At 34.2% G+C, this 144179-nt stretch overlaps 2 protein-coding genes and 1 long non-coding RNA gene across 6 annotated transcripts; 2 read left to right on the top strand and 1 right to left on the bottom strand.

Annotated features, from left to right (window-relative positions):
- Nucleotides 1-26786: 26786 nt before the first annotated feature.
- On the top strand, nt 26787-123084 carry LOC116420684. Of its 3 annotated transcripts, none has more exons than XR_004231080.1 (3): nt 26787-26855; nt 122487-122697; nt 122903-123084. It is a non-coding gene; the product is annotated as an uncharacterized LOC116420684 (long non-coding RNA). The 3 variants fall into 3 exon arrangements; XR_004231079.1 differs by lacking the exon at nt 26787-26855 and adding an exon at nt 102149-102473; XR_004231078.1 differs by lacking the exon at nt 26787-26855 and adding an exon at nt 110634-110960.
- Nucleotides 31039-32681, top strand: LOC100930155 (septin-10-like). Of its 2 annotated transcripts, XM_031947138.1 has the most exons (2): nt 31039-32267; nt 32398-32451. In XM_031947138.1, the coding sequence occupies exons 1-2, from the start codon at nt 31239-31241 to the stop codon at nt 32449-32451; spliced, it is 1083 nt and encodes a 360-aa protein (XP_031802998.1). In that variant the 5' UTR covers nt 31039-31238. The 2 variants fall into 2 exon arrangements, with proteins under 2 accessions (XP_031802998.1, XP_031802997.1); XM_031947137.1 differs by having other exon boundaries at nt 31039-32681.
- COLEC10 (collectin subfamily member 10) lies at nt 67432-123059 on the bottom strand. The gene is made up of 6 exons (XM_031947139.1): nt 122891-123059; nt 85017-85088; nt 82523-82594; nt 77381-77434; nt 74927-75022; nt 67432-70522 (listed from the first exon to the last, which is right to left on the bottom strand). The coding sequence occupies exons 1-6, from the start codon at nt 123036-123038 to the stop codon at nt 70134-70136; spliced, it is 831 nt and encodes a 276-aa protein (XP_031802999.1). The 5' UTR covers nt 123039-123059; the 3' UTR covers nt 67432-70133.
- Nucleotides 123085-144179: the final 21095 nt, after the last annotated feature.

Here is a 144179-nt window from a genome sequence, read left to right as displayed (position 1 = left end):
GTAAAAACATAACTTTTACATTAAAAAGATTTTTAATATAGATAATTTTAAGACATTTAAGATTCATTTTTGTTAATTTTATTACACAATATATGTTTCAACAATACAATAAATCATTTAAAAATGCAAAAGATGCCCATTTTAAATTCTGCATACCTAGTAAATTTTTTTCAATAAATATATTTCATGTTCATTAAAAATTGCTAATTATATTGCTAGACAGTACCAATAACAATTCTGTCTAATCAAGGCAGGGCATTGTTTTGTTTTGGTTTTGGTTTTTTCCATTCCTCTTCACCATTCCTCTTTAGTGGGTGTGGTTCAATTTAATTTGGGGCAACTTCACTATACAGAATAAATTATTCTGAGATAAATGTAGCATTACTGTACAACTATGCTGTGGTATTTTTTCCTTAAATTCTGCCTCCCTCCACTACTTTTCCTTCAATTGAGCAAATATTAAGAAAAAAAAAAAAAAGGATACCCTCCAATACATAGTTCCATATTAAGTAATAACAAATCCCCGTATGTCATGTCTGAAAATATATATCTCTTTCAGCATTTTAAATTTATTGCTCTCTAAGAGAAGAGGTATGACATATTTTATCTTTATTCTCTGGGATTTATAGGCCATCATTATGTTGATCAGGGTTCTAAATCTTTCAAGTTGTTTTTCCTCTATCATTGTATACATTAACATCTTAGTTCTGTCCATTTTTTTTTCTGTATCATTTCATAAAATAATCATTTCTGAATTTTCTCTGAAATTGTCCATTTAATAATTTCTTGTTATATGTTAATATTCCACCACATTGATATACCACAATTTGTTTAGGATTTCCCAGTTGCAGGATACTCCCTTAGCTATTATAAAAAATTGCTATAAATATTTTGGACTATGTTGATGCTTCCCCCTCAATAATTTCTTTAGAATATAAACTGAGTAATCACACGATTAAATCAAAGGATATCCAGAGTTTCATAATTTTTTGGACATTGTTCCAAATTGCTTCCCAGAATACCTTCACCAATTCACAACTTTACCCCCAGTCTGCTAAGGTACCTATTTTCTTCTTTTGTAATCTTTGAAAATTTGATAGATATGAGGCAGAATCTCTCAGTTGCTTTAGAGTATTGTTATATGATTCTTAATGACTTGATTTTCTTCCTTTGAAAATTGTTTATTTTTATACCTTGGCCATTTACATATTGGAGAATGACTCAAATTTAAAAGATTCCATTTATTTTAAGGAAAAATTTGAAACTTTGTTTTACAAATAACAAAAAGTACATATATTACAGACAAATGGGAAACTCAATTAAAGGCAACAACTCAGAAAAAGTCATAAATTTTTGCTTTTTTTAAAACTTAAAAGCTAAACCTTTTTAACTTTATCCTTTGCATAGAAACAAAAATAAAATAAAAACCAAGTACTTTGACTTTTTCTCCATTGTTGATTATTGTCATACTGTTCACATCAAAGAGAAATCCTGTCTCTTCTTCGACTTGCCTCATGTTTCCAACAAACTAAAAAGGCCCTTTTCATTGGCCTTTTCATTAATTGCAAGGTACAGCTTCAGTGTTTTTGACATCATTACTAGTGGACTCTAGCTTTCTAGTATTCATCTCTTATTTCCTGGTATTTCTCTTACATTCTATTAATTTCTTTTTAAAATCTAAGAGGTGGGCAGCTAAGTGGTGCAGTGGATAGAGCACCAGCCCTAAAGTCAGGAGGACCTGAGTTCAAATCTGACCTCAGACACTTAACACTTAGTTGTATGACTTGGGCAAGTCACTTAACCCCAATCGCCTCAGCAAAAATAAATAAATAAAAATAAAATATAATCTAAGAGATTGCTATATTTATACATATATCTATATACATATATATGCCTACGGTATATGTAGCCACATATGCTGAGACACACATGCACACATATATACATGCATTTACCCATATGTAAATATCCATCTAAAACAATATTAATATGGCTAACATTTATATATAGATTTATCTCTTGACTGAATTCTTCTTTTTTTCCTCCTCAATTCTTCTTTGGCTGTTCTCTCTTTTTTTTTAATGGGAAGTATTGTTCTTATAAACTGTCCATTTAGTGGACATTTGTAAGCATTTGTAATCCTGGGTATGGGGAAATGATGCATTTAGCTTCCCTTCAACTCTTCCCTCTGATCTGAAACCTCAAATTCAAAGCTCTATGTTCCTGAAGGTGCTCACAGCCAGCAGTGTCCCTGCCCCATTGCCTCTGCACTCACCAGGTGTGCTGGTTCCTTCTCATCCAGCAGCTCCCACTCTCCCAGCAACACAGCTGGGCCTGATGTTCCTAATGAGCAAAAGTTCCCTCAGTCATCCCAGATTTAAACCTCCACCCCCTCCCATTCATCACACTGTCTGAGAGGTGAAAGTTCCTGTGGGCCTGGCTGAGACTCCAGCTGAACCCACTTAGCCCCAAAGTTCCCATATTGCTATTTCTTTAGAGCTAACCTGGAGGTGTTTGCATTTTAGATTGGCTAAACTCATCCTGGGGTCTTTCTCTGATCTCAGGTCATTCTAGGAGGACTCCAAGTCTTACTCCCCCCCAGCCCCCCCACACACATTGGTCTATTTTGCCCTGAGGTGCAAATTGTTCTGTTTGTGATAATCTGGAGAACTTCACATTTTCTGACCTACTCTGTCATCTTCCCAGAATTCTCCCCCTTCTATCCCTTTCTTTAGGCTGTTCACCTTTTTATATATTAACTATTTAATTTTAGAAACAAAGTTTTGTGAGTCAGAATCACAATTGGGAAGGGAATGGAACATGGCTGGTCTGGGATTGATCCCAAAATGGAAGACCAGAGGGAATTCATCAAATGGATAAAGGGACAGATATGGAAGAGTGAAGTTCCATTGTGAGAATGTAGTTGAGTCATAGTCATAAAGTCTAGACTCTAGTCTGAAAAGAACAATAAAAACACAATGGAATTGTCTGATAGTCTAAACCAGAGGTCTCAAACTACTGCCTGTGGGCCAGATGCAGCAGCTGAGGACATTTATCCCCCTTACCCAGGGGGTGAAGTTTCTTTATTTAAAGGTCCACAAAACAAAGTTTTTGTTTTTACTATAGTCTGGTCCTCCAACAGTCTGAGGGACAGTGAACTGGCCCCCTATTTAAAAAGTTTGAGGATCCCTCTAGACTCTAGAAGATAAAAAGCACAATTGAAAGGGGAATTATAGCCATATCACACTATTTCCACATCAAAAAGTCAATATGTATCCTGCTTCTAACATACGCTGTCTGTGTGACACTGGGCAAATGACTTAATTTCTCAGCACTCCAGATAACTCTCTAAAACTACAGATTGTAGAGACTTAATTTCTCAATTCATAGTACTGAGAAATTGTACACAGTAATAGCAATATTGTTTGACCAAGAATTGTGAATGACTTAGTAATAGTCTCAGCAATATGGTGATTTAAGACAATCACAAAGGAAACATGATAAGAAAAATGCTGTCTGCCTCCAGAGAAGGAAATGATATTGTTTAAATACAGACTGAAGCATATTTTTTTTTATTTTTTCCCCTTCCCCCCCCTCTCTTTCTCTCTCTCTCTCTTGCTTCCTCCCTTCTTTTTCTTTCTTCTTCCTCACTTTTTTCCTTCTTTCTTAAATTTTCTTTTACAAAATTACTGATATGGAAATGTTTTACAGGTTTGCATGTTTAATGTACATCAGATTGCTTATCTGGGAGGGAGATGAAAGGGAAGAAGGGAGGGATACAATTTAAAACAACAACAACAAAATTCCCCAAATGTTTAAAATTGTCTTTACATGTAATTGGAGGACAATAAAATATTATTTTAAAAAAGAAAGTTATTGCAGTAGTCCAGGCAATTATATTGAAAAATTACATGATTTTCCAATGAGAGAATGACATCAAACTTGAGGAGGAATAAGTGTCTTGGAGAAGACAGGAAGCTATGGAATCAAAGATACCTACAAAGAAGCTGATCATTCATACAAAAGGTGATATCATCATCAGACAGTGGAGTGAAGGAGAGGATATCGTGGAGAATTTTGTCAAAGCAATTTATGTAAGTTGTTGGGGAGAACTATCAAGAGATGCCCTCAATTGAGACAGTGACATATGTGGCTGCAACAGAAAAGAAAAGAATTGGACTAGATGCTGTGGTAAGTGGAATAAACAATTAGAGAGGAACAGTAGGGTTACTCTGCTAGCATGAATTTATACTAGCCCCAATCAGCAATGCATTGTGATTTCTCCAATTTGCAGTTAGCAGAGTGTGAGTAGGAGGGAAAGAAGTAAATGATGGGAGTAATTCAGAGCTCAGGTTTGACAATTCACGATCTGTGATAGGACAAGGGAACAAAGAAAAAAAAATAGATTGATTGTTTTTTCATACTAGAAAAACAAAGCATAGGAGAAAGGAATATTGATCAGACTATATACTAAGTATCCTGTTAAATTATCCTATTATTATATATATCTTAGATTCTGTAGACTTGCAACTATTTGGATCCAAAATTAGATAGAAATGGAAATTAAATATAAATTTCTAATCTTTTATATGCTCTCTTTGGCTGAAAAAGACTTTCTTTCCAACCTGGGAATAGGACTTGTTTTATGACAAAATAATACATTCCAATATTGTATGTTACAGACTTAGTTTCAGAAGGGAATCTAGATTTGGAATCATAAATTTAGGGCTGTAAAGAACCTGAGCAGCCATTTAGTCCAAGCCTTTCATTTTAGAAATGAGGAAACTGAAGCTCAGATATGGTGCAAAGTCATACAAATGGAAAGTGGCAGAACCAGGATTAAAATCCAGTTTTGCAGATTAAAATACCTTTATTCCAGATTGCTTTGTTTCAATTAGATAAGATTTATGGCAGTCTCATCATCCTCAATTTCTTATCCCATAGTAGATTTTTAAGTTTCACAGGCACAAGGATTGTTTGGTCTAAAATTCATATTATTCTCACAGTGATTCCTACATTAACATAATGTTGGGTACAAAAGTAGACATTAATGCTTTTGAATAAAATAAATAGTATTTTCATAGAAATTATTTTATGATTGCATGTCTCAATATCAAAATTTTAGTTTTTAAATCATTGTGAAATATTCTTATGCAATGGAAATAATACTGAAGATGGAACTAGAGGTCCTAGATTTGAGACCCAGTTCCAATGTTACTTCTCTGTGAGTTTATTGAGAGAAATGATTAATTTTTTTCATACAACATCAATTATTTAATTACATGAAATTGTAGGGTTTTTTTGAAGGATGAGATTGCCCAAGTCCCCAGACACTTCTTTTGATCTGAGTAGGAGAACCCACCCAACTAGAGAACTTTACAAAATATATTCTAAGGTGAAATGTGACTCATTGTGTTCCACTTAGTGAGTTTGGAGTAGAAATAGACCTTCTTTTGTCTAGATTATCCTAGGTGGGATAGTCTAGATAAAATATATCTCTTTTTTCAAGGCTGGTGATCAGAGTTATGTCTCCCAGCCCCTCAGTAGAGTAGGCCTTTGTCTTATTATAATATTCATTATGCTTATTAATTATTAACCATTCAGAGTTGATTGCCACTCTCAGAAACATCCATTGTTCCGAGGGTATATAAAGCATTGAGTAGTTTCCATGAGAGGTCTTTGGCATTTAGAGTGTCATTGACCCTTAATTAATAATCTGTTAGCGTAATTTTAAAAATTATTAATTACCCAGAAACCATGTTTCTAGAACTTTTTACAATGTGTTTTTGTTTCTTCATCTATAGATTGGAAAGAAGCGAGAGGGTTGGAATAGATGACCTTTCAAATGTTTTCCAGATGTAAATCTATGATTCTTTTTCTTTTATATTACTGCCATTTTACTATATAATTGTAGCATGCTCTATTCCCCAACTTTCTCTTTTAAAAAGAAGCATAGTTAACCAAAACAATTTCACACAATGGCCTTGTCCAAAAGCAGTCCTCACTTGTAATATGTAATGTGACACTTCTCCATTTGTATGTATGTATATTTGTTGTTGTTGAATTATTTTTCACTCATTCCCATTCTTTGTGATTCCATTTGTAGTTTTCTTAGCAGAGAGTATGGAATGATTTGTCATTTCCTTCTCTAACTCATTGTACAGAAGAGGAAACTGAGGCAAGCAGGGTTAAGTGACTTTCCCAGAATTGCATAGATATTAAGTATCTGAGACCAAATATGAACATAGAAAGATGTCTTCCTGATTCTATTCACAGCACATACATGTGTATATTTTCTAAACCACAGAAGTAATGAAAATTATACATATACATACATATATATATATATTTGTACACACACATACATAGATGTGCACATACATATGCAAATATATATAGTCCTTACAGAAAGACAGATGTTTAATCCCGTAGATGTGAGAAATTCAATCATTATGAGGGAGAAGACTTGTCAGGAAAGAATACTCTAATGTTGAAGTTCAGATGGAACAATGATATATTTTAAAACAGGCTTAGTAAGCAGTGGCAGATTTGGGAAATATAAAAAGGGATATTTCTAATCAGAACCAGATATGGTAGAGAAAATCTTATGTTCACTAACTGATAACAGGCTTTGGTGAGGCTCAGATAGAAGAAATTTCATTATCAGGACCAGAAACAGTGAGAGAATCTGAATTAGCTATCTAAGGTACCTATAGGACAATGACTCAGAAATTGCTGCAGCTGATCAATTTTATACAACCAGATACTGAAAGCATCATCTGTTTGATATAGAGTTAACATAGGTCAGTACGGTTGAAAAGTAAAAACCGTGTCTGTTTTTGCCTATATGTTTTATAGTCATTAGAACCACTCGACCCAAATGATTCCATATTCAAGTCTTATCATTAAAACCATCACATCAAGCAATATCAAGTTTACAAATACAGTTTTTTCAACATTCTTGTGGAGTCAAGTGAGGTCACTGAATTAATAGGAGTTCTGATTTATTTTACTGTTGGTCTTCTTTACATTATTCTGATTCGTTGTGTAGATTATTTTGTTGCTTGTGTTTATTTTATATTATTTCATACAACTCCCCAAATATCTCTGAAGTCTTCATATTCACTGTTTTTAGGGTATGATTGTGTTCCATTACACTCATGTGTCATATTTTGTTCAACAATCCTATGATTCCTGATTTACCTTATGAATAAATCATTCCTGTGGCAGAATTGAGTTCTCTTTGAGAAGGATGATAAGTCAGAAAATTCCAAGAGGCAGAAACTCTGCTCAGAACTCTCACTGCCTCTCCAAGTACACACTTGTACAAAAATCAGATATTGATTCCCCATAGTTAGATTATTAAAGCATGGGAAGAACTGGGGACCAATTGAGCTGCATCTGACTTTAAGAAAAGGAGACTAGTATCTAGTTGAGATCAGTTCCTTAGTAAATTGCTTGGAGCAGGGATTGGTAAAAAGTTAATTCCTCAATGTAGGAAGAGGAGAAGTCAACTTCGAAATACAACGGTGGGACAAATTCATCCTAAAAGGGGAAGAAGTCAAAGTGAGCAACATGGGAATGTGGGTGATGAGGAAGGGGTGGCTAAAATCATAAATTTCTTTCTTTGGATTACATCCATTAAAATAAATGACAGAAGCTACACTTTCATCTTTGAGTTATTCCTTTAAAAATGCTTCTATCTTTCTTTACGTGATAATATGTCACTTATCCAGAGATTAGATTTCAGAAACATCTGTCAATCAAAGCAGAAAAATGAAAAAAGTTCTCTAAGTAATGAAAACAGCTGTCATGAAACCCTTGCTCTAAATCCTATATTCTATTGATGAGAAAAAGTTCTTATTCCCTCACTCAGAGTTATAGATGCCTATTTGATATATAATTCCAACAAACTTAGGCACAAGAACTCCTTGACCACAGAAGATTAAAAGTAGCAAAACTGTGATAGAGTCAATATGCTGCTAGATAGAGAAAAGTGAAAATCAAAAGCTCAAATGCTATGAAGTTATGATCATCTAGAGTTATTTGTGTTGAGTCAAATCTGATAGCTCAACACACCTCTCTGAAGCACCACTGTATTATAGTATCTTATGACAATCCATGCTCATATTATTTACTTTGGAAAGGAAGCATGACTAGGGGTTTGGCCTGTAAGACAAGAAGACAAAGGTTCAAATCCTACCTCAGATATATACTGGTTGTGCAACCTTGGACAATTCACTTAATCTCTTATTCCTCTAGGCAATTATCTAAGGCTCAATGAGGAAGAAAAGGTGCTGACTTATTTTGGTAGAAGGGATTTCCTCATCCAGTTTCTTCTCAATAAAATCACAGGTTTAGTATCAACCCTTATGCCTATCCCTACTGTTATTATTATTTAGTCATTTCAGTCACATCTAGGAGTTTTCTTGGCAGATACTGGAGTAGTTTGCCATTTCCTTCTCTAGTTCATTTTATAGATGAGAAAACTGAGGGAAACATGAGTGAGGGACTTGAACGGGATCACAGCTTGCATGTATTTAAGGTCAGATTTGAACTCAGGAAAATGGATCTCTAGGTCAAGCATTCTACCACTGAGCCATCTAGCTTGCCCTATCCCTACCATAGACTCCAAAGAACTAAAATTGGTGATCATTCTGAGGATACTAGAGAAACACATAGAAAAGGTGAATTAATGAGGGCCATTCGAGGCCTATTTTGTGCCAAATGTGGATAAGAACTGGAGATATAAATACTAAAGCAAAATTATTTCTGTTCTTAGTTTACTAGGCAAGGAGACAGGACAACATTTATAGAAGAATGCATTCAATAAAAAAGCTTCATATTTTGGGAAGCAATAGATAAGATGAATAGAATGATAGAACACTTAAAGGGCAATGGACACATTCTTTTCAGAAGTAATGGTAATGCTGATTTTATTGCAGGTTACAAAGTAAAAGGGGAAAAAAAGCAGGATGATGGGGATGTATGTGAAGGGGCCAATAGAAAAAAAAAATCTGATGAATTGGAGGCTAAGTGGTCCCAGAGAGTAATAAATTGAGTGAGTTAGCTCAGTGGCTCCCCCTGCATAGTTTTTGGAGATTCAGTCTACAGAAATAAAATAGAGATATAATTGCTTTTTTTTCCCATCTCAAGTTCAATGTGGGGAAAGGAGTTTGTCTATGAACCCCAGGTTAAGAACCCTGGTTTAGAAGATGTCAGTTCATATCCTTTGACCATTTATCAATTCGACAATGGCTGAATAAATTGTGGCATATGAATATTATGGAATATTATTGTTCTGTAAGAAATGACCAACAGGATGATTTCAGAAAGGCCTGGAAAGACTTACAAGAACTGATGCTGAGTGAAACGAGCAGGGTCAAGAGATCATTATATACTTCAACAACAATACTATATGATGACCAATTCTGATGGACCTGGCCATCCTCAGCAATGTGATCAACCAAATCATTTCCAATGGAGCAGTAATGAACTGAACCAGCTACGCCCAGAGAAAGAACTCTGGGACATGACTACAAACCATTACATTGAATTCCCAATCCCTATATTTTTGCCCACCTGCATTTTGGATTTCTTTCACAGGCTAATTGTATAATATTTCAGAATCCAATTCTTTTTGTACAGCAAAATAACAGTTTGGTCATGTATACTTATTGTGTATCTAATTTATATTTTAATATATTTAACATCTACTGGTCATTCTGCCATCTTGGGGAGGGGGTGGGAGAAAGGAGGGGAAAAATTGGAACAAGAGGTTTGGCAATTGTCAATGCTGTAAAGTTACCCATACATATAACCTGTAAATAAAAGGCTATTTAATTAATTAAAAAAAAAAGAAGAAGAAGAAGAAGAAGAAGATAAGTCAGCAGTAGCTAGCAAGGCAGAAAATAGCAGGATGAAGAGGTGGCTTCATGGTCCAAGGCAGTCCCAAACTGAGAGTGTCATACATTATAAACAAGGGATTTTAAAGATATGGGCAATATGCCATCAAAAATGAATATTTGTACAAAGTAGCTGGGCTGGTCATGGAATAAAAACAAAGAATCACAGATGGACAGAGTCAACTGATAACTCTCCCAACATCAGGAGAACCAGAAGAAGGTTACTAGCATGACTAGATACTTTGTCCTGAATTTCTAGGACAAGGGCAAAATCCACACAGGATGGGCAGACACAGATGGAGAACTATATTTTTGGAGGGAATGCCCTCATACATGTGATCCTAGTTCCATTTGAATCATGGAGTTTAAAGAAATATTAAATTATGTTAGTATGCTCTCTTTAAGATAATGAAAATGTTATACAACATATTTTAGAAAAGTTTATTTTAAAAATTTGGCACTCAAGGATAAGTTTTATCTGGATAACTTACTAGTGAAAAAAATGAAACACTTCAGTAAATTTCCATTCTAGCTATCTAACAAAATGCATTTCTATTTTTCTGGCCATTCATTTTAATTATATGTTCGTTATAATAAGTTTATTCTTCATATTATTATATTATATAACATTAATATTATAATGATATAATACATAATTATATATAATATAAAATATATAAATAATTATATTATATAAAGAAAAGTATTCTTTATAATAAGTTCTTTATAATAAATGACTGAAAACTAATGTATGTGTGTTTAATCTATATCTATATGTATGCACACCCTCTCTCTTCCCCCCCTCCATTTCACTCACTCTCTCACACACACACAAACAAAATCATAACAATTCTAGGATGCAGCTATTATTATTATGCCCATTTTATAGTTATATAAACTAAAATTGGGAGAGGTTAAGTCACTTGTTAAGAGAATATTGGCTTTTGGAAATCCCATAATGTATTGTGGACTCATTTTGAGTTTAAAATTCACTAAGATACCTAGACTTTTTTTTCCCCCAAACAAACACCTTCTAACTATATCTTCTACCTCTCCTATTAGAAAAGTTGGAGTTTTTGAATGCAAGTATAAGACTTAGCATTGTCTCTATTACCATTATTATTTTGACAGGGGTCCTCAAACTATGGCCTGCGGGCCATATGCAGCAGCTGAGGACGATTATCCCCCTCACCCAGGGCTATGAAGTTTCTTTATTTAAAGGCCTACAAAACAAAGTTTCTGTTTTTACTATAATTCGGCCCTCCAACACTCTGAGGGACAGTGAACTGGCCCCCTATTTAAAAAGTTTGAGGACCCCTGGCTCTAGGTCCATTCTGTTAGCAATCCCCATCAGCTTTGTATTATCTTCACTTTGCTGACAATTCATAATGACATCCTTTTTCTCACCCTCAAATTACTTCACAACTTTGAATATAGGTATAACAAATATATTTCACTTTGCCAGGTGCATCTGTATTTTCTAATTTCAATCTGCTAACAAAATTGTGCTCATCTTCTCAATTATTCTGTATACCTTTTTTAAAATGGCATTTCATGATTGTTGGTGCCATCTGCCCATGTAAAACACAGAGCTTCATAGCAGGAGAATCTGGCTGAAGATTCAAAAATCAAAACAAATGACATCTGCTACATGTCTCTCATTTAGTTTCATTCTCTCTTCAATCATACCAGATTTTTTTGTGTTTTCATTACAGACAGAAATGTTTATTGCTCATGGCTTTGCATTTCCTGAATTGTCATAGTCTTCTTTCATTTCTTTTTATTATCTTATTAATAATAAGTGACTAAAGCTAGAATAATGACTATGAGTGAGTAGCTCCCTGCTAGTTTTAAGCGTTTGTCCATTTGTTGAGGGCATTCTATATATAAGCTCCAGAAATGATGCCAAAGAACTGGTGCTTAGCACAGTCTCTGGCTCATGGTAGATACTTAAGAAATACTTACTGAGTGAGTAACTCAGAAGAAATCTGTCTTTGTCTCTATCTCTCTCTGTCTTTGTCTTTCTCTCCACAATGACTACTAAGCTAAATGACAATGACAATTATGACAAAATTTCCCAAACCTAATAACAACACATAAAAGCATTGAGATTGCTATTAATTACAATGAAAAATCCTGGTCCTCAAAGCAAATGATGAAACACAAACTTTCATGATTTTAATAGAAAGATGGGAGATTATAAGTGTTGAATGTTTAACATACTGTCAGATATAGGTGTTTCATTGGTTTCTTTTACTGATTTTCCTTCTTTATAACAGAGGTTTTGGTGAGTGAAAAACAGACTCCCATTATGGGAGTTTAAAGGGAAATTATCATGGAACAAAAAAAAAATATAAAAGCATCAGTGAAATATTTTTGTGCAATGTAAATGCTGTATGAGAGTACTTTTTTATATACAATTTTAAAAATACTGTCTGAATTTGTTCTCTTCTTGTGTATAATTCTTGTTTACTCTAAGTAAAATGAAAGTTTAATGAGGGCAGAAATTATGTTTTAAACTCTTTGTTGTGCTGAAAAGTACAGAGCCTCATTTCTAGTATGCATTTACTAAATATTAATTTTTTTTGGTTTTTCTCCCCTCTCCTCCCATGATAGCCTCTGAGATTTCTTCTTTTTTCATATGATTTTAAGAATCATTTATATTGGACCTGTTGACTTTATAGTTTGGTTTTCTCCCACTAAAGACAGAAAATCAGGGAAAACAAGAAAAACACATTAGTTATTTTGGATGTATTAATTAAGTTATCATTCATTGATTGCCAAGATATAATCTATAGCCAACATGGTAGAGAGGGAGAGTGGAGAAAAGATATATTAAATTTAAAAATTTTTCTCTCTGATTTGATTTTCAGTTGTCAGTTGGTTTCTGTTGAAAAAAAAAAATGGGTTGTAGAATAATAAAAATTTGTGCTAACAAATCATCAGAGAATAAAACTCTGTTAAGCAAAATTAGCCTAGAGATAGATGGACAGAGAGAAACTCCAAGCTTCCTTGTGTTGAGTCCTAAATTAGGTGTAGGGTTAAAACTGCAGGGCAGTTGAGTAGGAAGTAGCAATAGTTTTGCCTAGTCTCATTATCTTCTTCAGACCATTCTAATATGGAGGACAATAACCCTGAAACTTCTCTCAATCCCCCAGGTTCTGGGGTCTCCCATGATAAAAGATCTGTATGTCATTATGACCTAACACTGGAACAGTTGTCTACCATACTAAGTCCCTTTCTCTCATTGGTATGTTCTTTTCCAGGCCTATGTTCAGACTTCAGGTCTCAGGCCTGTCCACCTTCATTCTCCTCTTGGCTATGCTTCTGGTTTTCTAGACTTAGAAAAGTCATGTCTCTATGTAGGTACTTTCAGTTTTCCCTTCCATTCCCAATATATTCTCCAGTGTGTGTGTGTGTGTGTGTGTGTGTGTGTGTGTGTGTGTTTTCCCCCATTAAAATGGGAAATCCTTGAAGGCAGGGATTGCCTTTTTTTTTTCCTATTTTTAACCCTGACACTTAACAAAGGGTTTGGCACATATGGCTTAATAAATGCTTGTTGCCTGCTTCTTTCCCTAGAAATGAGGGAGAGAGGAAGGAAGTATTATGGGAATGCAATACTGAGCATAGGATATATCCCAAAATGTCACTATTTGTTAAAAGATTTTCTCACAATGAAGTGAAGGTTTTTTTTTGTTTGTTTTTTTTTTTTTGCAAAATATTCTTTCAATTAATAGAGATACTTATTATAATGGAAAAATGCAATGCAAAAAATGAATCAGTAATATATAATCTATCAACTCTAATGACTTCCTATTGTCACCAAGATAACATATTTGCTCCTCTGTTTAGTTTTTAAAAAAGTTAGAGGCACTCATTATCTCTTCCTCCCACACTTCCCAGTTGAGCAATAATAAATTCTCATAACAAACACATAGTCAAGCAGGATACTCTTAGGTAAAAAAAAAAAATTAGAACAAAACCTGGAAAGTCTTCATGAACAAAGTGAAATATACTATATACAAAGTAATAACAATGTTCTGGGAAGATCAACTGTAAACGACTTTGTTATTCTCACCGGTACAATCATTCACACCTATTCTGAAGGATTTATGATGAAAAATCCTATCCATACCCAGAGAAGGAAATGATCAAGTATGAATATAGGTAGAAGTATTCTCTTTTACTCTATCTCTTTATTTATTTTTAATTTAATTTTTCTGGAGGTTTTTTATTTTCATTAAAGTGGGAGATCAATGTTTTCTTTCACAACTTGATTTATGGAAATGTTTTGCATAATTTCACATGTGATTTCTTAATTAAGGGTGGGGATAAGGGAGAAAACCTAAAACTCAAAAAATCTTAAAAACAAATGTAAAAACAATTGTTTTGAATGTTACTGGGAAAAATATTAAATAAATAAAATTTAAAAACAACAAAACAAAAAGAAAAACATATAAAGTTCAACAACAAACATTTTCACATTAGTCATAGATGAAAATTTATTTCATTCTGTATTTTAAGTCATTTGAATGGTTCTGTAAACAGAGAACTAAGCCTGGGATCACATAAAAACCTGAGATAAAATATTGCACTAGCCATGTGACACAAGCTCAATCTGTCTCAATTTCTTCAATCATAAAATGGGGATTATAAATAGCACCTACCTCAGATTGTTGTGATGAGCATCAAATAAAATAATATATATAAAGTGCTTTGCTGAGCTTAAAGTGCTAAATCAATGATAGTTTTTTTTTTAATCTATCATTTGATTTAGTCCAATTCCAATGGTTTTATGATAAAAAGAGCCCTTTGCAGCAGAAAGAGGACTGTGGGGACTGAATGTGGATCACAAAATAGTATTTTCACACTTTTTGTTATTGTTTGCTTGCATTTTGTTTTCTTTCTCATTTTTTCTTTTTTATTTGATTTTTCTTGTGCAGCATTGTAATGTTCTCTGGTTCGGTTTTCCTTGGGGGTCTCTGGGGCAGCCTTTGTTTCAGTGCAGTAATCACCACAAGAGTAGCCAGTGTTAAAGTCCAAATCCTTTTCTTGTTTCCTTTCCTGGGGTCCAGTTAGCTTTTTTAGAGGTCTTCTGGAGTCTTGGTCTTAGTGGAGAAGCTGAGGAGGAGAGCCTTGCCACCAAGGTGGTGTGAGATGGGATGAATGAATCTGAGTCCAAGGGCTTGTGCTTGATCCTCAAATCCACTTGTCTTCTCTAGCTCTCTTCCCGAGCCTCTCAGTCCCCCAGGGAGCCTGACTGAAGATCGAATGAATCTTTCTCCTTGGTTCTGAGAGCTTAAGCTCCTGCCTCCTGTTCTCTTATCTTCTCTGCCTCTGGGTGAACCTGATTGAGGCTCCTAGATTATATGCTCTACACTGAGTATAAACCAATCATTATATCACTAAGAAACCATTATTTGTTATAAGATTAAACCAATCATAATGAACTTAGAGAACTATTATGCACCATGGTAAATTAGATTATCACTATCTCATTAATTCCACTTAATTAGCACCTTGTAAGAATCCTTGTTTCAAGTTCAGAGTTCTGACCCATAGCACAGCGTGATAATTGTTGACATATGTATAGACGAAATGCACATGTTTAACATATATTGGATTATTTGCCATCTAGGGGAGGGGATGGGGAAAGAGAGGGACAATTTTTGGAATACAAGTTTTTGCAAGGATGAATGCTAAAAAGTATCTCTTCTAAGTTGGGCTTTAAAAGATAAGTAAGGAGACAGAGTCAAGATGGCAGAGAGGACACACATTTTTTTTCTGACATTATCCTACTACCCTCACACTAATTAGCAAATTCAGCCTCTAATTTAGTTCTGGACTGGCAGAATCCACGAATATTGAGAGTATAATAAATTACCAGCAGAAGACAATTTTGAAGATCACCAGAAAAGGTCTGTTTCATTGGGCATGGAGGGAGGCAGGTCAAACACAAGCAGGCTGAGCATAGACACTAAGTGCAGGCAATGCAGAGTCCTGGATAATCTATGGGGAGGAATTTACAGTAGTGTTGGCTACTCTGCCCTTGTTGCAAGCCAGTAGATCAGCAGAGAAGTTATAAAACTCCCAACACAAACACAAAAGGCAAATAGAGAACCTTGAAATGCCAGAATCTCATAGGATCTGGCCATGCACACTAAGCAGCGGGAGTGAGTCAGCACTTACTCAGCATAGCTGCTACTTCTTGTAGAAGAAGCTTGGACAACCTACCTTGCCCTAAAAACAGATCTCAACTTTAAAAAAAATGAATAAAAAAGCAAAGAGAACTCTGACCATAGATAATTTTTATGATGAAAGAGAACAGATTTCAAATCCTGAGGAGACTAAAAGCAGATTGTCTCCAGATGAAGTCCCAGAGGGTGATATAAGGAGGTCTCCATCACATAAAACTGTCCTAGAAGAAACTACAAAAGATCTTAAAAGAGAGCTGAAAGAAAAATGGGGAAAGGAAATGAGAACTTTACAAGAGGGTTTGAAAATGACAACACAGAAATTATCTGAAGAAAATACAATATATATGTTCACCACCCTCCCATCTTTCCCTTAATTGTAATAGGTTTTCTTTGCCTCTTTGCAAATAATGAAATGGAATAATGAAATGGAAATAATGAAATATATTATTAGAATTGTATTTTTGTTATGGATATACATAGAAAGTGCATGTATAATCTGATTTTACTTGTTATAATATAAAAAAAGAAACTAGAAAGGGGATTGTACCAGAAAAAAGGGGAAAGTGGAAGTAAAATGAGGGAAATTATAACTCAGGAAGAGGCAAAGAAAACCTATTACAATTAAGGGAAAGATGGGAGGGTGATGAACATTGTGTGAATCTTACTTTCATCAGATTTGGCTCAAAGAAAGAATATTAGACATCTTTGGTTTCACCAAGAAACTTCTCTCACCTTATAGAAAATTGGGAGGAGAAAGGGAAAAAGGGAAGGGGTAGGTTAAATAGAAGGGAAAACAGAAATAGTAGGGGAAACTTAAAGAAAGAGGGAAGACTGCTTGAGGCAATTAGTGCTCATAAATTAAGTACTGGGAAGGAGGGAAAGGGGAAAAGGAAAGAGAAAAATATAATTTGTGGTTACTGAAATTACAGGAAATACAGAATTAGTAGTTTTAGCTGTAAATGCGAATGAGGTGAACTCTCCTATAAAGCATAAGTGGAGAACAGACTCGATTAATAGCCAGAATCCTATAACATGTTGTTTACAAGAAACATGTTTAAAACAGAGCAATACATACAGACTAAAACTAAAAGGCTAGAGCAGAATCTATTGTTTTAGGTGAGGTTAAAAAAAAAAAAGCAAGGGTTGCCAAATCTCAGATAAAGCAAAAGCAAAAATCCATCTAATTAAAAGAGTTAAGGAAGGAAACTATATCTTGCTAAAGGGTACCATAGATACTGAAGCAATATCAATATTAAACATATATGCACCAACTAGTATAGCATCTAAATTCCTAAAAGAGAAGTTAAGAGAGTTGCAAGAAGAAATAGATAGCAAAATTATTATAATAGTGGGAGATCTCCACTTTGCTCTCTCAGAACCAGATCAATCAAACCACAAAATAAATAAGAAAGAAATTAAAGAGGTAAATAGAATACTAGAAAAGTTAGGTATGATAGATCTTTGGAGAAAATTGAATGGCGACAGAAAGGAGACAGAATGGAGAAAGAATGGAGACACTTTCTTCTTGGCAATTCATGGAACCTATGCCCAAACTGACCATATGTTAAGACATAAAGACCTCAAAATCAAACACAGAAAGGCACAAACAGAAAATGCATTCTTTTCAGATTGCGATGCAATAAAAACTACATTCAATAAAAAGCCAGAGGAAAATAGACCAAAAAGTAATTGGAAATTAAATAATCTCATCCTAGAGAATGAATGGGTGAAACAGCAAAACATAGACATAATAATTTCATCCAGGAGAATGACAATAATGAAACAACATACCAAAATTTGTGGGATGCAGCTAAAGCAGTTATAAGGGGAAATTTTATATCTCTAGAGGCTTACTTGCAAAAAATAAAGAGAAGAGCAATGAATTGGGCTTGCAACAAAAAAAGTTAGAAAAAGAGCCAATTAAAAATTCCCAATCAAATACCAAACTTGAAGTTCTAAAAATAAAAGGAGACATTAATAAAGTTGAAAGTAAAAAAAAAAAATCTATTAAATTAATAAATAAAACTAAGAGTTGGTTTTATGGAAAAAAAAAACAACAAAAAAGATAAACCTTTGGATAATTTGATTAGAAAAGGGAGAGGAAAATCCAATTGTTGGTCTCAAAAATGAAAAGGGAGAAATTTCCACCAATGAAGAGGAAATTAGAGCAATAATTAGGAATTATTTTGCCTAACTTTATGTCAATAAATTCGATAACCTAAGTGAAATGTAGGAATACCTACAAAAATATAGATTGTACAGATTAACAGAAGAGAAAATAAATTACTTAAGTAATACCATTTTTGAAAAAGAAATAGAATAAGCTATTAATCAACTCCCTAAGAAAAATTCCCCAGGATCAGATGGATTTACATGTGAATTCTACCAACCATTTAAAGAACACTCCAATACTATAAAAACTATTTTTAAAAATAGGGAGTGAAGAATTTCTACTTAATTCCTTTTATGTAGTGTTGTTCATATAGTTCCTGATTTTCCCTGGCAGAGAGATTCCTAAATATATTATACTATTGACATTATTTTAAATGGAATTTCTCTTTGTATCTGTTGTTGTTGGATTTTGTTAGTGATGTATAAAAATGATGATGATTTATGTGGATTTCTTTTGTATCCTGCAACTTTGCTAAAGTTGTGGATTATTTCTAAGAGCTTTTTTTGTAGATTCTTTGAGGTTCTCTAAATATATCATTATGTCTTCTGCAAAGAGTGATAATTTGATTTTCTCATTACCTTTTCTAATTCCTTTAATCACTTTTTCATCTCTTATTGCCAAAGCTAGCATTTCTAATACAATATTGAATAGTAATGGTGATAGTGAAACCTTGTTTCACTTCTGATCTTATTGGAAATGGTTCCAGTTTATCCCTATTACATATGATGCTTACTGATGGTTTTAAATAGATGGTACTGACTTTTTTATTTTTTATTTTTATTTAATAGCCTTTTATTTACAGGTTATATGTATGAGTAACTTTACAGCATTGACAATTGCCAAACCTCTTGTTCCAATTTTTCCCCTCTTTTCCCCACCCCCTCCTCCAGATGGCAAGATGACCAGTAGATGTTAAATATTAAAATATAAATTAGATACACAATAAGTATACATGACCAATCGTTATTTTGCTGTACAAAAGGAATCAGACTCTGAAATATTGTATAATTAGCCTGTGAAGGAAAGCAAAAATGCAGGTGGGCAAAAATATGGGGATTGGGAATTCAATGTAATGGTTCTTAGTCACCTCCCAGAGTTCTTTCGCTGGGCATGGCTGGTTCAGTTCATTACTGCTCCATTGGAAATGATTTGGTTGATCACATTGCTGAGGATGGCCAAGTCCATCAGAATTGGTCATCATATAGTATTGTTGTTGAAGTGTATATAAGGATCTCTTGGCCCTGCTTGTTTCACTCAGCATCAGTTCATGTAAATCTCTCCAGGCCTTTCTGAAATCTTCCTGTTGGTCATTTCTTACATAATAATAATATTCCATAATATTCATATACCACAATTTATTCAGCCATTCTCCAACTAATGGGCATCCACTCATTTTCCAGTTTCTAGCCATTACAAAGAGGGCTGCCACAAATATTTGTGCACATACAGGTCCCTTTCCCTTCTTTATGATCTCTTTGGGATATAAGCCCAGTGGTACTGACTATTTTAAGGAAAAGTCCATTTATTCCTATACTCTCTACTGTTCTTAATATCAATTAGTATTGGATTTTATCAAATCTTTTTCTGCATCTATTGAGATGATATATGGTTTTTGTTAATTTGGTTACTGATATAGTCAATTATGCTAAAAGTTTTCCTAATATTGAATTAGCCCTGCATTCCTGGTATAAATCCTACTTGGTTATGGTATATTATATTGGGAATGATTTTCTGAAATCTCTTTGCTAATATTTTATTTAAGATTTTTGCATCAATAGCCATTAGGGAAATTGATCTGTAATTTTCTTTCTCTGTTTTCATTCTACCTAATTTAGGTATCTGTACCATGTCTCTGTCATAAAAGGAATTTGGTAGCAATCTTTCATTCCCTATTTTTTTCAAATAGTTTATATAGTATTGGAGTTAATGTTCTTTAAATGTTTGGTGGAATTTACATGTAAATCCATCTGACCCTGAGGATTTTTTATCAGGGAGTTGATTAATAGCTTGTTCTATTTCCTTTTCTAAAATGGTACTATTTAAGCAATTTACTTCCTTCTCTGTTAATCTGGGCAACCTATAGTTTTGTAGATTTTCATCCATTTCACTTAGGTTATCAAATTTATTGGCATTAAGTTGGGCAAAGTAACTCCTAATTATTGCTCCAATTTCCTCTTCATTGGTGGAAATTTCTCCCTTTTCATTTTTGAGACTAACAATTTGATTTTCCTCTTTCCTTTTTCTAATCAAATTTATCAAAGATTTATTGATTTTGTTGGTTTTTTCATAAAACCAACTTTTAGTTTTATTTATTAATCCAATAGTTATTTTTTACTTTCAATTTTATTAATCTCTCCTTTTATTTTTAAAATTTCAAGTTTAGTATTTGATTGGGAAGTTTTAATTGGGTCCTTTTCTAGCTTTTTTAGTTGTAAGCCCAATTCATTGATCTTATCTTTCTCTATTTTATGCAATAAGCCTCTAGAGATATAAAATTTCCCATTATTACCACTTTGGCTACATCCCACAAATTTTGGTATGCTGTCGCATTATTGTCATTCTACTGGATGAAATTATTGATTGCATCTATAATTTGCTGTTTCACCCATTCATTCTTTAGGATAAGATTATTTAGTTTCCAACTATTTGGTCTATTTTCCCCTGGCTTTTTATTGAATGTAATTTTTATTGCATCATGATCTGAAAAGAATGCATTTATTATTTCTGCCTTTCTGCATTTGATTTTGAGATATTTATGTCCTAATATATGCTTAATTTTTTGCATAGGTTCCATGAATTGCTGAGAAGAAAGTGCACTCCTTTCTGTCTCTATTCAGTTTTCTCCAAAGATCTATCATACCTAACTTTTCTAGTATTCTATTTACCTCTTTAACTTCTTTTTAATTTATTTTGTAGTTTGATTTCTCTAGTTCTGAAAGTGCAAGCTTGAGATCTCCCACTGTTATAGTTCTGCTGTCTATTTCTTCTTGCAGCTCTCTTAACTTCTTCTTTAGATGCTATACCATTTGGTACATATATGTTTTATATGTGATCAAAACAGAACTTTTTTGGTGATCTTCAGAATTATCTTCTGCTGGTAATTTCTTGCACTCCCAATATTTGTGGGTTCTGACAGTCTAGCACTATTTCAGAGGCTGAATTTTGTAGTTAGTTTGAGAGTAGCAGGAGAGTTCAGAAAGAAACATGTGTCCTTTCTGTCATCTCCCTAATTCTTTTTATGATACAGGCATGGTACTGATACCTTAAACCAGGTAGGACAAAAACAGAAAAAGAAAATTATAGAACAATCTCCCTAATGGCTATTGATGCAAAAATCTTAAATAAAATATTAGCAAAGTGATTACAGAAAATCATCCCCAGGATAATATATCATGACCAAGTAGGATTTATACCAGGAATGCAGGATTGGTTCAATATTATGAAAACTATTAGCATAATTGACTTTATCAATAACCAAATTAACAAAAACCATATAATTATCTCAAAAGATTCAGAAAAAGTATTTGACAAAATCCAACACCCATTCCTATTAAAAACACTAAAAAATATAGGAATAAATGGACTTTTCCTTAAAATAGTAGCATCTATTAAAACTATCAGCAAACATCATATGTAATGGGGTTAAACTGGAAACATTCCCAATATGATCAGGGGTAAAACAAGTGTGCCCACTGTCATCATTACTACTGAATATTGTATTAGAAATAGTAGCTTTGGTATTACTGGAAGAAAAACAGATTAAAGGAATTAATGTAGGTAATGAGGAAACCAAATTATCACTCTTTGCAGAAGAGCTGATGATATATTTAGAGAACCTCAAAGAATCTACTAAAAAGCTCTTAGAAATAATCCACAACTTTAGCAAAGTTGCAGGATACAAAAGAAATCCACATAAATCATCAGCATTTTTATATGTTACTAACTCAAAGAAAAATTCCATTTAAAATATCTGTCAATGGTATATCATATTGGGGAATCTGTTTGTCAAGGGAAAGTCAGGAACTATATGAGCAAAACTACAAAACACTTTCCATACAAATAAAGTCAGCTCTAAACAACTGGGAAAATATCAAGTGCTTTTGGATAGGTCAAGCAAATACTCCTAAACTAATCTATTTATTTAGTGCTATACCAATCAAACTCCCAAGAAACTATTTTACTGACCTAGAAAAAATAACAACAAAGTTCATCCGGAAGTACAAAAGGTCAAGTATTTCAAAAGATTTATGGGGGAAAAAAGTAAATGAAGGTGGCCTAACTGTACCAGACCTAAAAGAATAAATTATAAAACAGCAGTTATCAAAACCCTTTGGTACTGGCTAAGAAATAGAGTAGTTGATCAGTGGATTAGGTTAGTTTTACAGGACAAAATAGTCAATAACTATAGTAATTTGACAAACCCAAAGACCCCAATTTTGGGGATAAGAATTCAATATTTGACAAAAACCGCTGGGAAAATTGGAAACTAGTATGGCAGAAATTAGGCATCAACCCACACATAACACTGTATAACAAGATAAGGTGGAAATGAATTCATGATCTAGACATAAAGAATGATATTATAAACAAATTAGAAGAACATAGGATAGTTTACCTCTCAAACCTGTGGAGGAGGAAGGAATTTGTGACCAAAGAAGAACTTGAGATCATTATTGAACACAAAATAGATAATTTTGATTATATTAAGTTAAAAAGTTTTTGTACAAACAAAACTAATGCAGACAAAATTAGAAGGGAAGCAATAAACTGGGAAAACATTTTTTTACATTCAGAGGTTCTGATAAAGGCCTCATTTCTAAAATATATAGAGAATTGACTCATATTTATAAGAATTCAAGCCATTCTCCAATTGATAAATGATCAAAGGATATGAACAATTTTCAGATGAACTGAAACTATTTCTAGTCATATGAAAAGGTGTTCCAAATCACTATTGATCAGAGAAATGCAAATTAAGACTACTCTGAGATATCACTACACACCTGTCAGATTGGCTAAAATGACAGGCAAAGATAATGACGAATGTTGGAGGAGATGTGGGAAAACTGGGACTCTGATACATTGTTGGTGGAATTGTAAATGGATCCAACCATTCTGGAGAGCATTTGGAACTATGCTCAAAAAGGTATCAAACTGTATTTCCCTTTGACCCAGCAGTGTTTTTACTGGGCTTATATCACAAAGAGATGTTAAAAGAGGGAAAGAGACCCACATGTGCAAAAATGCTTGGGGCAGCCCTCTTTGTAGTAGCAAGAAACTGGAAACTGAATGGATGCCCATCGATTGGAGAATGGCTGAATAAATTATGGTATATGAATGTTATGGAATATGTTCTGTAAGAAATGACCAAAAGGATGATTTCAGAAAGGCCTAGAGAGACTTACATGAACTGATGCTAAATGAAATGAGCAGAACCAGGAGATCATTTTACACTGTAACAAGAAGACTATATGATGATCAATTCTGATGGATGTGGACCAATTCTAATGGAAGGATCTCTCTTCAGCATTGAGATGATTCAAACCAATTCCTCTTGTGCAGTGACGGAGAGCCATCTATACCCAGAGAAAGAACCATGGGAACAGAGTATAGAACCCAACATAGCATCCTCACTCTCTCTGTTGTTATTTGTTTGCATTTTGTTTTCTTTCTCAGTTTTTTTTTTCTTCCTTCTTGATCTGACTTTTCTAGTACAACAAGATAATTGTATAAATATGTATACATGCATTGGATTTAACACGTATTTCAATATATTTAACATGTATTAGACTACCTGCTAGCTGGGGGTGGAGGGTGGGGGGAAGGGAAGGAAAATTTGGAACAAAACCTTTTGCAAGGGTCAATGTTGGAAAAAATTACCCATGTATATGCTTAGGGAAAAGATACTGATAGAGTTCAGTTTAGCTCCATGTTCCCTCCCACTGGGATGTTGTCCAGTCTGAAATCCAAGTTATATCAACCCCCTGAGACCCACCCTCTGTAGAATCTCACTTTGCTATGCCCTGTTAGAATTTCAATCATATTCCTGAGATTAAATTTTCCCTATAAAATCTTACTTATGGGCCATTCCATGGTTGCTGCCTGCCTTTGGATCTGTCTTCCATGGCACTCTATGTTGTGGTGTTTTCCTCCTTTTCCTTCCCCTATGCCATGTGATATCTTTCATAACTATACTATGATTCCCAACCCCACTTCTCTTCCTTACAGCTTTTTTAGGTTGCTAAGTCCTTTTCAGTATGTATCCTGCCACCTGAGGGCATGCTTTAACCTCATGGGGGAGAGTGGGGTTCTCCTTTTCTACTGGGTAATTATAACTTCCATTGAAGAACTTGTTTTTCATATGCTTTTCCATTATACTTGATATTTACCATTCTTGGTGTCTATTGTTTCCCTTCATTATTTCTGTAACCTCTTCTCTAAATAAACCTACCTTTTGCCAAAGAAAATGGCCATTGTGAATTTTTCATATGACCAAACCCCAACTTTTGGTGCTTATCATCATCTGGTGTCTATCCCCACATCACGTTGGCTCTCAAACTACATCATTTGGTGCCAAACCCCACATTATAAACCATATTAGTACTCATGTTCCTGAGGCAAAAAATTAAAGATTAGTGGTGTTTTGGGTATAATTCTAAATTCCTTTCCAGAACTGACCATATTAATTCAGATCTCCACCAAAGGTGCAATAGTGTGTCTATCTTTCCTCAGGACTTCCAAAATTTGTCATTTCTCCTTTTTTGTTTATATTTGCTAATCATAATGAGTATGACAAGGAACAAATTGAAACAGGTGTTTCCATTTAAATATATCTGATTATTAATATTATTTTGAATGTTTTTATCTGATTATTGATAGTTTGCCTTTCTACCTTAGAAAACTTCCTGTTCATATTCTTTGACCATTTATCTACTGGGAATAATATTTAGTCTTATAAAGTTGAATCAATTTCCTATATATTTGGTATAAGAGATTTTATTAGAGAAATTTGCAGCAAAGACTTTTTTCCAGTCCCTTCCCTTCTAATTTTAACTAGTTTCATTAAAAAAATTTTTTTAATAGTATGTCATCAAAATCATCCATTTTATATTTTGTGATCCTCTGTACATTGATCACAAACTCTTCCCTTTTCCATAGATCTGAAAGATAATTTCTTTTTTATAATTTTCTTTGGTGTCACTTTCAATGTCTGTCATGTATACATTTGGCACGTATCTTGGGGATACTCATGCCTAATTTCTGCTAGAATGCTTTTGAGTTTTGCAAACTTTTTTGGTCAAATGTTTGTCAGCCCAGTATTAATAAATCCATCTCTGTGCACACTTAAATAAAGCCAATCTCTGTGGTGGGTACTAGCTATATTTATCAGACTATATATCGCCTCTTCCCTGAATCATTTAATTGGGCTTCCTGACTAATATATATATTTTTAAATCCAATACATACTGAAGACAATACACTATCTTATATAATACCTCTCTTTATTGCTCCAGTTGGTAATAGTCTTTTGTCTTTAAATTAAGTTGTATTATTTTGTATACTGGGCAGTTGATGCTGAGTCTGGAATCAGGAAGATTCATCTTCATGACTTCAAATCTAGCGTTAGATACTTACTACCTGTGTGACTCTGGCAAATCAGTTTACCCTGTTTACTCAAGTTTCCTTATCTATAAAATGATCTGGAGAAGGAAATGGCAAGCTATTCTCTAGCATCTTTTCAAGAAAACCCCAAATGGGATCACAAAGAACCAGACACAACTGAAATGTCTGAACAAAACTTTGTATATGGTCTGCTGTGGTCAAAATTGCACACACACACGCACACACACACACACACACACACACACACACCATCATTAGGTGGCCAATTTATGGGTGATATGCTTCTCTGTCATTAATTAATTAGACTGGTCCTTAAGGAACAGTTGGCCTGTTCCTAAGAACATAATTTAAACTATTCCAGCATTGTAAAGCCTGCCAGAGCTTGTTATCTTTTGGTGTAGACTTCAAGAACTTAATGTAACCTCTGTGACATGATGCACTATAGAGGGAAGATGTGCGATCATTTTACAAGTAGAAACTGATAAGAATTCCACATGATGGGGAAACATGGATAGGTACCAATCTGCCTTGTTTGAAGGAGTTCTAAATCAGAGACAACAATTCCATATGAGTATTTGAAAACTTTGTACATACTTTGTATTTACCCATTTATGTATATGTTACTGTATTTGGCCATTAACAGGTAAGCTCTTTGATAAAAGGTTTGTTTGTTTTATCTTTGTATCCTCAATATTTAGCATAATACATTACAAATAATAGGTACTTAAGTAGTCCATGAATTGAATTATTTGCTTTTTTTCATCCAAGCAGCAATCCTATCCATTCTTTGGTAGACTGAAATGCAAATATGAAGTGTTTTTTTTGTTTTTTGTTTTTTTTTTTGAATAAGAAGAGAACAAACCTAGAGACTAACACATTTTTCTCTCTCAGATAAAAGGTACAAGTTAAAAGCCCAGAAGGAGGAAAGAAGCTTTAGAAGCTGTTTAGAAATTACAGGTAAATGGGTAAAAATTCTCCCTGGTTGATATGCTCACTTTTATACTTTGATACTCTTAAAAGTACTTAGAATACATCTTTTACTTATCACCATCCTCAGTTTCATCTAGGTTTTAGTACTTCTGCTGCTAATTCGCCTAATGCCATGTCATTTATATGTATTTATGTCCCATTATCTCCCTTCTAGTTTATCTTTTGTATCTGTCTTTTATGAATTCAGGACAGTTGATAATTTAAGTCAGCTTTTTCCTTCCTTCCGTCTTCCTCTTTCCCTCTTTCCCTCCCTCCCTCCCTCCCTCCCTTCTTTCCTTCCTTCCTTCCTTCCTTCCTCCCTCCCTCCCTCCCTCCTTTCCTTCCTTCTTTCCTCCCTCCCTCCCTCCCTCTCTCCTTTCCTTCCTTCCTTCCTTCCTTCCTTCCTTCCTTCCTTCCTTCCTTCCTTCTTTCTTTCCCGAGAAGTGTAACTTCTAGAGGAAACAGCATTTAGAAGGTCCCTCCCCCCAACCTTAGAGTGCTTCTGTTTTGTTCTAGAGAGACTATCTGCTAATGATTCTAAAGACTTCTGCCTTTAGAATCAGTGATTCTGAGGTCTTCCTGAACTTAGAGTGCTACTGTTCTAACAATGTCTGTCAATGATTGTAAAAGTCTTCTGGCCTAGGAATATAATAATATTTCTTCCCTTAGACTTTAGGGAAGATATATTAGTGACCCTGAGACTTTCTAATCTTAGAGTGCTGTTTTCTGACAATCTGTCAATGATTTTAAAATCTTCTGGTAGTCCTAGGTCAGTTGTTCAGTGATAACCAAATTCCTGAGATCACTCCTCAGTTCTACCTCTAGGCCATAAAATTAGCATATCAATGACATGAAGAAATAGATAAATGTATCTCCTTTCTCTTGGTCCTTTGCTAAATTCTTTTGAAATTTAGCCCACTTCAATTGCTGTTACAATTACAATAGACTTTGCCCCTTGGTTTGGATATGGGTTCAAGCCTGCAAATTCTTTTGAGACACCTCCTGACACAGGTCTGTGATCCCAACCTTTTGGGGTCCCTTCCCAACCTCAACCCTTCCTTTCTTCCTTCCTTCATTCTTTCCTTCCTAAATTTGTCCCTTACTGCTTTCCTTCATTCCCTTTGCCCTCCCTCCTCCCTATTTTTGCCTAAGTTAGAATTGCTTGCACTTGTGTGAGAAATTTACTCTTTAGGTTATCTCATTTTTTTTTTGGTAATTACCTTTCCCTGCAACATGTTTAGTTGTGAAATTCTATACCCTTAAACCATAAAGAAATTCCCATGAGAAAGGGAAATTTGTATTCTTTTTGAAAAGACCAGAAAGGTATAGTTACTTTCTTCTAAAATGTTAGTCTTTTCTCTTTCTTCAATCCAGTTTTCATTTATTATAAACATGGATCTCATTCACACTTAATTAAAGTCCTGCCTCCTTTTCTCTTATTTGTTTACACATGGAAATATATTGTTGAGGTGTGAAAAATGAGAGTTGAGAGATCCCTTGACAGCAATGGCATCCCCCTGGCCAGTTGTGCAAGCTTTGTGAATGAATTCACAGACCCCAAAGAATATTGGCTTGAGGTTTGTGGCAAGAATGAGTTTCTTACTCTAAGAAAACAGCTTTCTTAGCGGACAAACTCCTGTTAGGACTTTTGCAAAAGGTCTGGGCACATCTTTAGATTTATTGGATTCTTTTGGATAGGAGCTGGGAACCTTTCAATAGAGGGTAGTGATTATGCCTCTGGCCAAGATCTCCAATTAAATAGGATGTTACTATCTGGGAGTTTTTCCTATGAACAGGTGGGTGGGGACCCTCCCAGAGGCTGGGAGGGTTTTAGACTCAGGATCCCCCTTCCTCCAAAGATTAGAGGGGGGACACAGTTTACATCAGGGCCTTTCCAACCCTTTCCCCCTAAAGATCAGGGGGACAGTTTACATCATTATCACGTAGGACTGGGTACTTGTGGTTTTATACCTGTACCAGGCCAGGACAAATATACCTTTGTGCTAATACAGTAATAGAATTTGAGAGTTATAAGAGACCTTAGTTGTCATAACCTCTAAAGATCATTCAAGTTTCCCTTCTATGCAGATGAGTCCAGAATCTGTCCTTCTAGTTCCAGTTTCTTTCTAAAGCTATGCTTGCATCATGGATTATTTATGAAATCTTTACAGTTAGATCTATTACAGACAACTTAAACTCATCATACTCAAAACTGGAACTTACCATCTTCCCCTGAACTGACCTTTCTTCACAGCTTCACAGCTTCTTTTTTTCTATTGAGATTATCATGATCCTTTTTTTCAATCACCTAGGTTTGCAACCTCAAATCTGTCCCTTGCTATTCTCTTGCTCCTTCCTTATATTCAACCAAGAACCAAGTCTCATTCATTTTTCCTTTAGAATGTTTTTTTTTTTTTTTCCATCTACTTAACTTCAGTCAATGACCACTGCCCTAATGTAGGCCATGGGTTCTAATGGGAACTAGTACAGTTATTTTTTTCCCTTTTTTTGTTGTAAACTTAGCACATTTAAAAATTCACAGAAAAAGAGAATTTCTTTTAAACTGCTAGTTATGTACAGTATTTAAAAGATACCCACACATATATCATTTGAGAGATAATGTGACTTAGTGGATAGATAGCAAGCAGAAGGCTTGGTTCAAGTTTTCCCATTGACACATACTGGTTGTGTGAATTAGGGAAAGTCATTTAACTTCTCAGTGATCACAAGCATTTTTTATATGGAAAGCTGCAGACAACAGGGAAATTTGCATTGGTAAAGAGAGTTCTGTCATCAGGGAGTTCCCAATAGTAATAAAAATCATAGCCCAAGTTTCTATCATATACATGTATGAGTATGCAATTCAATACATATGAAAATATGCATACCTATTCACATGTATATTGTGTGCTTACATTTCCTGCTATACTTCTTTTGGTTATTTAAAATATACATCTATTCCTTGACTGAATGGGAATCAAAGTATAGTATTTTCACCTTTTTGTTGTTGTTTGCTTATTTATTTCCTTTTTCATGTTTTTTCCCTTTTTCTGATTTCTTTTTTTTTTGCACAGCCTGATGAATATGGAAATATGTTTAGAAGAATTGTACATTTAACTTATATTGGATTGCTTGCTGTTTTGGGGAAGAAGGAGAGGAAAGGGACGGAGAAAAATTTTGAACATAAGGTTTTGCAAAAGTAAATGTTGAAAACTCTTTGCATGCATTTAGAAAATAAAATATTATAGAAAATGGAAAATTATTCCTCCCCACTCTTGGCAGGGGGGTGGTAGATTATAGGTACAAAATGAGACATGCATTCTTAGACATGACTAATGAATTCATTTATTTTGACTGATTATAAGTATTTGTTATAAGGAAAAACTGTTGTTTTGGGGTAAGCAGTGAGTGGGTGGTGGTGGGTTATTTATATCTGCATGTATATGCACAAATACATTATGTATAACATTATAAAGAAAAAGCATTAAAATATTTAACTTTAATGTTCTTTGGATATAGCATATATTGTCAGTGATGTTTTTGCATATAAATAGATATAGATATAGGGGAGGAATATGAGTATATGTATACATACACACAAATATGTGTGCACAAAAATTGAACTTTTAAAATATGCATTAGTCTCCCTGCTTCCTGTTTCTTTCTTTCCTCTCCAATTCATTCTTCATCTAATCACATAAAGTAAATGATACAAAACACAAATCTAACCTTGCCAGTTTCATGAAAAAGCTGCAATTACAATTGCAAAAGCAAGAGTTGTATTAAATCCCTAAAATTATTTTTTAAATTATTATTATCATCCTCCCCACCACCCCACCCTCATCCCATAGTCCCTAGGGAGTCACTGAAAATTTTACTATGAGCAGTGTCTCTTCACATAGTGCATGCCTGTATAGGCTGAGGATGATTAGAAAGAGATTGTCCAGATTGGATTTTGAGCCAAGTCATCTTATCTTTCTGAGGATATCTATTGACTTGTGAAAGTGCAATAATCTTTCACTGTTATGGTGAGGTCAAAGTGCACAGAATGGCAAAACTCCTTTTAAGAGGTTTTAAGCTGGTAGAAACCCACTTTTCTTTTCAGATGTAATTCTATTAACCCGATCTGGGTTCCACCCTCTGCACCCTTCGAGTTCTGGATTACTTTGGTCCACCCGTTTCCTCGTGCTCTAGATTGCCTCAAGCTGCCGTTTAAATTCCAACCGTGGGAAGCCCGAAGCGGTACCTGTGGCGACTTACTTTCTCCCTTAGGCTTTCCCCCCACCTTCGGAGGCTAGAGGGCGGCTTCGGCTTTTCCCGGATCCCGTCGGGATCCCGCCCAGCCCGCCACTCACTACATCCCTGGGGACCATGGCTTCCTCAGATGTGGCGCGGCATATGGTCTATCAGTCTCTTGTGGGAATCAAAGCAACTTGTGTCTCCTCCCAACCATGCAAGGAAGAAAAAATATCAGACGATAGCCCTCGTTGTTTAACTATGACTGGCTATGTGGGTTTTGAAAGTTTGCCTGATCAGTTGGTCAGCAAGACCCTTCAGCAAGGGTTCTGTTTTAACATTCTCTGTGTGGGGGAAACTGGAATCGGAAAGTCAACCCTGATAGACACATTGTTTAACACTAATTTTGATAACTCTGTATCCTCACACTTTCACCCAAATGTAAGACTTAAAGCCCAGACATATGAACTACAGGAAAGCAATGTCCGATTGAAACTGACCATCGTAAATACAGTGGGATTTGGAGACCAGATAAATAAAGAAGATAGCTATCGACCAATAGTGGATTACATAGATGCTCAATTTGAGGCTTATCTCCAAGAAGAATTGAAGATTAAACGTTCACTCTTTAACTACCGAGATTCTCGAATTCATGTCTGCCTTTATTTTATTTCACCTACAGGCCATTCCCTTAAGCGCCTTGACTTGTTAACCCTGAAGAAACTGGACAGGAGGGTAAATATCATCCCTGTGATTGCCAAAGCAGACACAATTACTAAATGTGAATTGCAGAGGTTTAAACTTAGACTCATGAGTGAATTGGTCACCAATGGAATCCAAATATACCAATTCCCAACAGATGATGAAACTGTTGCTCATCTTAATGCTTCAATGAATGGACACTTGCCATTTGCTGTGGTGGGTAGTACAGAGGAGATCAAACTGGGAAATAAGATGGTGAAAGCTCGTCAGTACCCATGGGGCATTGTGCAAGTGGAAAATGAAAATCACTGTGACTTTGTAAAGCTCCGCGAAATGCTCATTTGCACAAATATGGAAGACCTGAGAGAACAAACCCATGTTCTACACTATGAAAATTATAGACGTTGCAAACTGGAGGAAACAGGTTTTAAAGATGTAAACCTAGAGAAAAAACCTGTAAGTGTGCAGGAGGCATATGAAATCAAAAGGTACGAATCCTTTGGCGAACTTCAAAGAAAAGAAGAAGAGATGAAACAGTTGTTTGTAAAGCGAGTGAAAGAGAAAGAAGCTATTTTGAAAGAAGCTGAACGAGAGCTTCAGGCAAAATTTGAACACCTTAAAAGACTTAATCAAGAAGAAAGAATGAAACTTGAAGAAAAGAGAAGAGCTTTAGAAGAGGAAATAAATGCTCTTGGTAAAAGGAAAGCTGCATGTGAACTAAAAGCCAGCTTTTAAATAAATGCATTTGGTACCGATTTTAAAAAATTAGCTCTTAAGACCTCCAACTCTATGTAATGCAGAAATCCCAGATTTATGTAGGACATTTGGTTACACAAGGAAAAAATATTAAATGTTTAGAAGTATATTTTTGATTTTCTTTGCTGACTTTTTTTTTTGCTGTTTTTCCCCCTAAAGGCACATATGGTGGATGACCACAGCAATTAGCAATATGCGTGGCAATAATGATATTAGTCTTCAATTAATATTTCTCATATATTGTTATTTTAATATACATTCATATTGTCTTTCAGAATTGCCAAAGTATTGGCACTTCAAAAGTGCATTGTACCAAAGGCAAAAAACTTCAATACTATTTAAACATTCTATTCACAATATAAATTATGTTCATATATGTACAATAATTATCCCTCTCACCTCCAATTTAATCATTTGGATTATTTTTTTAATAGCTTTTTATTTACAAGTTATATGCATGGGTAATTTTACAGCATTGACAATTGCCAAACCTTTTGTTCCAATTTTTCCCCTCTTTCCCCCCATCCCTTCCACTAGATGGCAGAATGACCAGTAGATGTTAAATATATTAAAGCATAAATTAGATACACAATAAGTATACATGACCAAACCGTTATTTTGCTGTACAAAAAGAATCGGACCCTGAAATATTGTACAATTAGACTGTGAAGGAAATCCATTTGGATTATTTAAACATACTAAATGGCATTTAATTCTCAAATAACTTCTAAAATAGGAGAATAACAGACTATTTTGCCACTTAATTCTTTTATGGATGATTTTCATAAGTGTGTTATCTAGTTTGGTACTAGAAGTATAAGCTTTTGTAACAGACTCTCCTTCCTTCAGAGTGCCACATTGATAAATATTTCAGTGGTTGCTTTTTTGCTGTTACTTTTTTTTTTTAAATGAATACACAAAGATCAAACTACTCACACACATCATGTATCTTTATGATATGAAATTTGGTTGTATCCCATTGATTTTGACTATTGATTTGTACCACCTAGTTATTTTATTCTTTTAAATCCTGCCTTTTTTTTTCTGGGAGAGAAAAGGGGCAAAAAAAAAAAAAAGCTGAATGATTTTTTATTTCTATCTCAATACATAGAAAGAAAAAGTTAGTTCTTAGGAAGTAATTTTAGGCTACTTACTAATTAAAGATATTAAACAAATTTCAGCTAATTCTGTACTGCCCAGTATACTGTGTGGTTAGATTTAGAATGCCTTGGTATTGTTCTAAAAATAACTAAATTATTTCTAACTCTTTGGTAGCAATAACAGTTTTTCATTAATTCATTTTTTTGGCATTTGGATATGTTTTGACAAATAATTGGACTTGACAAATTTCTGTACATATAAGAACAAAAACAAAATAATGTCACCATATTACCTCCCCTGCTTCTGCAGTCAGGAAATCAATTTACACTGTCAGCTGAGGAAATCAAATTCTCATCTCTTCTTTATATATCCAAGTCTTTTCATGGTTTTAACAATGACAAATAATGGCACAGTAATGAAGAACATGAGCAACATAGTAACTAGAGCAAAGAATCATGTTGGTAACATAGAAATCTTAAAGCCATTAGGAAACTTTCAATAGGAACCAGTAATGGGATCTTAAAAGAGTAGTTCAGACATTCTGAACAAGGTGTTAGGTAACCAGGTGAAGCACATTCATCATTCATTTTGCTCCCCTCTACCCTTCAACACTTCAGTACACTTTTTTCAATGGACAGAGAAACTGTTAAAGCAGGTTCTCATCTCTGCAATTGCCCAACACAAGGTTCTTTCAACCAATCTGCACAAAAAACAACTGTTATAATGTGAAACTATAGAGAGTCAACAAAGGAACAAAGAAAGAAGGAAAAATTGTTTTGAATAATCAAATAAATGTTTTTTTAATGAACCATACACATATAAGAAAACAGAAGGAAGTTTATGGGGAGATACAAAGAAGCAGGACAGCTTTGAAACTGTGTCAAATTTATATCTTAAAAAAAAATCAAACCCAAGCTGGACATAAAAGAAATTCATGATTTCATGTGTAATGTTCTTTATTTTTCTCTTTGTATATGGAAATTTTATTTGTACTTTTTTTCAAGTTCAGAATAACATTTTTTAAAGGAATCATGCAAAACCTAACTTGTCAATATGTACTCTGTTTAAAACTGTATTAAAAAGAATCCTAAGTAGAAAGCCTTATTTTAATGGGTAATGCATTTATTAAGTATTTGTGCCACTGACAAAGCACTCTGTTAAACACTGAGGCTACACATAGAAAAACACATGATAATCTAACTGGAAAAAATGACAAAAAATTCAAGAAAAAGTTAATTGAAACAATAATTTTGGAGAGTAAAAGGATAAAAGTAAATCCACATATATCATCAATATTCATGTATATCACTAACAAAACTGCAAGAAGAAATAGTATGAAATCTCCCCAGTTAAAATAACTCAAGAGAATATAAAATGCCTTACTAAAACATACCCATAAATTATATATGAATAAAATTATGTATACAAACAAAATCAGATTTAAATACTGGAGAAATATTAATTATTCATGGGTATACTTAGCCAATATAATAAAAATTGTAGTTTTACCTAAACTTACTTATATATTCAATGCTATCCCAATTAAATTACCAAAAAAATACTGTTAGAAAAAAACAATTCATATGGAAGAACAAAATATCAAGAATATCAAAGGAACTAATGAAAAAATATAAAGAAAGATTTTAACCTATATTGTAAGGCAGTGATTATTGGCTTTTAGCCAATATCAGGATTCAGCAGTATTGCTACCTGATATTGGCTAAAAAATTGAAAGGCAGATCAGTGGAATGGAGTAGACATACAACTTTTAACAGCAAATGAATATAATACCTTTGTATTTGACAAATATAAATACTTTAATTTAGGGGGTAAGAATTCATTATTTGTCATAAATTATTGGGAAAATAAACAGTCTGGCAGAAATTGGGCATAGACCAATATCTTATACCATTTACCAAGATGATATCAAAACAGAAAATCCTCCAGAGATAGACACTATCAGAAAGTTTGAAGAACATGGCATATATTTCCTATCAATTTTATGTATAGGCAATTTATGAACAAACAAGACAGAGAGTAGTGGGAGGTATAAAATGAATAACATTGATTATATGGAAATAAAAAGTTCTACAAGTAAATAAAATGTAGCCAAGATAAAAAGGAAAGAAGAAAATTTTGGGGGCATTTTTTAATAGCATCCAGTTAAATGTCTCATATCTCAGTTATATAAAAAACTTTGTCAAATCTATAGGAATACTATTCATTCCCCAAGTGATAAACATCAAAGGATATGAATAGGCACTTTCCTGATGAAGAAATCAAAATAACTTATAGTCCCAGGGAAAAAAATTCACTAAATCATTATTGATTAGAGAAATGCAAATTAAAATGCCTTTTGATATCATTTTATCTCTTTGCTAAAATGATTAAAGGGAAAAGAGAAATATGGAAGGAATGTGAAAAAATTGGTACACTAATTCACTGTTGGTGGAATTGAGAACTGATCCTATCATTTTGGAGAACAATATGGAATTATTCTCAATGAATTATTAAACTGCCTATTCCATTTGATTCAGCAATACTGCTACTACGCCAAAGATTATTATGGAAAAAGAAAAGAAGTCTATATGTTTGAAAATGTTTATAGTAGTTCTCTTTGTGGTGGCAAAAAGCTGGAAATTATGGAGATGCCCACCAATTGAGGAATGGCTGAACAAGTTGTGATATATAATCTTGAAAGAATACTACTGAGCTATAAGAACCAATAGATTTTACAATCTTAGGAAAACATGGATAGACTTGCACAAAATAATGAAGAGCAAAATAAGAATGCTGTATATAGCAATAGAAATACTGTTTTAAGAATATCTTCAAAAGGATAATTTATTTTGATTATTATAAACACCCAAATTAACTGCAAAAGACCAATGAAGAAAGACACTGCATTCAGAAAAAGAACTGATAAATAGAAATAATATACATAATGATTTTATATAGAGATATACATATTTGTCTCTTGTAATAGCTATTTCTAGGGACAGGGTTACAGGAGGGAAGAAAAAAAAATGTGTGTGTGTGGGGAGTTACATGATAACTTTATTGTAAATTTAAAAAGAATCATGTTTACATAATAGATTTGTAGTTTTATGTGCATTCATCTCCTTTTCCCCTTACCCTGTATGGAAATGCTTGTTTTGTTTCTTAAATTCAAAATAAAATAGAGTGGGATTTGGAGACTGATAAATAAAAAAGATAGCTATCAATAGTGGATTACATAGATGCTCAATTTGAGGCCTATCTCCAAGAAGAAATAAAGATAAAATATTGCTGTGTATTTCCCTCATCCTATTTCTCCCCCTAATTACCCTATTCTTTCTTCCTTTTTTAAACTCTATCCTTTCTCAAAAGTGTTTTGCTTTTAACTATTCCCTCGTATCAGCTCCCTTAACTTCTCTCATCCCTTTCTACTCCTACTTTCCTTTAAGGTGAGATAGATTTCTATACCGAAGTATAGATGCTATACCATCTTTAAGATTCAAGTGCTTTCATCTTTCCCTCCACTGTAAAATCCCTTTCATGCCTTTTTTATGTAAAATAATTTACCCTATCCTATCCCTTCCTTACTACTTCTTCTAGTACATTCCTCTTTCTCACCTCTTAATTTTATTTCTTTTGGATTATCATCCCATCATAGTCAATTCACACTTGTGCCCTCTGTCTATGTACATTCCTTTTAATTTCCCTTTTCAAAAAAAAAATTAAATAAAATACAAAACAGAAAAAGGAAAAAAAATTCCCATATGCATAGCAGAACATGAGGTGATACAAAATATAAAATGCTAAATTTCTATTTCAAAAAAGCCTATATAATAAATAATACCTATTGTGTTCAGAGCAGTTCATCTTTTCATTTGCTTCTTTGTAGAAGCTTTTTGTTCTCTGCTGTGAATTTTTAAACTTTATTTCTTCTTCTACCTCCTACCTCCTACTTTACTCAACTAGGCTATAATTAAGTGTAGTTATATTTATGTACTTGGACACACATATACACATGAACATACATATATTTGGATTTCTATGATCATATACTCATACAAATATTAACATTCATATACAATGATATAAGGGTGTACTAGTTTATCATCTGTTTCTCTGAAGGCAGATAACATGATCTTTCATAGTCTAAGTCTTTTCATCTTTTTAAAATTACCATCTTATCATTTTTTATGCCACAGCAGTACTTATACTATCTAGTTATTTTAAAATAATCTAAAACAATATTGATTAACATGGCTAACACAGCAGTTTCCCTATTTTTCTCTTTTGATTAAATATAACTTTTTCTGAGGTCAATATTATTACCCCTGCTTTTTTCTAATAAATTCTACTCTGATCATTATTATTATGTTTGGATATATCTCTTATTTCCTATCCCTGCTAACTCCTCTGCTTTACCTCTACCTGATAAGTTGTCTTCCTATTACTTAGCTTCACCCTACCTCCAAGGATCCCTTCCTCATCCTCTCTCCCCATCTTTCCCCTCCTTTTATTCCATTTCTATTATCTGCACTACATCCCACTTTTTCTTTATAAATTTAGAAGACTTTAATGACCTTCTAGATATACGTATTGTTACCTCTTTAACCCATTCTCAGTGTGAGTAGGATTGTAAAACTTTCAGCCCTCCTCCCCCATCAAATTCCTTTGTGTCAGTTCTTTGTTCTTGAAGCTCATTCATATAACATAATTCCTCTTTTTAACTTTTCCTACATGGTTTTGCTCTTTGAAATCATATCATACTCAGCTCTTGCCTAATCTTTATTTTGAACTATCCAATTATTAATGGCAATTTTAGATATGTGGTTTATACAAGCACAGTTTGTCTTTTTTGAGTCCCTTGAAATTAGCCTTTGATGTTTACTTTATATTTCTCTTGGATCTTATATCATATTTTTGTAACAAAAGTCTGTAAAGTCTGGCATTTCATTGAATATACTTTTTTCATCCCATTCAGGATTATGCTTAAGTTTGGTTGGTATTATATTTACAGCAGGAATTCTAGTTCTTTTGCTCTTTGATATACACTATTCCAAGACCTACTATCTTTTAATGTAGTCACTCTTATGTTTTGTGTAATTCTAATTTGTTTTTACCACTGTACATTTACCCTGAGATCCTATTTTGTCTTGTTTGTGGGAGAAATCCGGAACCCTTGCAATTTTCAGACCCAATCTTTTATCTTTCCAGAAATTTTTAAAAGAATTACAACTATCATCTTCCTATGTAGGAATGTAAAAACTTTAACTTTATTGAGTCTTTAATCGTTTCTTTTTCTTGTTTGACTTTTTATGTTTCTCTTGAATCTTATATGTGAGAAGCCCTTTTTATTGTTCTCAGAATTTCTCCCATGCTTCAGTTTATAATGATCCTTAGTCTTTCCCTTATCACTTTCCCCCTGACTCCAACCCCTAATGGTACTCCAAAGAACTTGTTTTATGACTTTCATTTTCTCTTCATCTTCATTTTATTCTTTGCCCTAATTCACCCATCCTTTTTTCTTTTCTTAAAATAAAATGTCTATAAAATAAATACTTTGGTTGCATGAGATTATTTCTAAGACTACTGGAGCCACCAGGTGGCACAGTAGATAGAGTGCCAGGCCTGGAATCAGGAAGACCTTAGTTTAATTCCATCCTCAGACATTATTAAATGTCCCTAGACAAATCATTTAACCTCTGCCTCAATTTCCTCACTGGTAAAATGCGGATAACAATAATAACTAATTCATAGGGTTTTTTGTTTTTGTTTTGAGGATCAAATAAAATACTTATATATTTGTGTGTGTGTGTATGTGGAATATAGCAGAACTTAATAAATGTTTGTACCCTTCCCTTCCTCCTCTTATTCCAAGTCTTAGTGTTTATATATCCATACCTTAGGATCATAGCCTTTTATTCCTGGAAGGGACCTTAGAGGCCATTATAAATTTAATCCCACGATTCTATAGTTAAAAAAAAAAGGAAGCCCAGAGAATTAAGAGATTAGATCTTGATCATAGTAAGAGAGATTTGGGATTTGAAAAATATGTCTGACTCCATATGCAGTGTCTTTCCCACCACTCCATAAGTCTTTCCTTAGGAAACACATACAAACATTTCCCTAGGAAATACACATACACACAGTATATGATATCATTGGACAGCATAGAGATAGAAAATGTTGTTAAAACAAGTGTCATCTCACACCTCTTAGATTGGCTAAGATGACAGGAAAAGATAGTGAAAATTGGTGGAGGGGATGGGACACTAATGTACTATGGTGGAGGTGTGACATGATCCAATCATTCTGGAGAGCAATTTGGAACTATGCCCAAAAAGTGATAAAACCTGTACATACCCTTTGACCTATCAGTGCCACTCCTGGGTCTGTATTTTAAGGAAGTGATAAAGGAGGAAAAGGGACCCACAGGTACAGGTTTTTTGTGATACCAAAGAATTAGAAATGAGTAGATGCCCTAAAGGACTGATTAAATTGTAGTATATGAAGGTAATGGGATATTATTGTTCTATTAAAATGATGAACAAGTTGATTTTTAAAGAAAGAAAGATTTACATGCACTGATACTGAGCTAAACAAGCAGAACCAGGAATACATTGTACACAGTAACAGCAAGAATTTGCGATGATCAATTATGAAAGATTTAGTTCATCTCAGTGGTTCAGTGATCCAAGGTAATCCCAATAGACTTTGCATTGAAAATGCTATCTACATTCAGAAAAAGGACTATGGAGATTGAAAGTAAATCAACACATGCTATGTTCATTTTTTTTCTTTGCTTTTTTTTCTCCCATGGTTTTCTTCTTTTGTTCTGAGTTTTCTCTCTCAACATGATTAATAAAGCAATGTTTATTAAAAAAATTAAAAGAAAATAACCAGAGAGGAGAGAGTAACTAGGAGAGACTGGTCAATAATACTGAATACAACAAATGGGTGAAGACTGAGAAAAGATGATCAGATTTAATAAATGGAAGGCCATTGATAATTTTAGAGAAAACAGTTTTCATTTGTGAGATGAGGTCAGATTACAAAGGGCTGAAAATTGAGAGGAAAAAATCCAGCAACAGTGAAGGTGTGTATCATTTTATCTAGGAGTTTGGCTATAAAAGAAAGGAAAAATATAAGAAATTTCAAATTTTAATTTTTAACCCATTCCTTATTTCTTTGCACTTAAAAATTTGATATCAAAATATCATAGGATCAAAGATCTAGAATTGGATGGTACCTCTGAGGACAATTAATTCAACCACATTTATTTAAAAGTAAAGAACCTAAAACCAGTAGAGGTTACATGATTAGATTGACCCCAAATCCCACGAACAGAAAAAAGCAGAGATGGGCTTCAAACACAGAAGTGTTTGTGAGTCCATGTCCAGTATCTCACATCATGTCTAGTCTCAAAATGCCTTGTGTTAATGACTAATGATAATAATAATAATAATAAATTAGACATATATCACAATAATTTATAGTCTTTTTGTATAGCTTATCTTAATAGATCCTGTTACTCAAAAAAAAATTTGAACAACTTGTCAACTAACTAGGACCGAAGATAGGATTTGTATAGCAGAAAGATTTACTTTTGCTTCTTCTGTGCCATATATTCTATTAATATAATTCTTTTGTACTATATCACTAAAGTTTAGTCTGTTTATGATTCAGAGAGAGAGAAAAAAAGAGAAACCTGAGAACACTTGCAAGATGTGATTTACTGTGAAGTGAACATGGCCAGAACAATTTATATAATGATTATAATAATGCAAATGAAACAACTTTTGTACCTAATCAATAAAATGCTAATAAGGATTCTGGGGGAAAAAAACTGATGATAAATCATCTCATGGCAGAAAGATGAAGAACTAGAGGTGGAGAACGAGAAATACATTTGGAGACAAGACCAATGAATGAATGTCTTTTGCTTGACTATACTTACTTAGTTATAAAGAAGAAATTTCTATTTAAGGAGCAAAGAATTATGAGGAGGGAACAGAGGGAAGAGTGATAGTGATTAAAAAACAAAAACAAAAGTTGCAAATGAAGCAATCAAAAATATGCAAAAGAGAATGGAAAGAAATTCAAAAGGGTACATATAAAAGCAAAATATTTTTTCTGTCAACTTAAATTTTATATATACTTTAAAAAACAAACAAAAAAGATAAAACAACAGTGCGCCAAGTAAATTTTCAGGGATTAGTGATGGTATCAGCCTAAGGATCTAATTTAATTAACATGTTAAAATCTCCTGTTCCATGAAGGATCAAATATAAAGTCCCCTATTTGGTATTTAAAACTCTTCAGAACTTAAACTCTTCCTATCTTATTAGATTCCTTCCACTTCCCTTCCCTTCACATGGTATATCGTTACTGACTTGTTTGCACATAGTATTTTCATCCCCTTCCTTTGCACTGACTGACTCTCCTAACTTAACATGTTACCTTTTCACTTCTGCATCTTAGTTTCCCTATCATTCACTCAGCTCAAATTTCTGCCTCTAGACTCCTTGAAGGAAGGGACTATTTTTCCCCCCTCTCCACCTTCATCACTTTGATAATCATAATGCCTGGCATATAATAAAATCTTAATAACTGCTTATTAGCTTTTCCTTTTTGTATAATGATTTATAAGGAAATTACATTTGCATTTGTAACATTTCTTATATTCAGATATAATGTGTGGGGGTTCTGAGGGTGGGGAAGAAACTATTAAGACTCTAAAGGGTATAGTACTTGTTATTTATCTCACATCTGAAAACTCTTTGGTATAAATAACAGATAGATGGCATAGTGGATAAAACATTGGACTGAGAATTGGGAAGATAAGAGTTCAAATTCAGCCTTAGACACTTACCAGTTGTATGATCCTATGCAAGTCACTTAACCCGTGTCTACCTTGGTTTCCTTATCTACAAAATGGAGCTTATAATCACACTCACCATCTAGGCAGTTATATGCATAAAATGAGATAATATTTGTAAAGCACTTTGTAAAGCTTAAAGTGCTAAATAAATTATGCCATATATTATATATAGTGTTATATATGTATCTATATATAATATAAAATGCTATAATTATTAATAATAACCAAAAGAGAATTTATCAACCACTAATACATTATCATGAACATTTTCTTCAAAATTAGAAAACATTAGATACTATGGAAGTAGTGGAAGATATGTAAGTACATTTATGTATGTGTATGTATATACATGTATATATATGTAATGTATATATACATAATATATATATATATATATATGTATAATGTATTATCTATGAGGTTCCCTCCAGTTATCTTCATTTTTAAAAATAAAAGTTTTCTGGGAAATTTTATACTCAATTTAAATATGATCTTGGAAACAAACTGTAAGTCTGTCGTCTAAAGAGCAGTCTAAATGAGTTCATAACTGCTCATCACCAAGTCGATTGCAGAGTATTAACATTTTTGACCAGAGTCATTCTTTACATCAATGTCATAATTAGTAAGGGAGCATTTTTTTCCATTTGGTAGGGTCACAGCATTGACCTTATTGACTTTTGAAGTACTAAGGATTAGAGGATAGCAAAGTTGATGAGTAAACACAGTGACCATTATGATAAAATAATTTTTGTAACAGTTTCTTTTAGTATTTATGTTTTTATTACAAATATTAAACAAATTTCACTTATCATTACTGAAATTTCTTTAATTCTTTTTGGGGGGATTTTAGTCTTTAATAATAGCATGTTTTAAGTAAAAACAAAAAACAAATCTTTTTGCTCTCAGCTGAATAGTTTTAGCTTTTTAAATGTGCAAAGTCAGCTATCATAAAATAATAACTCACATTTATGTACTGCTTTAAAATCACAAAATACTTTATATGCATTATCTCATTTGATAATAAAAACAATAAGCTAACATATTTAGAGAATTGATGTTTTATAAAGCAGTGGATAGAGTCCTGGGCAGCTAGCTAATACAGGGTACAGAGTGACAGGCTTCAAGTCGGGAAGAGCTGAGTTCAGATTTGGCTTTAGACAAGACATTGATTAGCTGTGTGATCCTGGGCAAGTCATTTAACCTTACTTACATAATTTCCCTCAACTGCAAAATAAACTGGAGAAGCAAATGGCAAAGCACTCTAGTATCTTTGCTAAGGAAACTCCAAATGGAGTCATGAAGAGTTGGAAATGACTGAGCAACAACAGATAGAATGCTGGTCTTGCAGTGAGAAAGACATGAAATCAAATCCAGCTTCAGATATTTATTAGCTGCATGAACTGAGGGGAGTCATTTATTCTTTGTATCATTTTCTCATCTGTAAAATGAGAAAGTAATAATCTCTACCTCCTATGTTTTTATGTGAGGATAAAAGGAGAAGTATTTGTAAAATATTTTGCAAACCTCAAAGTATCATAATAACGCTGTTTCACCATCATTGAGCATTAGTAGCATAATTTCATTTGTGGCTTGCAATAGCCTGGTGAGAGAGATGGCATATTTATTATTATCATTACCAATTTACAGATGAGAAACTGAGGCCAGCTGAAATTAAATTATTTTTCCAAGATCAATACTCAGCTGTGAATTATAGTACACTCTTTCCTAGTCTTGGGCTTTTAATACTACATCACACCATGTTGTGTTTCATCACAAAGCAACTTTAGTAAATATTAGTTATAATAATTATTATTACCTACAAATAATGCCAGGAAGAATGATGTAGTGATTAAAGATTCAGCTTCAGAACCAGGATAATATGCATTCAAGGCCCAATCTTGCAACATATTGGCTGTGGGACCCCCTATGCAAGTCATTTAATCACTCAGTACTCCAGTTAACTCTATAACACTCTAAATTAAAAAGAAGGTACCTAATTGGCAGCGATACCTTCCTCAACAGAGTCCATTCCCCTAGTAAAATCACAAGTACAATCCTTATCCCAGAAATAATACACAAAATTTATTTTAAACATAAGCAATTTCACGCCACTTTGCTAGTTTGGACAAAAAAAAAAAGGAAAGAAGAATTAACCATTTATTAAATGTCTGCCACGTGCTAGACATTATGCTAAGAGCTTTATGTATCTCATTTTGATCCTTAGAACAATCTGGAGAGATAGGTGATATTATTATTTTCATTTTACATTTGAGGAAACTGAGATAGAGATTAAATTACTTATTCAGAGTCACATAACTAATAACTGTCTGAGACTAGATTTTCCTTGACTTCAGATCCAGCATTCTATCCACTGCGCTACCTAGTAAGAAGGGTCTTGTAACTTTTCTAAGTATTTCATGGAAGCCACATTATGGGGACATATGAGTCATTTAGACATCCCTGAAGTTTCTTTTCTGAACCATCATTATATTTTTTAAAAATTAAATTTATTTTTTAAACATAATAATAGCTTTATAATTTTCAAAATACAAGCAAAGATAGTTTTTGACATTCACCCTTGCAAAATCTTGTTCTCTTTCCCTCCCTTCTTCCCCCTCCCTCAGACAGCAAGTGATCCAATATAGGTTAAACGTGTAATTCTTCTAAACATATTTCCACATTTATCATGCTACACAAGAAAAATCACATCAAAAGGGGAAAAAAGAGGAAAAAAAAAACAAGCAAGTAAGCAACAACAACAAAAAATGCGAAAATACTGCATTGTTACCTTTTGCACGTGCACAATGTTTGGGTATATTTAGATAGAGCTGCTCAGGTTGGAATATGGCATGTTGAGCAGGGCATGTCAGTTCCCATGATCTCCGTCCGAACACTGAGTGGTAAACAAAGATGACAGATTTCTGAAAACAAATTGATCAAAGCTTTGTGTAATCCTATATAATGTCAATAGTGGATAAGATGGTATTAGAATTAAGTAGCCAATTTCACATTCACATTATCAAGTACCTATTATTTGTAAAATCGTAGAACATCAGAATTCAAATCCAGTCTTGTACAATTCTTACCTGAACAAAAATCTCTAAAATAACCCCAATGAATGGTCATTTAGCTTCTATTAAAGATTTCCATAGCTCTAATTGTTGGCAAATATTTCCTTCCTTTGAATTGAAGATTTCTTCTCTGTAATTTACTTCTACCAGTTGTTTTTAATTTTACTCTCCAAGGTCACTGCATTTTTAAGCTTATTCTTCCTCCTTATGGCATTTCTTCAGATATTTGAAGTCAACCATCATGCCCTCTCTGAGTCTTCCTTTTTCAGCCTACACATACATAGTTCTTTCAAATGATCATCATATAGCAATGACTTGATTATCTAGACCATCGCAGTTGCCCTTGTCTGGATGTGCTTCAGCTTGTCTATGTGCTTTCTAAAATATTGAAGCAAGAACTAAACTCAGATGTAGCCTGTGGCAGTTTAGTTAATTCTGAGCATGTCTCACTATGGCCTGAGACAGTATTAGTGAATTTTGGCAGCAGCCAGAGTGTTATATGTCCCTTTCAACCATACTGAGCTTGAAGTCAAGCAAAATCCAAAGGTTTTTTTCCTCAGAAACTCTTGTTAAGCCATGCCAATAACACCTCGTATTTGGAAAGTTAATTTTTGGAACCCTTGAGTAGAGCTTTGCATTTATCCATATTAAAATTTATCTTATTCAGTTCAGCTCTTTGTTCTTTTTGGTAGCTGACTTTCATACAAAATGCCAACTATTCCTTCCAAGTCCCTTACCTTTGGAAAATATGTACTACTTTGATTACTCCTGTGAAATCAAGAAGACATGCTTCAAATCTTTCTTTAGACACTTACTGGTTGTATGATTCTAGATGTGTCACTTAACTCCTTTTAGCCTTAGTTTCCTCATTTGTAAAATGGTGAAAATAAAAGCACCTACTTCATAGGGTTGTTATCAAGATCAAATAAGAGATATGTGGAAAGCAGTTTGCAAGCCTTAAAGCATTATGTAAATGCTAGCTGTTATTATTATTAATTATAATTTTTCATCCTTGCCATTGATTAACATGTTAAGCAGCACAGGGCTAAAGGGCAGATTTTGAAAGCATTATATTAGATATTTCCCTCTAAGTTGAAAATGACCTACTACTAGTTTTTTTTTTTTTTGAGTATGTTATTTAATCAGTTCCAAATCCACCTGAACTCTGGATTAGATTCTTCACTATACAACCCACTAGGTATATCTCTCCATGTCTTGGAATCACCTATCTCCCTGATGTCATGGTCTTTTTTGAGAATAAAGAACAAACAACAAACAACAATTTCTCCATCTCTTAGCACAGCATTAAAAACCTTGTTTAATATTTTGCCAAAAACCATGGATGACATATATTTAGAACTTCCTTTATTTCTTACTCCAGTTACTTGATGAAAAAAAAAAAAAAAAAAAAAAAGGAAATAAGCCAGTTTGGCTTGATCTGCTCCTGGGGAGTCCATGCTGGTTTCTATTAATTATCCATTTTCTCACAAATCATCCTTTCAACAGGATCTTCTAGAATTTTTCCAAGTTCATTGCCATGGCTTGCAGAGTACACCCTCCTCTTCTTGAAAACTGGGACATTTATCCTTTTTCATTACTATGGTATCTTTTTCACATTCCAAGAACTTTAAAATATCACCACCAATAATCAAGTCACTCAGCAGCCATATTTGCCAAGTCTTTTAGAAACTTAGGATACATTTTCTTTTTATTTATCTATTTATTTATTTTCATAATTATAACTTTTTATTGATAGAGCCCATGCATGCCTGGGTAATTTTTTATAACATTATCCCTTGCACTCACTTCTGTTCCATCAGTTTCCTCCCTTCACCCCCTCCCCCAGATGGCAAGAAGTCCTATACATGTTAAATATGTCACAGTATATCCTAAATACAATATATGTGTGCAGAACTGAACAGTTCTTGTTGCACAGGGAAAATTGGTTTCAGAAGGTAAAAATAACCTGGGAAGAAAAACAAAAATGCAAACAGTACATTCATTTCCCAGTGTTCTTTCTTTGGGTATAGCTGCTTCTGTCCATCATTGATCAATTGAAACTGAGTTAGATCTCTTTGTCGAAGAAATCCACTTCCATCAGAATACATCTTCATACAGTATCGTTGTTGAAGTATATAATGATCTCTTGGTTCTGCTCATTTCACTTAGCATCAGTTCATGTAAGTCTAGGATACATTTTTTTTTTAGCTCTATTTAGTTGTATTCATTAAGAGTAGCTTTCTAAACATTTTCTTTCTTATCTTTGGTTCCAACTCTCTTTTAAATATTTTTATTCTATCCTTTCAATTCCAAAGATTATTCAATGTATCCATATATTACTTAAATAAAAATTATATTCAATTGATTTGTAATTTAATAAGAAATGCTATTGAAGTATTATCTATCTATGGAACACAGACACTTGGACTTGGACGAAGTGATTTCTAAGATTTTTTCTTCTGTTGACCATAAGCCTTATACATAAAACATATTAAAGTGTTAATAGTATGAAACTTCACTAAAACTTTTAGAAGATTCTTTATATACATGCCCTTGCATTCAAATGCATATTCTCATTCCTTATCTCCAGATATTTTTGCTAATCAAGTGTTTCATCATTCATGTTAAATCCTTTTTGGCCCCATTTAATGTTTTCTCGTCAAAGATACTAGAGTGGTGTGCTATTTCCTTTTCCAGTGGATTCAGTGTATCTATTTTGTCAAGCAATCAGAGGTTAATTGAATTGCTCAGTCACATAGCTAGGAATGTCTGAGGCTAAATTTGAAATCAGCTCTTCCTGACTCCAGATCCATATGCTCCATTCCTTGAGCCACTAAGTACCTCCTTCCTCAAATGCACAAAGGAAAAAAAAAACCACATTCAGACACATTAGGACAAATGTATGTGGCAGTTAGGTGGTACAGTAAATAGAATAGCTGGCTTGGAGGCCAGAAGACATATTTTCTTGATTTCAAATCTGGGCTCAGATACTTCCTAGTTGTGTGACTCCACTGGGTAAGACATATAATCACATTTCCCTCAGTTTCCTCATCTGGAAAATGAATTGGAGAGAGGGGCAAAATACACCAGCATCTCTGTCAAGAAATCCCCCAAAGGGGTAACAAAAGGTGAAGGATGATTAAAAATGACCCAACAGCAAGAAAACAATATGTCTAAATACCTCCTTTTTGGGGGTCAACTATGGTTCAGGTTTCTTGAATCATTTGAAGAAGAAAAAAGACAAATCAATTATGACCTTCTCTAGTATGGATCTTCAGAATATATTTCAAGAACTTGTTTTCTAAAAAATCCTCTGTGATTTAGTGAGCTGAGTCATTTAGCTCATTTCTGAAATTTAAATTACAAATGCAGAGAAAAACAGATTGTCATTCTAGAGGAATGAATATATTTTTTATATAAAATCTTAATTTTTGTATAATCAAAAATTTAAGAAAACTTTTTGTAAGATTCATGTGTTACAAAAAGTCTGCCAGATTTTGTACCTGTAGGGAAAATTCTTATGTATTTGAAGTCATTTGCACTGTTGGGGGACACATTCTCAATAATATTTATTTGCTACCCGTCACAGCAACTGACTTAGCATGTGTTATAAAATAGCCTCCTGAGAGAGCATTGGTCAAAGAACTAACAGAGGTGTGAACTTAAAAAATTATTATCAAGAGGTGACAAAACCATTCTCTAATAGCCTCTGAGACAAGTCACATATTTCTAAAGGGATCCTAACTTTTTTCCCCTCAGATATTCCTGCCATCCCCACCCCTTGCCCAACTTGGCTATGATTAGTATGTAAGATTTAAGTCACAGGCTAAGCTTTTATTTTTTATTTTTTAATGAAAATAAAATCTATTTGTTTTTCACAGCAAAGGTTGAGATTGCAGGTAATCCTTTTTTTTTTTTTAAATTAATAATAGCCTTTTATTTTCAATATATATACAAAGATAATTTTCAACATTCACCCTTGCAAAAACTTGTATTTCAAAATTTTCTCCCTCTCTCCCAACCCTCTTCTCTAGACAGCAAGTAATCCAATATAGGTTAAACATGGGCAATTCTTTTAAAGATATTTCCACATTTATCATGCTGCAAAAGAAAAATCAGATCAAAAAAGGAAAAACAATGAGAAAGAAGAAAAACAAGCAAAGAACAACAAAAATGGTGAAAATGTTATGTTGTGATCCACATTCAATGTAGGCTAATCTTTTAAATGAGATTTAAGCCATACATCACAATTCTGGAAAACAAATTGGAAATGTGCTAAGGAAGCAATTAAAATATTCATATATTTTGAGCCTTCCATCTCAGTGTTAGGAATTTTCCCCAAGGAAATCAAAGACAAAAAGATGGACCAAGATATTCATAGTAGCACTTTTTTGTAGCAAATAGTGGGAAACAGAGTATATACCTATTTATTGAGGGATAGAAATAAACTGTGATACATTAATGTGCTGGGATATTTCCATTCTAAAGGAAATGATGAATATGAAGAAAATCAAGTGATACAAAGTAAAATAAACATAATGAGACAAACAATATATGTGACAACTATACACATATTAATGTAATATTGACAAATTAAAACTGAATGCAGTGAAATTATAATGATCAGACACTTGTGCTTATATTTATATGAAAAATCACAGAAGAGCCCAGCTTTCCTGACAAGCACCTCAGCAACTATTTGAAAGGGTAGCAGGTGGAACAATTATAAAAGTACCAAAGAGAACTACCAATTCATATGTTTAGTCTAGACCTGTAGAAGAAAACAAATATAAGTACTTTGACGAGGGTTATTCCAAGATACATGGAAAGTAGTGTGAGCTCTTCTAAAGGGGAATCTTGGCTTTGGTTTTGGACTGTCAGTCCTCATAGATTTCTGACCAAGGAGAAAATGAGTCTCAGAGGTTCCTAGAGCTTCTGTAGGAAACAAAAACAGGAGACATGACTAGTACAACATCCAGGTCACCTGTAGTAGTGGAAGGAACTCTATAGGAGGCCAGAAACCAGAAATATGGTTGAGATTCATCAGGAACACAACAGGGGACAGGCAGAGTCAATTCTTCTTTGTATGAAGAGAAGGAGGCAGAGACAGGGTCAAGTCCAGCACATATGAAGGGTCTCTAAAAGACAAAAGCAAGAGATGGGAAGCAAAGATTATGACAGATAGGACAGCTATCCCATATAGACCTACTGTAGAAATGCTATTTAAATTATAGATGAAAAAGACCTGACAAGTCCTATCTACTCTAACAAATAGCAGGGGAAACCTGGTTCTGGCCCATATTCTAAATCCAGAGACAGAGCTAGAGATACAGAAGAAGACTCTATAATGAAGAAATCCATTCCATCCTTAAATGAAGCTCAAGAAGCAATAGAAGAAAGAATTTCCACAAGTAAAATTTGAGACTTAGAGAAAAGAATGGCTTGCCTACCAGAACTCCAAGAGTGGCTAAGTGAAACAAAATAAGAAATTTAAAAAAATGAAATTAGGATTATTGAAAAAAATGGACAAAATAGTTTTTTTTTAATAGCCTTTTATTTACAGGTTATATGCATGGGTAACTTTACAGCATTAACAATTGCCAAACCTCTTGTTCCAACTTTTCACCTCTTACCCCCCCACCCCCTCCCCTAGATGGCAGGATGACCAGTAGATGTTAAATACATTAAAATATAAATTAGATACACAATAAGTATACATGACCAAAACGTTATTTTTGCTGTACAAAAAGAATCAGACTTTGAAATATTGTACAATTAGCTTGTGAAGGAAATCAAAAGTGCAGGTGGGCATAAATATAGGAATTGGGAATTCGATGTAATGGTTTTTAGTCATCTCCCAGAGTTCTTTCTCTGGGCGTAGCTGGTTCAGTTCATTACTGCTCCATTGGAAATGATTTGGTTGGTCTCGTTGCTGAGGATGGCCAGGTCCATTAGAACTGGTCATCATATAATATTGTTGTTGAAGTATATAATGATCTCCTGGTCCTGCTCATTTCACTCAGCATCAGTTCGTGTAAGTCTCTCCAGGCCTTTCTGAAATCATCCTGTTGGTCATTTCTTACAGAACAGTAATATTCCATAATATTCATATACCACAATTTATTCAGCCATTCTCCAACTGAGGGACATCCATTCAGTTTCCAGTTTCTAGCCACTACAAAAAGGGCTGCCACAAACATTCATGCACACACAGGTCCCTTTCCCTTCTTTATAATCTCTTTGGGATATAAGCCCAGTAGTAACACTGCTGGATCAAAGGGTATGCACAGTTTGATAACTTTTTGAGCATAGTTCCAAACTGCTCTCCAAAATGGTTGGATTCGTTCACAACTCCACCAACAATGCATCAATTGGACAAAATAGTTTAAAACGATATAGAAAACATTCAAAACAGTGGGAAAATATTTTGAAGAAATACTTGAAACATAAAGGTTCATATATCATTAAGATGTTACATTTTAGATAATATAACAGAAAATTTTGTCAATAGTAAGTAATAATATTAGATAAAAGAGACAAACAAGACAACTACATTATGCTGAAAAGCACCAAAATCAGTGAAATACTACCAATATTTTATGTAGTTGCAATGAATTACATAGGAAGAAAAAGCTGATAAAATTACTTAAAAAATAGTAAAACGATTTTAATTCAAACCTAAATGTTTCCTTTTAGACCTAGACAAATCTAAAAGGGAAAAAAAAAGTTAAGATTTTGAACAAAGTTTTAGAAACTATAAATTATAGATCTCTGAAGGTTATTGAATAAAACTGAAGAGAAATATGCATGTTTCTTAGCTTTGTAGGACATGCTTACAAAAATTGAACTTGCATATTAAATAGCACTTCTATTTATTTATACAACTGAATAAAAATAATGAAAAGGCATTAGAGACCTTAAAATTCTCTCCAGTGTAAAGAGTTTTATAGTAGTTCCTCCTTCCAGCAACTCATTTGTGTACCTGTGAGAAAATATTTAGGAAATTTACTATATGGTTACCATACATTAGCATGAGATCCTTAACTTAGGGAACCACAATCTTAAACAGGACCCCCACATCTCTCCCACCTCCTACCTCAGAACTGATGAACTTAGAGACAAGGTCTTAATGGAGCAAAACAAGAGCAGTTTTTCTTAGTTTTACGAAATTTCTGGGAAAGCACAGTGGAACCTTAGCTTAAAAACTAGTCCAATGTAGCTCTTTTCAACAATGAGATGATTAAGGCCATTTCCAATAAACTTGTGATAGAGAGAGCCATCTGCATCCAGAAAGAAGACTGTGGGGACTGAATATGGATCATTGAATAGTATTTAACTTTTTTGTTGTTGTTTGCTTGCTTTTTTTCTCATTTTTTTTCTTTTTGATTTGATTTTTCTTGTATAGCATGATAAATATGAAAATATATATAGAAGAATTACACGTCTAATATATATTCAATTATTTGCTTCTAGGGGAGGGGACTAAGGGGAAGAGTAGGAGAAAAATTTGGAATGTAAGATTTTGCAAGGGTGAAAGTTGAAAACTATCTTTACATGTATTTTGAAAACAAAAAAGCTATTATTAAAAAAAATTGTCCAAGACGAGGTGGTAGAAATTATAGCTGCACATCAAAGAGTTAGTCAAGAGAATGTAGCATATCATCTCTTCCAGTGGAGATATGTGCTCTCTCTGAAAACAATCCTATAAACCAATAGGGGTCCACTCCCAACTTAGCAGTGAATTTACCCATCCTATCTTTAATGAACTCTGTAATGAACTTCATGAGGATTCTTAAGGGAGAAAAGCAAAATATGAGATTCCAGATTTGTGTTTTGTCTTGACTATATATGCTCCTTAAATGTATGTCTCACTATAATTGTTCTTTAAATTTGCAGTTAAGTGGTGCAGTTGATAGTACTCTGGTATGTGCTGGAAGAGCTAAATTAAAATCTGGCTTCAGATGTTTACTAGCTATGTGACCTTGGACAAGTCACTTAACCCTGTTTGCTTTAGTCTCTTCTATTGTAAAACAGGGATATTAATGGTACTTATATTAAAGGGTTGTTGTGAAGATCAAATGAAATAATATTTGTAAAGCACTTAGTACAGTGCTTGACACAAAGTAGGCGCTTAATAAATACATATTCCCTTCCCTTTTTCTTCCCCAGCCACCTACAGATTATGAGTGTATTTGTGGGAAAGTATGGTCTAGTGTTTAAGGAGGTGTTTTATAACTACTCTGTTTGCTAGCAATTTGAATAATTACTGTGCTAAGAGCTAGTTTACTGGCTGACCGTTAATAGTAAACCTAGTGGTATATCATGTGAAATAATGAATATCTCACATATATAACCCCTCAGCTCCAAGGTAGCAGTTATTATCCAGGGACTCAATCTGCTCATACCAGTATAACTTTGAGAGAGAAGTTCTGAGGGCACACTAAAATATAGGTTATAGGTGTTATCTATACCAGGATTATTTTTCCTGCATTTAGCATCATCAGTGACATGAATGATCAACCAATCAGAATTTTTTAAGAATTTATTAAGAACTAACCACCTGTCAAGCACATAGATGCTAGAGATACCAAAACAAAGTCAAATCCCTGCCTTCAAGTAGATTACCTCTACTGGGGAAACAACATGTGCCCATATAAGTATAATCTCTCTCTCTCTCTCTCATACATAATGCACTAAATTATATTAAATATAAATAAAATCTGTAACATAATGTATGCAAAAATATAAATATAAACAATAAGTATATTACATTATATACAATAATATAAATAAAAATAAAGTTTGCATACAGAAATATATGCAAAATAAATGCACAGTAATTTGTGTGTAGAAGCACTTGTAGTCAAGAGAGATGAGGGAAAATTCATGTAAGAGAAGGCATTTTAAATGAAGGAAGTATTGATTCTAAGAGGTGGAGGTAATAAAGGAAGACATGCTAGACATATAAGGGACAACCTATGTAAAGGTATTAATTGGCATGTCATATGTAAGGTGCAGCAAGATATTTAGTTTGGAAGATCTGTGATTTATTCTACTGTATTACTATATGAGAAGACTGGAAAAATATATTGAAGACAAATTATTAAGGGCTTTAGATGCTAACCATGTTTATACAATGATTGACATAATTCTTTAACGTCTATAAAATATTTTTCATATATTGTTTTGTTTGATCTTTCACAACAATCTTATGAAATAAGTGACATGGATATTATTTTTCCCATTTTATAGACTAGAAAACTGAAGCTCAGAGAGGTTAATTGATTTGACTGAGATCAGAGTTAGAAAATGTCAGAGGAGATATTTAAACCCAGATGTTTCTGACTCCAAGTTCAGTTATCTTAGCAAGAGTGAGAAAGAGCAGATGCTCAGTAGTATGTAACACTGATAAATGAGGAATAGGAATAGGAAAATATGAGGAATAGTAATATTAAAAGAACCACCGTACATCTCTAGCTCACTGGATAGAACTTCTATGGAAGATTCATGGGAGATGAGAAAGGAATTTCATAAGATGAGAAAGTGTGAATGGGTAGCAATCTGTTCCAGTAGAGGGACTTATTATGAATATATCAAAATCTATGGATACATCAAGACATAATCATTTGTAAATAAGTTATCTGCTTAATATATAGCAATGGGTACATACATAAGTATACTAAAAAAGTACACGAGTCAAAGTATTGTCCTCTCTAGAATTTGTTGGTCATGATGAAGTTTTAACACTTACCATGTTCATCAACTCCACTAAAGCAGATGCTTCTACTCTGCCTCAATCCTCATCATGTAGGAAACGTGATTCTGGTTTTTCAGAGTCTGTGGCTGGAAAGCATAGCTGTATTAAGATTTACCTGTCTAGAAAGACTTTGAGCCCATGCCCATGGACAGATTATATGTTTTTTGTTAGAGACCCTTCTTCAATAAATTAGGAGAGTCTTGTTACCAGATTGGTTGCAGGGTAAAAACCTATGCTTGGTTTTGTTTTTGGCTATAGCAACTCCCAAAGTTATTGAAGGATGACAATTACCATAACAGATACTTGAAGTATTGAAGTATACACATTTCACAATGCCTATACTATTATATCTAGAATGACTGAATTATGTTATTTAAAAAACCAAAATCAGACATTACTTCAAAAGTAAGGCCAATATTTTTTATTCATCTTAGTGAAGGCATATTTGCTTGTTTTGGCATGGGAACAAACTAGATTCTGAAGCATCTTTTATTTGTCAATCAGCTATTATTGCACCTACTATAGGCCAAGAACTATGTTAATAACTGGGACTATAAAGAAAGGCAAGACAGTCTCTGGTCTCGAGGAGCTTATGGTCTAATGGAAAGAAGTTTATACAACTATGTAAAAGCAAGATATAGGCAAGAGGTAATCAGTAGAAAGAAGGCATTAAAGTTAAGGGGAATTGAATTTACCCTGAACAAAATGGATTGCCAACTGAAAATATCTCAGAACTATTACTTGGAAATATTTATCGTCTTTTACTGATCAAAAATTTTTTTAAAAAAAAATCTAAAGCTATTGCCACTCAAGAACTATTTAAGTTTGTTCATTTTTTTTTTGGTACAGAGTTATGATTTTATTAGTGTTGTGATCCCCTTGTGTGGGAACTTCTTTTGAAGGGTTTTCCAATTCAATTCACTTCCAATTCATCTGCAACTTTAATTTAGAGTTAGAGAAGTTCACTGAGATTAAATGCCTCACTTCCAGACAGCTGGTTAATGTGTGACTGAATCAGTGCTTAAACCTAGATCTTCCTGATACTAAGGGCAGGTCCCAATCTACCACTTCACTTTACCTTTGAGAAAGCCATGTCAGTAAGTTAAAACTGTCCAGAAATAATTTGATAGGGTTTTGTCCTGTTGAATCTAATATTTCCACAGCAGAGGGAGCTGAATCCCAAGCAGAAAAGTAGGCCTCCCTCAGTCTTGATAACACATTCATTTACATTTTTCCCTGAGAGTACAAAAGGTGCCCTTAGAAAGGAGACTATATTCTTTATTTTCTCTTTCACTTTGCACTCCTTGAATCTCAAAAGCTGGGAGCCAATAGTCCAAATTGGATAATCTGTCCTCTCTACACCAGGGCACCATTTTTGCTCATCAATAGCTCCTCACCCTTTTCAGTGTGTGTCCCTATACTGTGTTCAAGGAAAGCAATGTCATACCAGAAATAATGTGATACAATAGCAAGACTACTAACTCTGAAGATAAAGGATCTAGATTTAAAGTCTATGTATATCATTTACTATTCATGAGATGAATTTCATTGCACATTGTCTTCTACTTTCCAGACTCTTTCTCCTTTTCCTACTGATGTTTAAACATCTTTCTAAGACCAATCCCTATAATACTTCCACCATCTGCTTAACAACTAAAGAATATCACCTAACTGTGATAATTTGGCCTACTTCAAATTTAAATTCTGTGATCTCAACTGTGTACTCACTGTAGCAAGGAGATCTTTTCATTTCTTCCTAATTGCTATCCTATTCACTGTGGTGACTTTTGCAAAGCTCCTCTTTTCTCCTTATGCCTCTAACACCATCAATTTCCCCATACTCTCTTATCTGAAGACCTCACTTCAGAGGTCATGAAAAAATTGAGGTATTTCTTGGAAAACTCACATCCATCTGCTATACAAAAAGGTAATTTATAAAAAAATTTTAAAAATCCATCATATCCCATTATTTCTTTCTGTACCCTAGTCTCTGATAAATAGGTTGCTCATGTCAACTTTTTGTAAATGTACATTCTCTTTGATTTTCTCCGGTAGACTGTTCTTATGATAGCCCTATCTATTGTGATAATTTTCCCTCTTCCCTGTGCACTTGTTCTTTTCCTGCTATCCAACAACATATCTAAGTCTCCATAATTCTTAAAAAAGTCATTAGATATACATTGTTGGTGGAATTGTGCTCAAAAAGTTATCAAACTGTGCATACCCTTTGATCCAGCAGTGTTACTATGGGGCTTATATCCCAAAGAGATCATAAAGAAGGGAAAGGGACCTGTATGTGCACAAATGTTTGTGGTAACCCTCTTTGTAGTGGCCAGAAACTGGAAACTGAGTGGATGCCCATCAATTGGAGAATGGCTGAATAAATTATGGTATATGAATATTATGGAATATTATTGTTCTGTAAGAAATGACCAACAGGATGATTTCAGAAAGGCCTGGAGAGACTTACTCGAACTGATGCTGAGTGAAATGAGCAGGGCCAAGAGATCATTATATACTTCAACAACAATACTATATGATGACCAATTCTGATGGACCTGGCCATCCTCAGCAATGAGATGAACCCAATCAGTTCCAATGGAGCAGTAATGAACTGAATCAGCTACGCCCAGTGAAAGAATTCTGGGAGATTATTAAAAACCATTACATTAAATTCCCAATCCCTATATTTTTGCCCACCTGCATTTTTGATTTCATTCACAAGCTAATTGTACAATATTTCAGAGTCTGATTCTTTTTGTACAGCAAAATAACGGTTTGGTCATGTATACTTATTGTGTATCTAATTTATATTTTAATATATTTAACATCTACTGGTCATCCAACCATCTGGGGGAGACAGTGGGGGGATAGAGGGGAAAAATTGGAACAAGAGTTTTGGCAATTGTCAATGCTGTAAAGTTACCCATACATATAACTTGTAAATAAAAGGCTATTTAAAAAAAGTCATTAGATGCTACCATCACTAATAGTTATCAGATTATATCTCTCCTCTCCTCAATTAAATCCCTTAAAAAAAAGGCTTTTCCTTTATAATGTCTGGACTAGCTCTCTGGAGGGTTTCAGCATCAGTCAGAGTCAAGATCAGTCAAAGTCCTTGGTCTTTAGGAGGAGAAGTGAAGGAGGCAGGCAAGCTGCTATACAGCTTGCCAAAGATGAATCCTGGACTCGAGTCTTGATCCTGAAGTCCTCTCTCCTTAGCTTGCTACAGCAGAGAGGCTCTGACCCTCTCCTTCAGCCCTCCAATCCTTGCCTCTGATTACCTCATCACAACACATTCAGCAAGCACCAATCATGAGGAGAGCCATCACATCACCATATGTTTATAGAACATTTTATTATTACACGTTGAGTAAGTAATTAGCCTTAAGTGCTCTACTATCTTAGATTCAAATACACCTTTTCAGTGTTCCATCCTCCATATCCTTGGTACCTCCATTTCTTCTCTTACCATCTTCCAAGATGAAATCTGATTTCTGATTTCATCAATATGTTGAAACTATTTTTTCCAAAGAGTCTCATAATTCTTTAATTTCCAAATCTAATCACTTGGTTCATCCTCTTTGCAACATTTTAGGCTATTAATCTTATTCTTCTCTTGGATACTCATTTCTTTCTAGATTTCATGATTCTACTCTCTCTTGCTTCTTTTCCTGTTTGTCTGGCCGTTTCCAGTCTCCTTTTCTGGATCTTCATCCATGCTACAACAACTAATTGTTAGGGTCCTTCAAGGATCTGTTATGATTTTCTCCTTTTTTCCTATACCATATCACTTGGTGATTTTTCTCATGGATTCAGTTATGATCTCTATACTGATGACTCCCAGACTTTTGTATTTTGCCTGTGTTTCTTCCCTGAGCTCAACTGCTATTTAGATATTTCAAATTGGATATCCTGTAAATAACTAAAATTCAATAGGACCAAAAGAAAGCATATTTTCTTTTTCTTTTATCCTATCCTTTATATGAACTTCTTTTTTTGTTATCAAAGTGGCAGCTAGCTAGTGCAGCAGACAGAGCACAGAACCTGGACTCAGAAGATCTGAGTTTAAATCCAGTCTTAGACATTTAGTAGTTTTGGAATTTGGGCTAAGCCAGTTAATGTCTATTTACTTCCAATTCGTCATCTGTAAAATGGGGACACACTGGAAAAAGAAATAACAAACCACTACAGTGTCTTTGCCAAGAAAACCTCATGTACAAAATCCACTCCTCACTCTCACTCATCTAATATAATAGATCCATTTCCAAATCTTGTTTTTTCAACTTCCATAATATCTTTATATGTCACATTTGGAGTACCTTTTCATGTGACTACAAATAGTTTCAATTTCTTCATCTGAAAATTATTTATATTCTTTGACCATTTATTAATTGGAGAATGGCTTGATTTCTTATAAATTTGAGTCAGTTTTCTATATATTTTAGAAATGAGGCCTTTATCAGATTCTTTGGGTAGAAAAATGTTTTCCCAGTTTATTGCTTCCCTTCTAATCTTGTCTGAAATAGTTTTATTTGTATAAAAACTTTTTAACTTAAGTATGATTAAAAATATCTATTTTGTGATCAATAATGATCTCTAGTTCTTATTTGGTCATGAATTCCTTGTTCTTCCATAGATCTGAGAGTCCTTTTTCCTTTTTCTACTAAAGATTTATCTATTTTGTTGGTTTTTTAATAAAACCAAATCTTAATTTTATTTATTAATTCAAAAGTTTTTTTTTTTTTGTTTCAATTTTATTGATCTCTCCTTTTATTTTTAGAATTTCAAGTTTGGTATTTGTTTGGGTTTTTTTAAATTTTTTTTTCTTTTTCTAGCTTTTTTAGTTTCAAGCCTAATTCATTGATCTTCTCTTTCTCTATTTTATGCAAGTAAGCATCTAGAGATATAAAATTTCCCTTTATTACTGCTTTGGCTGCATCCCACAAATTTTGGTATGTTGTCTCATTATTGTCATTCTTTTTGATGAAATTATTAATTTTGTCTATGATTTGCTGTTTCACCCATTCATGCTCTAGGATGAGATTATTTAGTTTCCAATTTCTTTTTGGTCTATGTTTTCCTGGCCTTTCATTTTGATGTCTATTTCTTCTTATAACATTCTTAACTTCTCTCAAGAATTTAGATGCACTTGGTGCATATATGTTTAATATTGATATTGCTTCATTATCTATGGTACTCTTTAGCAAGATATAGTTTCCTTCCTTATCTCTTTTAATTAGATCAATTTTTGCTTTTGCTTGACCTGAGATCAGGCTTCCCCTACTTTTTTTTTTTTTTTTTTTTTACTTCACCTAAAGCATAATGGATTCTGCTCCAGCTTTTTACCTTTACTCTGTACGTATCACTCTGCTTAAAATATGTTTCTTGTAAACAGCATATTGTAGGATTCTGGCTTTTAATCCAGTCTGCTATCTGCTTACATTTTAGGGGACAGTTCACCCCATTCACATTTACAGTTAAAACTACTAATTCTATATTTCTTGCCATCTCATTAACCCCAAATTATACTCTTGTTTTTCTTTCCCCCCTTTCCCTCCTCCTCAGTATTTTACTTGTGAATACTACTTGCCTCAAGCAGTCCTCCCCCTTGAAAGACCCCCCTTCTAATACCTTTCCCCTACTATTTCTGTTTTCCATTCTGTTTATCTTACCTCTTCCCTTTTTGCCTCCTCCCCCAATTTTCCATAAGGTGAGAGAAATTTCTCAATGAAACCAAATATATCTAATATTTTTTCTTTGAGCCAAATCTGATGAGAGTAAGATTCACGCAATGTTCATTATCTCTCTTCTTTCCCTCAATTGTAATAGGTTTTCTTTGCCTCTTCCTGAGATGTAATTTCCCTCATTTTACCTCCATGTTCCCTTTTTTTCTGTTACAATCCCCTTTCTACCTCTAGTTTCTTTTTTATATTGTAACAGTAAAAATCAGATTATACTTGTATTATCTATGGATATCCCATACAGAAATAGTTCTCAAGAGTTTTTTTGTTTGTTTGTTTGTTTTTACCTTTTTATGCTTCTCTTGAGTTCCATATTTGGAGGTCAATTTTTTTTTCTTTAGCTCTGGTCTTTTCATCAAAAATAACTGGATTTCACCTGCTTCATTGAATTCCATCTTCTTCCCTGAAAGTAAATGCTCAGTTAGCATGGTAATTTATTTTTTGCTGCATTCCAAATTCCTTTGCCTTTTTGAATATCAGATTCCAGACCCTGCAATCTTTTAAAATGGAAGCTGCTAGGTCCTGAGTAATCCTTATTGTGACTCCTCAGTATTTGAATTGTTTCTTTCTGGCTATTTGTAATATATATATACATTAGTCCAATAGTTCTGAAATTTAGCCATAATATTGCTTGGGGTTTTAATTTTGGGGTTTCTTTCAGGAGGTGTTTGGTGAATTCTTTCAATGGTCATTTTACCTTCTGATTCTATGACATCCGGGCAGTTCTCTTTGATGATTTCCTGAAAAATAATGTGTAGGCTTTTTTTCATCATGGATTTCAGGTAGTCCAATAACCCTTAGATTTTTCTCTCCTACATCTATTTTTCAGGTTAGTTGTTTTCCCAGTTAGGTATTTTACTTTTTTTTTCATTTTTTTGGTTTTGTATGACTGATCTTGTTGCCTCACTGAGTCATTCATTTCTATTTGTTCAGTTCTGAATTTTAGTGAATTATTTTCTTCATTTACTTGTTTTTACTTCTTTTTGTATTTGTCCAATTGAATTTTTAAATGAGTTGTTTTGTTCCATGGAATTTTTTCCATTTCATAAATTCTGTTTTTTAAGGAGTTATTTTCCTTTTCTGTTTCACAAATTCTGTTTTTTGGGGGTGTTGTTTTCTTTTTCCTTTTTATCAAATCTATCTTTTAATGAGTTATGTGCCTTTTTCCAAACCTTCTTGCAAAGTTTTCATTTCCTTTCCATATTTTTCTTCCAGCTCTCTTTTAACATACTTTATAATTTCTTTTAGGAGAACCTTGTTTGATGGGGACCAAGTTATATCAACTTTTGGGGCTTCATCTGGAGACAATCTGTCTATAATCTCCTCAGGGTTTGATATCTGTTTTTTTTTCTTTCACCATAAAAGCTGTCTATGGTCAGAGTTCTCTACTTTTTTACTCATTTAAAAAAAAAAAAAGTTAAGGTCTGCTTTTAGGGCAAAGGAGGTTTTTCAAGCTTCCTCAACAAGCAGAGACTTCCTCTATAAACAGCTCAGGCTATGCTGGGTCAGTGCTGACTTACTACTGGTGCTGGGTGGGTATAACCAGGTCCTATGATATTCTGGCATTTGGGGTTCACTATTTATCTTTTGTGTTTGTGTTGGATGTTTTCTAACTTCTCTGCTGATCTACTGGCTTACAGTTAGGGCAGAGTAGCCAACATTGCTGCTGTAGATTCCTCCTGGTAGATTCTCTGCCACATGGAGTCTGCACTGCCTGATGGAATCTGCATTGCTTCAGCACTCTGTGGTGTCTGCACTGGTGTTTGTGCTCAGTTGCTTGTGTTTGGCTGTCTCTCTTCCATTTCCAATTTTCTGGCGATGTTCGAAATTATCTTCTGTTGGTAATTTGTTTCACTTTCAATATTTGTGGATTCTGTTGGTTCAGAGATAATTCAGAAGCTGGATTTGCTAATTAGTCTGAGGGTTGTAAGAAAAGGTTAGAAAGAAACATGTATTGTCTCTGCCATCTTTGCTCGCCCCTGGAAGTTACCCTCATTATTCTCATTTGAACAACTGCACAGTCTCAAATCCATTCTCCAATCCATTCACCAATGGCAGCCAAAGTAATTTTTGCTAAAGTTTACATGACTATGTAATCTCCCCTACTTATACACAATAGTCTCCAGGAACCTTGTTTACCTTTTAGATCAAATATGCAGTTCTTTCTTTGGCACTTTTAAAACCTTTAAAAAATGTTTTAGTTTATTTTTTGTATGTATGTGAGGCAATTGGGGCTAAGTGACTTGATCAGTGTCACACCACTAGGATCTGAAATATCTGAAGCCAGATTTGAATTCAGGTTCTCCTGACTTCAGGGTCAGTGCTCCATCCACTGTATCATCTAGCTGCCTAGACATTTTAAGATCTTTACCACCTTCCCTCTTCCTACCATTCCATTCTTCTTCTACTTAAATTACTACCCCATTCAAGTGGTATGGGCCAGATATACTTGCTGATTCCTGTTCTGCATAAGTGAAACTCCATTTTTTCATCTCTGTATCTTTGCAATAGCTGCACATTTCTGGAACACTCTTCATCATCACCTTTAGCTTCTTAGAATCCCTGATTTATTTCAGCTCAAATTTTACTTTTTTTTTTAAAGGAACTTTTCCCAACTTGCCCACCCACTGTTTCCCAACTGCTCCTACTTTCTCCTCTGGGATTACCTTTTATCTATTTTGTATTTTCCTAGATATACTAATATAAGTACATGCTATCTTCCTCATTAGAATGTAAATTCCTTTACATGTACTGAAGCTCAGGAAAGAGACATAGGCTGTACAAGTAGATCTAGGAATCATTTATATGGTGATGACAATTGAAAGATCACTGTAGGAGAGGTCACCAAGAAGACAGGCAACATTTTCCCATTTTCTTTGTACCTTTGCAATTAGCATAGTATCTGGGACACAATAAATGATGAAAAATGATTGATGATTGATCACTTGACTGATTGATCTTGGACAAATTACTTTATTCCTCCTTTGAGCATTTTTCAAATCCTGAGTCACTCTTCATAAAGTTCTACCATCATTTCCCCAACTTGGTGACTCTAGCAAAATGAAAAAAAAAAATGACCAAAACATGGATTTATCATGTACCAAGGATTTTTGTATTTAATTAATCTTTCTGACCATGAGGCTCATGCCTCTTCACTTCTCATTTAATTGGATTTGGACTTTTCTGATGATTAAGCTCCAAGAAACTCATTATTGGGGATAACTTCATTCTGTAAAATCTTAGTCTTGGTACTGAACCTCATCAGTACCTACTATTTCTTTGATTAGAGAATAGGTCTACAAACTCCAAATCTCTCTTTAAAGAGAGGTATTGGTTAGGAAATCTGCTCATTTCTAGTCTGTTATTCCTTGAGATTTTTTTGACTGACTTCTTTTCCTGTTGTTTGCATTGTTGAGATTGTTGTATATTTTTTTCTTGGTTTTACAGGCTTCACTTTGCATCATGTCTTACAGGTTTCTTTTGTTTCTTCAAATTTAACATATTTGTTATTTCTTACAGGGATAGAACAGTCTATTGCATTTGTTGGAATACACAGGAAACTCTGAAATACATAGAAGCCACCTGACAGTAGCTGCTTGGAGATCCAATCCAGAATGGATCTCCTCTTTTGACAGGATGATACAAGGAGATTGAGAGGCAGTTGCTGTTCTCTGTCTTCTCTGACTGAGAGGCCATTGCATTGTCTGACCTTTCTCCTCTTCCCTTTACCTCCAATTTATCTCATTCCCAGTCCACAATACCTGTATCAGAAAAAGGCTGCCCTGCAGCTCCTTCAGAAGTTATGATCCACAGCTGTGGAGGCTCTCAGAGAACTGACCTGCCCCTTAACAGCATTGATATCCCATAATTTGTTTAGCCATCATCCAAATGATGCATAGTCCAAAAGAGCTGCTGTAAATATTTTCATATATGTGGGATCTTTCTTCTTGACCTTGACTTCCTTGGTGTATATGTCTAAAAGTAGTACATATGGGTTGAAAGCTTGGACATTTTAGTAACTTTTTTGCATTCTAAATTATTTTCCAGAATGGTGGAACCAGTTCACAGATATCACCAACAACATATTAGTTTGCTTATGGCCATGATATGCCATCATGTGTGTCATCTTACCTCTTACTTTGTTCCAGTTCTATCTATGAGAACAGTAATGAAATCAATACCATTATTTCTGGAAAAGGCATGTCGTATTCAGTCATTTGTCCATGAATCCAATCATTTTTCTATTTGCCTTCCCTCTCCAAAGCACCTTGGCTACTACTCCTGTATGTACATTATCTTCCTCTATTAAAATGTAAGGTCTTGAGGGCAAGGACTGTTCTAATTTCTTGTATTTGTATCTTTAATACTGAGCAGAGGAGTTGATACATGCATGATAAGTGCTTAATAATTCTATTCATTTATTTATTCATTGTTCCCATAGCCATTTTGTCAATAACTGGCCATTTTGAGGGGTAATTTTTTGTGAATTTGCTTAGTGTGAGATGAAATCTCAGAAATTTTTTAATTTGAATGTCTCCCTCTTGTTAATATCCAAAAAAACAGTTTACAATTCTACTTTAAAAACTTTTCATAGTCTTTGACTACTTATCTATGGGGGAATGGCTCTTGGTTTTACATAAGAATAGGGACTAGAATGTCATTTCATTGGTACAAGTGATTCCCAGAAAAGGAAAATTCTTTCACCAATGCAATTTGTTACTTTCTTGGCATTTTATTGTCTTAGAGAATTGCCTACAACAAGGTTGAGTAATTTGCCCATATCATTCATCCAGGGTGCTTGAGATTTGTGTCTTGAAATCACATCTTTACTTTGAAATCAGCTCTATACATTTTCCCATGCTGCTTTTTCAATCTGTTTTAATTCTTTCTATATGTTAAATTCCAGAATACTTTTATGAATGAAGAAAGGATAGGATTGACAATAGGCAGAAAAAAAATAGAGGGTAGAATTTATAAAGAGGTAAATTTCAGCTTAGCAGAAGGAAATTCAATGGGCTACTTTAGGAATTAGTGGATTGCTCATTGGAGAATTTTATATGGAGGCTGAATACTTTTTAAATAATATCAAAGGAAAAGATTCCTGATTAGTTAGAGGCCAGATTTGTTAACTTCTGAAGGCATTTCCAACTCTGAGATTTTGTGACTAATTCTATAAATATGAAGAAATTAGAAATGATCAGACTGGAGGGGAGAAGATAAAAGAAACACATGAAAGCTGTCTTCAAATGTTTGAAGGGATAATGTAGAAGAGGAATTAAACTGTAAACTAAAAAAATGTAAAACTGGAAGCATAAAGTAGAAATTGTGCAGAAGAGGCAAATTTTGTTCAATGTAAAGAAAAAGTTTCTTATGTTAGATATTTCCAAAACAATAATGACTTCTTTCTTGGGAGGAGTAAGTTAGCTATCATTGGAAGTATTCAAATGGAAGTTGGATGAACTCTTTTTTAGATAAATTTCAGGTTGGACCAGATGACTTCTAGGTCCCATTCAACTCCAGTTTGGATTGTTTGATGCCCAATATAAAAGAGAATGTCAGTCAGGAAGCCTATTGAACACTAGCATCTAGGGAAGTATGCTTGTAACTATTAGTGGTCCCATTCACTAACTTGGTCTATTTTCTTAATGACCTGATCCTTATCTTCATATCCAGCTTATATGGAATCTGAGATCTGACTTTTCTCCTATTTTTTAGCTACTTCACGGATAACCTGAAATTTGATCTCTTCTTAATTTTAGACACGGCCTCCTCCAGTACTGTCCATTTGCTGCAAAATCCTTCAACTGATCCTTTAGCTTCCCCTGAGCTAATATAGTAAGCTGTTTGTTATCCTTACTTGAGAATTCTATTACACATCTGTGTCTAATGTGTGTGTTTCTGAAAAGTTAAGTACAATTCAGATTTTGGTAAGTCATAATTAAAATGCATCACAGATTTTCATTCTTTAAAGAGATCTGATAGGGAATAATTTTGTGATTTGAAAATATTTTCAGTCAGAAAAAATGTAGATTTTAAAAATGTTGATTCTGTAAAAACCCAAACTTGTAGGGAATGTTAGATAAGTATAATGTTAGATTGATGTTAGATAACTATAATAAATTGTAAAGATCATCCAATCCAGCACCCTGAATTTACAGATGAGGAAACTACATTGCCTCATTGTGTTTTCATATACAGGATTATTTTAAGTGAACCATACCTGTAGAGAGTTAAAACAACTTAAAAATTAATCCAACAATTATATTCAGAGACTGATGAAGAAAAAAGGGGGTTATTTAGAGAAGATTGACTACTCAGGGAATGATTTTAAAAGGGATTGAACAAATTGTACAGATTTTAATAGGGAATGTACAAAAGATAGGATGGAAATATAAGAAAAATTATGTAATCTTAACTATAAACAAAACATGACAAACTACCCACATTTCCGTTTTTCCTCCCCACAAGAGTAGAACATTTTAGTAATACTGACTTATAAGAGTGACTAAACTTGGTGATTTGTTTACATTTTTTAATAATTAAACCTATTCTGATGATCAAAGCATGAAGGTATACTGGAGAGTTTGAAGAATTGTCTTGAAGAATATATAGGCTCTGGTAGATGAACAGTTAGAAGGATATGCCTAGTGATATAATGTGTCTAGGTTGTCTAAAGACTAATTTAACAAAGAATTACCAGGAAGTTGGTTTCTTCCTCACAAATATTTTCTGCCATAGAATAAGAGGAATCATGGTTATTCTTGATCTATATTAGTGCGGAAAGAGTCCACACTGATGAAATCATAAGCCTTTGAAGTACCGAAGAAAAACAAATCAAATCATAGATTGGAAGGGAACTCAGAAGGCATCCAGACAAACCAATACCCATGTTCACCAAAAAACTTCCATGAAGTGGTCAACCAATCTTTGCTTAAAAACCTTCAGTGAAGAAAAAGCTCACTTCAAATGGTATCCCATTTCATCAGTTCAATTATCCAATCATATATTATAACCAGTTGTCATGTTCTCAATTATAACTAAGTGGTTTAAGTTTAATGTAGGGTATTCCCATTTATGCTAGCATTTAATCAGCCAATATAAATGTTCTAGAATTTGGCTTTAATGGGAAATTACAGAACTTCAGGTATAGTTTTATTGGACTTTCTGTGGTTATTTTACATGAAAACTCTTTACTTATTGCTTTTGTAGTTCAAAGCATAATATCCAAGATTCAATAAATTCACATTCAAATTCTCTCCAGAACTATTTCTGTGATGTAGCTCTAATTCACTGAGCTGTGTCTCAGAAGATAAGCATTACTCTATAGATAAGTTTAAAATCAATAAATTATATTTGCTATCAATGTGGAATAGATTAAGCGAATAAAATAGGAAACTTGGCCAATGTTTTCTATTCTTTAACTCAACTTCAGCAAGTCTTATTTTTCCCACTCTAATATAAACCAATTGAGGGAACAGATTATCTTTGATTCTTTATATATAAATATAAATTAATTGTCCTCAACAGGAAAATGAAGGGTAGAATTTAATGGCTCTTGTGGTCTCTTCCAGCTCTGGATCAATGGCCCTATGAATTTCAGAAGGTGATTTTTCCAAAAGTATGGATCTAATCATGTTATCCCTCCCACTATTCATAAAACCCAGTAGCTCCCTATCACTTGGAAGATAAAATATTAAATTCACTTTTTGTAGGATTTCAAAGCTCTTCATAACCTTTTCTTGCCACTGCTTTCTTTCTCCCCACTTTTCTCTCCCCTCACCAGCTTTCCAGTTTTCACTCCCTCAGGTACTTTGTGATTTGACCATGGCATCTCCTGATTATTAGTACTTTCACTGACTTTTCCCCCTTCCCTTCATCACCAAACATGGAATTTTCTTTTTTCCTTTTCTCTGCCTCTTGGATTTCCTGGCTTCTTTCAAGTCCCAGATCAAATCTTACCTCCTAAAGGAAGCCTTTTATGATCACTCTTAATTCTAGTTCCTTTTATTGTTATTTAAAATTTATTATATATTTATCTTTTTTGTACATAATTTGTTCATTGTTCCCTCAGTAGTATACCTCCCCCACCTCCTCAAGAGTTGGGTCAGTTGTTTTTGTTTTTGTTTTTTGTATTCCCAGCACTTAGAACAATTCTTGACACATAATAGGTATTTAATAATTGTATTAATACTTAATAAGTATTCAATAATATAGTGACTGAAATGTCACTATAGGGATCAAGAAATAATTTGTATAAGATATGGATCACAAATAGCTTTGAAGGAAACTATGAATGTTCTGAGATGGAAATGAGGAAAGAATTCATTCCATACCCAGAAGACAGAATGTGCAAAGCTGCTGAGATAAGAAATAGAATGTGATATCAAAAGAGTTTCAAAGACTGCAATGAAGAACATGTGAAAGACACTAATAAAAAACAGAAATAGCAAGATACATTCTAGCCAATTTGTAGGGAGTTTTTAATGGCAGACTGAGAATTTTGTATTTTGTTCTAGAGGGAAAAGTGATTTCAAAAAATGTAAGCGTATGGTCATATTCTCATTTGAGCAATATCAGTTTGGCAGCTGTATGGAGAATGGATTGGAGAGGGAAGAATAAGAGAAGAGAGACCTATTAGAAACCTATTGCAACAGTTTGAGTGAGAATTGATGTGAGTGTGTATGAGTGAATGAATACTGGATATTCACTGGCTATTTACATAAAACTTCTCTAAGTCTCTGGGTAGGATATGGAACAAAGAAATTTCAAAAAGAAATTCTAACCTAAAGTTGTATTCACACAAGAGCCTGAATTCTCCCTAGATGCCCATGTTATCTGGTGAGGACTTTATTTAATAACAAACTTTTTTTAAAAGCAGTAAAGAGGAGAATGTCTATGAAGATCCCAAGCTTAAACTTGACGTTGCTTACAATGGGGGAGGAGGGGAAATCAAAACATATCGAGGAAAAAGATTGTTCAAAAGTTTAGTCATAAACACAACCATAGAGAAATAGCATCAGAAGCTCATTTCTTTTTCACAAATTCACAGACAAAGTACATGCTGAGGTGGCACTCTGTGTCATTCCAGTGGCCAGAACTCAGCATCTCCACACAGTCCTCATGACCATAGGGGTCACTGGGCTCACCCTCTTTCCAATTGCTGTAGTTTTGTAGTGGAGTATTATCTGTGAACACATACTGCCCTTCCCTCTCTAGGTCATTCACTCCAATGAACACTCTGAAGAAGCCGCTGTCTGAGACGTATTTAGCAATAACTTGATTGGCTCTCTCATCCTTGGGCATGGCTAGCATCCCTCCACGGATTCGGCAGTGGGTCAGGGATTCCCTGTAGCTCTTCTCCTCTTGTACAATGTAATAGAATTTTTCATCTGTTTCTTTAATCCCAGCTATAACTTTGGAGAGAAAGAAACACAAATAGGCTTACTCATATTGACAAGGAACAAAAACAAATAATATTAATGATAATAATAAAATATTGATGGTGGAAGTTTTGTTCAACTCAGACTTTGCTTATATGATTAAAAAAAATAAGGACAATTCTACTTTGTTTTCCCTTTCATGGCTTCCTATCCTTTCACTTTCCTACTGAGCTGGAAACCTTTCTATCCAGCCTTTCAGCTGTGAACCCTCTCGCATAGTATTCCAGTCATGAGCCCTCCCACCCAGTATTCCAGCTGTGCACTGTTCTAAATAAAATGAACGAAACAATAGCAGTAGTGAGGTATATAGCTGATTGCCTCGGGTGTCCACTTCTGACCAGATACAAGAATATAAGTCTGGATTTAAGCAACCCATGAGCATGCACTTAGGACTATTCTCTTTCAATCCAGCCAATTTCTAACCTATTTCTGCCAATGCTGCTGCTGCTGCTACTACTATACCGTTCAATAAAACCAGAATAAAAAAGGAATTTAACAGAGCCAATATATATCTGAATTGGAAATATAACAAACTAGCAAAAATAATATCAAATCTTCTATGAATTAAATGCACTTAACTTCCCTTCTTTCCTCACTTTAATTTAAGTTTATGAAGAAGAGGGCTACCAGGGAGCTTTGTGGTCAAATCCCTACCTGTATCAAAAATTGAATTAATACTGTGGTCCAAATCATGCCCAATTGCATAAAATCATAGGATTAAGGAATTCAAAACTGGAATGGTTTATTGTGTATCAACTGAAGTAATATGCATGAATTGCAAAAATTATAGTTTTATATAACTGTTATCCTTATTCTATTGGTGTAATAGCCAGATGGCTCAGGAGGTACACTAATGAGTTTAAAATCAGGAAGACTAATCTTCATGAGTCCAAATCTCACTTACTAGCTGTGTACCCTGAACAAGTAATTTCATCCTGATTGTCTCAGTTTCCTCAACTATAAAATGAGGTGGAGAAGGAAATGGCAAACCACTCCAGTATGTTTGCCAAGACAATCCTGAAATAGAGTCTTGAAGGATCAAACATGACTGAAACTACTCAACAACAACAGCAGTATAAAATACAAAGTTAATTTGTTATCCTGGTTCCCCCTAACCCCCCACCATCATTATTATGATATGACTCTTCTAAATTTGGAATATAATCTTTTGCCATGCATAAATTCCTGCTCTTTTAAAAGTTAGGCATATAAAGTCCCAGTCCACTAGGGAACAATTACTGGGTTGTAGATATAACAGTTCTTCTGTTAGTGCCTAACTTGATGTCAGGAAATACTGTATTCTCAAAACTAATAGAAGTCATTGTTATGTCTTTTAATAAAGTACCTTGGAAGTTGTAGTCAGGGATGAAGGTGGAGTAGCAGAAGGAAGGAGGCAATAATTATCCCCATTTTATAGGAGGTTATAATAAGGCATAAAATATTTAAAAGACTTGTCAGAAGTCAGACAGCTAGTTCATGATAGAGTTGAGCTCAAGGTCCAAATTTCCCAATTCCTGGAACTCTAGCTATATGTTCATTTAAGAAATCTTTTTCAGACTATTCTACAGAAATATGATGTCCTGTGAAACTTTTATTGAGGTATTTCACCAGTGAAATTAGTCTTCAGATGCTTTTGAGGAATTACTGATGCCTAAGTTTCTTAGAAAATATTATTTCTGAATTTACTTCCTTCCTATTTGAGTTAAATTAAAGCCATGTCTTCAATTTGCAGCATTGCATTATTATTGTAAGTACAATTGAGGTCTGTGTCAGAAAGAGGCCAAAGATAAAAATTTTTGACTTTTGATGTATTCTGACCCAGACAAAGAGCATCATAAAAAACAAAGACAAACCTTTGATTATATTTCCGACAGCATCCAACCCTAACCTCACTATTCCAATATTCATTATTATCCAATCATTATCATTATTTTCATACTTTTGAATAGTTCCATTTTTATGATATCATATTATTATTCCATATCTTTATTTCTTAGAATTATTAATTTCTTTCAATACTCAAAATACCTTCTCTTATAGCTACCTTCTCTGATGATCCAATTATCAGTGGTCTCTAAAGCATTTATTTATTTGCATACATGTTATATTATTCAGGCGATTAAATTCCTTAAGACCTTTAATAGGTAGTTTTTAGACCCATATTGCAAAGAGATCATAAACCAGGGGGAAAGGACCTAAATTTACAGAAAATATTTATAGCAGCTTTTTTTGTGGTTGCAAAGTATTGGGAATTGGGGTGAATCTCATTAATTGGGGAATGACTGAACAAGCTGTGACATATGAATGCAATAGAATTCTATTATTTTTTTTAAAATAATAGCCTTTTATTTTCAAAATGCATGCAAAGATATTTTTCCACATTCATCCTTGCAAAACCTTTTGTTCCAAATTTTTCTCCCTTTCTTCCCCCAACCCCCTTTCTTAGACAGCAAGTAATACATATAGAATAAACATGTGCAATTCTTGTAAACATATTTCCACATTTATCAAGCTGCACAAGAAAAACCAGATCAAAAAGGAAAAAAAAAAATGAGAAAGATAGAAAAGCAAATAAACCTTACCAAAAAAAAAAAAGAAAAAGAAAAAGAAAGAAAAAGAAAACATTAAGCTGTGATCCACATTGAATTTCCTTAGTCCTCTCTCTGCATGCATATGGCTCTCTCCATCCCAAGGCAATTGGAATTGGCCTGAATCATCTCATTGTTGAAAAGTGTTGTCCATAAGAGCTATAATTGCTAATGTATAAAGTTCTCTTGATTCTGCTCACTTCACTTAGTATCCAGTTCATGTAAGTCTCTCCAAGCTTTTCTGAAATCATCCTGCTGATTGTTTCTTATTGAATATATTCAATAATGTATATTCTATAACATTCATATGCCATAACTTATTCACCATTTTCCAATTGATGAGCATCCACTCAGACTCCAATTCCTTGTTGCTACAAAAATGACTACTACAAACATTTTTGCACATGCGAGTCCTTTTCCCATTTTTATGATCTCTGGGATATAGACTCAGTAGAGACACTGCTAAATCAAAGAGTATGCACAGTTTGATAGCTCTCTGGACTTATTGGAATACTATTATTTTATAAGAAATGATGTGGTGATTGAATTTTAATCATATTCACTGCTATTTTCCTAATTTTTTTTTTCTGCTCCCATGGTTTTCCCCTTTTGCTTTGTTTTTTCTCTCCCAACATGATTCATAAAGTAATATGTATTAAAAATAAACTAAAAAAAAAAAAAGAAATGACAAGGGAGACAATTTCAGAAAAACCTGGAAGACTTACATGAACTGATGTTGAGTGAAGTGAAAAGAACCACGAACATGTTAAACATGTGCAATTCTTCTAAACATATTTCCACATTTGTCATGCTGCTCAAGAAAAATCAGATCAAAAGGGAAACAATGAGAAAGAAAAAAACAAGCAAATGGCTACAATAAAGAAGGGGAAAATACTATGCTGTGGTGATCAAGTCTTAATATACATACCATTTTCTCAACACCATACAATAGACTATTCTGTTACATCATAAAGGTACAGAGATAGCATTCTAAGATAGCATCTAAGTTCATTTCTTTGGACCAAAACTCTGGCAGGCTTTTTATCAAAATGGAAAGGATAGGACAGTTAGGTGTGAGAGTAGATAGAGCACCAGCCCTGAAGTCAGGAGGACTTGAGTTCAAATCTGGATTCAGACACTTAAAACTTCCTAGCTGTGTGACCTTGGGCAAGTGGGCAAGTCAGCAAGTCACTTAACCCCAATTGCCTCAGCAAAAAAAAAAAAAAAAAAAAAAAAAAAGGTTTAAGGATGGAACCAGAAAGGGATTATCATCATAGAAATAGCCAAGTGAGGATTAGAACCAAAACACCACACTTAGTTCCTGAATTTATTTTAGATATAATTGTTTGTGAAACACAATGGAAAGGTTTTGATGTACATTGAGAGAGAATTCTCACATCACTGGTGAAATAAGTCCTAATATTTCACTGTTGCTGCTTGCCATAGTTATTATCCAAGAAGTCTTAATTGGGATGTATAGAAGAAAGGTTCTATAGTAGATGTAGTCAGGGTTCATTTTTAGGGGCATTAGTTTAGAAGAGGGCCACTTTGCAAAAAAAAAAAATGCTGAAGCAAACAGAATTTAACTATTTAGTACTGTTATAAAAGCAAAACCATGACATTGAAGAATTTTGAAGACCTCAGTATCCATACCTAAGCATTTCCTTAATTACTAAGTCATTGCTTTGAATGTATTCAAAGCATTTTCAACTTTTATGACCTGAATAGCAAATAGGCAATAAAAGTATGGTGTAGTTTGAAAGCATTCAAGAATGCATAAAATACTCACCATTTTTGACAAACTTCATTGATGTCTTAAGTCGTGCAACGCTGATATCCAGCTGACCAACAACTTTACGGTATCTTCCACAATCACAAACAGTACCTGAGTATTTTACAGGGAATCATGAATAAACTGAAAAAATGTACATATATGAGACAAAACTGCTTTATTTGAACATTATCTCATTAAAGCTTCACAACCACCCTCATATTGAGGTTCCATAGGAGTCATTACTCACATTTTATACTTGAAAAACCTGAGGCTTAAGTTAAATGGCTTGCTTCTGGTTAAATAGTTACCAAGTGATTCTACTTTGAATATTCTTTCTATTACTACCTCTCTTAATGGTTTTTGCCTTCCATTATCTCTTGAGGCAGCCCATTTTATTTTTAGCCAACTTTGATTTTTAAAGTTTTTCAGTACATTGAATATAAATCCTCTTTCCTGCTTTTCATTATTTTAGTCAATACTAAAATATTTCAATTGGATTAAAGAAAATAGAGATTGTTACTTGGTTAAGGTCACATAACTAGTAAATGTCTGGCACCAAATATAATAGTTCTTTCTAACTCCAGTCCTATCACTATCTCCTCTATCTTGAGAATGTGTAACTATTTAATTGGAGTTAAGTCAAATACTTAGATTGTGAACTATCTGGGCCATTTATTTTTTCTGTCTTTTTTCTCTCTCATGAAAGTCTGAAACCTTTGTTACTAAGCATGGAGAAAATCTGATCATCTTTCTTTTAAAAAATATTTACTTTGTCTTCATCAGCAGTGTTTAGGTATTTTTATTGAGAAAGCAGTTAAGAAAAGGCAACTGATAAGAGAGAGGGATATTACACTGAGGCATTTTATTATTAGTGCTCTCTCTGCCTTGGGGAGATTGAGGGGAAGAAGGTAGCTAAAACTAAAATTAGATAAAATGATAAATAATTATGTTAAACCTTTCAGAGCAAAAAAAAAAAAAAAAAAGAATACTATACTCATCTAGCAATAACTCAGGTGCTGGGTAATGGGGTCAAATTAGAGTAGTTGAACTTCTGTAAAAGAAGAAATGGGCCGATAGGGTGGAATAAAAATATTTTAGAGCTCTCAAGGATCTCTGAATTCAACTTTTCTTTTGAGATTCTTTTTGCTCTAGTTTCATGATGCTATATTTTTCTGTTCACTCATTTTTTAAAAATTCCCTTATCTTGCCTTCTAGACTAGTGATCCTTAATGATTTGGCTTAATGATCCTGACACTCTTCCATACCCCAAATTTTTCCTACACCTATCTGTCCCATCAAAAAATACCTATTTCCTGTCCAACTCTCTTATAACTCTGCTATCTATTAGGTAACAGGGGGTGGTAATATAGAAATTATGTCTCACAGAAGTGAAATAATTTCTTTTAAGGTCACAGAATGGGTTAGTGGCAAAGCTGTGATTAGTGGTGGCTCGTCCTGGGTATCGCTGATTGCCAGTCTAATGTCTTTTGCATTAACCATCTCAAACTTGAAGGGATTTCAATGAATATATTTGGATATTGGATTTTCAGTTAGATGACTTTTTACAAAATCTGTTTGGGGTGGGAGGAAGAGAGGCTAATGGAACAGAAGCAAAAATAATTGGCTAAAATAATGTCAGTTTCATTTATTAATGCCTCCCCAAGTAGCCCAGATAATTAAATGTTAACCTTTATTTTAGATAACTTTTCTTTATTCTCCCATGAGAAGGAAAAGATTAAGTTACAATGATGCAATCCAGATACCTTTCCTTAAAAATATTGCTAATAAAACTGTCCCTTCCCAGTAGGAAAGCTCTTTGAAAACAGTGGGAAAGTTCCAAAGGGTAAGATAAGTAAAATCTTAATTTAAGTAGATTTCAATTCATACTTGAAAAAGAACTGATTGGATTCAAAGTCGGGATTCAAAACTCACTTCAATCAAGTAAAGGGTGTGTGATCTACGCAACTCATTTAGTAAAGATGAACTGCAATGGTAAAAATCATTTCTTCAGATGGAAGATCTCTATTCCAATGAAATCACAGGTTTAGTCTCTAACCTCTAAAAGTCTGGCAGCTTTTTGAATGAAATTTCTTGAGGAATGTAAGGCATGCTCAACAAAGCATTGCTGGAGTACTTTGGCACTCCAGCTAATATCTTTATCCAGATAACTAAGTCTGCTGACCTGATGTATCTGGGATAGCTTCTCTCACAATTTCCTTGACAGGTGTGTATTGCACTGCCCTATTTCACTAGTGTCTGGAAAATCACCTAATGGTCTAAAAGTTCCCCTTTTTCCCACTGGCTTATTAAAACTTGGTGACCCAGTCTGAGGATAGTGTTACTTTTAGGAGAATGCTCAATTTTCTCTGTCTCTCTCTTTTTTTAATCATTTGTTAGTGAATAATTGGTGTCAACCTGCAGGGATCTGGAAAGATGGTGATAATGAAGAGAAAGTGAAATATAACATACCTGCTTTGCCCTTTCCACCTGAGGCACCAGGCAAGCCTTTCTGCCCTTTGTCACCTACATGATAATGAAACAAAATCCAAAATTGAGCAAAGTAGTTACTAATTATTGTAAGACAGCCAATGAAGAGAAAGAAAGGAAATATTTAAGAAGCTAACTAATTTCTTGGATCTATATTCTTGAATCAATCCTGGACAATGATATACTCATATGTGACTGACTAGTCAAGCAGTTAGCTATTTATTTTGTTTTGCATGTGGAATGATGAGGAATGGACTGTTTGGACACTTTGTAGCTCTACTGCTACATTTCTTTTTCTTTTTTTTTTAAATAACTTTTTATTGCCAGAAACTGCTACATTTCATCAGATTCTAAAAGTCAGGGTGGTAAACTCTACACAATCCATTAAGATTTTTTTTAAAAGAAGCAAATATTCTCTCAGTGAGGTTCAATTAGTGAGTTGTGGTTCAGAATTTCACCTGTATTATGGCATCAGTAAATTCATTAGATCCCAAATTTTGCTTGGTATTGCCTCACCTTTGAGAACCAGACAAACATATGGGATTTTATGTCATAACCTAAGTCAATGAAAGTAGGCTGCTGAAAAGAAATATCATTAGATCTTTAGATTTTTCCTTTATTTTCAGAATCTATAAATGGAAAAAAGATGGTTTAGGAGCAGATGTGAATGAGAGGCAGCACCACTGTAATGGATAGAGACCTGATTTTAGATCAAGAAACAACTGAATTCAAGTCCCACAACTGAAACATTCTGATTTAGTTTATCTTAACAAGTCACTGAAATGCCTAATATTGTAGCCAACTCTTTAAGATTAAGTTATAGAGAAAGTACCAGACTGTCCTGATGGAGAAAAATGTCTTTTGTAGGAGAGTTCTGTGGATCAATGAAATCATAGGTTCAGGACCTATCTCAATATGAATTAAAATGTCGAAAAAAGCTTAGTAACAATAAAGAGTTATGTAGATGTAAATGATTAATGCAAGTTGTCACTAATGAATGAAAGGAAAAAAAATATTGAACATACTGTCAAAGGGTTCAATTAACACTACTGTTTCTTTTTCTAATTTGTTATTTATTTTTAACATTTTAAAAATTTGCGTTCCAGATTTCTTCCTCTATTCCTTTCCCCACCCATTGAGAAGGCAAGTGATATGGCATTAATTATACATGTAAAATTATGCAAAAATATTTCCATATTAGTCATATTACAAAAAAGGAAGAAAAATAAAATGAAAAAATATTTCAATTAGCATTCAGAGTTTATCAATTCTCTCTCCTGCAGTGTATGAGATTTTTTATCATTAGTTCTTCAGAATTGTCTTGAATTATAGTATTGATCAAAGTAGCTAAGGTTATCATTACAATATTGTTGTTACTGTATATAATGATCTCCTCACTCTGCTCACTTCATTCTGCATTACCATGTTTTTTTTTTTCTGAAACTGTCCCCTCTTGTCATTTCTTGTAGTATAATCATATTCAATCTCAGTCATATACTACAACTTTTTTATCCATTCCCCAATTTATAAGCATCCCCTCAATTTCCAATGCTTCATTACCACCAACACTAACAATTACATTTTGGTTTAAAATCACATTCATTTCCTGAAAAATTTTCTACTCAGTGACTCTTCTTTTATAGTAAAAAAAAAAAAAAAAACTAAGCAAATTCTCTTTTTTAAGCAAAATAATAAATATCAACCACAGATTAGCTGTATCTGACAATATATGAGATGTTCTACATCTATAATTCCTACAATGAAGGTAAGGAGGTAGTGTCTCCAACATTTAACATTACTAGAGATGACATGGACCCATGTCCAAGGTCAGGGATGAACTAAAACCTAACTTTTAATTTTGCTCAAATCTTTTCTTCTTTAAGTGGAATTTCAATTTATGGATTACTATGTAATAAATATTTGAGAATTGCCTGCCTAGGACTGTGCTAGGTGCCACAAAAGATGCAAAAAAAAAAAAAATAGATGAGATATTTGACCTCAAGGCCTTCATACTTTTACTTGGTAGACAAGACAAATAACCTGAAAGAGAAGATGAATCTCAATGCCTGTCACATGACAAAATGAGTTGGAGATATAATAATTGTAATAGAGTTGGAGAGGAGAGAAAGTAGTTGAACAGATAGTTCATGGGAATACATAGATTTGAACTGGGCTTGGAAGGTAGCATCTTCAACTCAAATGAAACTTTTTTTTTCCCCGAGGCCCTGAAAGTGTTTTGAGTTTAGTCATAGAATCACTAACTAAATTTCTCTGACCTTTTCTTATCTTGATTGATAGGCAATTTAAAGCTGAGCTGAGATTAAGAGTAATGTGTGAAGTCACCTAGTAAGTTTGATAATAAATTCAGTAACAATTCAGAAAACCAAGTTTAAGTTCTGCTGTTCTCACTTTTCTTACACATCCCCTAAAAAATAAGCAAAATTATCACCAATTTGGTGAAAAAGAAATAGAATTAGAGATTATGTGACTTTCAGGATACCAACAATAACAGGTGAAATTTGTATTGTTCTTTAGAGTTTACATAAACTGTTTAGTTACATTATCTCAAGTGGGCTTCACAATCACTTGTAAGACAAAAACTACATGTATTATTAGCCCCATTTTATGGATGAGAAAACTGATATTAATTCACAGAGGGAAAATGATTTAGTAATTTCAGAGGCAGTATTTGAACCAGGAGACAGCTGGTGGTGCTGTGGCCATAATTAGAAAAATCTGAGTTCAAATCTGGTGTCAGATACTTATTAGTTATATGAGCAAATCACTTCACTTTTATTTGCCTCAGTTCCCTCAGTTGAAAAAAGGGGTAATAATTGTACCTATTTCGCAGAGTTGTTGTGAAAATCAAATGAGATATTTCTAAGAAGCACTTGGCATAAGAAACTGGCACATAGTATATAGATTGTATATATAAATACTTATTCTTCTATCCCCCCATTTCCTCTCTTGATTTCCAAATTATACAACAAATTCCTAAGCTGTACTTGATTCTGAAAACCTACAGGAGAGAGACAGAGGAAGAGAGAGAGAAGAGAATGACAGCATATTTAATAAAAAAGCATTATTTACACTATGTGATAACATTTATTTGACCACACTATTGTGCCTACTTATAGTAAATCAAATCCCTCCACCTATTCTTAAAATGAAATATTAATGTCCAGAAAGCTACCTTGCCATGGGAAGTGGCAATATTAAGGTCAGCCCTGAAAGGTGAGATTAATTTGAGTTAATGAAAAATTTAGGAGGGCCATGGAAAAAATGATGGTAATAAATTTCAAAGAACAGATTAAAAATGAAGTTAGTATAAGGAGGGCTAGAATAGTGTTCCTTATTCTTTTGCATTCCAGCACATACTCATAAATTTTAGTGACATGTCTTAAAGAGATGAACCCTATTGCCTTCTGCTAAAAACTGATGTTGGATGGGGTTGGCACTGAGGGAAGGACTTTTGAAAAGCCCATGTCTGATCATGATAATAAAGAATATAGAGATCAGAGAAGTATACATCTCAAAGTAGTAGTTTATTGGTTGCTGGTAGATAAAGATTAGGAATTCTTGGGTTGAGTTTTATGTCAGGTGAATAGAGAGAAATTACTCCAGCACTACAGAATTTGAGAGGTTGGATGAATCTCAGTAGGCATTTATTACAACCCACAACTAGAAAGAAATTGCCATTATGACATTCCTGATCAGTGGACATCTTGACACTCCTTAAAGACATCCAATGAGAAGAAGCCCACTAATGTGGCAGAATGGAAAGAGCTCTGGCTTTAGAGTTGGGGAACTTAGTTCAAATCCTTTTTCTGAACACAACTTGTTCAATCACCTTGGACAACCCAGAATCTAACTAACCTTCAGTTTTTTCATCTCTAAATTGAAAGGTTTAGACAAGTTGACCTCTGAGGTACTTTCAGCTCTAAGTTTGTGATCCTGTAACCTCTTGTACAAGCCATTCCATTTTTGAATAATTCCAATTTCCATCAAGTTTTAATTTGCCTCTTTATAGATCCTACCTATCTTTACTGGTTTCTGCCTTCTGGAGCCAAATAGAACAACTCTTTCCCCATGAGAATCCTTCATATACAATGATCATGTTTTCCTTGAATCTTCTCTTCTTGAGGCTATATATTCCAAGTCCCTTTATTCCATCCTTTTATAAAATAGACTCAAGGCTCTTCATCATTCTGGATATACCCTCTTCTCTGGATGTTCTGGTTCCATCTCCTCTGCATGTTCCCCAGTTTAATAATATCCTTAAACTCTGGTATCCAGAAATGAATTAAATTCTTCAACCACAGCTTATTAATCTTCCACTTCTACTCATTCAATCTATCTATATTGAACTCACTAAAATTTTAGTTTGACCTCTAGCCCTTTGAAAATTTTTTTTCCTCCCAATACATTTCCCTTATTTTTTATTTACTTAGCACAATGCCTAGCATATAATCAGGACTTGATAAATGTTCATTGACTTTTGCAATAAGGAAGAGAATGGCCCCATCTTTTTCAATGAATGTTAAGCAAGATTCTTATTGGAGAGAATAAGAGAAGGAAGAGATATAGAAGGAGGTTTGAGGAAGAATGAAAAGATTTAGAAGAGCTGTTGTGGTGAGGAGTATAATGAGTTAATTATGAATGCAATATAAACAATTTTCTATTGATGAAGAGTTTGCCACTGATTGAAAGGAAGAGCATATGGAAAAAAGAAAATCAGATTTGGTAATGGAAGTCTCTGGTTCTAGTCCCAGCTTTGTTACCAAATTGATACATGCCCTATTATTGAAGGTACAGTTATTTCTAGTTGGGATGATAGCATCCTTCCTCTGACATATAGACTCTTTTATCTTTGTTCCAGCAATCTTGATTAGGATAAATCCTGAGTTTTCAGAGACCACATAACATACTTCATATTTTTTTCAGGAAAACCTCAGGTACAGCCAAATAGTAAAAAAATTAAAAATATTTATTTAAAAATAATGGATATGATTTTAATTACTCAAAATCATAAAAAAGCAAGCAAAAAATCCTCAAGAAAATAACTACAATTTCATGTTTAATTTGCTTTGAAATGGCAATAGGAAATAAGACAATATGACTTACCCTTCCCACCAATTGGTCCGATTTTGCCAAGGATACCTTGATCTCCTACCTCACCCGGTTCTCCTTTCATTCCTAAAAATTAAACCATATTATATTTGCTATTTTAAAAAATAAAATTTGTGAAATAGTTGCTATTTCTGTGTATAGGGAATAAACAAAAATACTTAGAGAACATCGCAAAATGTATTCTATATATATGTAAAATTTGATGTATCATGCAACATTGATTTATATATACATATATATTTTATATTTCATGATTAAATGTTGAAAGACACTGACATGATGGTTTTTAAAAGGTTGTTTTGTATGTTATCTAAATAGATAATTGTAGGAAAAATACTATTATTACATAATGAAAGCATCACCCAAGATTAATTTTAAATAAAGTGCTAGATCTTAGAATTTGCATGTTCTCTTATGATCCAGCTTTTGTAACTTGTTTAAGGTTTAGACCATGAGACAATTTTACTTCTTATGATTCATTTAATTCTCATCTTTAAAATGAATTCTGAAAATATTTACGATAATAACTAGCTATTATATACAATACAATATTATATGCTATAAATTTCAATATGAGTTTTTTACAAGTATCAAACTAGAGGGTTATCAGTGAATTTGAAATCTGAAACAGTTTTAGACATTAGAAGTCAATTATTTAACCTCTGTATTTTACAGATAAGAAAACTGGAACTAGAGAAGCTAACTCCCTTGCCCAGAATCCCACAGATAATTCATTGTAAGGAAGTGGGGACCAAAATGGGTTTGAACTTATTTAAGATGACTGAGAAAGATGTTAATACACTTTTTTTTTTTGCATCAGTTCCTAAGAACTCTGACTCTCTACCCCTCCCACACACACATTTATGCCACAGCAGGAGTGGAGTTATATGCAGCCAAATGAACCACCTGGGGATGAAACTGAAACCTGGTGGTTTATGATTGGAATTCATCAGCATGCGGTGACATCACCAGCTTATTATGGTGACAAAGTGTTAACTAAAGAGCATGGATGTTCCACTTCAACACCTATGCCTGTATCAACAAACGGGCCAGGGCCCCAAACCATCAAAGCCTTTGTCCTTCCTTATTCTTTATCTTGGATCTTTTTGGCCTGCTTCTGTGAAAACATAAGAAAGCTTTAGAAGGGGGTGGGTGGAATGCTTTTAAAAGCACAACTTTTTGATTTATGGTTGTCCACTTTTATACTTTGGGTAATGTGTCCTTGTACCATTCTTCTTCTCCATTGAAATGCAAGGATGGTAGCAAGAAAAAACAAATCTATATTGTTGGACAGCAGCTCTGACCTAGAACATGGTCCTCCACTGCTCTCAGAGTCCTTGACTCCAAAGTTTTTCTTCTTTCTCTCTCCCTCTATCCTACTCTCTCATCCTTCTCTCCCTCACATCACTCTCTCTCTCTCTTCTTTTCTCCCCCTCTCCTATTTTCTCTTCTCTCCTCTCTCTTCTTTCCTCCCTCCCTCTCCCTCTCTGTCTCTCCCCCCTCTCTTCTCTCTCTCTGTCTCTCTCTATTTATTTTTCTTTCTCTTTCTCCCTCTCTTTCTCCCCACTGTCTCTCTTTTCTTCACTTCTCTCTCCTTCCCTCTCTTCATTCCTCTTTCTTTCTCCTATCTTCCCTTTCTCTTTCTTCTCTTCCTCCTCTTTCCCCTCTTTCTTTTTCTGCTCTAATTTAACTCCTTCCCTCTTTCCTCTTCCTCATCCTCTCTCTTCCCCTCTTTCTTGCCCCTTTCCATTCCTATTTCCCTCTCTTTTCTCACTCTGTCTCATATGGATTTGTGTATTTAATATGGGTATCATATATTCATATATATGTGCATATGCATCTTTCTGTTCTATATTTATCCATTGATATCTATATCTACATATATGTGTATGTGTGTATCATTCTGGGGCTTAGATGCTTAAAGAAGCTTCCCCATTTGGGATTCTTGTCAACTCTTGTAAACCTTGTGCTATCATGTAAACATTCCAGAAGGGGGGGGGGATGTTTTTTATTCTGCCAATGATGTGTTGGCAAGAGAAACAGAAGGAAGCAGCCTGTTTTGATGACAAATGAAGAAATATGGAAAAAAGTTATTCTTTGACCCCTTCATTTTTAACCTCATGACCTAGATAGGGAAGAAGAGCCAGTCTCTGAACTTTTCAAAATACTCCCTAAGCCCATATTGGTCCTTAGGGATTCTAAGGTCTCTGTGTCCCATAGAGAGGCCTACGGAAGAGTTTCACTCATGCCATCACCAAGGATTCAGGTGGAGAAATGGATTAGAGCCCTGTTGTTAGGAACTCTCCCAGGGATACTGGGTGGTGAGTTAATTCATGTTAGTAACACATTTTATGCATCTCTGTGGTAAAGTGCTTTATGAAAGCAACTAATTTCCCATACAAAGGACATACTGTTTGACATGCCCAGCAGGGAAAGAGGGGAATGCTCAGGAAGATACAGTATAAATTTCAACAAGCTTCTTACCTACCTTTTGGCCCCATGGGACCCACTTTTCCATGCTTTCCCTCCTCTCCCTTTTCTCCTTTCTCACCGTCATCTCCTTTAGGAACAAAAAATAAGATATGGGGAGCAGTTCAAATAACAACACAATCAATTGTGTCTGAGAATGAAATATTATTCATTCTAGGAAAGCATTCAGCATCAGTGAAACAAGTATGTGTGTGTGTGTGTGTGTGTGTGTGTGTGTGTGTGTGTGTGCATGCATACTCATGTTTCAGAAGCACAGAAAAGGAAGAAACTTGTAGCATCTTTTCCTTTTAGCTATAACATCCCCTTTCAATCTTTATTGTGGCTCAGAAAGAGCTAATGGTGAAAAAACACACAAGCTGCTAAATCATGTTGCAGGAAGAACCCCAGTGTGTTGGGCTAGTCTTTATTTCTCCCTAAAGTCAACATTTTAACAAGTCAGGTGAACAGTCTGCATCCCTAGTAGGTGCTTAATACATGCTTATTGAATTGAGTCATATACTTTGGAACAGAATTAGAACTGGGGCCTTCAACCTCCTAAATTTGAGAATGACTACTGCCCTTCTACATTGATAAAATGAGGGGGTTGGATTTGATCATCTCTAAGGCCTCTTCTGGTTCTAGATCTATGCTCCTATGATCTCTGGCAGAGAATTGTCCCTGGAAGACTCTTGAATCTATGATGCTTTTTGTTTTTGTTTTTGTTTTTGTTTGTTTTGTTTTGCAGAGGACAGAACAAAGATAGTACATTCATTAGCGCATTCCCTTAAATTGTAACATTAGAGATTCAAGGTAAAGACTTTTAGCTCACACTAAGTGGTTGACAACCCATCAACAAGCATTTATTAAGAATCTGTTATATGCCAGGCATTGTATTAGGAAGTCAAGAAGTCATTCTGTGAAGCAGAGAAGAAAAGGGAAAGCCTTCCAGAGAGCCAGTACAAAGGTTCAGAGATGGGAGGTATAGGATTCTTTGTGAGGAACAGCAAGAAGGTAATTTTGATTACTTCAAAATGATACAGTTGTAAAGTGAGTAATAGATAATGAGACTGGAAAGACAGGTTGGGGCCAATCTGTGAAATGTTTTGGAATCTCACTAGAAGAGATTGATCAATAGAAGCAAAAAGAAACTGATGGAGTAAATTTAGTGAAATAGTCAAAATGATCAGTTCTGGCAGTCCTGTGTAGGAAGACTTGAAGCAGAGAGACAAGTAGGAGGCCATTGCAATGGGAGGAGATGAGGAACTGATTGTGGTGCCTGCAGTGTTTTGTCATTGGTAATGGCTTTGATTTTCTTATTTTCTCAGGGGATGAGGGAGAAGGAAGGGAGAGAATCAGAAACAAAAATAAAATAAAATAGAATTCAAAAAAAGGAGAAGGTGAGATTTGAGAATCATTTGAGGAATGAAGGCATGATAAAATGGAAAAAGCACTGGATTTTGAAGTCAGAGGATTTGGCTTTAAATCCCATCTCTCTTACTTACTATTTGTGTCCTTGGTTAAGAAAACAATCAACAAACATTTATTAATCTCCTTGTATGTGTTAAGCATTATGCTCATCATCCCTGCTATTCACTTTACCTTTATGGGCCTCCATTTCCTCATCTGTATAAAAAAGAGGTAAGTATCAAATGACTTTTAAGATCCCTTTTTAGCATTAAAATGATATGATCTTTCGACTTTCAGAACTGGAATAAACTTTAGAAATCATTTAAATAGTTCTTAGAATCAGCTACAGATGATTCTAAACTTTAGAAGTAATTTCCTCCATCATTTTACAAAGGAGTAATCTGAAGCCCACCTTCTCTGTGGGATGGCATGGTGTGCTGTACTTCAAATCAGAGAAAGCTAGTTCAATACTCAACTTCAGCATTCCCTAGATGAATGACTAGCGATATAATCTCACTGTATCCCAATTTTTTCTTTTATCAAATGAAGATACTAATAACAGCAATGCTTGCTACACAAGGTTGTTGGAAGGTTCCAATGAAACAAAATACACTTTATAAAATAAATGTAAACTAAATTAAATAAATATAAAATAAAATAAGCTTTCTAAAGCTTAAAGCATTATATATATATAACTATTATTCTATATATATATATATATATACATATATTAGTATTATTCTCTGATTTCAACACTGGTAGATTCTCATTGATTAGAAGGCTGTGGAAGATTATGTCTGAAATGGTGGTCACAAGTTAAATGAAGTCTTAAAATCCATTTCAGGTTTAAGATTTTCTGACTACTTTGTTGCTAAATTGTTATTTCGATTTTATATGACTCTTCAAGACCTCATTTGGGGTTTTCTTGGCAGAAATACTGAAGTGGTTTGCCATTTCCTTCTCCAGATCATTTAATGAATATGAGGAATTGAGGAAAACAGTTAAATGACTTGTCCAGAGTCACACAGCTAGTAAGTGTTTGAGGCCAGATTTGAGCTTAGGAAGAAGAATTTCCTAGCTCCAGATCCAGCAGTCTATTCGCTTTATCACCTAGCTAGTAGTTATCACTTAAAGAAAAAAATCTACTATACATATATATGTGTATGTATATGTATGAAAATCAGATTGGTTCAAAGGTAATCATGTAGTAAAAAAAAAAAAGGTGATTAAGAATGATATTAATACAACTTCTTCCTTCTAATTCATAAAAATTTTGCCTCTTTCTCCTCTCCCTATACCTTGTGACACAACTGGTGTACAACTAAGAAAGCATTTTGAAGATGAAGTCGTCCTCTGATTATGATTGGAATTTGTCCATAGGATGGGAGCACTAGCTTATTATGGTGACAAAGTTAAAAACAAAAAATATTTGGGATGTTCCAGCTTGGCCCTTAATCCTATATCAATAAGTAGGCTACAACTCAAAGCCAAAAGAGCCTTGTCTTTAATCTTACTCCTAGATCATTATGGCCTGGACACTTGCCAACAGAAAGAACCTATAAAAGTATGCTTTGAAAAAGCATGGCTATATGGTCCACAGTACACCATTTTTATCCTTTGAATAATATCTCATTGCAAAATTCCCGCAATTGAGATTCCCTTTTCCTAATTTAAAAATAGCTACTTGAATCAAAAAACTAAATAAAAAACTGTAAAATAGGATGAACTCATTTTAATGCATATACGCTCATAGGCACACAAATCTCTCCCTTCCCTCGGGCTAAGAACTTGCAGGAAGGATCTGTCTAAGAATTTGAGCAAAATGCAAAACTATTTTTTAAACTAACTTTGCACACGAATGGATTCTGTTATATCATCTTGAATTGGACTTAGATCCATTTTATTTCATTGTGGATTGGAGATTTGGTTTAATATCAACTCGGTTAAGATATTAGGGAGACACTGCTTTCCATAGCTAAGTTCCTTCCTAAGCTTATATATAACATAACAACAATCCTTTGCACTGGATGATCTCAACCACAGCAAAATCCCAGAATTGTTTCTTATAATTATTGCATTATTTTGACCTACACCAGATATTCTTTGAGCTCAGAGTAGTACCCGATGTATCCATGATTTATCTATGAACCCTTGCTATGAATCAACCTTGTCACATTGTTGCTGTTACCCCTTATTGTCAGCAGCAGCTCACAGCACAGCCATCAGTTTAAGTATTGAGATTTGGACATACTAAAGCTGATCCCCCTTCTCTGAGGAGTGGGCCTTTAACATATGCTTTCTTGCTAGCAAGCTATTTCCCTCACTTTGAAATTAAGCTACTGTTTGATTCTTGCCTTTCCTGTCTCTAGCTTGCTCTGCTTGGCTTTGGCCACCCACAAGTTAGAGGCAGATTTAGTCTGCTTTACAACTCCCATTTTAAAAATCTTTTCAAATCTGTAATGCAAGTTACACCCATAATCTCATATGAATCACATAATCTCTGTGAGAGGTATTATTATCATCCCCATTTTACAGAAAAGGATTCTAAAGTTCAGAGAATTTATGTGATACATCCAGGTTCACATAGCTAGGTAAGTGTTTTAGGTAAAATTTGAATCCAGGTCATCTTCATTTCATATCCAGTTCTGTTTATTAAGAAACATTGTCCTTTTTTTTTAAAAAGATCATTAAAAAAGATTGATCACCACTATCTTTTGTCTTTTTAACAATTAAATAATATGTAATTACAAAAAGGAATTGAAAAAATCCTCATAGTCATTGAGGAAGCTAGACAAAAGTCTAAGAGATCAGCCAAGTCTCCATGATTAAGATTTATCCCCAAACAGTTATATGGTTCTTGAAATTTCTCTATTCGAGATTCATTCATTTGGATTTTGACAATTTCAGACTGAATGCTCATGTTTATCATGACAATTCATAGATTTAAAATATGACCATGTGTTTGAATAAATTAAAATGCAAATACTCTCAGGAAGAAGAGAAAATGTAACCTAAGAAAAAGGAAGCAGACTCTAAGTAGCTTAGAACAAATATTGCAGGTCTAAAATTATCCCTGAAATATAAATGATTCTCTTAGAATTCTATGTTTAAGTTGATGACTCACCATAGAAGTCAAATCAGTGTTAAAGCTAGAAGAGGTCTTAGAGATAATCTAAATTAGTATCTGGGTAACTTTGGCCAAGTTTCAGTCTCCCATGGCCTCAGTTTTGAGGTCTTGGATTTGAAGGTCTCTTTGTAATTCTATTTTCTAGTCCCTGCCCATAATATTATAATTGTAGAAATAAATTCCTGAGCTTAAGTAACAAAGTTAAGATTGCAAATATGGATAGGCACATGCTGTGGACCCTGAAAGGAATCCCATAGGGTGAGTCAAAATCAAATCTGCCTGTGTGCAATTTTTGGTGAAGGTTAGCTCTAAAGTTATTTAAGATCAAGGGAAATGTAGTCAAGTCACCTTGTACCATTTCCAGCAAAAATATTTGAACTCATAGCACAAAGGATTTGAAGTCCTAACTGAAATACTGAAGTATGAAAATAGAAATTTAGGACTTACTTCCTATCTAAAATGTCAGTTTGCATTCCCTTCATTTTTTTTTATTACCAGGATCTCAATGTAGCAATGGCAATTGTGCAAATACCAGTTCTAGAATATTGAAATGCCACCATTCTGCATCTGATAATTCATAATCCTTGCCATTTTGTTTAGTCATTTAGTCATGTCTGACTTGTTGTGACCCCGTTTAGGATTAACTTGACAGGGATACTGGAGTGGTTTGTCATTTTCTTCTCCAATTCATTTTACAGAGGAAGAAAAGTGTGGCAAACAGGGTTAAGTGACTTGCTTAGGGATAACTAGCTAAGTGTCTACAGCTAGATTTGAACTCAGAAAGATACATCTGTCTGACTCTGGGATAGTTATTCTATCCTCTGTGCCTTAGCCCCTGTACTAACATTGTCAAATAATTTGGTTTTTTATTTTGTTTTGTTTTGTTTACCACCATCCTTATGTTTTCCTTGTTGATGCCATCACATGACAAACTCTTTCTTGCTTGCCAAGCTTTTCCCCATCAACCCCACAGCTGACACTAAGCAAGTGTTTGTTTACTCCTTGCCTATTAGAACCCTCATTAGCACATTTCTTTGAACTTCTTAGTTCCAAGTAGCACAAAGAATGAAGATGGAACATATCCATTCACTGGTTCCTATGCTGGTGATGTGGACCAAACAGGATCTTGGCACTGATTAGAACCTATAATCTCTACACCCCTCCAAATCACCTAATTAGTGCATTTTTAAGTGCACCAAATTCTGATCCTTCACTTAAAGGCAACCCTTATTAATACCCTACATTCCTTTACCCCATTCATCTTCTACCAATCATTCCAAATACCACATTACTCCCTACTCTTGACCCTCTGTGGCAGTATTATTGGATGACCACAAAAACATGCTGACATGGTAGATTAAAATTTTTGGCTACTTCATTTCTTCTTTTTTTTAATAGTTTTTTATTGACAAAACATATGCATGTATAATTTTTCAACATTGACCCTTGCAAAAACTTCTGTTCCAACTTTTCCCCTCCTTCCCTCCATCTCTTCCCCTAGGTGGCAGGTAGTCCCATTACATGTTAAATATGTTAAAGTATATGTTAAATACATTATATGTGTACATATTTATACAGTTGTCTTGCTACATAAGAAAAATCAGATTTAGAAAGAAGGTAAAAATAACCTGGGAAGAAAAACAAAAATGCAAGCAAACAATTACAGAAAGAGTGTAAATGCTATGTTGTGGTCCATACTCATTTCCCAGTGTTCTTTCGCTGGGTATACCTGGTTCTGTTCATTACTGATCAATTGGAACTGATGTGGATCCTCTCATTGTTGAAGATAGCCACTTCCATCAGAATTGATCTTCATATAATATTGTTGTTGAAGTGTATAATGATCTCCTGGTTCTGCTCATTTCACTTAGCATCAGTTCATGTAAGTCTCTCCAAGCCTCTCTGTATTCATCCTGCTGGTCATTTCTTACAGAACAATAATATTCATAACATTCAATTTCATCATCTGAAAATTGTCTGTTCATATCCTTTGATCATTTATCAATTGGAGAATGGATTGGTTTCTTATAAATTAGAGTCAATTCTCTATATATTTTGGAAATGAGGCCTTTATCAGAACCTTTAACTGTGAAGATATTTTCCCAGTTTGTTGCTTCCCTTCTAATCTTATTTGCATTAGTTTTGTTTGTACAAAAGCTTTTGAATTTGATTTGTTGATTTGTTGCCATAAACATTTTTGCACATACAGGTCCCTTTCCCTTCTTTATGGTCTTTTTGGGATATAAGCCCAGTAGTAACACTGCTGGATCAACTTTCTGAGCATAGTTCCAAATTGCTCTCTAGAATGGTTGAATCCGTTTACAATTCCACCAACAATGCATCAGTGTCTCAGTTTTCCCACTTCCCTTCCAACTTTCATCACTATCTTTTCTGTCATCTTAGCCAATCTGAGAGTTGTTTAGTGGTATCTCAGAGTTGTCTTAATTTGCATTTCTCTAATCAATAATGATTTGGAACACCTTTTCATATGGATAGAAATAGTTTCAATTTCATCATCTGAAAATTGTCTGTTCATATCCTTTGACCATTTATCAATTGGAGAATGACTTGATTTCTTATAAATTTGAGTCAATTCTCTATATATTTTGGAAATGAAACCTTTATCAGTACCTTTAACTGTAAAGATGTTTTCCCAGGTTATTGCTTCCCTTCTAATCTTGTCTGCATTAGTTTTGTTTGTAAAAATCTTTTTAACTTGATATAATCAAAAATTTCTGTTTTGTGATCAATAATGATTTCTAGTTCTTCTTTGGTCACAAATTCCTTCCTCCTCCACAGGCCTGAGAGGTAAACTATCCTATGTTCTTCTAATTTATTTATAATCTCATTTTTTTTGCCTAGATCATAAACCCATTTTGATCTTATCTTGGTGTATGGTGATAAGTGTGGGTCACTGCCTAGTTTCTGCATACTAATTTCCAATTTTCCCAGCAGTTTTTGTCAAATAGTGAATTCTTATCCCAAAAGTTTGGGTCTCTGGGTTTGTCAAACACTAGATTGCTGTAATTATTGACTATTTTGTCCTGTGAACCTAATCTATTCCACTGATCAACTAGTCTATTTATTATTGGCTATTTCATTTCAACTGGACTACCCCCATCCTCACACACATTTCTACTTAATGTCTTGCCAATTCACTAAATTATATTACATAATGGCTATTATAAATTACTATTTTCAAGTCATAAATACAACTTCCTTTTTCCTTACTGAAGTCATTACACATAATCTCTTGTTTCCTTCTATTCACTTCTAAATATCTTTGTTATTTGATTCCTGGGTACTTCATTCAATCCCTGGGACCAAATGAGATGAGACTCTAGTCAATGTTTCATCTCATTTTCTTCTTAACTCTCTATAAACATACCTTCTTCTCCTAGCCTGCTATGTTATAACTAGGAAATCTCAGCCCTTGGGATTTCCTCCCTTATCTTCCCCAGAACCTTTTCCCCAGAAATAATCTCATCCATGTTTTTTAATTCATTCTTTCCTAGACTTTCTCTAATTCCTCTCTGTGCATTGAAGTAGTTGTCCTTCCTCCTCTCCAAATGTCAATTTTCTTCATTCCCTATTTGTTAATGGACCAGAACTCTGAAATAAAGATTCTTACAAGGTGTTAAGTCAGTGGAATTGATAGACACTGGTTATCTAGTTTGACATGGTGCTTAATAGTTCTCTAGTTCAGTACATGTACTTAGTACTTAATATAGTTCTACAAAATTCACACCTACGATAATGTAATTATAAGAGAGTATATAAGCTGGGACAAACTCAGCCAGAGTGAGAGCTAGAGAAGGCAAGTGGACTGGAGGCTGAAGCACAAGCCTGGGAACTCAGAGATAGATTCATTCATCCCATCCCATTCATTCATCACTCCACAGGACCTTAATGGCAGGGGTCTCCTCCTTAGCTTCTCTACTGAAACCAAGGCTCCGGAGGGCCTTTAAGAAAGCTAGCCTGGGCCCCAGGAAAGGAAACAAGATTGTGAAGGAGATAATAAAGGATTTGGACTTTAACACCTGGCTACTCTTGTGGTGGTTACTGAACTGAAATGAAGGCTAGTCCCAAGACCTCCAGAAAACCAAAGAACATCACACCTATTTGTTGTCTTCATCCTTTAGAATATAAGTTCCTTTAGGGCAGGAATCAGATTTGTGATGATGAATATGTAATAATTGGCTCTTGAAAAAGAAGTATGAAAAATATTTTTAAATTTAGTGTGCATTATCAACATTCCCCCTTCCTTTCTTTAAATTTAGACAATTAAAAAAACAATAAAAATGTTGATTTGTAGCATTTGAATCTTTCAAGGTATATATATTTACATAGAAAATTTCTCTTCTTCTCAGAAGAATCTTTCAAGGTATATATATTTACATAGAAAATTTCTCTTCTTCTCAGGCTTCTTCTCAGAAGCCTGTAAAAGCTTGTCTTTGCACACCTCTAGTAGGAATAGTCTTGTTTGCTTATATTTATTTGTATCCCCAGAGCTTAGTATAGTACTTGGAACACAGCAAGGGCTTAATAAATGCTCTATCCATTTATTTCCTCTGAACTTCATTTCCTGAGGTTATCATGGATATACTAATCACTCAGTTCTCTTTTAGTCATTTGTTACAATTTCTCTGAAGCATTAACTCTGAAAGCTACTGTGTCATTCTTGAAATTCTCTCCTATTGTTGTTAACTGTCAAACTTCTTTCATAGTTCTCTAATAATCCAATCTAGATTTAAATGCCTTATTTGACTAGTTTCTTTTTTTTTTTTTTTTCAGTTATTTGAGCATTGGCCAGGATTCAGTCCTAGATGCCTGTTCTCCTTATACATATTCAGCAGTCATTTATATTAGAAGCTGCAGGGGATAAAAAGATGTATTAGACCTTATAATTTACAACCTAGTATGAGAAGGTATGGCGCACACACACACACACACACACACAGCTACAATAAAAGACAGTAAAAGATTCAGTTCACTTAAATGGCAAAAGATGATATATATTTTTTCTCTTGGAGATCTCATTACAGAATCATAAAACCTTAGACTGGAAAGTGATCTCAAAGTTCATCTAGCCTTATTCTTAATTGATTAACAGTTACCTCTACAATTTCCCTTACCAGTCACCATCCAAGATCTCCCAGAAGAGGACCCATCTCAAAAGGCAACCTTGGGATGGTTCTATCAGAAAGTTTTTCCTTACATGAAGTCTAAATTTTTCTCACTGTAACTTTCATCCATTGCCCTATTTTTTCTTTCTGGGATTAAAAAAACAAAAACCAAAAAGTCTAGTCTTTTTTTTTTTTCTTTAGGGAAATAGTGTTGAACCCAAATAGAAACAGGACCACTAACCCATAGTTAAAAGTCCCTGAAGACTGTTTGAGTTAGAAAACCCATTATTACTTATTCTATTTTTTAAAATATTTCTCAATTACATTATAATCTCGATGAGCCACTCCTATTGCATAGAGCAATAGACTATGTTTGACATCACTCTTCTATGACTTTATTGCTAGTTCTTTGAACAAAATATTTTATAGAACTAAGCCATCTATGAGGTACACTCACTGGTTAGCCTGTCAAATTCCTTTACAGATCTAACCTGCCATTCAATGGCATACTCAGCCCTCATGGCATATTCCTTTAATGGACTCTTCCAAACTCCTTTCCTTGGTAACCCTCTTACTTTCCAAACTCTATTTCATATTTACCTCTTTTTACCTCTCATTTTACCTCTTCATTTTGTCTTTGACCTCTTCTAAATAAAAATCCTTTTTTGCAAAAAGAAAAAAAAAGTTTTATAAAATAAACTTCAACACAAACACACATATATATTACACATATATATATGTATATATTTTACCATATTAGTTGCCTTCCTCTAGACTCCACCTTTTCATCATTATGCTACTGAGACCTTGGAGAAACTGATCTAGTCAATCTATCCTTACATTGATAATAAATAGCAAACCCAGATTTGAACTCAGATCTTCAGATTCCAAATCTGGTCTTTTTTTCTGCTATACTATATATTGGGGGCAATTTGTGAAGCATGTTAAATTCTAAGCTAAGGAGATAGGGTTTCATTCCTTGGATAAAGAAGAATTTGTTCAATTGTGTCTAATTCTTCAGGATGCTATTTGAGATTTTCTTGGCATAGATACTGAAGTGATTTGTCATTTCTTTCTCTAGCTTATTTTATGAAGGAAACGGAGATAAACAAGGTTAAGTGACTTGCCCAGATTTCAACTCAGGAAGGTGACCTTTCCTAATTCTAGGCCTGTTTTTCTATCTATTGTGCCACTTTGCTGCCCCAAAGAATTACTGAAAACTTTTGAGTAGTAGAGTTATGGAATGAATAAAGCAGTGGTTCAGGGAGATAAATATATATCATAGGCTAGCAGGAGAGATACGAGATTTAGAGAGCTTTCAGAAAGATAAAAGAATTGAAATAGAGAAGTGGTAATGGAATTAGAAAGGAAGATAATTATTGGTATAAAACATAGTTCTAAGATAGACTCAGGAAGCTCTGGTGATAGATTAGATATAGAAGGTGAGAAAGAGAAGAAAGTAAAGAATGAATCAAGTTTCAAGACTAAGAGAAGGAAGAATGGCAGTATTATTAATAGAAACAGAAGAACTAAGAAAGTGAGCCAATTTAAGAAGTTAAGATGAATAGTACAGTTTTTGACATGTTTGAAGTGAAGGTGGACCATTCAAGTAGAAATGTTTGGTAAATAGATGGAAATATGGGACTGAAGCCAGGGAGAGAAATCAACGCTAGGGAATAGGTTTAAGAGTGATGTATAGTGGTAATTATTGAAACCATGAAAATAACTGGATGCAAAAAGCAGTAATTGATCAATGTCAAATTAAAGGAGGACTACATTTGAATGCTCTACCACATGGAGTCTGAATTCATAGAGGCAGTCAGTCTAGAAGAAGGGAGATGATACTCCCCCCTGCTTTCTTTAGTAAGACTGAATCTGTAGAATTGTGTTTCGTTCTCATCAGGATATTTTAAGAGGAGCATTGACAAACTTGTGCATATCCCAAACATCCACAGTCGTGAAAGGCCTCAAGACAATCAATCAAACAAATAATAGTAATTTATTAATTGTTTACTATCTGCTTGGCAGTGTGCTGATGGTATAAAGACAAAAATGAGACAGACCATATCCTTAAGAAATTTATACTGTATTGGGAGAGTAAAAGAATCAGTTGGAAAATTGGAAATGTTTAACATGGAAAGAAAAGACTTAGAGAAGGGTATCACAGCTATTTTCAAGTGTTTGGTATGAAGTCATCTGAAAAGGAGATGAGATATGTTCTACTTGGCCCCAGAAAGCATAAACAGTGAGTGAAAATTATAGAGACAGATTTCAGCTCAATTTAAAGTAAAGACTTCCCAGGAATTAGAACTATCAAGAGTAGAAGGAACAACCATGGGAAGTAATAAGTTCTTCTGAACTCCTACAATATTTACTGCCTATATCATTAACTTGACTATAAATCATGTACCACCTTTTGACATCTCTTCAATTGCCTTGAGCTATTATTTAAATTTTATATTATTATTTAATCTCTCACATACTTTTGTCTTGTCTCTTCAATTCAATTGTAAGATTTTTGAAAATTTCTTACATTTCTTTGTATGCTCAATTATTTGCTAGCCCTTAATGCTAGGGCTAGTAGTAATCTTACTTATCACATTTCATTCTCAGCTTCTTTATCTGTAAGGGAGAGAGAAACATCCTCTGCCCATATCAGAGTGTTATTTTGGAAATGGAAAAGCAAAAGAATAAAAAAGTTATTTATCAATTATAATGAACTCTATAAATATAATGTATTATTATTATCATTATAGCATCATAGATACTTGAGTTCAAATCTAGTTTCAGATGCTTCCTAACTGTTTATTTTTGGCAATTCAATTAACTTCTGTTTGCCCCAGTTTCCTTAGCTGGAAGGTAGAAATAATAATTGTTCAAGTTTGCAATAAATGTGCAATATTTATTATATAGGGGTATGTATATATTCTTATATTTTATATATGGATTACATATGCCTATGCATCATTATAAAATTATATATAGTTTTAATAAATATAGGATATTTATTGTATAGGGATATATCTGTACATATTTGTGTGTCACATACATACACATATATGTATATATTAAATATAGTATATATGTGAATAAAACCTCCTAGGGTTGTTTTGAGGATCAGTTGAGATAATATCTACAAAAATCACTTGACATACTGACTAATATATGGTAGGTACTATTTAAGTGGTTATTCTCTTTCTTCCTCCACTTAATATTATATTTTGAATTGATCCCTCCCTCAGATTTTTGACTATATAGTTTAATGATCTATGAGTTATCTAAGAGACCACCTACAGTAAATTGTGAATAGACCTGGCCTCAGATTAAAGGTTGGGGCTCACCTGTGACATTGCTGGCTGTATGACCTTGGGCAAATCACCAATGAGCATTAGTAGAGAGTCTTTCCTTAATGGAAATTCTCCTTTCAAAAAAAAAAATCACCACTCTAGTCCAAATACTATAAACTATATTAATGACATGCTAGGTTCAATAGTTGCATTATGCAGCTCACATTTGGGCTATAAAGCCTGATCAAGAAAGCTGAGTATTGTTAACTTTCTACATTCTCTTCTATGTGATCAGCTATGTAGCTACTTTTGTAGTTTCAAGTCTTATTCAGCTGAGCAAGAATTATTTCTTAGAGCCCACAAGCCCTTTGTAGTCACTCCGTGTCTGAGGAGAAAAGCTAATATTGTGTTAAGGAAAAATACAGAATTAGTTGCTTTTCCTTCCCCTTCAGGTCTCATTCATTATTCAAATGCATCATCGGGCAAGCTGCTAGAAACACATATAAGTAGCAATGCAATATTCTGGGACTACAAGGAATGCTTGCTTCTGTTTTCCCTAAATGCTCCAGATTGAACAGTTGTGGTTAGGAGAGACTTAGGTGAATATTAAAAAGAAAGTGGGGTATCTTTTCCTATGTCCTGGTCATGGGAACCTACTTTATCTTCTCTGTGCTTTTTGTTTTTATTGATCTTCTTGAGAGAAGGAGCTTTCCAGTGCTAAATGATACCTAAAAAGCAGCATGATGCCTTGGAAACATCATAATGCATTGGAATTAGCATAAGAAAAGCTGCAGCTCTTCCATTTCTATGACCTGTGACAAGTCTTTTCCTGTTCCTGTTCCTGGGATTGTGCAGTTTGTGTTTAACAACTGATATTCCAGGAAAAAAAAAAAAAAAGTATAGGCAACTACACATTTAAATCCAATATCCACTATTAGCACTTTTTCCATCACTTTCTTAAGTCTAGACAAACAACAGAATAATAAATCAAGCCCCAATTTGTAACTTTTGCCAATTTCTAAAATGTAAATGTGCACAATGAGAATTTAATTCAACTCTCAAGAGCTAATTTGAGCCAGCTCCAACACATTCTTGCCTGAGCTTCTTGTTTCTTAATTTATAAAATGAGAGCAGGGAGAAAGTGTTCTAGCTGGGTTCTAAAATTCTTGAGGAAAAGAAAGAGTGTTTTTAAGTCTTTGTTTCCTTAGAGTTTAGATCAGAGCCTGATAGATAATAAATGCTTTGTAAATTTTTTAAATTGATTAGTCAGCTCTGTTTCAATTCTAAATCTATGATCCTATTTTTGAGCAAACGCATAAAAATCAGCAATGTCAAGTATTTGGTTTGGTCCAAAAAGCCAATCACACAAGTTCAAAAGATTGAGACTACAAATATAAGACAGAGGAAGAGAATGACTAGATGGCAGGACATATTAAAAATACATATATGTTTTAAGATACTGAAAGCTCCACGTGAGTTAACAGTGGATGTTACTGCTAAAATTTACTATCAACTTCCTCAATATTTTGGGACTTTTTGCTTCTGTTGATATGGGAACTGCTTACAGCAATGTAAGCATAAGCCTTCTCCAACTTTTTAACTAGACTTTGGGGAGTTTCTGTGGGCAGAGGGTTTCACCTTCTTATCCATCAAGACTATAGACCATAGAGCTAAGCTACTCTTTATACAAAAGAACTATAGGAAATCTCTAAGCCTAGGCCTAAAATCTTACCTCTGTATGAATATATGTATAGATAGATGAATGAAATAATAGATGCACACATTCTTGAATGCATAAATGGATATATTCATGTATGAATGAGTTCATGAATGAAAAAGGCACTTATAAAGCATTTGCTATGTACAGCCTGTATGCTAAGTGCTGAGGAAGGTTCAGATAAAAAATTAAAATACTCCTTGATCTCAAGGAGCTCTCACTTTAATAGAAGAGACAAGATATTTGAGAAGTTTTAAATTCAATGCTGATGGAAAGTTCCCAGGGCCTCTTAGGTAGGATCTAGTAAAATTGATAGTTAATTGATATGACTTTTGAAAACCAGGATCACCTCCACATCATGATGAAGCATTGCTGCAGAACTTTAACATTATAAGAACTTAAGCTTTGTTATTTCAATTCCAGAATGGAGAATGTGAGAGTTTTGTTGTACTCAGCCACCTTCAGCAACTCACATAAGCAGTGTTTGTTCAGCTCTAGACATCATATATTAATAAGGACACTGACAAACCAGGGAACATACTGAAGAGTTTGAAAAAATCATGAAAATATAGAACATGTGATATAAGTCTCTGTTGAAAGAAGACTGAGAATGCTCTGGGAGAGAAAAAGAGGTTCACAGTGGGGGCTTGCTTATTGGCTTTGAACGTTTTAAGGGTCATGCATGGATTTTTTTTCTGCTTGGCACCTGAGGGCAAAAATAGAAATAATGGGTGAAAGTTGCAGAGAGGCAGATATAGGTTCAATATAAGGTGAAACTTTCTCAAGATTATAGCTGTTGAGCTTCCTAGGATAGTTGTACATTTACTATCATTGCAGGTCTTCAAGTTGAGACTGAATGATCACTTTATAACATTTTACAGGGGATTCATGATTTCTGAGGTCTAACTCAAAGATTCTTTGAAATGTTTCATGAAGCATATTAAGTACCTACTAGATACTTGGCAGAATTCTAGCTTCTATGAAAATTAACAAAGCAGGTATATAACAACAGGAACACCAAAGCTTCCAGCAAATTAGTGATCTTCAAAATATTTTATTCTTATGAAACTTAACTTTTTTTCTATTCCCTTGACACTTTCAAGAAAAGGAAAACTACTTGTGTCTATACCCATAAAATCATTGTGGCCTCAAGCTATTTTAAAATAACTTACAAATATAAGACTTAAAAACTTCTTCTTTACCAAAAAAGTCTTACTGAGTACTGATCTGCAGTGTGACAGGTAGTGGAAATAGCTTTGGGTTTAGAATCAAAGAAAATCAAAATAAGTTTTCTGTACAACTCTGCTACTTATTGCCTATATATCCTTGGCCAATTGATTTTTGGGCCTCTCTTTCCTCAAATGTAAAATTAATAGGGGCTTACTAATTGATTTCTAAGATCTCTTCTAGCCCCAAGTCATGTGAGTGTGTGTGTGTTTCTCTGAGAGCAGGGTATGTCTTTTACTGAAGTTTTTTTTAATATCCTCTGTGCCTTGCAAAATGTTTTGTACCCATTTAGTGTTTAACAATTTTTTTTTCTGGAAAAAGGTTGAATGAGAGAAAAATGAAATGCAGGCCCATTTGAAAATTATTGCCTAGAATCACTTTGCCCCCATTCTTCAGGTTCCATTACTGACACCACTGGAATTCACTTTTCCATTTCCCCTTTGGTAGTAATGTTTCCCATGGAACCTCTATATTAGTCCTTTTATTTATTACAATCCTTGGTCTTAGAGTTAGCAATGAATCTAAGTTCAAGAAAACGGAGCTATGACCAGAGATAATATTATAGTCTCTACTTATATCTACATTAGAGAGAATAAAGCACCTTGAGTAAAATCTATGCTATAGCTAAAGTAACGTGTGGATATCAAATCACCTACTCTTTGGTGATAGTGATTATGTTGTGATTAAGAGAATATGGAAGTGAATGGCTGGTGTTTAGGGAATTTACAATGGCTTGACTATTATGGTTATGTGCTTCTTGGTATTCCCTTCTGTGTTTGTAATAGGTTCCCTGGCTCTTGATCCTTTTGAGAAGCAGTCAGGAGCCTAAATGTTGTTTCTGTTCCACAAGAAATCTCCTTATACTTAAATACTTTGTGGCTCATCTCAATTCTCTGAGCATTGAGACCCAAAATCTATATTTTATTTTCTGAAACTTTTGACATCAACCACAGAATGTCTTTCCCTTACCTCATGACCATCCCTCTCTATTGGTGCTTCTTTCTCTCGACTTCAGAACCCCTGTGTTCAACCACATAAATGGTCATCAGTAGCTTAGAATTTTGGAGTCCTTATTTTTACAGTTTAGATTTGAAATCGAGGTGTGGAGAGAAGCTCTTCTTGCCTCTTCCATGACTGGGGAAGGGAAAACTCATAGGATCATGGATTTAGAGGTGGAATATATCTGAGAAACCACTGAGCCCAACTCTTCCATTTTACAGACAAAGAAACCATGGCCCAGAGAAGTTAAGTAACTTCCTATTTAAAGTCATGCAGTAGGTGACGAAATGGAATTTGAACCCAGATCCTTCGGTTTTTAAAATCAGAACACTTTTTTCATCACACTACATTATAGTCTTCCCATCAAACATTAGAATTAGGAAATTATTTTCCTATAAGAGCACTGCTATACACAGGAGGCAAGTTCTATATTATTTTTAGTATAACAGTTCTACATCTATATTGTGTTTTTATTACTGTCCGGGTAACCAAATCACCATATTCAATATTGTTTTAATAGAGATTATTGTTCCAGTTTGCAACCAAATGACTTACAATGACCTTTTGCACATAACCTATTTTTAAGGTAAGGAATTGTCTGTGTTTATTTTTCTTCCTTCAGCTGACTATATGCCTATCTTGAAGGTTTTTTCCTGTGTTTCCAGAAATACGTAGCTCATGAAGTAGAAAAATTATTCATTAAAATGCTAAGAAACATGATTTTCCTACAACATTATTCTTAGTGGGAACTTAAATGTATTCTCATGGATCCTTACAATGACTCTGCAAGATAGGGATATCATGAATTATTGTTGCTTTTAACTGAGGGAGAGGTAGCCCAGAATAGAGGACAAAGTCCTGAGTGTAGAATCAGCAAGACCTAGAGGAGGCAAATCATTTAATATGCCCGTTTCCTGAATAACCTCTTGGGATTTATATAATTCTTAAGTAGGGATTAAAATCTGCATAGAAGAGCAAGTTAGCATACCTAAAGTTCCTCATATTGATCAAATTATAAAGGAGACCAGGAAGAGCAGATGTCTCAAAATCAAATATAGAAGCTCTAAAACTGGCATAACCCTGCTCTCCCAATAATCTACATGATACAGAAGGTGAAACTCCTTTTTCTGTGTCTCTCTCTCTTTTTGTTTCCCTGTTTTTGTCTTTCTGTATCTGTCTCTGTATCTTTGTGTCTATCAATCTCTCTGCTTCTCTCATTATCAGTGTATCTCTGTCTCTATCTCTCTGGCTCTTGTACTTTTTTTTCTTTCCTTTTTGAACTGTTCTTAAAATATCATTCAATACAGGAACTTCGAGTAAGGAAGCTACTTTTACTTATATAGAACCACATTTACTCTAAAATGTAGTCTTAGAAAGTTGTCCATAGAATTAAAGACTCATCATAATATAATCTCTACATTTTTGGGAGGTGCAAGTCAATTAGGGTTAATTGACTTATCTAGGGTGTCAAACATCTAATCCTGGATTTGAATCTAGATCCTCCTGACTCCAGGGCCAATTCTCTATCCACTGTGCAACCTAGCTGCCCCATAATCTCTACATTTTAAAGAAAATTAAAGTATGAAGATATTAAGTTGTCAAATGATAAGGTATTTGTAAAGGTCTGTAAATTTTAAAACCCTATGTAAATATTAGCTATTATTATAATAATGACTTAAAATCATATAGCACTTTTTATTAATTAAACATTTATTAAATATTTAGCTTATTTTAATCATAAAACAAAGAAAAACCAAAGAATGCCTGCCATCAAGAAGTTTACATTCATTCTAATATAAGACAATCTGATATAACTTAGAACATAATACAATATAAATGCAGGGTAGAAGGAAAGCAATCTTAGAGGGGAAAATAACTTGAGGAGAGGCAAGGAAAGGCTTCCTGAAAAATATTTAACTTTGAAATGAAACAGATAATGATTTCTAGAGAAGATCTGACATCTTAACATATTTTCCTTAGGCTCTATCCAACTGGATTTTCATTTCCTGAGTGCAGGCTAACTGATAGCAGATAAGGTAGTCCCAAAGATTTTTACAAAAGTTAATAATATTAATGCCTTAAATTTATAGAGTTTACAAGTCTTTCACTGTCTCATTTTAAAGCAGTCAGCAAGGCAGAAATTTTTATCTCTATCTTTAAATGAGGCAATTGGACACTAATGTGTGACATAGGTATCCATGACCAAGAAGAACAGGGTCTGGAGCTGTGATTTCATTCATTTTCATTGATAGAGGAAATTCTTTTTTGAGTGTGTGTACACTGTATCTACATTCCCTTTTTAAAATTTTACTTTATTAAAAAAAAAAAAAAAACAGAATCAGAAAAGCAGAAGAGAAATACAAAATAAAACAAAACAAAAGAGAACATTATCATGTGCCCAGCAAAACTTCAGGTAGGATTCAAAATATATAACAGCAAATTAAGAAAGTGTAAATATTATACTATTATTATACAAGATATTATATTCAAGAATGTCTTTTTTCTCTACGTCTTTGTAAATTGTTCTTTTGTTCTCATCTTTGTACTTTATTGACTTTATTTTTCCCCCTTTCATTCCTCCCCACCCGCAAGCAAGATATAGTTAATAAAATATGTATATATATATATATATATGTACATATGTAGATATGCACACACACACACACACACACACACACACATCTTTCCTATCCCTACTGACTGCTTTAATTCTGCTTCTTAACTTGCTTTGCTATTATTTAACCTTTCCCTACCCATGGATTCCTCCTTTGTCTTTTTCCCATACCTTTTGCTTCCCCTTTCCCTCATCCCTCCCCCTTTATTTCTTTATAGATTTTCAAAAATGCTATATTCTTCATTATATATATATATAGATAGACAGATAGATATAGATACAGTGTTGCCTATTAAACCCATTGCTAATGTGAATAGGTTTTCAGAATTACAAGCCCTCCTCTCCCTGTAATGCCTCTGTGTCTATTCTTCTGCATCTCATTTGTATGATAATTAGAAATGTTTAACTTAATTCTGCCAATATTTCTTTTGTGTTAACCTCTTGATGATAAAAATCTTAAACATATAGTGTACATTTCCCATGTAAAAAAAAAAATTTGTCCATGTTGAGTTCTATAGGAAATTCTTAAATGAGGAAACACTCCTACTCTTGAGATACTATCTCCCTTTGATCCTGTGTTCCCCTTCTCCCATTAATAAGGTCTTTCCAGAGTCATCATTTTGAAGGAAGGTCCAGGTTAGCAATCCTTCTATAGGTACCTTCTACCACCACTTTTATGTGGTTTTTTTTCCTCCTCTCCCCTCCCCCATTTAAAATATAAACATCAGCATTTACACTTTCATTTGTTTTTACACTTTTTTCTATGTATCAGTCAGTTGTGTGGATTTTTTTCCCCTCTCTAAAAAAATTTGCATTATGGGATGGTTCTTTAAGAGGGAGTGGGATAATTTGAATATGTATGATAATCTAAGTAATAAAAATAAAAACTTTTTTAAAAAATGAATATTAATTCCTTGAAGGTTGGACCAATATTTTTGTTTGTATGTTTTTCTTTTTTTCTTCACCTAGGTTCAGCACAGTGTCTGATACATAGTTAATGCCTAATATATGCCACTGATTTGTTGAATTTTCTAAACTATATTACTACAAAGCTATATTAGGTACTGAGAAGTTGATTGATTTACCCAAAGTCACACAGCTAGTATGTGTCAGAAATGGCACTTGACCCCAGATTAACTTGGATTCAAGGCTTCCAGGGCTCTGTATCCAGTATACCACACTACCTCTCAATGCTAGACATAATAAAATATCAGCTCACATTTATATAGCATAAATATCTTGGCATAGCATGTTCCTCACGGTCATCCTGTTAAGTAAGCTATAAGCACCATCACTTTTTTTCTTATATTTAATTTGAACTTAAGAAATAAAATAATCACTTTCACAACATAATACAATAGAAAACAAAAAGCAACTGCAAATCTATTATGTGCAATTTGCTATTCTTTTAAAAATATATAATAAAGTTACCATATAACTTTATTTACCCCCTTTTTTCTTCTCTTCTTCTTCCCATTTTCAAAATATTACAGATAAAGAAAATGAGAAACTAAGAGGCAAAGGGACCTATCCTTAATCATCCATTTGGAATGTGCTACACATAGGATTCAATCCTGTTTATTTTGACTTAGACCTGTGTCCAGTGCTTGTCCCATTATATCATGTTACCTCTCAAGATATTTTTGTTAATATTCCATACTCCCATACTTATGGCAATTCTCCTCTCCCCCATTTCCTCTCTTTGCTTTTTCTTCCTAATACTCTCTTTTTTCCCTTTCTCCCTTGGCTAACTTAGTTCTGCCAGCTATACTTATAAGCATTATACTCATGAACATTATTTAGGTTTATGAACCCTACATGGAATAATTTATCTTTTGAATAAAAACAATAGGATAGTTTCTTAACAAGGGATTGTTTATTTTATGGGATTTGAAGAAGGTTTGGCTCTAGAAAACCTTTAAAATTTAGGGGAAAGGGCAAAATCACAGAATATTAGAATTGGAGAGAACCTTAAGATCATTTAAAACAGGGATTCTATTACTTTTTTGGGGGTATATGTCATGGAACTGTTTGGCACTCTGACAAAGCTTATGATTTTCTTTTTAAAATATTATTTTTAAATAATAGAAGGAAATGCTAAATTCCAATTAGAGAGCAGTGAGAATTAAGATGTTTATGAACCCTTATGTCCACAGAACTCAGGTTAACAATCCTGAGAAATTCTATTTAAAATAACTGTAAATATATAAAATATTTGGGAGTCTAGCTGCCAAATAATCCCACGAACTATATGAATGCAATTACAAAACACTTCACAGAAATAATGTCATATCTAACAATTGGAAAACATCAATTGCTTATGGGTAGACTGAGCTAATATAATAAAAAATTGTAAGTATAATTAAATTAATTTATTTATCCACTCAGTAAGTATCATACTAATCAAAACTATCAAAAATATTTTTTAGAATTAGAAAAATATTAACAATATTCATCTGGATATTATAACAGTTCTTTTTGTGGTGTCAAAGAATTGGAAATTGAGGGGTTGCCTGTCAATTGGGGATGGCTGAACTAGTTGTGGTATGTGGAAGTATTGTACTATAATTGGAATATGCATGCAGACAGATTTCAGAAACAGAAAGACTTATATGAACTGATATTAAGTGAAGTGAGCAGAACAAGGAAAACATTGTATGCAATAACAGCAACATTGTGTGATGATCAGCTATGAAAGACTTAGTTTTCAGCAATACAATGATCCAAGTCAGTCCCAGAATACTCATGATGAAAAATGCTATCTATATCCAGAGAAACATCTGCAGAATCTAAATGCATATTTAAGCATATTATTTTTGCTTTTTAATTTGTTTTTTCTTAGCATTTTCCCCTTTTGTTCCGATTCTTCTTTCACAACATGACTAATGTGGAAATATATTTAGCCTATATCAAACTGCTTCCTATCCTGGGAAGGGGAGAGGAGAGGGAAAAAGAAAAATTTGAACTCAAAATCTTATGAAAATTAATGTTGAAAACTCTCTTTACATGTAATTGGAAAAAATAAAATAATATTAAGTGGAAAAAAAAGAACTCTGAGTTAAGAAAGTCCACATTGCTCAAAATTATTTCATTGCATATGGATGATCTGCTTCTGGGATTCTGGAGAACTAAAACAAGTAGGTAGACGCTCTAAATTGACCTACTATGTGGATATATGGATTCCTTTTCATTTGGCTATATGGCCAGAATTCTTCAAAATGCCGACAGCACCTACTCAGCCATAGCCAAACCCCTGTTTATGTAGGTGAGGTAAGGAAATAGTCCCAAAGACATTAAAGGAATTCTAGGTTACATAGTAAGTGGCAGAGAGATCTCCTTACACATTCTTTCATAATTTCTTAGCATGGATACTTTGGCATTCTGATATACTTTGGTATCTTATAGATACCAAATGTAATTGTATTCCACTTTTTCCTTGATATTTCCCCCTCTTTGCTTTACTTAGAGATAGCCTGTTTCAGCTCACCAAAAGAAGCTACCTTCATAATCTGCTCTATGTAGGGTGAACCCAGAAAGACTCTGTAACTATTATAACAAAGGATCTCTCCAAGACTAACAGGCTATGTGCCAACCATGGTACTGATACTATTCAGTATTGGTCTAAAACTGATGAAGCTACTCAAGAAGCCCATTGAGGTGTTCAACCATTTAGAAGTATGAACTATTCCATCTAATTGTAATCTTTTATTTTGGTTTGGTATTAAATGCCATATTGGTGTCATGCTTGTATACTAATCTTCTGGTCTCCAGTAGAGGCAATGTGCCACATTGGATAGAGTGTTGAACCTAGAGTCAGGAAGACCAGTGTTTGAATCCTATTGCTGATTTTAACTGAGTTACCATGAGCAAGTCATGAAATTTCTATGAACTTCAGTTTTATCATCTATAAAATGAGAAGTTAGACTAAAAGTCCTTAAAATAACCTGTCTTTGATTTTATGAGCATTATGATGGCTATTTTGAATAGTTTCTTATTAATTTGACCACTGGCAGGTCATCTGATATCAAAAAAGTCAGAACCCCATGATAATTCTCAACTCTCTAGCACTCTTGAAAATCTCTTAATGTGTGTGGATTTTCCCCAAGGCAGTCCTAAAACTCTTGTTCTTGTCCTTAATTCTTGTTGGATATCCAAAATATCATAACCTTTTGTACACTTCCTGATTGTATTTAAAAATGCAATTAGAAGCACTCCGACATTCCTAAAGTATAAGAAACAGCATACTTGACCTTATCAAATCCTACAACTATTTTCTGGAGATGATAGTCATACCAGAGTAGATGATATCCTGACTGACCCAGCCCTTAATTACAATAATCATTTTTTGCAAGTATAGTTATCTTTAAAACACAACAAGGATGTAGAATCCTTATTTTTCTTGGACTGGACTTTTATGTTCTGCTAAAGTGAAATTTTAGGTTTCAAATAAAAAATGCTTAGTTAAGTCATCCTGGTATTATTAAACTTGAGCCTATGAATATTAGGAAACACATTTTTATTGTGTGCATCTAGCATCTTCTCATCTCTATAAAGAGTAAAAAATGTCAATATAAAAAGAAATTTTCAAGAACTTTTCACAACAGTAGAACACTGAAAACCAAGCATGTGGTACAGAGAACAAAAAGAATGTTTATGGGTTGGAACATCCTGTAAGATGTGGGAAGTAGTGTCATAATTTGGCAGAATGTGCCAAAGAGCCATCAGGTTGGGTTTCTATTCTCACAGAGACAGAGAATTTCCAGAAGCAGAATTTTATAAGCATAATTATTAAGAATGGAAGATGGATAACACGTCATGCTTCCCCTAGAAGAGGGTTCCAGAATAAGATAGGGATAACAGTGTTAATTTAGTATGCAACCTAAGTTACAGCAACATATAGAAACCCCTCCATAAAGAAATCAATCTGGATAAAAACAGTCATATATATGAAGTTATATATTTCATAAAAAGAAAAAGGTGAGAAATATATTACTTGTTGTTTTAAAATCAGATCATGGCAGAGCTATGTATAGGGTGAGGTTAATGAGACTTTGCTTAAGTGGTCATAGATGTAGAACTAAAAGAATTCTTGGAGGCCATCAAGTCCAATCTTGTCACTGAATTCATGAAGAAACCAAGCAAAATGATTTGGCACAAATTCCATAACTAGTAAGTATCTGAGATCAGATTTGAAAACAAGTCTTCTTGACTCCAAGTTGAGTACAGCATCTAATATTCTATTCTATCTTTCCCTAGGAGATGGTATTGTACAATGGGAAGAGCTCTGGCTTTCGAATCAGAGAACTTGAATTAAATCCTCACTCTAAGGCATAACATTTGTATAATTTGGGGCACTTAATCTCCCTAGGTTTTAACTTCTTCATCAGCAAAATTAGAGATTAGGCTCAAAGGCCTCTGGAGTTCCTTTCATTTCTCAATTTATGACTCTAGGACCACTTCCTCTTGGTAGAACCTCTGCCACACACAGGGCCTTGACAAGAATAGACTCTTCTGTATGACCCCTTTCTTCCAAACTATCTAGGTGGTAACTCTATGGCTACCTCCTTTGAGCTCTGTGTAGTAGTGGTCATTTGGATTACATGCAACTATACTACTTTTTGCCTATCTATCCATTTTTAAATCCTTCACTGTTCTATACCTTGTGAGTGGTATCCATGGGTCTGATTTGGAAAGTACTTATTTGGAGAGATTTTTGATTAGTTTCTTTTTTTCTTCCTCTGCAATGCCATATACCAGGGGACTACAAAGGAGGAATAAGGAAAAAATTCAAACTTTTTCCAAATGAACTTTGGTCCTAAATATAGGCAGGATAAAAGTGGCAAGGTTTAGAACAAAGCAGTATTCTCCGGGGGTATCCTCTCTTGAAAGCCTTTCTGTTGAAGTGTGTGTGTGTGTGTGTGTGTGGTATATTGGGGGGAAAGGGGACTGAAGAATCTTTTTTTCTTCTTCTCATATTGTTCCTCCCAAATGTTGGTGATTGCTTCTGTGAGAAAATTCATTGAGAGTTCAAGACAACCAACTTAGTATGACCCTTTGGAATATAATCTATTTTTAAACTGGGAACTGCCTGTATTCCTTTTTAATTTCACTGCATATGGGAAATTGAATTTTAAAAAGACAAGTTAAATTTGTTTTTATCATTATTTGGTAATTGCTGTTTTGTGATTTGGAAGAAAACCTTATTGTAATAGGCAATTGTTAGAAACTTTCTTTTCATTTTGCAAATACTTTAAGGTATTTAAATGTGGTAGCATTAAGTAGAAATTCCTTTATTAAACAAATTAAAAATATACTGATGTTTATATTCAGAAACTACTGAAAAGAGATCTGCATTATTTTGATGAAATATCGATGAAAAATCAGCTAATGTACCAACTGCTTGCTAGATATCTGCACCTGGATGTCATGGAAATACCTCAAGCTCAACATATCCAAAATGTAATACGTTACACTTTTATCCTCCCTATTTTTCCCCTACTCCCAACCCATCCTTTCTCCAACCTTGAGTAATTCTGTTGAAAGTACCACCATTCTTCTAGTCATTCAAGTTTGCAACTTTGAAGTCATCCTTAACTCTTCCTTCTTCATTATTTCCCATCTCACTATCCAATGGTCAGGTATCAATTCCATATAACATCTCCCAAATCCATCCCCCTTTCTCCAATCACATGCTAGCCTTTAACTTTATCCCCTCTTGCCTCATCTTTGCAATAGCCTTATCATTGGTCTATTACATCTATTTTCTTTTCTCATGTCCCCAAAATACAAGATCTGAATATATCACTTCAAAAATCAACAGTAATACCTTATCTAGGTAGCATAGAGAATAGAATGCTGGACTAGAATAAATGTAACCTAAGTTTAATTCTTCCTTCAGATATATATATATATATATATATATATATATATATATATATATATATTTGCCCAGGATCATACAGATATGTACATATATCTGCACATATCTATATGATCCTGAACAAATCACCTAACTTTGATTTGTCCCAGTTTCCTCAACCACAAATTGGAAATTAGAAATAGTAATAGCACCCACCTCAAAGGATTAATGTAAAGATCAAATAAGATAATATTTGTAAATTATTTAGCTCAATGCTTGGCCTGTGCTAAGTGCTATACGAATGTTTATTCCCTCCCTTTCCCCTTCAGTAGGTTCCCAGGTTATTCAAAACCTTCTACAATATGGGTCCACCTACTTTTTAGTGTTTTCAAATTATTCCTATTCAAACTCTCTGTTTTGCTCAGTAGCAAAATTGTTTTCATTTATTGTAATATAAATTAGGCTACCAATTACTTTCTGGTAACGCTATCAGAGTGTTAACAGCTGAGTCTTCTTAGTACACTGTTTAGCACTTCTTAATTTATGTTTTTCATTCATTCATTCATACCCAGAACAGTGCCTTATATATCATAAGCATGTAATAAATGTTTGCTGAATTGAATGTTGCTGATGAAAATCCCCAAGGAGTATATGTAGAGAAAGAAACAGAGAGATCCAATATTTTCACAGAAGTGGTGACAGGACTATATTATATTTGCTTGTATTAACTGTCAAGACCAATATGAATCATGAGCTCTATCAAAGTTCAAATCTGGACATAAAAAGTTATAAGACTTGCTATGACAAAGGAGAAACAGTGGCTGCAATGCATCAACCTTTGGATTTAGCATTATGGTGAAAGAGTGAAATTATTTTGCATCCCTTCATCCTCAATAGTACATTTACTAATACTTCCCTATATTGTTCAATAAATATTGCTTAGGCCCAGCAGATGTGCAGTATAAGGCTCAGAGAATAAAGTCTTCACCAAATTGAAGAACTGATTATATTAGAAGAATAATAATAATAATAGTCATATACATTGCACTATAAGGTTTGCAAAGTATCTCTTATCTCAGTAGAGTCTCATAACAGAACTAGGAAAGGCCATGGACAAAGAAGAGTTCTAATTGAAATACCAATATGATACAAGTAGTCTCTGAGTCATTAAGTGCCTCAATGCCATGACAGAGGAATAAACTCAAGTCTCCCCTTGTCAGAGCTCCATTCAAGGTAGTACTAGATATCCTTGAGATGGTGCAGGTCTCTGGGAGATGTAAGGCTATTTCTTTCTTTTTAATTATTTTTTATTAGAGCTTTTTATTTTCAAAACACATGCATGGACAATTTTTCAACACTGACCCTTGCAATACCTTGTGTTCCAAATTTCTTCTCCTTCCTCCCACCCCTCCCCTAGATGGCAAGTAATCCAATATATATTAAATATGTTAAAATATATGTTAAATCCTATATATGCATACATATTTATATAATTATCTTGCTGCACAAGAAAAATCAGATCAAAATGGGAAAAAATGAGAAAGAAAATAAAATGCAAGTAAACAACAAAAAGAATGAAAATGCTATGTTGTGATCCACCTTTAATTTCCACAGTTTTCTCTTTGAGTATAGATGGCTCTCTTCATCACAAAATCATTGGAATTGGCCTGAATCATCTCATTGCTGAAAAGATCAATGTCTATCAGAATTGATGATAGTATAATCTTGCTGTTGCCATGTAAAATGATCTCCTAGTTCTTCTCATTTCACTTATCATTAATTCATTTATGTCTTTCCAAGCCTCTCTGAAATTATCTTACTGATCATTTCTTATAGAACAATAATATTTCATAATATTCATATATTATAACTTATTCAGTTTAAGGCTATTTCTTGACTCTATTTGGCTTAACCCTGTGTCTTGACTCTCTGGAGCTTAAGATAAGAGTCTTTCTTTCCTGTATCCGTTAATGAAAAAATAAAACTGTTTCATATTTTAAGCCTTGTGAGTCTTAGTGCTCATAAGGTAAACTAAGGATCATCTTTAGTGGGAAGCAAGGCATTGAGTTTCCCAATTTCTACTTAGGTAGATTCAATGAGTTATAGAAAGTCCAGATTTTGAAAGTCCAAGTCCTCCATGTTAGGTGGGAGCCTCTAAATTGGATTTATTATGGTTTAGTCACTTTAGTTGTATCTAATTCTTTGTGACCCTATTTCTGGTTTTCTTGGAAAAGGTACGAGAGTGGTTTTTCCCATTTCCTTCTTTATCTCCTTTCACAAATCAGAAACTAAGGCAAATAAGATTAAGTGATTGGCCCAGGGGCACACAGCAAGTAAATGTTTGAGGCCAGATTTATATCCAGAAAGATGAATCTTTTTGATTTGAGACCCAGCACTCTATCCATAGTGCCACCTAGCTGCCACAAAACAAGGATTAATCTTAAATTAAAATAAAAACTGCATCCCTGCAATAGCTATATATTGCTCTGAATTATAATCTGTAAGAACATATCTGATCCTTCTTTCATATGCAATCCTTCACATATTTATGAAAACACAGAATAAAAAAGTGAAATGGGTTCTGGATTTGGAATTATAACACTTTAGTTTACATTCTCCACCAGATATTTGTTATCTGAGTGAGTTTGAGCAGATCACTTGACTTCTTTAGGAATTAGTTTCCTTATCAAAAATGAGGGAGCTGGATGAGATAATATAGCCTTTATGAGTCTCTATCAGCTCTTCATTTGTGCTTCTATAAACTAATTGTTCCCCCAAATGAAAATAAAACAAGAATCTCTTCTTCCTCAGTTTCTCCAATTAGCTCTCACATGAAATGTGTTCTAAGTCATTTTACCATTTCTTCTTTTCTGGATGTACTCTCAGCATATTTATGGCCTTCCTAAAATATGGTTTCCAGAAACAAATACAATTCCAGATACTCACTGAACATGGTCAAGCATCATAAACCTGGGAGCAGGATGACTCTTGAAAAAAGTTTCATGGAAAAAAAATCCTGTATAGGCAGAGATGGGTGCAGAGGGAGGGACTGGAAACCATTCTAAACACAGTGACGGGAACTGAACAAAAGAGATGGATGAAAAAAGTAGAGAGAGGATTGTTTAATTTGTTTGACCCTCACCTCAACAAGCTACGATGGTTAATAATCTTATATTTAATGTGAGTTACTTATTGCCATATGTTATATAAGCCAGAGATTCAGCAACAATATTGACATTTTTCAGATAAGTATATTGAGAATAACACTCTTTAAATAATTATACCCAAAGTTACATGGCTAATAAGTAGTGATAAGACTTAAACATAAGCTTTGAATACAAACCTAGATTCTCATCCCCTTTCCTGCATTATGCTGTTATAATATCTAAATAAGCTATTCACAAGTAGAGAAGTTGAAAAGAAGATATAGAACTCTTAGGTGACATCAGTATTTGGAGCAATGATCAGCACTAAAATTTAACATACTCAGCACTTTGCTGATGAAATCAAATGAAGATCAACACTAAGATGAGCACCAATGAGGAAGCTCCTGGGAGTTGAGGGACAGATTACTAAGGAGGAGCAAACTGAACTAAATCGTAAAAATACAGCAGGATAAAACTTCTATGGGCAAAGTAATGAAGTGAAGGGGGGAGAAACAGAGAAAAAAAGATTCAGAGAAAGAAACAGAGACAGAGAGACGAAAGACAGACAGAGAGACAGAAACAGGAAAAAGAGAGAGAGAGAGAGAGAGAGAGAGAGAGAGAGGAGAGAGAAAGAGACAGACAGAGAGAGAGAAGAGAGAGAGAGAAGAAAGAGAGAGAGAGAAGAGAGAGGAGAAAGAGAGGAGAGAGAAAGAGAGAGAGAAAGAGAGAGAGAGAGAAATTGGGACAGACAGAAAGACAGAGACAGAGAGATAGGGAGAAGAGACAATGTGGCAGAGAGACAGAGACAGCATTCAGAGGTAGACACAGAGACCAAGAGTTAAGGAGGGACAAACACAAGAGACACAAGCAGATAAAAGTAGAGTCAGAATCAAAGAAATAGAGAGTGAAGATTATAAATCATCCATTCATGTTACTCAAGGACAGCTTCATACTATAGCTTCTAAGAACAAAAGGAGAACGTGGGACACAATACAGTGTCATTAATTCTAATAGCCAATGAGTATTTTTGAGCCCCAAACCTTATTTGTGCCAGCCATAGTTATCCCTTGCACAAAATGGGAACTAAGGTTGCAGTGTCTCCACAATATGGAAAATTGTGTAAAATTTTTGGCCTCCCTATGTAGGTAGAAAAGAAATCTAATTGTTTTTTTCTTTTATAGGATGTTTATAGTACCTTATTGTAAAATGTGTGTCATCTGCCACTTTTTCAAAAATCCCCCAAATCCCCATTTAATTTCTCATGACAACGTATAATATTTCAAAACCATGAAGGGGAAAATTGAGAATTAGAGGTGATAACATGTTATTTTACCTGTGTGTATAAGCAGTTGTGTCGTTTCAGCTATTACCACTAGAGGTCAGACTTACATACCAATTGTTTGTAAATAAAACACTCAGGGGAAAAAAGGCTTCATTTCTCCCACTAAGCAGGGAGTGAGTAGCTTCAGACTGGTGCACGCAATGAAACAAAGATAAAGCAATAGAGAACTCAAATATACAAGTCCTAATGGCACAGACGTAAGTTTCTCATGAGTGTACTCTTTGGGAGGCCTTAGATGGTAGAGGATAAGAATTTTCTTTGTATTACGAATAATAGATGGTTCAGTGGGACGAAGATTGGAGTTTGAATCAGAGGTCCTAGAATACATTCCATCTCTGCTACTTGCCACCTGAACAAGTGACCTAATCTCTTGGTGTTTTTTCATCTATATAATGAGGGTTTAGACCATACGACCTTTAAGTTTCCTTCCATTTCTAATCTAAATCCTACAATTTTATGAATAGCGCCTCTAAACCCTATAAAAATGGATCGAAATGGGTGGGAGGGTGGGGAGGAAGGGAGAGAATCTGGAGCACAAAATTTCAAAAAACAAATGTAAAAAAATGCTTTACATATAATTGGGGGAAATCAAATATTGAAGCAAAAAAAAAAAAATGGCCCCAAGTGCTTTTGGTCTTCTTCCCACTCTACAATACCAGAGGAAGGAACAAACAATTTGGTACCATTTTATTTAGCTGAATGTTTCCCAAAATGGTTGTAAGGTATGTAATTAGGAACCATATTGATCTACAATCTATTTTCCTTACAGCACTCCTGTGAGATGGGTGGATTTTTATCCTTATTTTAAATATGGGAGAACCAAGACTCAAACAGAGAGTGTTGGATCTGAACTCGGAGGACTTGGATTCAAATACCTAATTCTGCTATTCATCATCTGGGTGATTTTTGGTAAATCATGTAATCTCTCTAAGCCTTGGTTCTCCCATCTGTAAAATGAAAGACTTGGACTAGATGATTCTGAAAGTTCCTTTTAGCTCTTAAATCTATATTCCTAATTTTTTTGAAGTTAAATGACTTGCTCAGGGTTGCACAGTATGTGGTAGAGCCAAACTGAAAGCTACTGATAAATGTGACAGACAATTAGCAATATAGTAAGAGGGAGTTATTTTTAATGTCAGAAAAAAAACTGTATTAAGCAATTGCTTGAAGCTAAAAGACATTTAGGTTGCTTATCAAACAGCTATAGAAATGTCATATTGGAAATTAGAGAGAGAAAATAACAAGGTAACGAGGATATCATTATTGATGTTTAGAAGAGAAGGAAAAAATGTTTAGTCATTTGGTTAGAGTATGAATTAAAAACCCTCCAAGCAAGTTAAATAAAAGTTTACAATCAAAGTTCAAATTCAAATATAAAATGAACAAGTTAACTAGAATCTTGGGCTCTATCCTGGAGATGGTAAATTCTGATTTTCTTGAAGGCCTTTCAAGTAGACCCTGAACAACTGTTGGGTGTGTTATAGGAGGGATTCCTTTCATATATGAGTTGGACTAAATGGTTACTGATGTACCTCCTCCTCCTCCCTCCTCTTCTTTTTCTTCCTCCTCCTCCTTTTCCTTCTCTTCCTCCTCCTTTTCCTCTTTCCCCTCCTCCTCTTCCTTCTCCTCTTTCTCTTTGTCCTTGTCCTCTTTTTCTTTCTTATCCCTCCTCTCTCTCCTTCCCCTCTCTCTTTTCTCTCTTCTCTTCCTCCTCTTTCACCTTTTTCATTATTATCATCAATGTTGTCATTTTCATATTCCACCCCCTACTCGTTTTTTTTTTTTTCTCCTTTTGGTCCTTCTCCTTTACCTTTTCTTCTCTCTTCCTCCTCCTTCATCTAACTGTATTTTCATTTCTCCTAGGTCTAATCCTAGCCCTGATCCCAATACTGATTATTATGTGACTTTCGAGCTAGTCTATTTACAATATGAGCTGGTTCTCCTCTTCTTAAATAGCCTAGTAGTTTTCTTTTCTATGTGATTACCATATTGGTGCTCTATAATGCAGACACCTTATTTATTTAGCCCTCTGTATCTTATAATAGACCATCCTCAAGCCTCCCTTGTAATATGGATTACAAGTATATGGCACCATGCCTGTCTGTGTCCTTTTTTTCCCCAATACTGTGCTGCTGGATGTTAATAATCCTCACTACCTCTCTATTAATAGATGTTAATCCCCACTATCGCAGGATATGCTCACAACTTCATCCATCACAACACCAAAGTGCTGTCCTCTGGTCAGAAACATGGCTACAACCTGAGTACAGAATGAAGGCTTTCTCTGGGAAAATCACTGTCATTTGTCCTTGCCCTGTACTCTGAAGTTTATGATCTAGCCTAAGCAGGCCTATGGTTCTGGGAAGGAGAGAGTACAAAGATGCTGGTGTAGGTTTCTGAGGAATGGCTATTTTTTTCCAAATAAATTGTCTCCTCAAAGCCCAGAATACAATCACAAAAGTTTTTTTTATATATATTTTAGAATTGACTGTTGTTTCAACATTAAAATATAACTCCCAACCTTTCTTTTTACTTAAAAAATAAAAATGATCTCAACATTTTTCTTTGGAGAGGTAGATGAGGGTAGAAGAAAAGAAAATTTCAGGGTCTGATTCCCCTGGTCCACATAACATTAGCACATCAATCAATAAACATTTATTAAGTATCAAACCTACTATGTGATAGACATTGTGCTACCTTGGAATCATAACTGTAGAACTAGAAGAAACCTTAGGTACCCTCCAGTCTAGCACCCTCCATTAACACTCTGTTTTACAGATAAGTGCCAGAAAAATTAAATGATCTATGTAAGGTAGTAAATAGCCAAGGTCAGATCTGAAGCTGGGTCATTTGCACTTTGATTGTGAACATGCAAAAGACTTGGCAGCAGCAGCATATATTCTTCATGTACTCCCAAGCCCATGGACTATATTTTCAGATGCCAATATTTACTAGGAGCTCTTTCCAAAATCACATTTACCTTATTTCTAATTAGCTCAGGGAGTGAAAATGGATCTTCTATTTCTGTCCAAAGTAAGAATCATTGACTGCCCCCAGCACAGGAAGAAAATACGCGAACTAAAATCAAGTCACTAAATCTTTATAGGGAGAGATATGCTTCCCAAACTCACTGTTTGCTCATTTCCCTGCAGAAATGCTGGAATCTCAGGGAAAAGAGCTGTTCCTACATTTGTGAGTCCCTGGTGTCTATAATCCCTAGTAATTCCCCTTCTTTCTTTTCAGTTAAGCATGGTAGGGTCATAAAACAGTGATGAAATGTTGTTCTCTCCCCTCAATACTCTGTTCCAACCACACTTTTGTCTTCTGAAAAAAATACATACACTATAGGTAGTACAGAAAATGTTCATCTGAGAAATGAAGTAAATGGACCAAGCCAGATATAATATTGTCAGTTTATACAGGCTTTTAAGAGTCAATTGTTTATTTCAGAGTCTGATTCTTTTTGTACAGCAAAATAACGTTTTGGTCATGTATACTTATTGTGTATCTAATTTATATTTTAATATAGTTAACATCTACTGGTCATCCTGCCATCTAGGGGAGGGGGTGGGGGGGTAAGAGGTGAAAAATTGGAACAAGAGGTTTGGCAATTGTTAATGCTGTAAAGTTACCCATGCATATATCCTGTAAATAAAAGGCTATTAAATTAAAAAAAAAAAAAAGAGTCAATTGTTACATCTTTCACGGTGGGTATTTATACCTCAAAAACTGACCAATTCTACAAATCTGAGATTAGTTTTTTTGCTTTGTTGATTATCTAAATCTAAGAAAGTAATGGAGAAAATGTTAATTCAGATTAAATTTAGAAGTATGTCAAAAGTAGCATACTAAATATATATAATATTTTTGTATATAAATATATATTTAGGTTATTTATCAAACAGCTATAGAATTGTAATATTGAAAATTAGAGGTAGGGAATAGAATATCATTATTGGTATTTAGGAAGGTTGACAAAAATGTTTAATAATTCAATAAGATTATGGATTAGAAATTCTCTAAAGCAGGTTAAATGTTGCTCAACAAGTAAATATCTTTTACATATTTACATAACACTAAAGTATTCTTATTAGAGAGCTACTTATTAAACATATATCCATACATTCTAGCCCAAGATCACAACATGACAGGAACAGAATTTGGTGTTAAAGATTCACTTACCACAAAGATAAATTAGTGTCTTACTGAAGTAATTTCAAAGCAGGTTCTCTTAAGGCTATTTTTTTTTCTTTATAATAATAATAATCTGCACGTTGACAAAAAAAAAAATCAGCCAAGGATAGGCATGGGAAAATATGAGTTATATTTACTGGTCTACCAATGATTTAGTCACCTATCAGTCAATAAGCATTTATTAATTGCTTTCTATGGTCTAGCAGGGGTCCTCAAACTTTTTAAATAGGAGGCCAGTTCACTGTCTCTCAGACTGTTGGAGGGCTGGACTATAGTAAAAACAAAAACTTTGTTTTGTGGGCCCTTAAATAAAGACTTCATGGCCCGGGTGAGGGGGATAAATGTCCTCAGCTGCTGCATCTGGCCCGCGGGCCTGTAGTGTGAGGCCCCCTGCTAAGCTTTGTGTTAATCACTTGGGAACTTAAAAAACCAAAAACAAAAACAGTCTTTATCCTGAAGAAGCTCATATGTACACCCATATACACTCATGTAATGGGGTGTAGGAGTAGGATAAAGAGATTATGAGAAAAAAGTCCTAGATACTTTGGGTTAATTAATTAATTAATTTTATAATAACTTTATTGACAGAACCCATGCCAGGGTAATTTTTTGCAACATCATCCCTTGCCCTCACTTCTGTTCCGATTTTTCCCCTCTCTCCCTCCATCCCCTCCCCTAGATGACAAGCAGTCCTATACATGTTAAATAGGTTGCAGTATATGCTAGATACAATGTATTTGTGCAGAACCGAACAGTTCTCTTGTTGCACAGGAAGAATTAGATTCAGAAGGTATAAATAACCCGGGAAGAAAAACAAAAATGCAAACAGTTTACATTCATTTACCAGTGTTCTTTCTTTGGGTGTAGCTGCTTCTGTTCATCATTGATCAATTGAAACTGGGTTAATTTATTTAAACCCTCTAAGTTTCTCCTTCAGAAAACAGTTATGACCTACTTATTTTGTGAGCTTAAAATACCATAATAAGATTGTGCTAAGGGCCAAAAAAGCAAGATGTAATTTACAAACAAGGTATTTTTATTTTGCAAGGGAGCAGATAAAGGAAATTGAAGATTAATACTAGTCTTAGAAGTGAATAAGTCATTCTATTATAAATACACACAAAAAAGGACATAATGAAGAAAGTCACTATATGCAGAGAAAGATTTGATTAATAGCAGTCTATAAAGAATAATTTTACATATGCAGACACACATATACACACCTATAAAGAATCCAAAAGACCTAGGTCCAAATCTTAGATCTGGCAAATAGGGACTGTATTACTATAATCAATGTTACTTAGCCTCTTTTTCTAGGCAATTCTATTTTAAATTTTAAATGGGTAAAGAGGAATAAATCATATATCATTGGTGAAGAGAATTTCCACATAGGAAGTTTTTAAATACCTGAAATAAATTACAGGTCTGTCTGCCCCTTTCTCCCCCCCCCCACAAAATTAAAAAAGAAATCTATAAAACAAAAAAATAATAACTTTGAATCAGACTGAAGTCCTTTATTTTTTTCCTCTTCTTCCCATTTCAAAGGTCCTGTCCTCCCATTATTTTTCTGAGCAGAGTGATCCCATTTCTCAATGCTCTTTCTAAACTGATTCAGGTCCATATGGAAACCTGGGAAAAATACCTTCTGAGCCTCCATTTAAAATACATTTTGGTAATTCCTATAGGCAACCTAGCAAGAGTTTCAAATGGATCTTCAGTTTCTAGTCCAAACTTTCTTTAGTGAACAGTTACTCTCCTATTATTCATTTATTCACCAAACAAACTCCTCAGCAGCCCTGAGGTCTCATTGTGTCTCTATGCATTTATTCTATGGTATCAAAGGTTAAAACTTGGATTGCAATCTGAGGAGGAAATTAATTCACTGATTAAAAAAAAACTGCAATTTAAGCAACACACATTTAAATATCTGACAAGCATGAGGAGATGTATTTCTGATAAAAAAAATCCCTTTTTCCCCATTTAAAATTTAAAACAGCTGCAATTTCTTCCACCCTATAGAGCCAAGGGAAACAGCATGAATTCTTAAGCAGGGAGCTGGGCTCTGCACTGCAGTGACCACTTCTAGAACAAAAGAATATGAGCCAGCACTGGGAAAACACCCACTTGTCAACCAGTTGCTCAAGGCACAGCTGTACCTTGTTTCTATTGGAAATTGGGGTGGGAGTGGGAGAATTTGCTCTGTCTTTGCTTTTAGGAATTTAGTCCTCTAAATGGTCTTCAAAATAGGGAATTATACTCATTCCCTAATAACCTTCCAACCTAGAAACAAAAATAAACAAATAACTATTACTATAGCAAACACTCACCCAATCCACAAATTAATTAGAGCCCAGAAGCCTTTGTGCTCAAATACAATGATCTACAGAAAATATGAAAGATTTAATTTCCAATTTAAGAGGCTTTCACTTAATTCTTTTGTTCAGCTTTGGGTGAGTGGGAGCAGCCCCTGGAGAGAAGTCCCAACTTCCATCCATTGCTCTTCTCAGCCCAGAACTCTCAGAAAGGGTTCCCAGCCTACCAGAAAGATGAGATGGAAGTGGAAGTGAAAAAGAGGGCAATCAAGAAGGAAAATGTCCTTACTAAGGAAGTTTAACTTTCTTCCTGCCTTGGCTTCTACTGAGATAAGTGAAGAAGGTAAACTACCTGCCTAGCATTAAATGACTTGCATAAAGAAAACAACATGAACTATGGTTTCCCAAAGCAGAAGGGAAGAAGGGGCTTGGGGAAAGACAGGAAAGAGAGGCATTACATTGGTTGGGGTAAAGGAGGGAGGGCCTCAGGACTCTTTCTGCATTTACTGATTTTTTTTTTCTTTTTCTCTCCTCACCTTTTGGTCCAGGTAAAAGCGTGTGTGTGGAGCAGACATCAGGAGGAGGGCGGCTGTCAACGTTGAGACAGAGACTCTGAATTTGGAAAAGAAACAGCAGGAGGAGGATGAGAGTATGCCTTCCCAGTCGAGTTCTCAAGTCATTCATCTCTGTGGTCCCTCAAGAAACAGTGTTCAGATGTTCCAAACAAACAGCTTTATTTTAAAAATAAAACCTTCTGCTTTCGGGAATAAAATGAAGTATTTGGAGCTCGCATTCTCAAGGGACTTAAGCAAAAAAGAAGCAAAAAAAAACTGGGTTATCCTGGATTGTTTACTTTCTAAGTTTTCCACAGAGATCATACATTGTCCAGACTGTTTGTTTTAAAGTGACAACTGTTTATTGTAATCTATCTCAAAACTATTAGATAATAGCCCTGGTCAAAAGAAACGTTTCAGGAAATTTAGGCCCTGGTTTCACTGTCTGTTAGGCACTGAGATCTCAGATACCAACATATGAGTGTGAAAGGTTATTCTAGCAGTTATATTATCTTGTTTATGTTTAAGCAAACGGACTTGTATCTTTTAAAATAGTTTATGGATGTGTCATTGCTGAGAGTCTCTTCATGAGAGAACACAGAATTTGTTTACTTTAACCACCAGTCATGATGTATTTGCCCACTGATGTTGCTATTGCTCATTGTTAACTTTATTCCATGAGACATCTTGGCACTGGGCTGGGGGACTGGAATCCTGGGTTCTAGTCTCAGCTCTGTTTCGCATCCAGCTTTGTGACCTTGGGCATCTAAAAATGAAGGCTCTGGACAAATATCATAGAATTAGAAGCAAACTTAAATACCATCTGGACCTACCCCCTTATTTTATGGATGAGGAAACAGACTTAGAAAATTGAAATATTTCTTCAAGGTCACACAGGGAATAAATGACAGACCTGGGATTTGAACCCATATCATTTGGCTCCAAATTCATTTTTCTTTCCAATTGCCATTCACATGGAAGATGTGCTATGCTGAATCCAAATGGAGGTCCTTTTAAATGATGAAATCTTACTCATGATCTTTGTCCTTACTAAGGAAATTTAGCTTTACACATTTTTGAAAATGGCATTATGCTAATTGTCCCAGAACACTAAAGAGCTTATTCAGTGAAGTCCAAGGCTACTTAAAAATACCTCCAAAATCTCTTAGTTAGAAAATGGAGTAGTATATCTTGGGAAATACATGATCTTAAAACTATTCCATTTTTAACTAAAAGAGATTTTGGAGGTATTTTTGAGTAGCCCTGGACTTTCCCAAGAAACTTGAGATATATTCCCAAGGCTAGATGCAGAAAGTCTGGGGATGGTCAGAGAGATGCTCAAGATCCAGTCATAGTTACAATCACACAAAACTAATAATTCCTTAATCTCTTTCCTATTTGAAGATGACATTTGTTTCAGACTTTTGTTAGGAGACCAACTTGTTTTAATTAAGACCAGAATAGAAGAAGTTCATGGATATTGCATTAATGTAAAATTAGTACCAAAGATAGTTGTGAAGCTGGGTTTTTTTTTGTTTTTTTTTATGGTAATTTTTAATAGTATTTTATTTTTCTAAACACATGTAAAAGAGTTTTCAACATCCATTTCTGTAAAACATCATGTTCTAAATTTTTCTCCCTCCTTCCCTGGCCTCCCCCTTCCCAAGACAGCAAGCAACCTAATATAGATTAAATATGCACAATCCTTTTAAACATATATTCATATTTATCATGTTGTGCAAGAAAAATAATACCAAAAGGGGGAAAACATGAGAAAGAAAGCAAACCAACAAAAAAGATGAAAATACTATGGTTTGATAGATATTAAGTCTCCATAGTTCTCTCTCTGGATATGATTGGCATTTTTCATCCCAAGCCTATTGGAATTGTCTCAAATTACTGCATTGTTGGGAAGTCAAGTTCATTACAGTTGATCATCACATAATCTTTTTGTTACTGTGTACAATGATCTCCTAGTTCTGTGAAGCTGGTTTTCTTAAGCCCACCATTATGATATTACATGTGTCACTCTTGAAATTCATCTTATTAAGTGAAGCCCAATGCTCTAGTCCATCAAAATCTTTTTGGATTCCATTTCTGTCCTTTGGTGTGTTCTCTGCCTCAAAGATTTGTTCCATCTTCAGATGCCATGAATTTATTCAAATCATTGATAAAAATGCTGAAAATCCCAAGGTCAATCACCTAATCTGGGAAGTACTTCATGAGAGACTTCCTTCCAAGTTGACACTGAACCATTATTGACTTATTTGTGTCTGATCATTCAACCTGTTTTGAACCTATGTAATGGTCATATTTTCAAATAGAAATCTTAGCAAATACTTTGCTAGAATCCATGCATACTACATTTACACAAATCCACTGATTGTCATTTTAATTACTCTATCAAAAAAAAAAGGAACTTCTAGTGCACTATGATCTATCTTTAATGAAGTTATATTGACCCTTAGTCATCATATGTTCCTTTGCTAGATGCTCACTAACCAAGTCTTTAATGATCTATTCTAAGATTTTCCCAGGAATGCAAGACAAAGTATCTAGTCTATTGTTTGCAGATACTATTCTTTTTATGAAAATCAGGATAACATTTGCCCTTCTGTGGTCTCCTGGTACCTCTCCCCTTTTAGTCAAGCTCTGAAATATCACTGACAATGTCTTAGCAATTGAATCTGTCAGTACCAAAGTCTATGGTTCTTTTGGATCATGTGAATTGAATTCATGAAGGGCAATTTTTTGGGTATCAACTCCTGATATTTTCATAAGATTGAAAAAATGGTGACACCCTCATCAACTTTGCTGATGGCATAAAGCTTGTAGAAATAGTTAATATAAGGGGTGAGAGGGTCAAGATCGATACAGAACTTGATAGGAAAGATCACAGAGAGTAATATAACATGATCAAATTTGATAAGGTTGAATTTAAAATGTTACTCAAATACTGAAACATATCTGTGATGTTATTTGCATGGGATTTCTCTTCAGTGATGTAGACAGAGCATAAGCTATCTAGACCTCTTTGTCTTATATAATTTTTTTGCTATGTCCTCTTACCACTTTTGATTTACAAAACAAAAAATAACACTTTAAACACAATCTAAGTATTAATCTTAATTTAAAACAAAAATCAACTTTACAATTTTGATAGGACACTTATGTGATAATACAGCAGTTTGTTTGAAAAAATAGCTGGGGCAACATTGTATGATAATCAACTATGATAGGACTTAGCTGTTCTAAGCAATACACTGATTCAAGACAATTCCAAAAGACTCATGATGGTAAATGCTGTTCCTATCTAGGGAAAGAATAATAGGGTCTGAATGCATATTGAAGCATACTATTTTCATTGGGATGAATTTTTTTGGCTTGTTTTTTATTTTTGTAGTTTTCCCTTATTGTTCTGTTTCTTCTTTCACAACATGACTAATGTGGAAATATGTTTAACTTGATTGCACATACACAGTCTATATCAGATTGCTTGCTGTATTAGAAAGAAGTGAGGGGAGGAAGGGAGAAAATATTAGAACCCAAATCTTATAAAAATGAATGTTGAAAACAATTTTTACAAGTAATTGAAAAAATGAATACTATTTATCAAAAAAGAAAAAGATCTGGAAGTTTTAATAATGGACTGCAGACTCCACAAAAGTCAGCAAGGTGAAGTAATAGACAGAAAAGCTAATGCAGTTTGAGATTGCTTTGAGAGATGCATTACTTGCAGGAATAAGGAGATATTGGATTCACTTTATTTTATCAATGATCCAATGGCTACCTGTATCTGATTCTATTAGAAAATCTTTGTTCCATTTGCAATGCTTGCTGGGTCATAGCACCACCAGGCGATACATGTGGAGAGGATGAGTTATTGCATTATATCTAAGCAGTTCCTCTATGTTGAATTAAAGGGGCTTGCAGGTGGTCCTATTACATATTTCAAGAAACATAAAATCATAGCAAGACACAGGGCTAGATATCCAGACAGAGAGTAGAGGCCAGTTTTTTTCACTAGATCTTAAGGTTTTTGAGGACAGGAAACTGCATTAGGTGTTAAAGATACAAATGCAGAAACAGCCATACTTTTTTCAACCTGTAACATTCTTACCAATATCATTTTTATCAACGTTCTGTGTAAGATCACAGAATCATGGTTTAGAGGTAGGAGTGACCTCAGGAGCAATCTAGAATGGTCTCTTCTTGGTACAGAGGGAGAAAAAGACTCTGAGAAGTGATGTAATACCTGTGGTCATATTGCTAGTCATTTTCAAAGACCAATTTTAAACCAAGGTTTTCCTGACTCAAAGAGTAACATTTCAAGTCAAACTGTAACTGGGGAAAGATCTTAGTTTAAAAAGGCCAAGGTCTTCCACTTCTTCTGGGGTCATCTCCAGTCATCCTGATCTATATCTTATCCTAGACCCAGATGATTCTGGAGGAAAAAGTGAGACTGGTGACTTTGCAGAATCCTGCCTCACTTAAATCTAAATCACTTGCATGTCATGCTTCTCTTTGACAATGAAGGATGAACAACAACAACAACAAACAATACTGTCTCATATGTATTGTACCCAATATTGTGGAAGCCTTCTCTTGAGTTTTTATTATCTCTGCATAGTGGCATAGATATAGGGTTAGCTATCCATCTATTGCCTCATTCTCACTTCTGTTTCCTGAAATACTTGAGATCATCTAGCCTAACTTCCTTATTTCATAAATGAGTAAATAGAGAAGACTCACTGCAGTCCTGAAATGCATAAACTAAAAATACCCTCTTCCTTTGTAGCCAATCATCTTGATTGAAGGACTCCCCCCAAAACCTCCAGGGAACTCAAGCCAATTGTATCTTAGTACTTTCCAGGTTGCATTCAAGACTTTCTCTGAAACCTCACCATGCCCTAGCTTTTCATTCTAAAACCTCATTCCAGGGCTACAATTCACACACTAGAAATTCCTTCTGCTCTGGCAGTGTCTCCTTCTTCTGGGATGTCTAGAAAAAGCTAAGGCAGCAGCTAGGTGGCTCAGTGAATAGACCACCAGCCCTGAAGTCAGGAGGACCTGAGTTCAAATGTGGTTTCAGACACTTAACACTTCCTAGCTGTGTGACCCTGGGCAAGTCACTTAACCCCAATTGCCTCAGGAAAAAAAGGAGAAGCTGAGTTATAGGGGTGTTCAGGAGGATTAGCCTCTCCTGTGAGGGTTACCTAATCCCTTGTATCACTACTTAACCACCTTTGGTGTCCTTCTGATTCACCCAACTCTGACCTGTGGCTTCAAAAAGCTGTTGCATATGCAACAACAATGGCCTAGCAAAAACATTTCAGTGGACAGATGAAATGAGATTTAGGATAACCAAGGAGTCTCAAATCAATTTCTTTTAATGGTCATGAAGGCAACTGAAGCAGAGCCTGTGAAAGGTTTAGAGATTAGACATTGAAGACACCAAGATCATCCATTGCAGCCTGGACCACCAACAGTTGTCTTGACTTTTGTCCTGCCACTGAACTTTGATGACTCTAGAAGAGTGAGTGAGACTGAATACTTTGTGCAACTGCCTCATTCAAATCCAACTTTTATGTGAGTTAAAAGATATGGCCCATACCATTTTTACCATTTGGTCAAAGGAAATGTGAGATAAGCGGATTTATAGACATCTCCTTTCCAAATGTTCATATGGACTATTTGTGTTCAATCTGAGATAGAGACTTTTGAGATCATATTGGTCTCTTCAGCCACTGTTGGATGTCCTGTAACTTGACCCCAACATAATGATGTCATTTCAGTCTTCTTTGAGATTGAAGAAAAACAACCAACTAACCAGAGAAAGCTAAGTGATACAGTTGATAGAATATTAGGCTTAGAATATTAGAAAACGTGATTTTAGATTTGCTCTCTGACATTTACTAGCTTAGGCAAGAGAGCATTGGTCTCTGACATTAGATTAGATTTGCTCTCTGACATTTACTTTACCTTGGGCAAAGCACCTAACCTTATTTCTGTGTGCCTCAGTTTCCTAAACTATAAATACAGATAATAATAGCATCTGTCCTCCGGAGTTCTTGTATTAAACATGATAATTTTTGTAAATCACTTAGTAAAGTGCCTGGTACATAACTAAGTAGTCCTTAATATTTCCTTCTTCTCCAGGTAAGGAAGGCAACAAGGTTAGCCATGTTTCATTCTACTCCAGGATACACTCTAATTTTTTTTTCTACCATGCCCCTAGAGAGCACCTCCCAATTTATTCAACTACCTTTTAGGTATTGTCGTCTTCTTTTGGGTGTAAGCTGGGGCAGGACTGGGGAGGGGAATGTTTTCTGTCTTTCTACTTATATTTGTATTCCCAGAGCTTAGCATGATAAATGACATATAGTAGGTGCTTAATAAATGCCTATTAACTGAAATAAAGTGATTGCACAAGGTCACCAGGCTAGTAAAAAACACAGTTGGAAGACCTTATGTAATTAAAATCCAGTGTTCTTCTATGCCTCTTCCCATGTATAAATATAATTGGTAATATGAGACAACTCACATATTCCCCACCCATCTTTTTGTTGCTTTTTAGCTTATAGGCAGTTTTTAGTCTACTGAAATTACAGCATTTGATGATTCCAAGTCAGATAACATTAGTAGGAAAATATTCATGTTGAAGATATGGGCTTTTTGCAGCAGAAAGTAGCCATGAAACACACTCATATTATTTTTTATTGATTACTGAATAAAAACTACAAGCTAATAGATGTGAAAAAAAAATAAAGGAGATCATATACAGTGCCAGGCTCTGTGGAAGAACAATGATGACATTTCAGTACTGCAAGGATACATGGGTTTTTTTTGAAGGGGTAGGGTATCCCTTTACTGGTGTCAATAAAGATTAATAGCTTGTATAAAATTAAAATAGCATAATTATCAAATTTTCAATGATACAAAATTAGAAGAGATAGTTAATATATTGGTAGTTAATAGTTAATCTATTGGTAAATGTACATTTTTATATTTGAGTTCAGAAAATCTACACCATAGTATTAGAGAATCATGACTAGACAATGATCAGTCAACCAACCAATAAACATTTATTAAGCATATTATGTGGCATGTAGTAAAAAATAAGTAGAAGGAGAGTCCTCTTACTAAAGAAGCTTACATGCTAATAGTATAAGACAACCCATAAATGGAAACTGAAAAGATTGGAGATGGGCTGGGGAAAGAAGGATATCAAGTGTGAGGAAGTGTTGCAAAATGAGAGATGTCTGGCCTGGGCATGCTACTTAAATGGAGGGTCTGAGAAGAGCTGCTCAGTCACAAGAAAAGACCAGAGATGCAGAGGGTCTCTTCTTTTTTTTAAGTGTGAATCTGAGATTTTTTTTTTTAAGAGTGAAAATGCTACGTTATGATCCACACTCAGTTCCTACACTCCTCTCTCTGGATGTAGATGGCTCTCTTCATCACAAGATCATTGGAACTGATCTGAATTATCTCACTGTTGAAGAGAGCCACATCCACCAGAATTAATCATCATATAATCTTGTTGTTGCCATGTATAATTCATGGATAATGAATGATCTCCTGGTTCTGCTGATTTCACTCAGCATCAATTCATGTAGGTTTCTCCAGGCCACCCTGAAATCATCCTGCTGGTCATTTCTTACTGAACAATAATATCCCATAACATTCCTATACCATAATTTATTCAGCTATTCTCCAATTGATGGGCATCCACTCAGTTTCCTGTTTCTTGCCACTACAAAAAGGGCTGCCACAAACATTTTGGCACATACAGGTACCTTTCCCTCCTTAAGATCTCTTTGAACTGTAAGGGTATGCACAGTTTGATAACTCTTTGAGCATAGTTCCATATTGCTCTCCAGAATGTTTGGTTCTGTTCATAATTTCACCAACAATGTATCAGCGTCCCAGTTTTCCCACATCCTCTCCAACACTCATCATTGTCTTTTGCTATCATTTTAGCCCATCTTAGAGGTGTGTAGTGGTATCTCAGAGTTATCTTAATTGGCATTTCTCTTCAGTAGTGATTTAGAGCACTTTTTCATATGACTAGAGTCAATTCTCTATATATTTTAGAAATGAGGCCTTTATCAGAATACGTAAATGTAAAAATGTTTTCCCAGTTTATTGCTCCCCTTCAATTTTGTCTGCATTATTTTTTGTACAAAAAGTTTTAATATAATCAAAATTATGTATTTGGTGTTCAATAATGAGTCCTAGTTCTTCTTTGGACAAAAATTCCTTCCTTCTCCACAGATCTGAGAGACAAACTATCCTTTGTTCTTCTAATTTGCTTATACTATAACTCTTTATATCTAAATCATGAACCCATTTTAACCTTATCTTGATATATCATCTTAGGTATGAGTCAATGAGTAGTTTCTGTCATACTACTTTCTAATTTTCCCAGCATTTTTTTGGTCAAATAGTGAGTTCTTATCCCAAAAGCTGCAGTCTTTGGATTTGTCAAACACTAGATTGCTATAGTCACTGACTATTTTGTCCTGTGTATCTAAACTATTCCACTGATTGACTACTCTATTTCTTAGCCAGTACCAAATGGTTTTGATGATCTTTGCTTTATAATATAGTTTTAGCTCTGGCACAGGTAAGTCACCTTCATTGGCATTTTTTTTTTCATTGATTCCCTTGAAATTCTTGACCTTTTATTCTTCCAGATGAATTTTGTTGTTATTTTTTCTAGATCTGTAAAATAATTTCTTAGGAGTTTGATTGGTATGCCACTGAATAAGTAGATTGATTTAAGTAGTATTATCATTTTTGTTATATTAGCTTAGCCTAATCATGAGCACTTGATATTTTTCCAATTGATTAGATCTTACTTTATGTGGAAAGTGTTTTGTAGTTGTATTCACATAGTTCCTGACTTTCCCTTGGCAGATAGATTCCCAGTTATTTTAAACCATTGATAGTTATTTTAAATGGAATTTCTCTTTGCATTGTTTGTTATTGGACTTTGTTGGTAATATATTAAAATGGTCATGATTTGTGTGGATTTCTTTTGTGTCCTTCAACCTTGCTAAAGTTGAGAATTGTTTCTAATAGTTTTTTAGTTGATTGTCTAAGAATACCACCATATCATCTGCAAATAGTGTTAATTTGATTTCCAGTTAATTTGATTACTTCTAATGTGTGAATTCCAGTACTAGAATGAGAATTCAGGATGAAGAGCTAGGGCATGAAGAAAACCAAAGTGTAGCTACAATAGAAACATTTCCTGACAATTTTGTGTGTGTGTGTGTGTGTGTGTGTGTGTGTGTGTACTTGGTGTATGCTAATCAGTGGTATGGCAGTGATCTATGTTGTGCCACAACAAAGCAACATTTTGGAAAAGTAAAGTTTTACTGCTAGGATTGTATTTATTTATTTAATTCTATCTTTCTCCCCTACTTCCTTTAATGTCCCCCAAAAAGCAAAACAACTTAAACCTTGCCCATCTGAAACGTCTCATAAGTATGACCTAATTTCTTGGGACTAAGGCTAAGGATGAATGATTTGAATTGATCTTTTACCTGTCCTATTCATAATGTTTTCTCCCCAAATATTATCTATGTATGCAAATGTAAATATGCATACACACATACAAAAGTTATTACCAGGGTCAGCAGTTAACACAATAAAATTCAAGTATGGAAGTCAATGATGACACTTTAAAAAATTACAATATATCCCAAGCAATTAAATCTCCCTTTTTCCTGTGTTTATGAAAAAACAATCTTACTTTAACTCATTTTACCAACCATATCCTAAAAATCCACAAGATGGTGATATTTTCTGATAAAGATAAAACTGTGGTGAAATGAATCACTCTGAAGAAATTAGGAGCTATAAAATGATATATCTCTTCAAAAAACTGGCAAAAACAATGATACAGTGTGTTGAACTTTGTAAATTGCTTTATAGTCATTCACCCCTATGAATTTTATAGTAACTCTGGGAAGTCAGTACTGCTGGTATCATTATACTAAGAAAGCACTCTCAAAGAAATTAAGTAATTTGTCCATGGTCACACTACTAGAAAGTGTTAAGGGTCTGAGGCAGGAATTGAATCAGTGTCTTCCTTACCCTTTACCAATAACCCTTTAATCAATTAGCCAATCAAATATGCCATATTATTCCTTAAAATGGCTACTTATGTTGAGTAATGCCTTTGATTCAAACAGACTTGGGTGCTCCAAACCTTCTCTTTGACACACACTGACAATATGACTGGGACAAATCATTTAACCTCTTAGGTCCCCTAAAAACTCTTTACAAAGCAGTTACTGAACTAAATTGGTAGAGAGCATTTTACACAAGGACTTATATATATTAATAAACATCTAGACCAAAATAATAGCAACAATTTAAAATGTAATGTGATCTTTATTTTCCTTCCTTCCTCCCTCCTTCTCTCCTTCCCTCTCTTTCTTTCTCCCTCCTTTTCTCTCTCTCTCTCCCCCTCCTTCTCTCGCTTTCTTTTTCTTCCTGTCTATTTTTTGACCACAATAGCCTATAAAATTACCTATGAAGATACAGAGATATTGCAATCCTATGTCAATAATAGAACTACCCCTCTCATGCAATCAAATTTATTTTGAAATTGAATTTTAAAAATCAATTAGATGGAGCTGATTTAGCCTGAGTTCAATAATTAATTATAGGCATTTTCTTGCAACCACCTTCCCATCCCACCCTCTTCTAGCCCCATGGCATCAACCAGATCAATATTCATAAAGATATTGTTAACTTTGTATGACCCAATTCTAGTAGAGGTCCAGTGGATAGAGGACTATATCTGGAATTATAAAGTCCTCAGTTCAAATCCAGTCTTAGACACTTACTAGCTGTGTAACTTTAGGAAAGTCATCTAACCTCTATCTGTCTCAGATCCTTCAACTTTAAAATGAGGGTGATAAAAATAACATCTACTTTACACACATTGTTATGAGGTTAAAATGAGATTATATTTGTAATGCACTTTATAAGCCTTAAAATCCTATAAAAATGCTAGATATTATTATTATTATTTAATATATCACCTATTAATAGCATCATTCTTCTAGTGAAATTGCCCCATAGAAGATTTTTATTTAATGTCTTCTCAGGTCAAAGTAATTAATCTAACTAGTTCTTTTATATAGGACTGTTGTATTCTATAATCCATTTTCATGAAAAAGAATCAAATGATAAGAGAATAATATAAGGAAGGACTTATTTAAAGGGGAAAAAGTTTAGTACTGTGGTAAGCTAGATTTACTACAGATTTAGCTAATATTAAACACTATCTACACCTAGAATAATTTGACTTAATTACAAAATTAGGAAACTTTAGAGATGTTTAAAATAATTTGAATGTATGACATAGATTCATGAATACTTGAGTTCAAATCTTACCTCTGATAATAGGCAAATCACTTCTCTGAGTCTCAGTTTTCTCATCTGTAAGATGGGAGATAATAAAAGTTAGTTTCAAGGTTTTCATGTTCAAAGAAAAATATGTAAAATGTTTTTATAAATATTAAAGTCTTATGAAAGTATTTGTTGTTGCTGTTATTATTATTATATCATCATCATCATCATTAAAGGAGCCATAAAAAACCAAGTCAAACTTTTTTTACAGATGGATCAATGCCATAGATAAAGGATAGATGACATTCAGCATATTTCCTTCATTAAGCAGGCAAATATAATACATTTTAGCAATATTTCCATTTAAAAAAAAAGGATGAACAAAGAACTTAGTAATTCAAGGATGAATCTTTGGTAATACAAACAGTATTACCTAAACTAAACTAAAATCAGTGAAGAATTATTGTACTTTTTAAAATTTTTAGTAATTCTAAAAAAGATACAGAATTAATTAAATTCACAGATGTCTCCAAATTGGTAGGTAGTAGTCAATAGCTCTTAAAATAGGAAGAGGAATCTAATTACTTGAAAAGGTTGACATAATAGTAACCTTTCAAAAGACTGCTGAGACCATGGACTTGAGCCAAATCATTGTTGCTGTTGGTTGTCTTTTGTTCTTGAAGAGGATCGTGGCATCAGGGAAGTGATGCTATGACATACAAGTGAATTGGATTTAAATGAAGGTCATCTACCTTACTTTACCCTCCAGAGCTATCTGCATCCAGAGGCAAGACATAGATCAAGAGGCAAATCAATGAGGAGATCAAGGAACCTTGTTTATTATACTCCATAGTTTCTTGAATAAAACCAACTCTCTTAAGCCAATGCACTGAAATTCTTAGTTTGTTGTTATGCTTGCCCCAAAAAGTCAACTAAATGAATAATTGTAACATGGTCATCCTCTCATGTTTATTTTACTATTCTCCCCCCACTTTTACCCACAATTAATGGGAGAAATGGTATGTCCAACATTTTCTGAGTGGCTGACAGCAACTTTATAACATCTGTTCTTCTGCATTTCAATTTTCATAAAATTGACCACCAAGTGATATCCTGAAGCAAAATACAATCCAGACTTTTGTTCAACTAGACATAATATATATACTTCAGCAGAAGAATCTTAATAGAATTCCAGGAAAGTTAAAAAGGAAAAAACCCTTTATATAGAGTACTTCTGAAAAATATGTCATAGAATATGTCAAGATGATAGCTTTGACTCTTATGAGTGAGAATGAAGAAGGTAGAAAGGAATATTGAGTGGGCAATGATCTTTACCATCATACCTACCCACCTTGATAACAATAGAGGAAATTTTTTTTTCAAGATGCTACATATATTTGTGTATTTTAACACTAATATTAATTAATGGGCAACACAAGAAATTTGATACAAGCATACACACACCTGATTTAATATCAATAGTTTAATTTTTGTTGTTGTTGTTTCAGCTGGCATGAACCCATTTGGATTTTTCTTGACAAAACTACTAGATATTTGTCATTTTCTTCTCCAGCTTATTTTACAGAGGAGAAAATTGAGGCAAAAAGGAGTAAGTAATTGCCCAGTGTCACATAGATAGTAAATGTGTAAGGCTGTATTTGAAGTAAGATCCTCCTGACTCCAGGGCCAGCTATCTATCCACTGTGCCACATGGCTAAACCATGGTTTAATTTACCAATAAGCCAATCCAGATATGTTCACATGTCAACCTGTTTTTTTTTATTTTAATTTCTATTGAAGACTAGCCAATGAATCATCTAAGCTCAGAATTAGCCAATTTAGGAACACTGATGGTAAATATTCACAAAATCAAGGAATTTCTGAATTGCAAGGGTCCTCAGAAGACACTGAATCCAACCTATACCTGAAAAAGAATCCTCACTACCATCACCTTTCATGTGATAATCCAATCCATCCTGTGCTTGAAGACATGCAACCAGCAAAAACCCATCTCTACAGAAGGAAGGCCATTCTACTTTTGGACAACTCTAATGTGAGGAAGGATTTCCTCATACCAAGTCTAATATATTTTCTTGCAACTTCATCCCACTATTCCTAGTCCTAGTGTCTCAGAATAAGCAGAGCAAATCTAATGCTTCTTTCATGTAGCACACTTCCAAATAATTGACCAATTTTTGTTATTTTAAAGATTGAAACTTCCCAAATTGCCCAGGTTGGAAGTGCAGAGGCTACCATTTATAGGCCTAGTCCCACTACTGATTAATACAGCAATAATACAGACACCTGGTTTGTAAAGTCCAATGTAGCCCAGAACTATTGTAGTTAAGAAATGCTCCAGATTCAGCTTTGAGGCTCTAGGATCACAAGAATATTCCACCAGACCTGGCCTTCAAAATATTTGAAAATAGTAATCATGTCATATTTTTTCCCAAAGAAACACATTTATTCAATTTGATAGCAAAACAGACATCAAAGAAAGAATATATAGGAAAACATATGTACAAAGTGAAGGAACCTCTTATTGGTAACTCAGCTCAATCAAGAGTAAGAGAATCCTAGATCTTACCCAAAGGGAAATATCTAAAAGTCTCTACTGTAGCAAGCTGGGGATAGGAATAAATCATGTCATTTTTAAGTTAATTTCTTCTCCATGCTAAAATTCACTGTATGTTAATATAGAATAAACTCAAGACTCTTCATCATGTTGATTGACTTCCTTTGGCAATTCCCACTTATCAATGCCCTTCTTAAAATGTGGCACTAGATGTGGTCTGGCCATAAACGTGCATGGCAAAATGGTCATGACCTCATGCCTGGAAGCTCTGCCTCACTTAATTTGCCAGACAATTGCATCACTTTCTCAGCTTCTCCATTATACTCTTGATTTTCAGTTGACTTACTGGCTATTAACCGGAAGTTTTTCAGAAAAAAAACTGCTATTTCTCTCTAGTCCTGTACTTGTGAAGTTGATTTTTTAAACTCGTCTAAAATTCAACACTTACCACTATTTAACATCTTTTTGTTTAGTTTAGTCTAAAATTTTAATCTGTCAAGACTGCCAGTGGTATCAAACTCAAATAGAAATAGGAGCAGGTAGAAAAAAGAGGGGTACATAAGGATCCTTGCTGGGTAGATACTAACTTAGAAAATCACAGTTAAATTATTTATTTTTTATTTTGTTGGCTATTTCCCAGTTACTTTTTCATCTGGTGTAAGTGTTGTGGGCCATAGTGTAGCCTACATGTTTAATGCTTGTTTTAAACCACAACTCATTTTGAGTTTAAGAGCTATCCTTGCCAATGTTGGGCTATCTGAAAATTTGACAAGAACATCTTCTTTACTTTTATCTGTTGTTCTTCAGTTGTTTTCAGTCATGTCTGGCCCTTTGTGACTCCTTTTAGGGTTTTCTTGGCAAACAGTGGTAGGCTTTGCCTTTTCCTTCTCCAATTCATTTTACAGATGAGAAAACTGAGGCAAATAGGATCACTCAGTTAGTGACCGAGATCAAATTTGAACTCGGGAGGATATCTTCTGATTCGACCCAGTGCACTATTCATTGCCTATCTTGCTTCCCCCATGTAAAGTCTCCCAAGTTGACATGGAGCCCTAAATGACCAATTTAGAGGTTTGGCCATTAAATCATCTTTAATTTCACTTATTACTGTTAACTACTTCACATTTGACTTTTTTTTAACCCAACATAATTGCAGAGAGAATTTATCAAATACTTTCCTGAATTCTAGTGTATGCTAGACAATTCTACCGATAACATTCTTTTTAAATCAGTTTAGTCACCCTTTCCAAAAGAAATCCTTTGAGTCTGGACTGACAAGACTTGAACAGATCATTGTAAATGTTCTCTATCCTGGTATACACTGCATTAAGATAAAAATAATAATAATGGCAAAATCTTTTATAGTTGCTATTATGTGCCAGGCACTATGTTAAGTGTTTTACAAATATAATTTCATTTGATCCTTACAATAACCCCAGATGACAAGTGCTATCATTATCCTTATTTTTATGTGAGAGGACCGAGATAAACAGAGGTTGTAACATATCCAGAGTCATATAGCTGAGGCTCAAGTCTTCTTCACTCCAAGACTGGCCTTCTATCTACTATGTCACTTAAGTGTACCAAACAGAATGTTATGAAAAAGACTTTAGAGATGACTTAGTCAATTATCTCACTTTACATATAAAGTAATTGTAGCCTAGAGCATTCCTTGCAGAACATTATATACAATTGGCCCTTTCAAATCCTAACCAAAATATATGTCAAGTCCCCTATTACTTGTTATGCTGGATATATCAGTTTCTGGTCCTTATAATCAAATTGTCAAGCACCCAGATGTTGTGTATTTCAAATTTGGAGAATTTAGGAATTGTGTGAAATTTATTAGCCTTTTCTGGTCCAGAAAGAATAAATATCCCAGAAATTATGTGCTATTTCAATAGTAGTCAAAACATTGATGGATTCCCATCTCAATATAAATAAGTAGAGAACCAGGAGCCTTTTTGTGACTGCAACAAGTTGGGAACTTTCATGAGGTATTCAGTCCAAATATTAACCATTAGCTTCTTCCTAGAATTTCTAAGAACTAATTAACTTACAGTACATATGTCAGCCTTTGAGTGGGATTCAGGAAAGGTCACCATCTGTTTCCAGTACTATTAGACTCATTACATGGAAAAATTATGGGAAATCTAGACATAAACCACGACAGACCCTTCGCCAGAGCTCTCTCACTAGTATCAATATTATCTGCATGTATTTAGCATAGTTAAGGCAGAAAAATTGGTTCTGAAAAGGTCTTTGACTTTGCAAACAGTATACTTTTAGAATTTCCAGACCCAAAGGTCAAATATACTTGTTGATCATGTCATAGACCTATGTGATTCTGTAGGAATTCTTAGAACCCCCAAAGTGATTCATCTAGGTTTCACTTAGCCAGTTGAGAAAATCACTGATCATTGATACCCATATGTACATTGGCATATTCTATGTGTTAAAAATATATGCCTCTGGAACCTAGTAGCTATACCTTGAAAAATAAGATTGAGGAATTATGAGCTTCATAATGGCAGAATCCTAAATGCCATTATTATCAAAGCCCATTATTGAATACCCTTGATACATAACCTGATAGAGTAGATAGCATATGCAATGAGTTGCTTGGTGATCTTTATCAAAGTGGATCTCTGGGAGGTTTGTAAACCAGTTTCATTATGAGTCATTAACATGATGTGGCAATGAAGCAAAAAACTCAACAACAGCAACAACATTCCCCCAAACCCAAAACTAATGTGATCTTGAGCTGTATAGAAAGGCAAAGTTTCCAGGAATAAAGAAATGATAGTCTCTCCATTCTCTGTTTTTATGAGATCTCATCTGGAATATTGTGTTCAGTCCTGAGAACTACAGTTTAATAAGACAATTTCTGTTCGGCTTCAGTCCTCCAAACTTTTTCATCATACCTTGCAGGGGTCCTCAAACTTTTTAAATAGGGGGCCAGTTCACTGTCCCTCAGACTGTTGGAGGGCAGGACTATAGTAAAAACAAAAACTTTGTTTTGTGGGCCTTTAAATAAAGAAACTTCATAACCTTGGGTGAGGGGGATAAACATCCTCAACTGCTGCATCTGGCCTGGGGCCATATTTTGAAGACCCCTGCCTTACAGCATGGGACACTCCCCTCCATGCCTCCATTTTCATCCTACAAAATCAAATTAACCCTGATACTCACATCCCATCAGTATAATCTGTCCCTGGGACCCCTCCCTCCTTCTTAGTGGAGGGTAGAGGGCAGAGAACACCTAGCAGGACCTTCTTGTAAGGACAGTGCTCAATAATAACTAGCAATATGTAGTATGGTTCTATGCACTTAGGTGGATAGGTGCTAGGTGGATATTCTGCTAGGTGGCAGAATAGAGAGAGTGCAAATCCAGTTTCAGACACTTAGTAGCTGTATTACCCTGGGAAAGTCGCATAATCCAGTTTGTCTGTTTCCATATCTGTAAAATGAACTGGAGAAAGGAATGGCCAACCACTTGATAAATTGGAGAGTATCCAGAAGAGGACAACCAAGATAATGAATGACCTTGAACCCATGTCATATGAGGATTAATTGAAAGATGAAGACTTAGGGAAGACTCAGGAGCTAATTCCCCTCTGGAAGGGAAATTGGATTCATTTTGTTTGCACCCAGCACAAAACTAGGATAAATAAATAGATAAATGTTATTAAAAAATTATGCTTGATGTCATGAAAAACTTTTAAACAAGCAGAATGGCTAATGGTGGGATGGGTTATTTCAAGACATAGTGGTTATTTTCACCATGGAAATCTTAAAAAAACTGGCTTAACACTTGGCATCTAGATTTTTGATTTTATTTTTTTAATTAAAGCTTTTTATTTTCAAAACATGTGCATGGATGTTTCTTCAACATGAACCCTTATAAAACCTTGTGTTCTAATTTCCCTCCTTCCCCCACCCCTTTCTCTAGATGCCAAGTAGTCTAATATATGTTAAATATGGTAGAAATATGTTAAATCCAATATATGGCATCTAGATCTTAATGAGATTTCTTTCAGGGACTGGTTGGAGTAGATTGTTGCTGAGGTCCCTTCCAACTCTTAAATACTGTGTGCCAGGCATTATGTTAGTTACTGGCAAAATAAAAAGAGGCAAAAAATTCTTTCTCTCTGGAGCTGACAATAGTTACAAGCTTGTGGCTCTGGATTAGTCACTTAAACTCCGCCTGAATTTCATCAATTATAAAATAGGGATAATAAGAGCACCTATTTTAAAGAGTTGTTGTAAGGATCAAAATATTTGCAAAAAAAGTACTTAGTACAATGTAGTAAGCAGTATCTAAATATTTCCCTTTGTTTCCCTTCCCTCTTGACTATATACAAAAGATTAATATTTGGAACTAAGATAAATTATAATTATTGGGCTTTGTGTAATATCCACACCTTTCAGATTTCCTAAATTCCAGGTTTCCAAACTTATTCTAACAGGAAATGATGCTTTATCTTATGCACTTACCCTAGACATGATTGTTCCCATAGGTAAAGACTCCCTGAGAGATTTGGACATCAGACTGACTTGCAGAACTTACTATAGACAGCTAAACAGGCGTGTGAGAAAGGGCTCAATAGAGGTAGTTAGATGGCTAAATTAAATTAATGATATTACCATTTAATACTAATCAAATTAATATTTGTAAAGATTCCAGCACAGTAATTTGGCACTTAACAAGCACCTAAAAAAAGCTTCTTTCCTTTCTTTTTCAGCAGTCATAGTCCTGGGCATCCTTTGACCTTAGAAGACACTATCATATAAAAGCCACATAGATTTTCCCTCTAAAATATTCCAATTAGCTTTTCTCATTCAAGCCTTTTCAACTCTCAACTATACCCTTTCCATCTTTTCCCACCATTGCTAACTGTTGGAAAAATGTGTTTTTCATGCTGTTCTCAATTTAAATAGCCTCAGGAACCATCTATAGTTTCCCTGTGGACCTATAGAGAAAACATGGAAATAAGTATGCAGGACAGGGCAGGGCCACTTGAAACTGAGATATTTCCTTTTACCAAAGCAATCTTACCAAGCTAGAACCATCATGCCTATGGATGCATTCTGAGAGGATTAATAGTTTCTAAGCCATACTGAGAGTGGAGGCAGGAAAGGTCATGTTGAATCCAGAAAAATCTATATTGAATGCTTGACTCTCATAGCTCAGGTCCAGGGAAAGTATACATTTCAAAGAATGCCAGAACTTAAAACTGGTTGAAAAATAGTCAGATCCCTGAAACTTCCTGGATGCTGTTTAATGATCTGCTGCTAACCTCTCTAACCTGAATGTCTAGCCTTTTAAATAGTCCCTGCTTTCTGTCTATGACATAAAAGGATGGGTTAAAGGAGCCAAGTGTTTTGCCTGGAGTAGAGAAATATCACATAAGAAACAATAGTATTTTTAAATATTTGAAGAATTGTGATCCTACATAAGCCTTTTCTTCTCAAGGCTAAACATGCTCAGTTCCTTCAAACAAACCTTTTTATGGAATAATATATCATCCTCAGGCCATGCTTCTGTTTATCAAAGTATTTCTTACAATATAGTCCTTAGAGTTAGACACAATATTGCAACTATAGTGTCTCTGTTTTAGTTATATTTCAATACTTTAATGGAGCCTTGATCTCATTAGTCTAGTCATAGCTACTATCAATCAATCAATATGCCAGATACTGTCTTAAGGATTAGGGATATAAAGATCAAAATGAAATAGGTCTTGCCCTCAAGGAGCTTACATTTAATCCTTTATTAAAGTGAATCTTTGAATTCACCCAAGTCTTCTCATTCTGGTTGGTTACTTTCAAAATACTTCCGTAAGTCCTTCACAAAAGATATATCCATTACCCTGAAGGTCTTCTGGCTTTTAAAATATTCATTGTATTTCAGTGCACCTCTTGGACTATAATATCCATCACTTTTTACTTGACTACATGACTGACTCACTTCTTGAACTTGATATAGATGATGTCATTTATATCATTTTTGAGTAACTGATACTGCAGGCTGTTTATTCCTATCATATATTCTTTCCACATATTTAAAGATTGTGTAAATAGATTTGATACTTCATAACTGGCATATAGTCTATTTCTGCATTTTCTTGATGTATGAAAGGCAGGGAATCAAGGAATCAATCAATAAGCATTTTAAAGTATCCAATATAAGCTAAGTATTATGAGAGGTGACAGAGATTCAAGGCAAATATAAAAAAGCTCCTGCTCTCAAGGAGTTTACATTCTGGAAGGGGCTTAGGGATTATAACATGAAAACAAGTAAATATAAATAAATAAGTTAATTTTGAGAAGGGAAACATGAGTACCTGAGGACATCAGGAAAGACCTCCAGTTAGAGGTAGTACTTGAAATGAGTTTTGAAGAGAGATGACGAGTCTAAGGAAAATATTGAAAGAATTAAAAAAATACAACTCAGGCTTTTACTAACCCAATGCAACAATGGATTGCATTAGTCCAGTCCTGGGAAAATATTTCCTGCTTTATGAAGATAAATATTTATGTCATTATTTCTGGGAAGCATGTCTTTCCTAAATGAGATGTTCCTTTTTCTAAGTGAATGTTTATATTCTGCATACTTCCAACTATAATCTTCTGTCACTTATAAAGCACATGACTTGATTTTTAAACTATTTTTAGAGAATGCTTTGGACACTGTATATAATCCTTCAAAAGTGTTACAGTTTTGGGAGCAATCTCACATTCTAATTTCACATAAATACCCTAGAACTATCACACTAGGGATTGTTATAGCCCCCATCATAATAGCAGGTTTGAATAGCTTTTCCTTCTAAAACCTGAAAATCTTTGGTAGTGAAGGATTGAACTCTTCTGTATTGGAAACGATAAAGGAGAATATACTCTTTAAGTGAAATAAGAAAAGGAACTTTCTTACTCATCTTTATGGGCTTAGCACTAAGATAGATTAATATTCAACGAAACCAAGAAAAAATGAATTCTGCAGTCAATATCCATCAAAAGAATCATACTAGACCAACATCTTTAAGCTTTAAAATAGAAAAAGTTCTTAGGATGAGAGAGCCTGATCTTAATTTAATTCAGTAATGTTATTAATTTCCTCCTCTACACAAATCTGGGTGCCAAGAAATGAGTAATATATATTGGTCCAGATGTTTGTTTTAATTGATATGGAGGAATTAATAATATGAAAACTCTCTACACTGATTCAATCTTCAACTTATCAGGACTTCAGAATCTTAGAGAATTAACTAGGGGAGCAGAGAAAGTAAGTCTTTGCCTATAGTCACTAAGATAACAGAAGTAGGC

The sequence above is a fragment of the Sarcophilus harrisii genome, chromosome 1 (genome assembly GCF_902635505.1).
Source record: "Sarcophilus harrisii chromosome 1, mSarHar1.11, whole genome shotgun sequence".
Lineage (NCBI taxonomy): Eukaryota > Metazoa > Chordata > Mammalia > Dasyuromorphia > Dasyuridae > Sarcophilus > Sarcophilus harrisii.
This window is presented reverse-complemented; position numbering and strand designations above follow the sequence as displayed.

Bases quoted from the DNA above. Each gene is read 5' to 3' on its own strand.
- COLEC10 (XM_031947139.1), bottom strand. From the start codon at position 123,038: ATGAATGACTTGAGAACTCGACTGGGAAGGCATACTCTCATCCTCCTC. The intron at 82,595-85,016 runs GTAGGTAAGAAG...TTTAATTTTTAG, and splicing joins GGGTCCCATGGGGCCAAAAG to GAATGAAAGGAGAACCGGGT. The intron at 75,023-77,380 runs GTATGTTATATT...TAAAATACTCAG, and splicing joins AGGTGGAAAGGGCAAAGCAG to GTACTGTTTGTGATTGTGGA.
- LOC100930155 (XM_031947137.1), top strand. From the start codon at position 31,239: ATGGCTTCCTCAGATGTGGCGCGGCATATGGTCTATCAGTCTCTTGTG.